At 36.8% G+C, this 121805-nt stretch overlaps 5 protein-coding genes and 1 long non-coding RNA gene across 7 annotated transcripts; 4 read left to right on the forward strand and 2 right to left on the reverse strand.

Moving 5' to 3' along the window:
• Positions 1-9875: 9875 nt before the first annotated feature.
• LOC106059852 (leucine-rich repeat protein SHOC-2-like) lies at positions 9876-33054 on the reverse strand. Its single transcript, XM_056016435.1, has 14 exons — positions 32910-33054; positions 31300-31935; positions 29706-29864; positions 27007-27213; positions 25653-25748; positions 23904-24056; positions 22968-23155; positions 22000-22107; positions 21388-21559; positions 19456-19647; positions 18886-19053; positions 17216-17433; positions 13041-13257; positions 9876-10080 (listed from the first exon to the last, which is right to left on the reverse strand). Exons 2-14 carry the CDS (start codon positions 31654-31656, stop codon positions 9898-9900), a joined length of 2418 nt encoding a protein of 805 aa, XP_055872410.1. The 5' UTR covers positions 31657-31935; positions 32910-33054; the 3' UTR covers positions 9876-9897.
• A 3706-nt stretch (positions 33055-36760) lies between these two features.
• Positions 36761-50536, forward strand: LOC106078982 (CD82 antigen-like). Its single transcript, XM_056016532.1, has 7 exons — positions 36761-36894; positions 41883-42317; positions 43191-43409; positions 44609-44683; positions 44921-45034; positions 45876-46064; positions 47332-50536. Exons 2-7 carry the CDS (start codon positions 42195-42197, stop codon positions 47482-47484), a joined length of 873 nt encoding a protein of 290 aa, XP_055872507.1. The 5' UTR covers positions 36761-36894; positions 41883-42194; the 3' UTR covers positions 47485-50536.
• A 3096-nt stretch (positions 50537-53632) lies between these two features.
• LOC129923735 (uncharacterized) lies at positions 53633-53956 on the forward strand. The gene has a single exon (XM_056016226.1). The coding sequence runs from the start codon at positions 53633-53635 to the stop codon at positions 53954-53956; it is 324 nt and encodes a 107-aa protein (XP_055872201.1).
• A 271-nt stretch (positions 53957-54227) lies between these two features.
• LOC129923691 (uncharacterized) lies at positions 54228-62275 on the reverse strand. Its single transcript, XR_008775691.1, has 2 exons — positions 60052-62275; positions 54228-54747 (listed from the first exon to the last, which is right to left on the reverse strand). It is a non-coding gene; the product is annotated as an uncharacterized LOC129923691 (long non-coding RNA).
• Positions 62276-83505: 21230 nt separating this feature from the next.
• On the forward strand, positions 83506-94194 carry LOC106055329 (uncharacterized). 2 transcript variants are annotated; one of them, XM_056016367.1, is made up of 7 exons: positions 83506-83636; positions 84660-84706; positions 84935-84961; positions 86595-86642; positions 88866-88980; positions 92922-93013; positions 93965-94194. In XM_056016367.1, exons 2-7 carry the CDS (start codon positions 84688-84690, stop codon positions 94033-94035), a joined length of 372 nt encoding a protein of 123 aa, XP_055872342.1. In that variant the 5' UTR covers positions 83506-83636; positions 84660-84687; the 3' UTR covers positions 94036-94194. The 2 variants fall into 2 exon arrangements, with proteins under 2 accessions (XP_055872342.1, XP_055872343.1); XM_056016368.1 differs by lacking the exon at positions 83506-83636 and adding an exon at positions 84370-84501.
• Positions 94195-99271: 5077 nt separating this feature from the next.
• Positions 99272-112675, forward strand: LOC106055330 (uncharacterized). The gene is made up of 9 exons (XM_056016058.1): positions 99272-99420; positions 99923-99956; positions 101980-102006; positions 103503-103532; positions 104027-104141; positions 104646-104737; positions 110398-110515; positions 111056-111147; positions 112358-112675. The coding sequence occupies exons 2-9, from the start codon at positions 99938-99940 to the stop codon at positions 112426-112428; spliced, it is 564 nt and encodes a 187-aa protein (XP_055872033.1). The 5' UTR covers positions 99272-99420; positions 99923-99937; the 3' UTR covers positions 112429-112675.
• The last annotated feature ends 9130 nt before the right edge of the window (positions 112676-121805 follow it).

A 121805-nucleotide genomic window follows, 5' to 3' on the forward strand; every position in this document is an offset into this window, starting at 1 on the left:
GTAATGCTCTGTTTGGCCACTATCTCACATTTCCTGCAATGCTCTGTTTGACCACTATCTCACATTTCCTGCAATGCTCTGTTTGACCACTATCTCACATTTCCTGCAATGCTCTGTTTGACCACTATCTGACATTTCCTGCAATGCTCTGTTTGGCCACTACCTCACATTTCTGCAATGCTCTGTTTGACCACTATCTCACATCTTTCCGTTTGACTACAACTGAGCTCAATTATTTATCTCATTTTCTGTGTCAGGACGTGACTTGACCATTTCCTAGGCCAGAGACCAATGAGCGTAAGATGCAAGCTTGGGTCATTACGTTTTCTTTAGGAATGCACATGGCTGTAGTTCAATCACATCAATTACCAGCACGTTCAACTGAAATCTGGATTTTAATAGCGTTTTTTCGCTTTTAAGTTATGGCTGTCACAGATAGACAACGCAAACACAATAACTGCTTTCAATGAAGAATCGCTACCATGTTAAAATGTACGAGCAATTGAAACGCTTTGAGATAACTCCCTGTTGTCTTCTTCCAATAACGCCCCTGATCTTGTGATGGCATTGGGGATTTTCTTCCCATCACTGAGATCTGATTCCCCAATATAAGCCTGACTCTGATAGCAACAATTCCCCATCTCCCTTTGCTTTAGACAGTCTTACTTTACTAACTCAATGTCCTAAAGGTTCTGAGCATTGACTTACTAGTAAAGTTCCCTATTAGCTGCGATTCAGTTAAAAAACCCACACAAACATACTAACTATCACATAGGCCCACCAACTTATAACCAATCCCACTACTGACTACGCTATAGTCTAAGAGGCTTATTTTCTTTTCTGTTTAAGTACAAAGCCTGCTGGTTCATTAATATCAAATTTCCAACAAAGAAACATAACTCCTGGATGGGAAAATTGCTTAGCGTCTTTTCATTAGATCGAGTAGTAGCCCTTAGTTTAATCAAAATAATCATTTGCAAATATACACACACAGACACACAAAAAACGCAGTTTAGCATTAACATAAATCCTAAGGGCGGATCCAGAATTGTTTAAAGAAAGAGGGGGAGACACAATAAAAATAGTTTAAATATGTCAGTAAACAAAACCTATTACTTAGATGTCAGAGCACGAAATGGAGACGGTAGTATGATTCAATGTAATAGGCCTGCAGTCACAAAAGACAGAAATCTCTAGACTCAGATGTGTGTATTGTAGGGGGGCAAAAGGAAATCCCACGAATCTATTGTACTCATAGACTGGCCATCGAGTGGTCAAAGACTTCGAGGTGAACACAAGACGGGAACTGATCAATCCTTAGCAGTGCTTGGTCACTGTTAATGTGAAACTAACCAACCATACTTTCACCATCCAGCACTTGTACTCTTTCTTGAGATATCAAATAGTAGACGCTGATCTGTGCAATTACTTCCCTCCTCCTCCCCCCCCCCCCCCCACTATCTCCCAGTGGCGAATCTGACCTTTTATATGGTGAAGGAGGTTTCAATGGCAAAGGAAGTACATATTCATATATGCAAAACCTTTTTTATTTCTCTTTTCTTAAGGTATTAGTAGTTGAATTTCTTTGAAATAAAAGCGCCGCATAAACTAGAACTTTTCACATCTAGAAAATATCTTCTACCTTTCATCTGGCTACACCCCTTGCCCCTACACCAGACAGCGGTAAACTAGCACAGTTGTGAAGAACAGCTTATTAGACACAACAATGGGGTAATGAAGTTAACTCTCGCAGCCCTTGATGGGTTTCAAAGAACCAACGTGAGAATCTAAATGCGGACTTCTGTAAGCGCCTCGTAGCGAGGTCCCACGCAGTGAGAGAGTTAACGGACTTCATCTCTTAGATTTTAACGCTCAGTCTTCAAGAGGCTTCTGATTAGTTTAAGGATGCTTGTTGATACGAACTAGAATCAAACAAAAACAAAAAAATATTACAAACTGATGTGAAGTGCGAGCTAGAGGGTGGCCTGGGATTATAAAGCCTGGTCAAAGCGCCCCTCTTTGTTTTTAAGTAAGAAATTCGGTATTTGATTCAGAGCACTCATATGACATTGTTAAAAAATAAAGTTTGAAAGAAGTGGGGAAAAAAAAAAGGAACTAATTTCTGTTTCTTAATTTAAACCCAGAAATCCCAAGTAAAGAAAATGTTAATCTCAGACCAAAAAAGTGAATAGTCTTAGATTACTTCTTGTCTATTGTCTACACACATTTGTTTTTCGATGTAACCAGAGGACTTTGACTTTCTCTTGACTGCCAACAAAGGCGAGTATAATACTGTCCATTATAAGGGAAGTGAAGAAGTTTGGCTTCTAGACTTTCTTGATTAGTGCCTAAAAAAGGTATATAGAAAACATGGAGGTAGAAAAATCTGTAGGAAGGTAGAAAGGTAGATAACAGTCTACCAAAGTCAAAGAAATCTTGAGAGAAATTGAAATACAGAGAGAGAGAAAGAAGAAAAAGAAAAAAAAGGCATTGAGGTGATGATTGAAAGTGAGAGAAAGATTTAAAAAAAAGGAGAGGAATGAGGAATGAATAGAAAGATAAAAAGACAGAGAGAGAGAGAGAGAGAGAGAGAGAGAGAGAGAGACACGCAGAGAGAACAAAGATTAACAATTTTGCTTTAAAGTATTATTTTCGTAATTCTGCTTTTCAAGACAGCCAACTCTTTAGTTATCTCATTTTTATTTAAGACAGCTCAACTTGCTTTAAGACTTTGTACCGTTCAATAACCGACACTCTGTATGACAGTGTTGAACAACTGAAAAGAACAGCATTATTTTTCCTTGGCACAATCTGCAAAAAGCTGGCTTAAAGAAGAAGAAGAAGAACCTTTCAAATGCTTCTTCAAAAAAAAGAAGTCATTTTTAGGTTAGCTCACATTTCTTAAAGACATGTCACTTTTTACTCATAACAAGTCACACTTCTTAAAGACGGGAAACTATCATTTAAGACAGTCTCACGCTAAACGAACTTTTCCAAGGCAGTGTAAGAGCGACGAAAAAAAAAATGACCACATAATTAAAGTACAAAGAAAAATATTTTGCACACACCACGAGTTTCCTAACTATCATTAATTGCCCAGCCTTCAATAAATGTCAACTAATTGCCCAGCCTTCAATAAATGTCAACTAATTGCCCAGCATTCAATAAATGTCAACTAATTGCCCAGCCTTCAATAAATGTCAACTAATTGCCCAGCCTTCAATAAATGTCAACTAATTGTCCAGCCTTCAATAAATGTCAACTAATTGCCCAGCCTTCAATAAATGTCAACTAATTGTCCAGCCTTCAATAAATGTCAACTAATTGTCCAGCCTTCAATAAATGTCAACTAATTGTCCAGTTCTCTTCCGCACCGGTCTCTTCTTGGCCTGGTCACATAACTAATCGCTTATCTAAACACATTGCCATGTCCTTACAGAAACAAAACCACAGCACACAACTTTCTCCTCTAAGGAAGCCATTTTGAAACAGACCCTTGAGAAATCCAGAAATAGTCGAGGAATAACAGATTTTAAACTATATGAAAAAACATTTCCTGTCACAAAGTATTCATTGGAGACCTCAAGTGGCTAAAACAACAAAACACCCCTATTAATATAATCCTATTAAAGGTCTCTAACCAAATAGATTTGTTTGTATAATCTGTTCAGTCATTGAGGATGATTTCCAGGATAGTCGTCAACGCTTCATTCAAATTCAAATACAGAAATAATCATACGTAATGTTCTTTTAGTTCTAAAAATGCCCGAAAATTATGAGGTGAAAATATTTGTTTTTAATTGTGTAGTAATCTAGTAGTAAAAAAAAAAAAAGATTATTAAGATTAAATCTAAAATAGTGACAAGACTTAAGTTGACATTTTTTTCCCTTATTAATATATATGGAGAGGATGTTTTTTTTGTTTTTTTTTATAATTTCTGTTGAAACTAGTAAACTAAAATAAAACGATTAAAAAACAGCTATTCCTCCAATATGAAACTAGTAACTTTGTGTAAGAACGATTTCCTAAAGTGCAGAGCTGTTTTACTCTGAGTTCATACAAAATGGAATAACAATTTTGATCTTTAGAGGCTAAACTACCACACGCTTTTTAAGGGTTAAGGGATTTTTAAAAAGGAGCATTTTTATCCAACTCTTATTTATCCCGAGGGTGCGGTCGTTAAGTGGTTAAGCGCTTGGCTTCCAACCTGGGGTCATGGGTTCGAATCTCGGTGAAGACTGGGATTTTGAATTTCGGAAATTTTAGGGCGTCCCTGAGTTCACCCAACTCTAATGGGTCCTGACTTAAGTTGGAAAAAAGTAAAGGCGGTTGGTCATTGTGCTGGCCACATGACACCTTGGTTGGACATTGTGCTGGCCGCATGACACCTTGGTTGGTCATTGTACTGGCCACATGACACCTTGGTTGGTCATTGTGCTGGCCACATGACACCTTGGTTGGTCATTGTGCTGGCCACATGACACCTTGGTTGGACATTGTGCTGGCCACATGAGACCTTGGTTGGACATTGTGCTGGCCACATGACACCTTGGTTGGTCATTGTGCTGGCCACATGACACCTTGGTTGGTCATTGTGCTGACCACGTGACACTTTGGTTAGTCATTGTACTGGCCACATGACACCTTGGTTGGTCATTGTGCTGGCCACATGACAGCTTGGTTGGTCATTGTGCTGGCCACATGACACCTTGGTTGGTCATTGTGCTGACCACGTGACACTTTGGTTGGTCATTGTACTGGCCACATGACACCTTGGTTGGTCATTGTGCTGGCCACATGACACCTTGGTTGGTCATTGTGCTGGCCACATGACACCTTGGTTGGTCATTGTGCTGGCCACATGACACCTTGGTTGGTCATTGTGCTGGCCACATGACACCTTGGTTGGTCATTGTGCTGGCCACATGACACCTTGGTTGGTCATTGTGCTGGCCACATGACAACTCTGTTTTATCATTGTGCTAGCCACATGACACCTTGGTTGGACATTGTGCTGGCCACATGACACCTTGGTTGGTCATTGTGCTGGCCACGTGACACCTTGGTTGGTCATTGTGCTGGCCACATGACAACTTGGTTGGACATTGTGCTGGCCACATTACACCTTGGTTGGTCATTGTGCTGGCCACGTGACACTTTGGTTGGTCATTGTACTGGCCACATGACACCTTGGTTGGTCATTGTGCTGGCCACATGACAGCTTGGTTGGTCATTGTGCTGGCCACATGACACCTTGGTTGGTCATTGTGCTGGCCACATGACACCTTGGTTGGTCATTGTGCTGACCACGTGACACTTTGGTTGGTCATTGTACTGGCCACATGACACCTTGGTTGGTCATTGTGCTGGCCACATGACAGCTTGGTTGGTCATTGTGCTGGCCACATGACACCTTGGTTGGTCATTGTGCTGACCACGTGACACTTTGGTTGGTCATTGTACTGGCCACATGACACCTTGGTTGGTCATTGTGCTGGCCACATGACACCTTGGTTGGTCATTGTGCTGGCCACATGACACCTTGGTTGGTCATTGTGCTGGCCACATGACACCTTGGTTGGTCATTGTGCTGGCCACATGACAACTCTGTTTTATCATTGTGCTAGCCACATGACACCTTGGTTGGACATTGTGCTGGCCACATGACACCTTGGTTGGTCATTGTGCTGGCCACGTGACACCTTGGTTGGTCATTGTGCTGGCCACATGACACCTTGGTTGGTCATTGTGCTGGCCAAATGACACCTTGGTAGGTCATTGTGCTGGCCACGTGACACCTTGGTTGGACATTGTGCTGGCCACATGACACCTTGGTTGGTCATTGTGCTGGCCACATGACAGCTTGGTTGGTCATTGTGCTGGCCACATGACACCTTGGTTGGTCATTGTGCTGACCACGTGACACTTTGGTTGGTCATTGTACTGGCCACATGACACCTTGGTTGGTCATTGTGCTGGCCACATGACAACTCTGTTTTATCATTGTGCTGGCCACATGACACCTTGGTTGGACATTGTGCTGGCCACATGACACCTTGGTTGGTCATTGTGCTGGCCACATGACACCTTGGTTGGTCATTGTGCTGGCCACATGACAACTTGGTTGGACATTGTGCTGGCCACATTACACCTTGGTTGGTCATTGTGCTGGCCACGTGACACTTTGGTTGGTCATTGTACTGGCCACATGACACCTTGGTTGGACATTGTGCTGGCCACATGACACCTTGTTAGGTCATTGTGCTGGCCACGTGACACCTTGGTTGGACATTGTGCTGGCCACATGACACCTTGGTTGGTCATTGTGCTGGCCACATGACACCTTGGTTGGTCATTGTGCTGGCCACATGACACCTTGGTTGGTCATTGTGCTGGCCACATGACAACTCTGTTTTATCATTGTGCTGGCCACATGACACCTTGGTTGGACATTGTGCTGGCCACATGACACCTTGGTTGGTCATTGTGCTGGCCACATGACACCTTGGTTGCTCATTTTGCTGGCCACATGACAACTTGGTTGGACATTGTGCTGGCCACATTACACCTTGGTTGGTCATTGTGCTGGCCACGTGACACTTTGGTTGGTCATTGTACTGGCCACATGACACCTTGGTTGGACATTGTGCTGGCCACATGACACCTTGGTTTTTCATTGTGCTGGCCACGTGACACTTTGGTTGGTCATTGTACTGGCCACATGACACCTTGGTTGGTCATTGTGCTGGCCACATGACAGCTTGGTTGGTCATTGTGCTGGCCACATGACACCTTGGTTGGTCATTGTGCTGGCCACATTATAGCTTGGTTGGTCATTGTGCTGGCCACATGACAGCTCTGTTGGTCATTGTGCTGGCCACATGACACCTTGGTTGGTCATTGTGCTGGCCACATGACACCTTGGTTGGACATTGTGCTGGCCACGTGACACCTTGGTTGGACATTGTGCTGGCCACGTGACACCTTGCTCGTTAACCATACGTTCACCAACCAGCACTTGTACTTTTTCTTGACCTATCAAACAGTAAACGCTGATCTGTGCAATTATTAAAAAATAAATCTCCTGGTTACTTCCAATAGTTATTAGCTTAGCCATATCATAAGGTCCTCGGGGTTCGTAAAGGCCCATTCTCAAGGAACAGTACCAGGAAAAAGAAGAAGAGGCAGACAGAGAAAGCGTTGGGAAGACAATGTCAAAGAAGGGACGGGCCTGTTTTTGAAAGAGATTCAATGCAAAGAACAAGACCGAGAGGAATGGAGAAAGACGGTCGACAGACTACGTAAGGGGCCCCAACAGTTGAACAAATTATGGGACAGGTAAAGGTGAATTATTCGCAAGTAATAAATATATAAGGGGATACAATAAAATCTTTACAGAACAAGCACAGCCTTCATTTGAAGGTAATCATTTATTTCCGTTGTAAACTTTTAGATTCAGACTTGTTATTAAAGGCAGGGCGAGGGACTTACTGACATCCAGGGTGGTTTAGTCTGAGGTCACACCTGCTTATTAGATACCGGCCAACAGGGCATTTGTTTGTCAAATTAAAAAGAGTATTATTTACGATATTTTAATCCATGTTGCATGCATGTGGAACAGTAAACTACGTTTTTTGATTGATTGATTGATTTTTGAAGAGTTTAATAATGTTTAACAAAATTCTGCGAATCGACTTTTAAGTCTAGTTCTTAATGACTATCATTGGAATAGTGCAGCCTAGTAGACTAGGACACATGTACATGCGCTTAACCATTATCTTTACTGATGGTTGAAACTGCAGCATAGACACTACTGAGGGAGGTTATCAAATGAAAAACTATCGCTCTGTGTGATATATAAGTTGCCGTTCTTGTTGTTACAATGTTTACATCGATATGTAATAAAGCTAAATGTAAACAATGTACATTTTAAATAATTAAGTTTACCTCTAGTTCTAAATTATTACTATCATTTCAATTAGTGTAGTAACAAAATAATTAAATTAAAAAATAAACAATATTACAATTACGCAGGGGAGGTAACGCGGATATAAAAAACTTGCTGGCGAGTTAAAAGTTTAGTTACTCCCCTTTGAACAATGATTATGAAACATTCGACCAGGGCCTTTTACTTGACGTCATAGGAAGATCGGTGGTCAGGGTGCGAGCTCGGGACCATCGCAGTGATAGTCCGGAGCACAAATCACAGCCACGAGCAGTATACAGAAGTAGAGTGAGGTAAAGAGCAGTTATGGAATTAACGGTTTGCAATATTCCAAGTGCAATAATTCTCAGTCTGAGTATTGGCCGAGTCCAAAAGCTTGTTACAGAAGACGATAAGACTATGTATGGGGAACTAAAAGAGAAAGCCCTTGAGGGTGCCTAAAACAGAGTCCATTGCACAGGTGATGGAAGAGAGCCATAACCATATCATTATCCACACATCGTTCCTCAAAGGGCACTTCCATGGCGGCTTCTATTTCTATGTAATGTTCTTGAAAAAATGGGGGGGGGGGGAGGTGCCAATAAAGTACCTTACCGCAGGCGCACGTTTTGCTCAGTACGCCATGGACCTAGAGTTCCAGACTCTTCCACTCCACTCTTAAGATAGTCCAAGTTCAGAGGAAGGGAGTTAACCCTAAGTGTTATTACGTACATGATAGAAGAGTACTGTCTAAAAGCAACCGATATTAATTTTGAAAACAATGATAATCCTCTGTTGGAAAGCATTTAGTTTGTTTAAATACATTTGTATGCTTTTTTTTTTGCTTCGGAAAAAAGGGGGAAGGGGGTCAATGAATGAAAGTTAAAGTTTTATGATTGTTCTCTCCCCATGTTAAACATTACATGTAGGATCTACTAGCCTGAGTACAGTATAATCCAAAGCTCTGCTGCCTTGCGGCTATACCCGAATATGGAAAAAAAAGCTTAGGGAGTCAGCCCTGAGGAAAAGTGAGGAGCCTGCGAGTTTTAGGTACAGGTAGCTTGCACCAGACAGTGTTACACCCTGGTAAAGCCTACCTGTGAGATGATTCGACTGAAGGAGATCATGGAACTATTCGGTAGAAAAAAAATTAAGGAAATATAAAAGTAAAGTAAAGTTTCACCTTTCAGATGATGTTAAGGTCATCTGTATCTCTGGCCAATGGTTAACAGACAGGGTGTAATGTGGCCAGCACAACGACCAACCGCCTTTACTATGTGCACATGTCAAGAGAGAGGTGGAAACACTTGTACCTGACTATGTGCACATGTCAAGAGAGAGGTCGAAACACTTATACCTGACTATGTGCACATGTCAAGAGAGAGGTGGAAACACTTATACCTGACTATGTGCACATGTCAAGAGACTAGTCGAAACACTTATACCTGACTATGTGCACATGTCAAGAGACTAGTCGAAACACTTATACCTGACTATGTGCACATGTCAAGAGACTAGTCGAAACACTTATACCTGACTATGTGCACATGTCAAGAGACTAGTCGAAACACTTATACCTGACTATGTGCACATGTCAAGAGACTAGTCGAAACACTTATACCTGACTATGTGCACATGTCAAGAGACTAGTCGAAACACTTATACCTGACTATGTGCACATGTCAAGAGACTAGTCGAAACACTTATACCTGACTATGTGCACATGTCAAGAGACTAGTCGAAACACTTATACCTGACTATGTGCACATGTCAAGAGACTAGTCGAAACACTTATACCTGACTATGTGCACATGTCAAGAATGTAGTCGAAACATCTGTACCTGGCTTGATGCGCATGTCAAGAGAGTTATTGACAACTTGAAGTTTACACAAAACTTTTACAGATTAAAATAGAAAAAAAAAACAGCAGACAATACCTATACACGCAGATAACAATTATTTGGCTTTTTATTTATTTTTTCTTGGTTTTAGATTTAGATTTGGACTTCTCGAGGGTGGTAGAATCAACACTTTCGTTGTCGTATTTCTCCGTGTCATTATCCTCTTTATCATCATCCAGCTCGTCGTAGTCCATGTAGTTCTCCACCAGAGACGACGTCCTGGCCTTGTAGGGATTCTGATCCTCTTTGTTGATCTACAACAGACAACACACAGTTCAGTGCTTGACCAACAACAAACAACAACACACAGTTCAGTGCTTGACCAACAACAAACAACAACACACAGTTCAGTGCTTGACCAACAACAAACAACAACACACAGTTCAGTGCTTGACCAACAACACACATGTCAGTGCTTGACCAACAACAAACAACACCACACAGGTCACTGCTTGACCAACAACACACATGTCAGTGCTTGACCAACAAAAACAACAACACACAGTTCAGTGCTTGACCAACAACAAACAACAACACACAGTTCAGTGCTTGACCAACAACACACATGTCAGTGCTAGACCAACAACAAACAACAACACACAGTTCAGTGCTTGACCAACAACAAACAACAACACACAGTTCAGTGCTTGACCAACAACACACATGTCAGTGCTTGACCAACAACAAACAACACCACACAGTTCAGTGCTTGACCAACAACAAACAACAACACACAGTTCAGTGCTTGACCAACAACAAACAACAACACACAGTTCAGTGCTTGACCAACAACACACATGTCAGTGCTTGACCAACAACAAACAACAACACACAGTTCAGTGCTTGACCAACAACAAACAACAACACACAGTTCAGTGCTTGACCAACAACAAACAACAACACACAGTTCAGTGCTTGACCAACAACAAACAACAACACACAGTTCAGTGCTTGACCAACAACAAACAACAACACACAGTTCAGTGCTTGACCAACAACAAACAACAACACACAGTTCAGTGCTTGACCAACAACAAACAACAACACACAGTTCAGTGCTTGACCAACAACAAAAAACAACACACAGTTCAGTGCTTGACCAACAACAAACAACAACACACAGTTCAGTGCTTGACCAACAACAAACAACAACACACAGTTCAGTGCTTGACCAACAACAAACAACAACACACAGTTCAGTGCTTGACCAACAACAAACAACAACACACAGGTCAGTGCTAGACCAACAACACACATGTCAGTGCTTGACCAACAACAAACAACAACACACAGTTCAGTGCTAGACCAACAACAAACAACAACACACAGTTCAGTGCTTGACCAACAACAAACAACAACACACAGTTCAGTGCTTGACCAACAACAAACAACAACACACAGTTCAGTGCTTGACCAACAACACACATGTCAGTGCTTGACCAACAACAAACAACACCACACAGGTCACTGCTTGACCAACAACACACATGTCAGTGCTTGACCAACAACAAACAACACCACACAGGTCACTGCTTGACCAACATAACGAAACAAGGAAGAGACTAGGAAATAAATGAGCAAAGAGATCATGATCAAAACGTATATAAAACTATCTAAGGGAAGGAACTCCTCACTTACAACTATTTCTATTAATAACGTAGAGTTTATTTCTCTTATTCGAAATCAAACTAAATGATTAATTTGATTTAATTTAAAAAAAAACCCAAAAAACTTGCAATTTAAAATTGTTCAAATTTGTAATTGATCAATGTTTAGCTAGGTACAATCAATAACCTGATCCGAGATTGGGTGTGGGAGAAAAAAAAAACGATTACAAATTTTTTATCAGACAGTCGGACAGAATGAGTTGTTATAAGCTTTGTAAATATATATAGATGGAAGGAGGGAAAGAAGAGAGACAGACAACCAAAGTGAAGTAAATTTACTGAAGTTAATCACTAAATTCATTGACGCAAACTGTTTTTAATGTTTAAGCGTTTCAGACGTATCCTAACTCCTGGACCGGGGCAGCGGGGGGGGGGGGAGGATGGGGAATAGCAGTGGGCAGGGGTTTGAACTCGTGGCTATGGAGATAAACAGTCCCAGGTGCATACGGCATGATCACTTGCCCTGTTACCAGGAGTGGTTGATGATGTTGAATTTTCAATACTGTCACGTCCCTGGTGACACCTCATTGTTCACAAAATGAGGACAGTTTTACCTAGCTCAAATTAGGTAACGCGCACCCACGCTTAAATGCCAGAAAGACGCCGATTAAAACTTAGTTCAAGGCTGCAGAAGGGAAACATAATTAACGTAGGTTAAATTACAAACAATTAAAATGTAAGCGGGTCAAGGATGGGTATTGAGAGTGTCACGGTTCTTTATTCTAAGGAAGGATATAAAAGGAGTAGTAGAAGCTTGAGAGAGAGAGAAAGAGAGAGAGAGAAAGTTTGACTTAAAAGTCGCTAGTTTTCAAAGTAAATAGTTACTCATTTTATCGATCATTTTACTGAATCCTGTGTCTGCTTTATATATCTACTGTACATACATTTATTGTTTCAAGTTCGAGTTTAAATTAATTAAAACTCTAGAAAAGCATAGCGGCAATTTGCTGCTTCTTTGATTATTAAAGTGTTTGAATTTTAATTAAGGCACCTCCAAATCCGCATATGTTACAGGTTTATATCATCAAATCAGACAAACATAATAAACACGTGACAAATGCCTTTTACTGTTTTAGCTTGTATGTTTTACAATCTGTTCTCCGGGATGGTTGTAGCTTCAGTAAATTTACTTCACTAAATAATAATAATGATAGATAATGATTATGGTTTTCGTTATTCGAATATATTGAGTACCCTTCTCTTTAGTAGTATTTATATGAGGTCAAGACCGCTTGTTATGTGATATACACATTAAAGTGGCACTCTAGGATACTGAAGTGTTTCAATTCAGAAATCAACCAAAACGTGACATGCGTTAACTTTTGATATAAAACTTGTTGAGATAAATCATGGTTTGTAAAATTAGTATAAAATTCATTTAAAAAATATTATTTAATTCTTAGGTTACAGACAATTTGTAACTAATGTAGAAGAGAAAGCTAGAACACATCAGACACTCTGCGTTCAAATAAGCGTTAACTAATCTTACTAAGAAGCACCGAACATTTCATGAAACAGACCCAGGCATCAGCAAAAGAAACACCCACCTCACAGTGAGAGGAAAGGAGGTCCATCTTCAGAGGGAAGAACTGAATTTTGTTGTCTGAGACGTCCAGCTTGCTCAGCACCTTCATCTTCAGGAGGCTCTCTGGAAGGGACTCAATGAGGTTGTCATGGAGGTCCAGCGTTTCCAAATTTTTCAACCGGACGATCTGTTCAGGTATGACCACGAGGTCGTTCTGAGAGAAGTTCAAGTGTTGCAGCCTTACAGACAAAGAAATAAGAGTTACATTCTGCTGTTATCATTATTATCATCGTTTTTACGTAGCATTATTGACATTGTAATAAACCTTCCTATCGCAGGCTAGTCCAATTCCCGATAAAAAAGGTGTTTGTCTGCAGCCTCTCCATGCCCAATAGTTAACGAGACAGAATAACGGCCAACCTTCATTTCAAATTGCAGCCTCTCCATGCCCAATAATTAACGAGACAGAATAACGGCCAACCTTCATTTCAAATTGCAGCCTCTCCATGCCCAATAGTTAACGAAACAGAATAACGGCCAACCTTCATTTCAAATTGCAGCCTCTCCATGCCCAATAGTTAACGAGACGGAATAACGGCCAACCTTCATTTCAAATTGCAGCCTCTCCATGCCCAATAGTTAACGAAACAGAATAACGGCCAACCTTCATTTCAAATTGCAGCCTCTCCATGCCCAGTAGTTAACGAGACAGAATAACGGCCAACCTTCATTTCAAATTGCAGCCTCTCCATGCCCAGTAGTTAACGAGACAGAATAACGGCCAACCTTCATTTCAAATACATATTAACAAATGAACTAAGATGGTGGATTATACAAAAAGAATGTCGAAGGGGATGCGCTCTGGGACACTTTTGTCTCAATAGTCCCTGTTTGAACCCTGCACGCCGCCATTACCTGGCGTCTAGCGTGAGATTTGGGCTAGGACAGGGGTCAGCAATCTTTTGAGTCGGAAGAGCCAAAAATTACTATTTACAAAATTTCAACGTTTCTAAAGAGCCACAAGATTTTTGTTCTTCCAAACATTTATTTAAGAATTCTTTAAACTGACGATGGTAGAGTGCTTTTAACAAGTTGCTGTTAAAATCTTGATTAACAAATTCATGACCTCAACTATTTCGTCCGGAAATGTTTGGTGACAAAGCGCTTTTTGATATATTATGCAGTGAAACGTAAAAATTTCATGGTTTAAATTTTGCGCCAAAGAATCGTAGTTGCCACTTTATTTTTTCCAGTCATACGTCTGGCTCCATCAGTTGCTATTGAAACGATTTATTTATATCGATTTTATTGTCTTCAATGTATTTTCGCACTCCATTAGCTGTATCTTTTCCTCTAGTTTGTCACGAGAGTGGTAGCAATCCTAGAAATTCTTTTTTTTGGACCTTGGGAAGACACATATCTGACAAAAAGGCCAACTTGTGCCGTGTTTATTATGTGGTTAGACTGATCTATATCAAGTGATAAGGCAGAAGAAAATTGAATATCTTCCACTCGCTGAAAAGCGAGTACAAGTGGCTGAGAGATAGAATCGAATCTGAACAATTTTTAAAATTTTATTTTCTTCAATAAAATAAGTAATATTTACGCATGGAACTAAAGAGCCGCAGCTTAACATCCAAAGAGTTGCATGTGGCTCGCGAGCCGCAGGATGCCGACCCCTTCCAGGACTGTGTTCCGCGGAAGACTAGTGTTCCATGAACTACTGGAATAATTAACTAGTAGGCCACCGCGTGTATTTTTATTTCTGGAAAATAAGAAATGTGTTCCGCTTAATACGCAGAATGTGCGAAGTGTTCCGTGAAGAAGAAAGTTTGGGAACCACTTCTCTAGGCTATAATAATCTTGAACTCTTAGGGGACAATGGATAAAAATAAAAATAAATCCAGTGCTTCCCCTTAAAGCAGAGATACTAGTGTAACAATTACTGTTATAGTGGCAATTTGTGACGATTTTATGATTAGAGATTGCATTGACAGTACCGTGCTTTTTTTTTCCTTGGTGTATATTCAATGGCTCAAACATTCTATTATAATCAGGGCCGAACTGAAGGACGGGCAGGCGAGGTTGCAGGACAGGGGACTCCACACAAAAAGGGCAGCAGGGTTTCTGTCCAGGGCTTTTGCAAGAGAGGATTTAAGCCTCACAAGCCCTCACTCAAAGGGAGTTTGATGATGATGATGATGATGCAACTGCTACTATCTTCTTTTCTAAAAGCGAAAAATCTAATTTTTAAATCACTTATGCAAGCAGTTTTTTCATAAAAAATACACCACTTTTACAACTATTCACTATTAATAGTAACAAATACGGGAGGCTCTTTAGTAGTTGAGACCACATCAATAACACATTCATGCAATTGGTTTTAGATTTTTTTCAAATAATTATTCTTATCTTATATAATACAGACGTTACTTCAAAAAAGAAGATGATTACGTCCTACGCGTCATGCATTTAGTCATGCATATTAACCAATGACTTAAATTCTGCCAAGTCACTGGTTTTCCTGGCTAGCTCAGGCAACCCATTCCATGCTCTAATAGCACTAGGGAAGAAGGAGTATTTGTACAAATTTGTCCTAGCATATGGGACGAGGAATGTGCCTTTATCTTTGTGTCTTTCAGAGTATTTTATTAAATTTTGTTTTTGTATTTGAAGATTATGGTTCAGTGTTTTATGTATGATTGCTACTTTACTTTTGAGCCTTCTGTCCTGAAGGCTTTCTAGATTTAGTGATTTTACTAAAGGTGTTACTCTAGTCAAATGTGAATATTCGTTTGTTATGAATCTCACTGCTCTATTTTGTGTCTGTTCCAGTTTCTTAATGTTTTCTTGAGTTGAGGGGTCCCAAACGGAGGATGCATATTCTATTATTGGCCTAACCAAGGTTAAGTAACATTTTAGTTTTATGTTCTTATTTGATTTATAGAAATTTCTTTTAATAAATCCTAATGCTTTGTTTGATTTTTTTGTAGTTTCATCAATATGTGGATTCCATGATAGTTTTTCATTTATTATAACACTTAGGTATTCTTTACATTTGTATTGCTAAGCTAACTAAGTTCTGTCATACTAACAACTACATTAATAAAAAAAATGTTTATTTTTTTAAAGACAAAAAATCTATTTAGTATGCATACAAGTTGGACATAATTTAAAACAACAATTAATTAGTAGTTTTTCATATTATTACGTAAACTGCAGCTCTGCGATAACGCAATAGAACACACAACTAACGGAAAAAAAATTTTTTTTATACGCAAATGTTTTTTTTTTCTTGAGGATTTGAATAAGAGATTGACCCTTTACAAAACAATTAGATCAATTAGATATTCATTATAAGACATCAGTTAGGCCAGGTTCACATCTAACTTCACATTCCATTTCACCTATCCATTGGTCTGCTGCACCGCTGGGGCACCACACAAGATCTGTCAACCTTCGTTTTCCATTATTCTCTGTCATTTGCCTTTGATAGAATTTCATTGAATATTGAAACCTGCCTTTTTACCTTCCTGGGTGGACCACTTCGGGGGCCGATTTTATGTTTGTGTTTCCACACAAACTATGTTTGTAATCTTGTTATGTTTTCTCAATTAGAGAGATTAATTCACGGGGTGGCCTACTAGTTTAATTATTCCAGTAATTTGTGCCACACCATTTCAGGCCTCATGGAAAAACTTAGATTTCGCGGAACCCAGTTTGGGAATCACTGCTTTACGCTACGTTAAATAGACCTACTGCTTATAAATTGTTGCCCACTATTATAAAAGTCTCTTTAAATGTCGACAGCAGGTCCGCCTTGATCTATAAAATGACCTAACCCAGGATGGGAAACTCTTCCATAAAACGATATTACGAAATGCGACAATATTGCTGTATAGAGATTGCTTTATGTAAATCCGATGACGTTTTGAGGGTGGTGCAGATGCCCCGGTCGCCGGGCGTATGGGGCACCATAATGGGTATCAAAAGACTACATAAAATGTCATATATTTCTGACGTAACGTTTGTTATTTGTTAAAGTAAAGTTGTTTTTTAATTGCTAACTTTCTTTTTCAAATATCAATTAGAACACTAGTGAGGGTAGAGGTCACGTGCCAACAGGCCTTGCTGCCCCAGGTGCATGGCACCATCGCTACGCCCTTATCTGCATCTACAGATCTAACCATCACCAACCTGTACAAGAAACACAGTGCAATGGGGAAATCCATCAGGTGATTGCTGGACAGGTTTAGTTTGAGCACTGAAGCCAGGGCGTCTATTCTTTGCTCTGGTAAGACCGTGAGCTCGTTGTGGCTGAGGTCGAGGTAGGTCAGGTGGTCCAGGCGGTTGAAAGACTCGGGTAGCTCCATGATCACGTTGTACGAGAGGTCCAGGTGGATGATTTTATTCAACTGTCGTAGACACACACACACATGGACATGTTACTTAGTTGTTACTAGTCTTAACATAAACCTTGATCCTGTTCAGTTTGTACTGACACACATGTATAAAATAATCAGCTATTTTAGCAATTCAGATGAACATTTGTTTCAGATGTAATATAATTACATTTATTTCAAACAATCCATTCAACTTTATGTCCCTATTTGTTTGCTAAATTTACGCCAGTTCACTAGCAATAGGTTGAAATCCTAGAAATGTAATTTACTTATAGCCTCTGACTCGCGTTTCTTAAAAAAAAAAAGATCATAAAGAGTCTATGTTTTCACACAAACTCAGAGTCGGCCCCCGATTGATCCACCCATGTGTCATTGGTAAGCAATGTAGTCACAAAGGCAGGTTTTAATATTTTCAGCACGAATATTTAAACTAGAAACTATTAGACATCCACAAACATCCTTACAGCCATGCAAAATGGATTTGTGTGAGGCAAAAGTGCAACCAACTTTATTGTATTGTTGCAATTCTAGGTTAGGCACTCAACGAAAAGGCAGGCAACTCAACACAGTTTAACAGGAACTAAATACAGGTGTTTATTCACTAGGGTAAACACATAACATCCTTCAGCTTCCTCAGAGTCTTGCAACTAAGTATGCCAGTCCTTTGCTATTTAACCCGAATGTGGACCAACGACAGCCTTCCCCTCTTCGCTCCAGGTCCCTACTACAACCTTCAGGCAGCACAAAAGTTGGCCTCTTAGTTTCCCAAACATTTGGACTCTTCACAATCCCTGATGCACTGTTTCTCTCTTCAAGTGTCTTCCTGTTTACGTTCACTAGTGCGCTAGTGCGCACCTCAAGCACTAGTGCAAGGAAGGGTTACAACAGTATTGTTTGGCCAACTGACTGATAAAAATATTACTTCTTACTATTTATAAGAATTTCATACATTGATTTTTATGAATCAGATTTTATCCTCATTGTAAATAAAAATAGCTCATTCTAGCACGATTCATAAACAAATGCTTTGAAGTAATCTCTAGCATATTGAAACAAGCGAATTCAATTTACAAAAACAAATACTCTTTTTTTTCATGTTAAATATTTCGAATTTTACCATTATCACGTCAGATGAAATGGTTTAAAAAAAATTATAAAGGGAAATTTTCAAGGAAAATCATGAAAGGAAGTGATAAAGGAAAATGATTAAGGGAAATGATTAAGGGAAATGATTAAGAAAATTATCAAGGGAAATTTATATCCCCATAAAAATAATAATTATCTTCGATTCGGAAGACTAAGGATGAGTACAGTATTTCACATGACCAGTTGCGACCTGCGTATTTTGCCACATCGAATGCAGAAACAAAAAAAAAAAAAAAGATTGCCCTCCAGGGTTCCATATAAGTTATCTTTTGATGGACACGTTCGAGACAGATGTTAAGTCATAAAAGGTAATCTTACTTTAGCCAGGTTAAATGGCACCAGGAAAACCTTATTACGAGACAGGTCGAAGTAATCCAGTTGATGCAGCAGGTCAATCTGCATCGGGATTTCCCGAATCTGATTGTCATGGGCGTGAAAAACCTCCAGCATTTTCAGGTTCCCGATTTCCGCGGGGATCTCTTTGATCTGACAAAAAAACGGAAGAACATCAAAGCACACATTTAAAGACCCCTGCATTTTGACATTCAACATCCTGACATGAGATAATGGCGTACAATTTAATATTTAATGTAAAACAAATTTCGGACAATGATTTGGGACCTTCCTGGAGTGGGGGCCCGGGGGGGACCCCCCTCCCAATCTACGTCACTGGTGGGCAGCAATCTTTCGCCGACGTTTTTGACTCAATTTTAAGAGCGTTGAGTCGAATCCTTCTTTTATGTTCCGTCGTGGCCTGCGTTCAAAATGTGTAAATCTTATCTTATACATTAAAGATGCTCCTTATCTTATACATTAAAGATGCTCCTTATTGTTTTGTGAGTTAAGGTTAAAAATAGGGTAAATTATTTTTAAAAAATCTACATGTACCTGATTATTGGCCACTTTGAGTGTGACCAGCAACCTCAAGGAGCAGATGCCAATGGGAAACAGGTCCAAAGAGGTGTTGCATAGGTCCAAGTGGGTCATGGTTCTGGCCAGATCTTTCTCCCCGATTCTGGAGATGGAACTTTTTGGCGTCTCGCTCAGCGGCGGGAAAGGGTTGTTGGCTACATTGATAATCTGTGTGACGATGTACATAACAGCTCATATTGACTAAAGCATGGGCTAGGGTGGCTCAGTGGTACAGTGCTTGGCTAAGGAGTCTCGAGCTCAAATCACGGTGAAAACTTGGACTTTGAATTTACTGATTTCAAGGACGCCCATCCAACTCTAATGGGTAGCTGACATCAGTTGGGGAAAGTAAAGGCGGCTGGTCGTCGTGTATGTCCTATAGATCTTGGAAGTCTGAATTTACTGTCACGTCATACAGTTTGCGTGCGTCAAAACGGGAATATCCAAAAGCTAAAAATAGCATTCTAGAAAATGCGAAAGTTTTCTGAGCCATTTCGGAAAGCGTTGGTTCACTTTCTGTCTGTATAAGGCGAGGGGGGAGGTGGGAACGGTCATGCGCATCTCAGCTATAATTAATACTTATATTTTTTATTACATGTATCATTGTCCCTGGTTATGTTATATAATATGCTTCCCATTCATGTGGTAAATGAATCAGTCAATCATCGGTGACAATTTTATCTCTATTGAACTTGAGAGACAGAATCGAGGTGGCTGAGTGATGAATAATTGGCTTCCATACTGAGGGATCCTGGGTTCAAATCTCGATGAAGACCTGGATTTTGAGCTTTGGGATTTTTTGGATGCCCCTGAGTCCACCAAACTCTAATAGTTTGGGAAAGTAAAGGTGATTGGTCGTTGTGCTGGCCACATGGCACCCTGGTTAACAATCGACCATAGAAACAAATGGCCTTTGGATTATATTTCCTATATATAGCAAGGTCTGAGAGGGGTTCTTTTAAAATACCTTTTTAACGTGAAAGACACATGTTTGACGTCAACAGCGAGAACTGTTTATACAAAGAGCCTACACAAAGCTGGCTAGTGGCTAGAATAGCGGTTCTCAACCTTTTATGCTCGGCGACCCCTTTTTACAATCCCCCACTCTGCCTCGACCCCCCCCCCACCCCCACTCACATACAGCAATAGAAGAGTAGACAATAACAATCAATATTTTCGATGGTCTTAGGCGACCCCTGGCAAATCGTCAATCGACCCCCAAAGGGGTCGCGATCCACAGGTTGAGAACCCCTGGGCTAGAAGACGTATAATTAAAGTACCGATTAAACTATAACAACAATATATTTCTGATTATGCTACTGGAGTAGAAGAAATGTTTTCCTAGTGGACAGCCCTGCTGTACAGAGAAAAAAAAAACAGGTCAAGTGTGTATTGTGTTGTTCAGTTGTCGGCCCTGTCTGTTCGCTAAACAGAAAAGGGTGGGTAGATGAGATGAATGTCTTCGTCTATCATTTCATGTGGCCAAGCTTTTAACCGTGATCAATACTGATGGTCTGCGATGGACTGAACGAAGAGGTGACGGAATGGGGAAAAGGAGTGATCCAACCATGGAGATTTATCGTTCGCATTTCGGGAAACCGTAACAATGACTGCTGACGAAGTAATTGGCCTGCAAGGATGAAAAAAAATGCGAGCGATTAAAGATAATCCCTTTCAAAATCGCACATCCATTTAAGGCAAAGTCAGCAAGGTACCAGATAGTACTGAATATGAGATGTGACAATGTATGTGATAGGCAGTGACATTCTGTTTAAATGTATTTACTTTAGATACTATTTATAGTTTTTAACTTTCTGAATACAATTACTGCTGAAAAAAACAAACCATGGCCTAACAACGTGAAGAATGAAATCGATGACTCCGATTTGTTAGCTGTTTGCTACTTACTTCCAAAGATTTGTTAAAAGGTACTTCCGTCAGGTGGTTGTCGCAGACGTCGATCTCCCTCAGGTATTCCATAATGTCCATGTTCTCTGGCAGGGTGCTTAGTTTGTTTTTACCCAAGCGTAGAAATTCAATGGTTCGCAACCGTCTGATGTCTTCGGGCAATGCTTTAATGCTGAATCATGAGTGATTCGATTGAGATGGTTAGTTTTCTTGTGGTAAGTGATTTGATTGAGATGATTAGTTTTGTTTTGGTAAGTGATTTGATTGAGATGGTTAGTTTTCTTGTGGTAAGTGATTCTATTGAGATAGTTAGTATGTTTTGGTAAGTGATTCTATTGAAATGATTAATTATGTTTTGATTAGTAATTTATTCAAGATGGTAAGTTATGTTTTGATTAGTAATTTGTTCAAGATGGTAAGTTATGTTTTGATTAGTGCTAAGATCGAGATGATTAGTTTTGATTGAATATTCGATTCGAGTGGCTTGGAGTCAACAGTTTGAAGTGAATACCATACCACCAGAAAGCTATCTAAATATTTCAGCCCTTTGGCCCATAGTGTACACACACACACAGTCACACAGACACAAACACACCCAGTAAGTCCACTCACTTATTTTCTCTTAGGTCCAGAGTTCTCAGAAGCTGATGTTTCCCGATTGATTCTGGCACCACCGAGATGTCGTTGTGCGCACCCAGAACGTCCTTCAGAGAAATGATTCTGTTGTAATATGTAAAGGGGCGAATCAACCGAACATCAACTAACTCAATTTTAAATCATTTCTTATTTAAAAAGTTCTTTTATTTTTCTGTTACGTTTGAGGCCTCTATGTTCACTTCACCTAGAGCCTCCAATTACCTATGGCCGGCAATGGCGTAGCTAGGGTGTGGGGAGGAGGGGGAGAATTTGACCCCACCCCCGGGCCTCCACCCCCAAAGAAGTGTTTTTTACATTAAATATTAAATATCACGCAAAATGCAGTGCTCCCAAAGAGGTCAAGCCCCCCCCCCCGAGCCCCCGAGTGATGGAAAATTCCTAGCTACGCCCCTGATGGCCTGCCCTGACTGTATAACGGCTGGTTAGCTGTATATGGTCGTGCACTAGCATGCACCTTAACCCGAATGTTCACCCAACGAATCTCAGTGGACGCCTACGAGTTTCTGTGTTACACCAACTCACTTCGTAACATATTAATTTCAATACTTTATATTCATTATCTAGATCTAAAGTAACAGAATTAGTTGAGGACTATTACCATCTCTTGTATACAACAACGACATTATACAGCGACAAAAAAAAAAGAGAAAGACAAAAGACTGCAAAAAAAAAAAGTGCTACAAAAGACGGCAACAAAAAAAAAAAGAAAGCGACAAAAGACAGTGACAAAAAAATAAAGAAAGCGACAAAAGACAGTGACAAAAAAGAGAGACACAAAAAAGAGAAAGACAAAAACAGTGACAAAGAAGACAGCGATAAAAAAAAAAGGGAGACACAAAAGATAGAGACAAAAGAGCGACAAAAGAGAGCGACAAAAGCGAGCTACAAAAGCGAGCGTCAAAAAAGTGAGAGAGACAGCCTACGTGTTAAGCGTCTCCGGTAATGTCTGTATGTGATTGTATGAGAAGTCAAAGTGGATGAGTTTCGCCATGCAATGAATATTCTCGGGGAGTCTGGTCAACGCGTTGTGGTCCACTTTTAACTCTTCCAGGGCGGCCACTCGGACCAGACAGTCTATATTTTGCAGCTTGTTATCAGACAGGATCAGGACCTGGCAGAAAGAAAAAATGGGAAATCGGTCTTAAACAGAACGAGAGATGACAATGCTTCCGTGGGTTACTATGTTACATGACACAATGTTTACCTGACTCAATGGTAGACATTACAATGGAACAAGGCAGCTGAGGTACCATTATTAGAAATAAAAAAAAGACCGAATACCTTGCAATGAAGAAATAATATCCTGGTCAGATAGACTGTTAGGAAATGTTTTTTTTTCGAAGTAGTTCCTTCGAATTTTTTTTTTCTAGAAGTTGCCTGTTAGGAATCAGAATTTATTATTCGAAATTGTCTATTCATAATTTTCTGTTCAGAGTTGTCTTTTCAGAATCGTCTGTTCAGAGTTGTCTTTTCAGAATCGTCTGTTCAGAGTTGTCTTTTCAGAATCGTCTGTTCAGAGTTGTCTTTTCAGAATCGTCTGTTCAGAGTTGTCTTTTCAGAATCGTCTGTTCAGATTTGTCTTTTCAGAATCGTCTGTTCAGAGTTGTCTTTTCGGAATCGTCTGTTCAGAGTTGTCTTTTCGGAATCGTCTGTTCAGAGTTGTCTTTTCGGAATCGTCTGTTCAGAGTTGTCTTTTCGGAATCGTCTGTTCAGAGTTGTCTTTTCGGAATTGTCTGTTCAGAGTTGTCTTTTCGGAATTGTCTGTTATATATATATATATATATAAATTGTTTGCAGACATGTGTCTGAGGTTCTAACCTACTAGTTCTTCATTAACTAGAAGCAAAGAGTCTACGTACTTGTAAATCTCTCAAGTCGGTAATGGTCTCGGCAAAGTGTTCCAGTTGGTTGTGTGACAGGTCAATGACTTCAATGACTTTAAAGCTCCCAAAGTCTTCGGGCAGCTCGCTGAGTTGGTTGTTCGACACTCGCAGTATGGCCAAACTATACAGCTTTATGTTTTATGATAAAGAGTCGTTGTATACTAAACAATATATGGATTCATTTAGAGCGATAAAGAGACAGTGCAGATTAGACAAGATACAGCTTTATGTTACATAATATTAGGTCATTGCTAAGTAGATTAGTACATTAGAAGAAGGTACCAAAGGAACAATTATCAGCTCCCCCTCCCAATTAACTCTTATTGTTGGCCTATTAGCATATTCTAGAATAGTGATATATGATATTTGATTTTTTGTTTTGGCACATCGGCACAATTTAGACCATGTCGTGCCCATGATCCCCAAGGGTTACCTCCCCTTTATAGCTCAAGTGCTAAATGTTACATAACTAGGTTATTCAAAGTAAGGTCCATTAAAAACTCAAATAGTAGAAGTATATATAATTTAATAAAAATCTGTTGTAAATATGTATATATTTACAAGTACTTTGGCCGATCTCAACTCAAATATTAATAGTCAAGTGATATAGCAAAGTTAACTATATCTATGACCAAATCTCTGCAAGGCCGTTGGTATGCACATAGGCATACGGCTTGGCTTTAACCCCCCCTGAATGAGGCTTGGACTGGGTAGGTATATCTTTTACATGAATCAGATATTAGTTTCACATTATACTTCTAAACTTATTTGTAAAAATATAGATGAGGTCACATCACTATCGGTTTCAAAATGACACGTTGTCGACTAGGACTTCAATCAGAAAGTAAATTGTGATGGTGAATGTGAACAACCAATCAAAAGAGGGGAAACAAAATCGAAGAGAAGACACTAAAGGGATGGGAACATTACCTCGTGCTTCATGAGGTCCACGCGCTAACCAAACTAAAACGTACTTGAGACTATCTCGTGTATTCTTCGAAGTACTTGCTTGCAAAGGCACCTCCCTGCTCATTCTGCCTGAGGCACCAGAGGACCATTTCTCCAAGTGCCGCTTAGACACAAAACTACTTTAATTAGACCAGTGGAGCCCAGACTCTAAGTGCCGCTTAGACACAATACTACTTTAAAGTAGACCAGTGGAGCCCAGACTCTAAGTGCCGCTTAGACACAAAACTACTTTAAAGTAGACCAGTGGAGCCCAGACTCCAAGTGCCTCTTAGACACAAAACTACTTTAAAGTAGGCCAGTGGAGCCCAGAGTATCTCCTTCGTACTGAAACCAGCCTGCGACGAAGAGCTATTTGGTACAAACAAACTTCAGCTCACACTGAATAATAAAAGCCGTAAAGGCTCATTTCCGCTGGCTTGATGAAATTTTCCGATAATGTTTTCAATTAGGTTTAGAATTGTAATATATATCTGGAATTCATAAATAGTAGTGATTTTTTTTAAACTTCAACAAGATGTATTTTTATAAAACAATAATCCATTCTGGAACTGCGGGTGGTGTATTTACAAACTTGAAGCTGCTAAATCGTCGGGTCAGTTGATTATAAGATAAGTTGTGATGTACTTACAAACTTGTTGATGCTGCTAATGAGTTAGGTCAGTTGTTATAAGATAAGTTGTTGGGATACTTACAAACTTGTTGATACTGCTAAAGAGTGAAGTCAGTTGATTATAAGATAAGTTGTGATGTACTTACAAACTTGTTGATACTGCTAAAGAGTCGGGTCAGTTGATTATAAGATAAGTTCAATTCTCTCAAAAACCTCATGGAGGAAAATTCCTCTGGAAGAGACTAGACATAAACAAATAAATAAATAAAACCCTTCGTTTGTGAAAGTAAAGGAGTAACATTATGAAGGGGAGGTGATTATACACAACCAAAGAAACACACTATTTTCCTGAGTTCTCTTTCTTCATATTAAACTGTCTCAGAAATAGCATAAGATGCTGATTCTAGATCCAGTTAGACCGACAACGTCGCTTACTGAATGGGACTATTCTATTGTCTCTGTAAGTTAATAAAATTACATCGATACAAATAGACAATACGTAAACTTGCAGGGCCGGCCCTAACAATTTCGGGTGAACATTAAGATTTTGTATTACAAAATACATTTGTCTATGGCTCTATGCAATACATTTCTATTAAATGAAAGATGACAATGCCGTTTTTTTTTCTTTGAACTAAGCGTAGGATTGGCACTCAAAATGCAAATTTTGTTTATTTTTCACGAAACTTTTATGAGTTTTCAGGAGATTTTAATAATTTCAGATTTCCAGGAATTTATCGTATATTTTTCAATTTCAGGAGATTTTCAGGAGGTCCTGGAAACGCAGGAGGCCGCGGAAACCCTGTTATTATATATAAGTTATTATGTTTTAATTTAATACTTTACACCTAGAATTAGCGTGAGGCCTATGAAAGTGCGGGGCCCACTGCGGCCGCATAGGTTGCAGTGGCCTAAGGCCGTTTCTGGAAACGGGTAAACTTTCTAATGGTGATTATAATAATACTGTAAGCTTAATGTAACAATCTCCACAACATCTTATTGTGAGCAAGTTATTTATAGTCTCAATACGAGCATCATTTATTTTGATAGTATTAAAGCGCTTATTTTTCTAACCCAGGGGTCGTGGGCTCGATTCCAGATGATAACTGGGATTTTTAATTTCAGGACAACCAAGAATCCAACCAACTCAAATGGGTACCCAAAATTAGTTGGGGAAAATAAAGGCAGTAGGTCGTTGTGCTGGCCTTATAAAACCCCATTGAGACATATCGCCTTTACATCATTTGCCCCAAAGGTCTTGAAGGTCTGGAAGCTGGAAGGTCTGGAAGCTGGAAGGTCTGGAAGGTCTGGAAGCTGGAAGGTCTGGAAGGTCTGGAAGCTGGAAGGTCTGGAAGCTGGAAGGCCTGGAAGGTCTGGAAGCTGGAAGGTCTGGAAGGTCTGGAAGGTCTGGAAGCTTAAAGGTCTGGAAGGTCTGGAAGCTGGAAGGTCTGGAAGGTCTGGAAGCGATACTTTTACTTTGTGTTTTCCTACTTAACTTACACTCAGATTGTTATAGGAAAGGTCTATGTAGGTCAGCGTGTGGACCTTTTCCAGGTTGTTTGGGATGACGGAGATCTCGTTGTGCGACACGTCCAGCCACTGAAGTCCTGACTTCTTCACTTTGGCGCTGACCAGAGCTCTGAGTTTGTTCCAGGAAAGGTCAATTTTGGCACCTATTTCATACAGAGTCTTCGGAATTCTTTTAATCTGTAGTAATAGTTCATTTATGTTAATTAATGTTTCAATTTGTCACATAGGCACATAATAGAGTTAATGAATGTTTGTGTAATCAAGAGATTTAAAGGGATTTTTGTATACTTTTTTTATATTCGAAAAAAAATCTATTTATCTGTTTCTATGTTCATTCTCCCTTAAATGTAATGAAGAAAAAACAAGTGACATCAAAATATGTTTGTTTTTTTTAAGATTTAGATTTGGATTTAGATTTTGGAGCACATCGACACAATGTAAGCCATGTCGTGCCCTCAGTCTGTGAAGGACTCCCTCCTCCATTAAACAAGCACATCAGGAACGTTAAAATCTCTACAGGTTACAGTTTAAGTGTTCAAATAATTTTTTAATTCATGGATTAAGTTTAAGTCTGCACATGTTCACACATCCAAGCCGTGCCAGACCCTGATATGTGGGTTCACGCCTGACACCTACCACGATTTGCTTTAGTTTTTTGTTGTTTTTTTTTTGTGGGCCTCAGCTTCACATCGACCCTGTCACTCTTGGTAGGTGTCAGAGGTGATGCCCTGTCTCAAGGTCCGAGCAAGGAATTTGGGTTCCTGATGTGATGATTTCTGTTTCTTTATTAACTGATATTTCTTCTTACATTAATAATGGTTCAAAAAGAACCTTCTTGTCGGAGATGTATATAAACAACTTGACATCAAACTGATGAAACATCTGCGTTCTTTTCTTTCTTCTTGATTAAACTTATTTAAACTTAACATTTAAGTAGACTTTCCATTTAATACCAACTTGACTTGAATCTCTTGATAATATTAAAATGTGTACTTCTACAACTTCCATTGATATAACTTATCATTTTAAAAACTTTATGATACAACTTTATAATACAACTCTATGATACAACTTAATGATACAACGTTATGATACAACATCGACTAATGGACGTGCCTCGTTAAACTACTCACTACAACACAAGACAGTTACTATACAAGGACCCGACAAACTTGCTTTTCCCTAATTTATACTTTTCTAAACCGTAGTTTTCCAGAATCCTAGAAACGTCTATTCTAAATATTTGATTGACTATCACCTTCTAGAAACTAAACTGACCTATGCTATTTTTTCCTCCACCTCTTTCCCTAATTGGATGATTATAATTAACATGTGTTTGTTCTGCGTCTTCTATGACCTGACCCCGGCTTCTAGAAACAGGTTAAATTAGGTCATACTCTCGACTCGTGACACCTGACTGCACTTCACGGAAGGCTCTCTTTGCTCCTCTGTCTGCCATTTCCCTCTATGCTCTCATGATAGGGGACCAGATGAAGGTGACATCCCTTTGGTCAGATGCTATTAGCTCTAAAAGCTTTTTTTTTTCCTTTATGAAGCTAATATTGCATTGATTAATAAATATTGAAAGATGTATAAACAATTTGAATATTATTCCTTAACCCTAATCCTGGTCAAGCGCACGTATAAATCTACTGAGAGTGTACACAATTCTAGTTTGGTGATACAGATGGCAACATTAGAAGACAGTAGTCTGGACTAAATATCTGGATCTAGATATATGGTGTAGAGTATAGAAGATTCTAGTTTGGGATTAGGCCTATTGATATAGACTTAGAAGACGGTGTGCTACATGTCTTATAGTCTATAGACCAAATTTAAGTATAGAAGATAATAATTAGAAAAATTATAACGGTCAAAAAAGAGTTTTCTTAGTAGGGCCAATTAGCTTGCAATTCTTTTCCCACCAAATTTGTCGAATTTCTAAGGAAATCGTTGGAGCCGTTTTCGAGAACTCGTGTCCAGTGTCCACCCAACCATGAAGAATTTGCAAGCTAAAAAGAGGAATTGTAAAAAAAAAATGTTAGGGAAAAGCAAAGTAAATTGAGGAAAAGTATAGAATTGGAGATTTAGAGAAATATAAAGAGAGAGAGAGAGAGAGAGAGGGAGAGAAAGAGAGATAGTGAAAGAGGGTAACATATTCGTTTATTATGTTGCCTCTGTAAACAGCAGAAGCTAGATTTCATTCGGTTTACCCAATATCAATATCCATTGTTTACATCGGTTATAAAAACATCATAAAGCTGCTTGCGAAATACACAGTCTTGCCACTGGAATCAAAGGTCGCTTCTACACTAGCCAGTTTTTTTTGTCGTACTGCCACAAGAATTGAACTAATCCCAAAGCAGTAATTTATTTACGATTTATCCTACAAAACACAACGAATCATTTATAAAATAAAAAAAAAAGTAGAATATCTAGGTAAGACACGGCGAAATTCCGTCCAACGTGAACGCTACAACAGCACGGCAAGTCCTCGTCCGTTTTCATTTTAAAGTAAGGTTTAAACCGTGTAGTGTGCAAGCAGCCTTAGGACAGACAGCAGGCATATCCCCTGTAGAAAGAATTTTTAAGTAAAAAAGTAACATCAATAATAAAAAAAAAACACAATGGAAATCTAAGAATGGCAAGTATGTAGATGTAGCGTGTACCTGGTTAAATTTACAATTGAGATAGCGCAGATCCTCGCACGCGCTGATGGTCTTCGGTATGGCTTTAATCTTGTTGTTTTCACAGATGAACGTTTGGAGGTAGACGCAGTTCTTTATGTTGGGTGGGATGGACCTGATGATGTTACCTGTACAGTCTACCTGCAGTGGATTCAACAAATGTTATGAAATCGTGACACTGTGTGATAAACAACATCTAAACCATCACAAAATGTGGAGTAAGCCACAAAATAAGTTTGTTCGTTTTCTGTATCTCGCTCTCACAAGGGTCACGTGAGCGTGGCAGAGTCATAGTGACTCAATAACAAAGACTCAGAAGTTGACAAACTAATACCTATTTGAATATTTTTCCTAAAGAGGCTGGCGACCAACCTTTTCGTCCTGAGACAGTTCAAATTCGGTGTCACGGACCGACTACATTGCATAAAGGTCGTCGATTCCAACGGAAATAACCCTCTAGGCGTCTAGGGTTTCTTTTAAGCAGAATTGTTGAGGTTCCGATAGCACCGCGGCACGAGCCTGATACGTCCCACGGGCCGTAGTTTTGACAACATTCTTAAAGAGATCGAGGTATAGGAGAAATAGAGAAGAAAAGGACAAAAAAAAAATTGCTTGCCTCAAATGTTGTAATTCAGTGCGACAGAAGATTACATAGGTTCAACCACCCATCCTATGTTATCATCTGAGGCAGTTAGTTTTGGTGTAGAGATTATTTGCGTTAAGTTGTAACTTTCTATGACGTCATATGGCACTTGGAGTTAATTGAGTTGTTGTTTTTTTTCGTGTCGCTACGTCATGATTTCTGGTGACGTCTGTTGACGTCGACGCCTCTTAGATTAGGTTGCCATTTTTAACATATTAACATCAGCCACCCCAAAAACAATTCGTCAACCTTTACTATCTGCCAATCCAATTAGCCCGAGACCATTCGGTATAGACGGCCTCAACACTGAACTGCAACGTCACAACCTGTGGGCAACGGAGACCAGTAAACAGGTCGCGACGTTGCAGGTAAATGCTCAGGCCTTCATAACGAACGAATATTCACACTTGACTAGAGTAACACCTTTTTGTTAAATCACTAAATTTAGAAAGCCTTCAGGACAGAAGACTCAAAAGTAAGGTAGCAATTATAAATAACACACTGAACCATAATCTTCAAATACAAAAACAAAATTTAATAAAATACTTAGACACAAAGATAAAGGCACATTCCTCGTTTCATATGCTAGGACAAATTTGTACAAATACTCCTTCTTCCCTAGTGCTATTAGAGCATGGAATGGGTTGCCTGAGCTAGCCAGGAAAACCAGTGACTTGGCAGAATTTAGGTCATTGGTTAATATGCATGACTGAATGCATGACTCGTAGGACGTAATCATCTTCTTTTTTGAAGTAACGTCTATATTATATAAGATAAGAAGAAGAATGGTCTCGATTAGCCAACACATGCTATCTGCCAACTCACCCAAACTCTTGTTAAACTCTACGAAAACATTCTCATGTCTATTTATTTTTCCCATACACATTGTACGCCCATCAAAGTTCACTATTAGCACTGCCACAATGTACTCACATATTCCAGAAACAGACACTGGAAAAGCGTAGGAGGGATGCTCTTGACGCGGTTGTGCCGAATGTCTATGTGCTGGAGGTTGACCAGCACGTTCACCTCCTTGGGCAGATACTTGATCTTGTTGAACTGGACTAGAAACTTGGTGGTCAGCTGCATGAGCTCCTCGTTCTTGAAGATCTCCAGCGGCAGGAGTTTGAACCCTACCGACTGAAAGGCGACCGTCACGACTGGCCCTTTCTTAGTCGAGTTGATCAGAATCAGCTTCCGAAGCACGTCGTTGATGCCGGCGATCTTGGAGCCGGGGCCAACGGCTGGAATGGGCCCAGCTTTCTTACCGGCGGTCTTTGGACGACTCATTTTTCACCTTAGATTATACCCATTTACCATAATGTCCAGATATGATTAAGGAGTTTACCGAATTATTTTCTAATATGGGATAAAAGAAATACACTCCAAAGCTTTATATTTTGACACTTTAAAATATTATATTATATTTTTTAATATAGGAAATTAATCTGTTCACATGTAACTATGGATGTATGGCGATGAAATCATTCGGAAAGCTGATCTTGAAGCGTCTTGAAATATTTAGATGTTTACAAAAGTTGTTGGAAACTATTTCCTAGATTTCAGAACCTGTCAAGAAAAAGGAAAAATGTAGTAACGAGAAAAATATTATTTCAATAAATAAACAACAAAGAGGTTTTGAGGTCGCCGGTTCGAGTCCTGGTTATGATATTAGGATTTGTATTTGTAATTTAAAGTGTAGATTGAAGACCCTGAGTGAAGCCAACATTTAATTGAGTCTCTTTTGGGGGAAAAAATGAGGTCAATGTCTTGGAGTAAGCTGAGCTAAGGAACATTTCGGATGGCCACATAACATTATTCTTAACTTTTGACCAAGAAAAATGTTCATTATCACTATCATTATCTGTCCCTTAACTTGCGTCATAGGAGTGCTGTGATATTTGGGTGATGAGACGGTCCGCGTATCCTCCCTACCTCACCCACCTTCCCACTCAGTAGCTGTCATTAGCAGAATATCAAGAGGTAGCCTGTCCTTTGCATAATATCAAGAGGTAGCCTGTCCTTAGCAGAATATCAAGAGGTAGCCTGTCCTTAGCAGAATATCAAGAGGTAGCCTGTCCATTCTTTCAGGTTGTCCAGACAGCTTTTCTTTGGAAGACCCTTTCTTCGTATTCCCTCCACAGTAACTTGACTTAAGTCATGTCTTGCAATACGACCGAGTTCAATTCAACGTTTCACAGTACTGATTGGTATAATGTACAAACCAATTTGTTTTCATTTACATCAGATGTCTGAGAAGTGGCAAAATAAATAGTCTCTAGGTAGGTCGATAGTGGGCCTTAGTTAGTGGTTACGTAAAAACTTCAAAATATTCAGACTTAAAGATAATGTTGTTTTTTTTAAGCAGTACTATATTTAGCCTTATAGTTATCTAGCTTAAACTATAGCTAACATATAGCTACCACAAATCTAGCTTCTTCTTCTTATCTTATATAATACAGACGTTACTTCAAAAAAGAAGATTTGAAGATGATTACGTCCTACGCGTCATATTAATTAGCATAAATATATAGCTACCGTACTTCGATCTGGATTGGTTTTTACTAAGTTTGTTCAGCTCTCGGCTACAAGCGACATTTACTACTATGACTGTATAACTAAAGCCTATCCCGAGAGCCTTCATGTTGGATTTGTTTACAGCACTAAGTGTCATCCATTGCTCCCACAATGATGTTTAAAAACTATAACCAAAAAAGGAACGAATTATATTTGACTTCTTCTTACAGAGTTTATATTAAATATCAATAAAATATCTTTTATTCTATGTTAGTAATACATATACGAAGTTAAAAAAAATATATAGAACCTATTTCGGAGTATTATTATTAGAACACAACAATGGGGAAAAAAATACAACAACTCGGGTTTAGATTTATTTACTGTAATAATATGTTAGAGAATGTTTTTTTCAAACACGTAAAATATAGATTTAATCTCTGCTCCTAGAGCCGACTTACGAATACAGTAAAACCTAAATAATATTGATTTGTTCACGTCTTTTACTGACTTTTACACATTGTAAGAATTGAGACATTTCAGGATCTATTCATTCTAGTGCAAAGGGTGAGAAAAAAAAATCTTCCTTGGTCAGCATCTTCATAAGTGTTTTCTACTACATTCTGTTCAGGGGCGGACTGGCTATATGGGCATTTTAGCAAATGCCCGGTGGGCCGGTACCCAAATGGGTGGGTAGGGCCACCGAAATGGCCTGATCGAAGTCACTATGGCACATATCAAGTTGTTAAAGGTTTTATAATATTCTTATCATATTATTATTATTATTTTCTAAAAGGCCCTCTGAGCGTCGTGTTAAAAAAATCTTTCACAGACATTCCAGTGTAATACTCTTAAATTTTAATCGAACACATTTTCCGAAAATAAAATGTAGAATGTAGACAGTGCTACTAGTAGGCTTCATCTTTTTAGGGCCTACATAATTGCTGATTTTAAAAGACGCTATATTGCTTATTAAGATATAGAGTTCACTGTATGCATGCATATCGATACACTATCAAACTTAACAATGATTTTTAAGGACCGATACACCTAGAAATGGATGCCCATCACATGATTGAGAATTTGTTGGCCGAATTTTATAGAAATGCCTGGGCCAAATTTGACACCCAGTCCGCCCCTGATTCTGTTAATATTAACAATTTGTTTACCTTTTTTTTTAAACACACTGGATCTAATGAACTGAGGGATCTCCATTCATTCCTTGATTGTGTTTTTGTTATCATTTCACACCTTTTTGGTTAGTGGTACTAGGCCTGCTAACCATCGTGCTTTTTTTTTGGGTCCGGTGGAAGGGATATCATAATTAGGCTTGTCCGAAGATTAAAGACGAATGCAGTATTTCCGTTTGCTAGGCAGCTAAAGCTGTGACCTACATATTTTGCCCCATCTAGCACTGATATAACCATTGTCCGCCGGTGGTCGATTAAAATTTACTTTTCGCCTTCTACGCCTGTGCTCGGAAGCGGATTTTCTTTAGGTCTCAAATGTGTATCCCGCGTCCTCTGTAAGTAAGTGACCTCCAGTTGTCTCGTTCTGAAGCTGCATGCAACCAGGTGCTTTCTTCTATGTCAGTTAATGCAAATTGTCACCTAAGATGGTCTTTAAGGCGTTTCCGTGGGGCACATCTGTTACGTGTTATTATTATAGCTTTTTTTTTGCGCTACTTTCATTTTTATAGCATGCTCAGAGCGCTATGTTCCTATCTTATTTGTTAACCAGTGGGGGGAGATGGTATCTGTGAGAAGGATTTTCGTGCTGCCTTTAGGCGCTCAGGTGCTGCCTTTAGGCGCTCAGGTGCTGCCTTTAGGCGCTCAGTAAACAACTTTGCTCGAGTCGGGTGTCGAACCTCGAGCCCCCTTCATAGGTACCCAAGTCAAGCCAAGTTCAAGCTTACTAAACCTCTCGATCACGCTTCCCACTATTATTGACAGGAAAATGGCAAAGGCGAGTAACTGGAACCTAAACTTCGGGTATGAGGGGAATTAAAATCTTTCCTGGCTACCCACCTAGGAGAAGGAAAACTCTAAATCCGAACCTCTGCTGCCTTGCAGCTATACCCAAACATGGGAAAGACTTCCGGAGTCAACCCTGAGAAAAATCAGGAGCCGGCGACTTTTAAGCAGCTTGCAGAACACAATTCTAAGCTCCTGGTAAAACCCGCGACGCCGCTGATCACAAACTGTATCGGCACGTGTCTTTCCTTTGGACATATCAGCCACTGTGTGGGTGACATCGTTCTGACCATAGCAAAGGTCAAGGTTTTTCGTCTCATGTCAATGTCATGTCAGTGAGGTGAACCAAAGTCTTTCCATGACTGACTGAGACCAGACTGGTATCTTTATAAAAGTCTCTGCAGTGGCAACTTACAACAAATTCATTTTCAACATTTAATTTAGTTTATATCTCAGCATTTTTTGCAATATCTATGGAAATATAGCGTCCATATTAATAGTTTTTTTTATACGCTAACACAATGTTTCCCTTGTTTTAAAATAAATTTAAAAATGTGTTAATAGAAAATAGAATTTGAATTCTGTTGGCAGGCTGTACTACTATACAAATCTAGAGAAGACATATTTAATAAAAATCCCCAGATTTCTATTTTAGGATTCTAACGTGATTTCAGCGAAACCGGGAACCATAGCTTTATTTCGGAGCTATTCTAGTTGTCTCTTTGTCTTGACTTCAGCTTACTGATTACAATACAATGCTCAACGTGCTTCTGGTAGTCCTTGGCACTGATCTATATATAAAAAAATCTTCAGTGCGACTTGAACATTTTATTATAAGTTTTATTTTGAGTTCCATTAGTTCCAAGGACACTTCATCGAAGTGCACGGAAGAAATAGAATTAGTCTCAGCATAAGGCACACACTAGAATGGAACAAGCTTTGTTATGCCCCATGTGTTTTCAAAGAGATTATCTAATCTTTTTTTTTTTTTTTTGGGGGGAGGGGGGGTCATCAGATCTAAATTGGGCATCGAGACAATAATGGTCGTCAAATTTATATTGGTCATCGAGGCTATGTTGGTCATTAAATCTGTATTGGGCATCGAGACAATGTAGATCATCAAATCTATATTGGGCATCGAGACAATGTTGGTCATCAGATCTATATTGGGCATCGAAACAATGTTGGTCATCAGATCTATATTGGGCATCGAAACAATGTTGGTCATCAAATCTATATTTAGCATTGAAACAATGTAGGTCATCAAATCTATATTGGGCATCAAATCTATATTGGGCATCTAGACAATGTTGGTCATCAAATCTATATTGGGCATCTAGACAATGTTGGTCATCAAATCTATATTGGGCATCTAGACAATGTTGGTCATCAAATCTATATTGGGCATCTAGACAATGTTGGTCATCAAATCTACATTGGTTATTGAGGCTACGTTGGTCATAAAATCTATATTGGGCATCTAGACAATGTTGGTCATCAAATCTATATTGGACATCGAGGCTATGTTGGTCATCAAATCTGTATTGGTCATTAAATCTATATTTGTCAACGAGGCTATGTTGGTCATGAAATCTATGTTGGTCATCGAGGCTATTCTAGACATCGAATCTGCGTTGGTCATCGAATCAATCATTCTGTTAGATTTGTCTAATTTAATTTATTATATTTGTTTGATATTTAAAAATAGTTTATTTGAAATTTATGTCCAACCAAAGTACTAGACAAAACTACCGTCTTTACTTTGTCCGACTCTCCTGTGAATGAAAACAGGAAGTTCCTATAACATGACGTAATAAACTCGCAAACCAAAGCATCTCTGTGCGCTCCGAATGATGCCATGCACACAGATGTCAACACCCCTGGCAACTGACAGTATTGATGACACTGCCTCGTGACTCTGTTGGCATTGATTTTGCCAGAGAGTGTGTGTACCTCTTCGTGTCAGTGTCAAGGCGTAGAATGTCTATCTGTTAGTGTCAGCGAGCAGTTTAGAACAGTACACTAGATCTATCTACTGGTAAGTTGTTTTTATAACATACGTACACAGATGTAATGATCCATGGTTTTTGTGTTTGTGAATATAAAATATAACTGTTAGAGCACACATAATCATGGCTATTTCTAAAATGAGCGCATATCTAAGAATGCATAAATGTATGTGCGTATTTTTATATGAGTAGATGCATGTGTATGGCTTTTTAAATATATATATATGTGTGTGTGTGTGTGTGTGTGTGTGTCTGTAAAAGTATGTGGATGTGTGATTGTGTAAGTGTAAGTGTTTAATTATGTGTGTGTGTATGAGTATATGAAAGTGTATGTGTGTGTGTACGCTTCAGTGTGGTAGCGACCTAAGGCTACACAATGGTAATGACTCAAGGCTATCCGTGGTTGCGTCTTAGGTCTACACTCTCTTAGCGACTCAAAGGTGCTTTGTGGTTGAGACACAAGATTACACCTCAAGATGTTTTTTTTTAAAATGTAGAAATAGAAACAAACTGCTCATTTTAGAGAATACGCTCCAACATTCAAGTACTTTGTACATATACAGAGACAAATGCGCTCGAGTTCGATTTATTAAAAAAAATTAGATTATAGATTTAAAAATGTTTTGACTACACGAAGAACGTAAGGTTAAGTAACTGCGACTGAAGAATTCAGAGATGAGATTAAAAAGATAGAACAGTTTGTGTTTCTACCTGGCCAGGCTGCTTTTAACACAAAGCAGCGCTGCGCCCACACTAAGGAAATCAATGACCAATTTGACTTGTCCTTTAGCTGAGAGGCGATTACTCACAGTGCCCCCATACCTTCCACGTCTTATGTTCGCTTGAAGTGTTGAAGCTAAGTGAGTGTGGTCTTAAGACACTCCAGGAATCAATGGGCGGAGGCACGCATGCATGTTTTATTTAGTTTTACGAGAAGTTTGTGCTACTGGTACTGGAAGGCGGCTCCTGCGGCTAGCATGTTGTAATGTTGACTTGTTGTAAATTTCTGATACGATTTTCATTCTAGTTTTATTGTAGAATCTAGAGACACACTTGCCCTTTGTAGACAATAGTTGCCAGTTTTTTTTTATTCAGATTCTTTGTTTTAGTCTTCTATGTACTTTTGAAATGATTTTATTGTATACAAATCTTATATTAACTCACTCAGTCTGATAACAGTTTAAACACCTTGGTTAGGCCGATAATAGAATATGCATCCTCTGTTTGGGATCCCTCAACTAAAGAAAACATTAAGAAACTGGAACAGACACAAAATAGAGCAGTGAGATTCATAACAAACGAATATTCACATTTAACTAGAGTAACACCTTTGGTAAAATCACTAAATTTAGAAAGCCTTCAGGACAGAAGACTCAAAAGTAAAGAAGGAATTATACATAAAACACTGAACCATAATTTTCAAATACAAAAACAAAATTTAATAAAATACTCTGAAAGACACAAAGATACAAATGTATCTCTAATCCCATATGCTAGGACAAATTTGTACAAATACTCCTTCCATAGCGCTATTAGAGCATGGAATGAGTTGCCTGAGCCAGCCAGGAAAACCAGTGACTTGGCAGAATTTAAGTCATTGGTTAATATGCATGACTGAATGCATGACGCGCAGGACGTAATCATCTTCTTTTTCGAAGTAACGTCTGTATTTTATAAGATAAGATAAGATAACACTTCATGTCTCCCACACTAATTTTGGATCAAGTTGAAACTTTGCACACACTTTTTCTTGTACCTGAAAAAACAAGAATCAATTTAAAAATATCGATTATATCTAGTTATTTCATTATTGGTAGTTAATTAGTTTGTTTGTTATGTTTGTTATTGAACAAGGGAATACATTGTACTTCATTGATCTGGCGGTGAAAATTGAATTAGTGCCCTTTATACTTTGCCTATGAAACCTGTGAGACAAAGAACAGATAGCTATAAACCTTCTATTTTCAAAAACACTTCGCTGGTACTGTGGTTAGCGTGTTGGCTTCCGGAAGCTTGAGCCCTTGAGTACGAATTCAAATAGTACATATAGTACACCTTTTTTAAATAAAATACATTTTAAAAGCTAAAATATTTATATATATAAACAAAATGTACTGATGAGTTTGAGTGTAGTTATGAAATGATACCTATACGAAGAATTGAATTACAGTTATATGTGTTGAAGTCATCATTTCGAAACCAAAGGGTCGCGTGATACATACACGAAACACCAGCAATAATGACATTTATTTAGAAATAACTCAAGATAGATGTAGATTTCAACTGCTTATAGAAGACACACTACTTTTAAGGGGAGATAACGATTAACATCCTCAGAAGATGTAAAGATCAAACTAAACTTAGAAATATACTTGTATCTTGTTTCAGAAATCGTGATTCATTTGTTTTGAACTTAATACAACTAACAAGACTATGATGAAACAACGTCACATGATACATTAAGCTAGCAGCGTTAGAATGTACATGTCTGTCTTGTTTTTAGCTGTGCAAGTTTTAATTTAATGCAAACTCTTTGATATATTCATCTCTTTTTTTTGTAAGAGAGATATGGATGTACTTACATACGTAATAACAATGTACGAGAACAAATTTATATAGCATAAAGAGAACCTAAACCGACCATCGGCGGCCAACGGCTATGTCTGCACTGGATGTGGCAAAATCTGTAGGTCGCAGTTGGGACTGAATAGCCACCTGATATACTGCACTCCGCATTTATATTCGGACTAAAAGAAAAGTCTTAATATTACAGATGTTTATTTTTAAACGCTATCACTTTGACAGAAGATGCTCTCCCTAGGCATCACAGAGTTTAACTAAAGGACACAAACACATTTGCCAGATCAATGCATGTGCACTTCCACTCTTTGCCTATGTGGAACAGTGACAACAAGAAAAAGGTGCCACAGTCGTTATTTTATCAAGTTTCAAGTTCCTGATTAAAAGTAGGTCACTCTTTAGGGTGAAGAAGCTTGGGGAATAGATATCCGGTGGGAATGGGCCAGCATCGAATAGGTGAAGTGAGTGCATGAATTGCCGCTGACCAATGGACCTCATTCACCAATCGTAAATAAACACATTTAGCCAAGTCATGATATTAATAAAACAATGAAAAATACGTATCACGTGACAACCACTAAGGATTACATAATTTGTATAGAAGATATATAGAATCACGTGGCTAAATGTTGTTTGTTTACGATTGGTGAATGAGGTCCATTCTAACAGTTTAAGGTTATATTTATAGTCTATTCCTTGAAGCTGTCCTGGCTTGGATTTGGTGTGTTGTCTGTTAGCTACTAGCTCACTAATCTGAACGCGAGTCCGAACACATCCAAGGGACACAACAATGGAATATACTTAATAAAACTTGTGTAGACTTCAACTGTGTCGTGCGCATCTTGTTTGGTATTTTCGTTTGAGCACCATAAGGTCTTATTAGTTCTGTTCCTAAGGATGCGCTATATTAGTGTCATTGTTCTCTTGTTGTGCCTTGAGATGAGTCTCTTGGTGTGTCTCTTGATGTGCCTTGAGATGGAGTTATCTGTGTGGTGTTCCTCCCCAGTAGTGGGGACGCAGGCTTGGGACTCTGCTGGAGTCAAGTCTGAGTTGTAGGCTTGGTAGATGACTATTGCCCGTGGCGTTGGGTTGGCGTTGTGAGGCCTGAAGCCTGATTGACTATGGCACTGAGATTAAGGTGTGCTATAGCCCTTTGAATGTAATTTGTAATTGCTATTGATATTGATTCATAATGTATGCCTCATAATATCATATATATCATTAACTCATTAAACCTTTGTTGTTATATGCAATATTGTTATTCACTAGTGTACGTTAATATTTGGTTTATTCGTTCCTGGATATTTATTGCATAAATTGATTGCTAGACTGTTAGGGGTGCCCAGGCAGACGAGCCAAGGCTAAATTATAACCCCGGCATAAAGTTAATAAACACTGTTCAGGTGGGGAGCCCGGCGGAGTACATCATACCCTAGAGGAGCGCGAGGACAAACTGATGTTTATTTACAGATAAAGATGATCGTCTTGTCTCTTTATCCGTCGTTTCAATTAGCAGTCCATTCTGTATACATCTTTTTACAAGCCCTAGCCATTTCCTTTTCCTGTGTTGAACCCGTATTCCGCAACGTCATTCGTCCTGTCTGACTACGTCACTACTTTTACCGTTGCTAAAAACAATGCACAATAAACTTATTTACAAAAAAAAAACTCACGTAAAACTAAACTAGGTCACTACAAAGCTATGACTCGATGTTGGTTGAGAAGGAAGGCCTGTCTGCCGTTGTCGAAAAACTACTAATTTATATAGTGCTGATTGAATAATGAGAATTAAGAATTCGACTCAACCAGGATTTCGCCACTTTTTATTGAAAAGGTGTAATCACCATTTACAGCAGAATGTCAGAAAAAAAATGTTTAGTTCCATGTTTACTTTCTAAATGTGTATTCTCTTAAACTTTTTTAAATGTGTATTTTCTTAAACTTTTTTCTAAATGTGTACTTTCTTAAACTTTACTCTATAAATGTGTCTTTTCTAAAACTTCACTTTCTAAATGTGTCTTTTCTAAAGCTTCACTTTCTAAACGTGTATTTTCTAAAACTTCACTTTCTAAATGTGTATTTTCTAAAACGTTACTTTCTAAATGTGTATTTTCTAAAACTTTACTTTCTAAAATTGCTCTGTCGTGAAATGTTAAGAGACATGAGATACTTTGTTCGTGCACACTTTGACACATTTTAAGATCCATCATGCTCAAGTGATGGCACAAGGGTTTGTTTAGAAACGTGTACACATCTGCCAGTGTTTCACATCTCTCCCTCCCGCCTCCCCTATCTCAGTCACGTGACGCTAGCTGCATCAACTTGCTTTCGTTATAAAAGCACTTCAAAAATAGTTGTAATTAGTTCAGAGACGTTGTGAATTGATTATGAAAATTGTTGTAAAAATTCATTTAATTTATTGCCTTTTTCTCCCCAGTTGTTTCCGGAATAGCAAATTCGATAATTGCCACCAACAGTGGCTTGGGTATTACCCAACCATGACATCTCGATTAAGTGGCAACTTGTTTCTGGCATAGCAGAATCCATCGATCGATGACAGACAATTCTAAACACTGCCTCGTCTTAAAATATATTCTACAGCATTTCAAAAGTATATCATTTTTTTCCTTTACAAGGCAACATGTGTTCTTTGTCAACAATTCAATAACGGTAACTCGTATAAAAACTGCTGTGCAACACTTATTCTCCCCCTTTCTTTACTGCTTCTGCTAGCAGACGACTCAGCCTCATGCCTTTTTCCATTCAAAAACTGGATATCGTTGACGTCAAGGCCAGCGACATAATGGGCTGCTCTGAATCGACCCGCGCGTGCCTCAAGTTCACAATCGTCTTCTTCAACATACCAATCATAGTAAGTAGTTGCCAGGCATGCTGCGAGCAGACGTAGCCAATCAATCATGTGTTGCTCTTAGCAATCCATATTTTAAAAAAATACATTTAAAAAAAAACACGAAAAAAAGTTTTTCTAATACTTACACTTTGGTTTTTCATGCGATTGTCATTGATGTTATTTCTTAAAAAACAAACAAACAACAAAATCGAAAAATAGTCATTACTAGACTGAACCACAATACTTAGACAATTTAATCTATTAATTTAAATAATTTTTTTTTTTCTGGTAAAGTATAATTATACAGATGTAAAATATTGAAGATTTTGAATACACGCAAACCAATCCTTAAATAGCTTTGGTATATCCGGTGTAAAAAATAAAGGAAGTTTATTATTATTTTTAAAAATTTATTTTGGCAACATTGAAGTTCGACTTAGCGTCCTTGACCTACTTAAGTTTATCTTTAAAATCTCCAATAGATATAAACTTGTAGATATTTACTTTTCCACAAGTAATATCAGGTGCCCATTAGAGCTGGGTAGACTCAGAGGCGCCCAAGGATCCCTAAATTAAAATTTTTAAATCTTAACCAGGATTCGAACTCGGAACCCCCGGTACGGAAGCCAAGCGCTTTACCGCTCAGCCACAGCGCCTGCTCTAACAGATATGAGGCTTAAAAAAAATTGTCATACAATCTTATTGATGAATGATTTTTGAATAAACTACCAAATTCTTTCGTTGGTATAACGCGTTTGCACCATCATTGTAGAATAGGGAAAATATATTATATTTTCGTTCTATGTTTTAGAGCAACTGTAAGGCAATATGTATAGGCCCTAAGTTAATTATCGTAATTTACTCACATGTGTACTAAGTATTCATTGCTTTCAGGTTATTGGTGCAGTGTCTCTGGGCATTGGAGTCTGGGTCACAGTGGATGACAACTCCTTCTTTGACCTGACCGCCAGCATCCTTGACCTTCAGGTGCTGGGGCAGGACATCTTGCGACAAGGTGCCCTGGTGATGATTGTCGCGGGCGCCGCCATGATCATCCTGGCGGGAATAGGGGTGATAGGCGCCCTGGCCATGAGCTCATGCATATTGACATTCGTAAGATTTTGTTTGTAGAAAATGCTTCCGTGTTTATCTTTACTTTATTCTATTTACTGATATGTGTTTGTGTGTGTGTGTGTGTGTGTGTGTGTGTGTGTGTGCCTTTTGTCCGATGTTTTATTCATTTTCTCAACAATCTTCTATACGCCTATATTATTAGGTCAGTATTTATTTAATTTAATGGTGTTTTAGAGGGCCTGGGTTTAATTACTATATCATTATATGTTAGAATGAAATCGTATGGCAAATATATTGCTGCGCTATTAGAAGTTTAATATGATGTCACAATACCCAATGTTTGCCGGGTATTTTTAAGTGAAAAAAGAACAGAATTCCTAATTATGAAATGAAATAAATGATAAATATTAATAACAATAAAATAATAAAAAGGTTAAGATTAAGCATACAGTATTAACAAACAATATAACTTCATTTCATCAATATATTCACAAAAGTAGACTTCACATAATGTATGAATCTTATTAACTGATTCCGCTTGTCTTTCCATGTAGCCTATTATACCTTCTCTTCAATTAGCTTCTCCAATAGACATTGGATGGAACCATATTTCAGAAGCGGCCACGAATATTTGTTTGATTTGTATGATGGGCTGACGCTGACAAAAGTACAGATACGGGGCCTGCGGCGTTTACCTGCCCCTCTCGCCATCCCCTATAGCCGCCTCTGCAAAATCTTCTATTGAATAAATTCCTGCTTATTTTCACTCCCTCGGCTATATTTAGTTCTATTTAAAAATCACTATTGTTTCTCGAAAAGTAAACTTGTTGGTAATTGTTTATACAATTGACACTTATTATTTGTCTGTTTTGTCTATAGGGTCTGTTTTAATTTTTAATTTGTAGTACTGTAACATAATAAGGTCTGTGTTCATTTATAGCGCTATTGGAATGTAATTTTCATACCGTCAATTACGTATTTTTTCCTATTCTCAGTACGCTGTTGTGTTTAGGTATATTTTTTTTCTATTCTCAGTACGCTGTGGTGTTTAGGTATATTTTTGTCTATTCTCAGTACGCTGTTGTGTTTAGGTATATATTTTTGTCTATTCTCAGTACGCTGTTGTGTTTATGTATATATTTTTGTCTATTCTCAGTACGCTGTTGTGTTTATGTATATATTTTTGTCTATTCTTAGTACGCTGTTGTGTTTATGTATATATTTTTGTCTATTCTCAGTATGCTGTGGTGTTGATTTTATTACTGGTTCTGGAGGTAGCAGTCATTATCCTCGGAATTGTCTTTAAGTCAGAGGTAAGTCCAGAGATGTTATGAATATAAGTCAACTAAATACAGATATGAATGAATACATCTTGCATCACGTGATTGGCAGACGTCTGCTTTCAAGTCTGCTTAACGCCATGTTGTTTAAATCGTTATCTCTACTAGAGCCGTACAGGAGCAAATTGTTTACTTTTCCTGCTCTTTGTTACATTCACTGCTTTTGATATTAAAATCTATTAATGATAAACAAATTTCTATCTCTTTCAGTGGGAAGCTAAATCTAGTATGCTAGTGTTAGGTAAACTGAAAACCCAATACGGCTACAATGACTCTGATTCAAGAGCTCCTTTCACTCGCACCTATGATGCCCTGCAAAAAAAGGTAAAATCTCAAGGACCAAAGTTAGTTTAATCGAACTGAAACTCATTAGTCAAACTAGTCCCTTAACTCAGAGACACAGAGACACAATGCTACAACTAATAGCAATAGTAATGCGTCAATGGTAATTATAATTTATGTAGACTGAGAGAGAGAAAGAAAGAAAGAAAGAGAGAAAGAAAGAGATAGAGAGAAGGAGAAAGAAAGAGATAGATAGAGAAAGAGATAGAGAGAAGGAGAAAGAAAGAGATAGATAGAGAAAGAGCTAGAGAGAAGAAGAAAGAAAGAGGTAGAGAGAAGGAGAAAGAAAGAGATAGAGAGAAGGAGAAAGAAAGAGATATAGAAAGAAAGAGATAGAGAGGGAGAGAAAGAAAGTGATAGAGAAAAAAGGAAAGAGAGAGAAAGAGAGAAAGAAAGAGAGAAAAAGAGAGAAAGGGAGAAAAGTGAGAAAGAGAGAGAGAATGAGAGAGATAAATAGAGAGAGAGAAAAAAAGAGAGAAAGAGAAACAGGCACATTGAAATAGAATCGAGAAATAAAGAATTTGTGTGCGAGAGAATAAAAGGGGAAAAAGAGATAGTTTAAAAGGAGAAAGAGACGGGAAAAGAGAGAGCAAGAAAGAAAGATTAAGAGATATGGTAAGAGGAAGAGAGAGAGTGAGAGAGAGAGAGAGAGAAACAGAATGAAAGAACGTGAGAGAGAGAGAGAAAGAGATTAGGTATCTAAAAGAACACCTCTATCTAAGTATAAGTGTGTGTTTGAGTCAGTTGATAGGGATATAACTGTACGAGCTACATTGATATGTTTCAATGAATTAATAGTTTCTAATTTGCCCATTTTCCACAGCTACACTGCTGCGGCTGGGAGGGTGGGCCCGACTTCGCCAACGCTACCATCACCAACTGGAACAACGCAACCTTACGGAATGGTCTGAAGAGAACAGTTCCTGACTCGTGCTGCATTGCGGCACCCAATGTGACTCAGCTGACGGAGTGTACCACCAGCCCTTACAATAACACATTCTACTACTCCCAAGTAAGTCACGGTTAACAGCGCCCCAAGTAGGTCACAGCTAACAGCGCCCCAAATAGGTCACAACTAACAGCGCCCCAAGTAAGTCACGGCTAACAGCGCCCCAAGTAGGTCACGGCTAACAGCGCCCCAAGTAGGTCACAGCTAACAGCGCCCCAAGTAGGTCACAGCCAACAGCGCCCCAAGTAGGTCACAGCTAACAGCGCCCCAAGTAGGTCACAGCTAACAGCGCCCCAAGTAGGTCACAGCCAACAGCACCCCAAGTAGGTCACAGCTAACAGCGCCCCAAATAGGTCACAGCTAACAGCGCCCCAACTTTCTCTAATCAATTAATAAGGATGATCATATAATTCGTCCGCCACTAAAATAATCGGGATAATATGTCTCTAGTAAATTAATAGGCTCATGCCTTCCCTATGAAAAAAAAAAAAGCATGGAAGTAGTTGTAGTTCCCTATAAGTGATTTCAATCTATGAGAAAAACTATTTTGAAACAGCCAGGTTTTGTGTGTATCTGGTGAACACAATAAAAAAGATGCCTTCTCTTCTTAGCTTTTGGAAATCAAATTTATTTTCTAATCTCTTCCGTTTTTAGTTCAATTTTTTTTTTAATTCCCCTGGCAACATTGGAGTTTAATTCCAGTTTATCGTAAACAATTCTACACAAAATGAATACCATGCATGTTATTCCCAACCAAATTTAATAGCATTCACATAACTCCGCATAAAAATGACTAGCATGAAGGTAACTCCGCATTACATCTATAGTTTGCATTAAATTTCAAACAATAAATCAGTAGGATGTATGTTCTCCCCCCCGAGTAACTGAATAGGTTCCTGAGAAGTTCAACGAGAAACCTCTATCTAGTTAGTTCTGCGTATTTCGTAATTATTCACATTCTTTTATTTATTCATAAATCATTTCCTCTTTTTATCACAAACACTTTTTTTTAAGTAGTGCGTACTATATGTATGTAGGGCAGGCCCGCAGGCTGCCGCAAACGCATTTATTAATGCCGGCACATGCGATTAAAAATAATCTCATTAGTATAAAAGCAAATGCAGCTATTAATGCCAGCACATACAATTAAAAATCTCAAAGCGATGATTTTTTAACAAGTAACAATTAGCTTTTAAAAGTTCATTGCGTCGTTGAACATCGTTATAGCCCGCTAGCATTAGTCTTATTCTGGAATTTAGCTTGACGTAGCCGTCCTACCTTTCCTCAAATTCCTTATACAAATGAAACATTTGATTGACTTTGTTGACAGGGCTGTCGGAAAGTGATTGAAAGCAAGCTACGCACCTATCAATGGGTGGTCATCGGAGTGACCATCGCTGTGCTGACCTTTCAGTTTCTTATCATCGTGTTGACCCTCAGCCTGGTGGTCCACAACGTCAACAACAAGTATGACATGAGCTGAGCCTCTCCTGGACACGCTGGACACCATTAACAACATCAAAATGACCATCCTTTCTACGAGTATTCTCGATGGGGTATAAATTGGTTTCTTCATTGAATTCCATCGATTCTAAATGTCAAAACATAAGGGCCGGATGTTACAAGAAATCAAAACATTAACTCCCTTTTTCTTTAAAGACAAAGTGAAAACAAGATTGAAAGTCGTCAAAGAAATAGTTACATTTATGTAGCGACTTTAAAATTTCTATTGCATTTGGGTTTAAAAAGTTATTAATTGACTTATTTGTGTGTGTAAATCAACCAGAAATTCAACATTAGAAGTACATTTGATATTTTCGAGTCAGAACGGAAGTGGGTTATGTTGAGACACGATTTCAAAAGACTTACACATTTTGCATGTCGTAAATAGGACGCACGTGAATACAAGCACCATGAACTCCAGACTATATGAGACGTCAGTTCGTAACAAACACAACTAATAGCAACAAACTTTCTTCGGGGGTATTTGTCTTTCATCTCACTTGTTCTTGTCCTCGGGTTTTAATTCTTCTACGAGTTTTGAAATGTACCCTCACAGTGACTGTCACGGATGTACTCAAGCTAGAGTTCGCCCCATATACTCACATAGTTTGTATTTATTATTGCCTATTTGGACATTGTATGTTTGTTTAAGATATAGACTAGATCTGTTTGATTAGATGCACACGGTTTTATGATAAACTCTTTGTGACATAATAGATAAGATGTATGTATAGAGATCTGTGTAGATCAAAACGGACTGAAATGACTGCATGTTGTTAAATATATTACTATTATCCAGACTTATCTGTATCTTCATTGTAAAGACTGAAGTACCTAATTGAAATTTAACATTGAAGATGTAACTCACTGTAAACTCTTAATATAAGTTGATAACACCTTCGCTTCTTAGTAAACATTTTATAAAATATCACGCAATGATCATCCGTTATTAATTACAGTTAATGTGTTCACCTTTATAATGGCGTCTAACTGAATGATGTGATTGCTTTATCATGACTACCAATTTCGTTTGCTAAAAAAGTTAATAAGAGTAGTGTACCCTTGATGTTTATTTTTTTAAAAGGTCACTCACAATTTAGACGTTTAAATAAGGAAAAATAAAATAACTTAGAAAAAAAACAACGCTTCTATTAAGTACAATTGGCACAATTAGTTTAGATCAGTTATGTAATTATGTGTGTAATTGTCCTAGATTTATTAATTTGTGCGATAGAAATATTTTTACTTATTGTTTTTGTTTAGTTCTTAGCTTTCTCGATGCGCCATTATCCTATCACGTGCCTGGACCAGTTGTGAAAGGGGGAGAGAATAACTGGGTATCTTGGTGAATGTTTACAGGATTATTTTTTTAATGCGTAAAAAAAAAAACGTTCACTAAGGGCTCAAAGGGACTAAATCAACTAACATCACCTCGTCTGTCAAGTACTATTTCTTTCTTTCCCTTGTTCAAGATACCAAAACAAAATAATTAATGACCAAAAGTTAATTAACTTAATTTTTAAATTATAATGCCTCTAGCCATGCGAACCGTCTTCGATGCTGTAATTACCTGCAAAGTACACAATTGAACACCGTAGTAACATCTGTAACTTACAGGAAGTACAGCCACGCTCAACATTTTCTTGCCACTTGTATATTTTAAACATTGTTTTTTTATGTAAAATAAATAAATAAATTATAACCTTTATATATAGAGCTACTTTGCATGCTCAGAGCGCTAAGGTGTGTGTATGTATGTGGGGGGGGGGGTGTTTATCTGGGAGAAGGTTTTCCGTGCTGCCTATAGGCGCTCAGTAAACACAACTCTGCTCAAGTCGGGTGTCGAACCTCGAGCCCCCTTCAAGCCAAACCAAACACAAGCGTCCTTAGCCTCTCGACCACGCAGCAGGGTTTTAAAGCGAAGGACGTAGACTTGTGAACGTGAAATCAAAATGTACATCAAACTACAAACCAGACTTTGTTCTGATCTTTGGTTATATCTCTCCATATTTTGTCCCTTGACTTTCTGACACTTCACGTCACCACATCGTTCCATTTTTCCCGGTCAGCAGCTGTTCTCAGCAGGATGTCAAGAAAGAGGCCGGTGCATTCTTCTTCGTTGTCCATCCAGCTTTTCTGTGCACGACCTTTCTACGTGCGCCCTCTATGGTATCTTTGTTAGTGAGTCATGTCTTACAATAAGACTAAACCAGCTCAGCTTTCGTCTCTTTACAGTATGAAAAGAAATTCCACCTTTTTGCCAGCTAGAGTGTTGACTTGTAACAGTACAACATTTGTCTTCTTTTCCTGGTATCTGGTGTTAAGGCTTCCATGCGGTGTTGGTTCTTTGAAATATAACTAGTGTAGATCTACGTCTGACTGGAAGTAACACTGAACTCGAACTACTTCAGTAACACCGGCGAAAGGCCGAAACAATCAAAATATGTAGTCGACGCTGATGTTGTTTTACAAATATATTTAATAATCAAGAAGGGAATCGTCCGATGTCAGCTATGTCCGTAAATCCGTATATCTATTGTACTGCTGTACACGAAGCGTCTTCTTTTTTGCGTCACTTAGAGCGTTCTTGTTTTTTAACCAACCTTACGTCACTTGTCGCTAAGTAAAACTTTACCCTATTCCCGAAACAAATAACTAAATCCTAATCATGTCATAACACTGGTACCCAGCATAATTATGTAATATTTAGTCTCAAAGTTTAGCCTCAGTGTTCAGTGCCCAAATTGTCATAGACATATATGAATCTTTAAATTTATGGCCATGAAAATACTGTTGTTTTTACGTTCTATGTGAAATATTTCATGCTAAAATATGTTTCTGTCAATAACAATTAACCAAGAGTGAAAGTATTTTTTTTTTGAGGTTTTTTTTTTGTTGATTTTTTTTTTAAATTGACATTTGTTTGGTAGGAGGCTGGAGCGTGTTGAAACTTTTATAATGTTTTGATATTTTATTGTGGTCGTTTAATATGTGGAACAATGTCCCCCAATTCTTCAACGTTGTAATAAACTTAAAAATTTTTTTTTTTTTTTTTTTTTTCTTTTTATATTGTATATTCTGGATGATGACGTGCTATAGACAGATAATGTTGTATCTTTGTCCTACTAAGTGTTGTACAACAGAAGGACCCATCTTCGGTTTATAAAATGTTTTGCCGAAAAGAAAGAAATGTGATTTTTTTTTCTCAAATTCAAAATTTTTCTAATGACACTGTGACAAAATATCTCAAACCAATGGTTTAGTTACACGTTTATAAATTTAGTGGTAAAGGGAAAACACTTAAGTATTCGTCAAGAAATACGTTAGTTATTTCCCTTGTCATGTTTGCCGTAAGCAACACATCATGATTCAACAACTATTCTATCGGGAGCCTCTGAGCCTGGCATAGTTCTTGAAACAGTGTCAAACCATCAAAGTGTATTGGGGTGAAAAGGGGGGGGGGGTCAGACGCTGATCACAGCCGTTCTTCTATATGGGACAGTATTGTGACCTATTTTAGCGGTCCCCGAAATGGGAATAGCCGCCATTAGTTTTGTGTGGTCTGTTTGTTCGTTCGGCCGTCTGTCTGTCTATCCCGTTTAGATCGCAAAAACTAGAAAATATATTGAAAACCCGATTTCATGAACATTTAGATTTATCAATGTTCTGGTGCAAAGGCTACTTTTTTTTTTTTTTTTCGAAAGAGTGCCGTTTAAATTATGAAATTAAATATGCAAGCAGTTTTTTTCGATTAATATACATACACCATTTCTACAACAAGTCACTATTTAAGTAATAGTAAGATCGAAAGGGGGGGGGGGGGAGAGACATACAATAGCATAAACTATGCATCCATTACAAAATCATCAAGTAGACAGCCAAAAAAAAAAAAATCAATTTGAGACATAATCCTTACCTATAATAAGTTTTACTTTTTCGCCACGAAAATAAAAGTAGTTTTGCGAAAATCTGTTAAGCCTATACAATCATATCAAATATAACATACCATGGAAAGGGTTATTTACCCGATTTGTTAAAAGTTAAATAAATTTAGCTATATAACATAAGAGAAGCGCGCGATGAATGTGATATAAAGTACATCAGGATGTCTAAATTCGCAGATATAAAGAAACGAATTTATGTAGAAATGCTTTTGAAACACAAATTTGAAGGTTAAATAATGTAATGAGTGGACTATATTATATGTATAAGAGTGTCAAAATAAAACACTCTCTTTGCTAAGGGTTGTTCTTAAAATTAGATCTAGATCTAGATCATTTCGGTCTCGTCTCATGTAAACATGGCATTATGACCTCGATCCATGAAATAGTAATACTTTCATAGAGTTGGGCAATTATTTTTTTTTGAGGGTCCTAAGCTTGTTATAGGGTCACTGTTTTGATTTCTATGCGGGACATACATACATACGCTTTACTTTCTGCCTTGTAATATATATATAGGCCTATAAAATAATACCAATGTTTCTGATATCTAAATAAATAATTTTATTTGTTAACATTCTTATTTAAAAAATACTATATTTGGGCTTAACTGATAAGAGCCTCTGAAACTTAAAGACCATTTAATTCTGGTTTATTAAACTAAAACCAGCACATGAGAGGTAATGGACTAGAGTACGCAGAGATTAATAAAGCCCACTGACAGCTGTAGAAGTTAGATTGATCATTTCAGCCTCTTATATGTTTTCAATATGGTCCCTTATAGTAGGAAGAGGGCTTTTGTCCCAGGGTGGAGATTCATTATAGTGTATCGAGGATTCCAGAGTAATATTTTCAAGGAAATAGTGAACTGTTTTCTACAAACCAATTATCCTAGCAATCAGTGGATCAGAGTTTACACGTATGGCTCATCCCATAAAGCCACCACAAATGGAGGAGCTGGAATACTCATCGAATGGCCAGATGGAGGAAAACTTGAAAAATCCATATCAACAGGAGAGCTCTCTGACAGTCACAGAGCAGAAAGGCAAGCACTAGCACTAGCTGCTACCATGCTAGCAAATCATCCAAGTTCCCCACACAGTCAAATTGTCTTTCTAACCGATGCGAAAACAACCCTCCAAAGCTTGCAAAACTCTGATTCCTCTTATATTAAAAACCTTTCAAAGCTCAACAACAACAGCAAAAAAACTGTTATTCAATGGATACCAGCTCATATACAACTACAAGGAAATGAGAAGGCTGACACACTCGCCAAGAGTGGGAGAACTAACTCACAAATAAACTCTGCTCTCTATCCAGAAGAATTGAAGAAATTAATTGTAAATAAAATAAATGAGAAATGGACGAGCTCTCATTCAAATCACAAGAAAGATGACGCTTACTATAAGCTATCCCGACAAGACCAACGTCTAAATTTCAGGACCGGACACAACAGAATGCGACAACATATGTACCGGAAGCTCAAAATTGGAACCAGTGAATCTGCCTATGTGGAGTATCACCAGAAAATGCTGACCACGTCCTCTAAAACTGCATTCTTTACAAAGAGGCCCATACAAGACACTGGCCCCAAAACACCCCAATAGAAAGAAAACTATATGGAGAGCTCCCTGATTTGGAAACCACTGCGCAGTTCATCTCATGTATTGGTCTAGTCATCTGAACACTCCAACATAACAATGAGAACGAAGAAGAAGAAGAAGAGGAGCCTCTTATATTATCTTATATACCTCCCCTTCAGACACACACACATACACACACAGACAAACCAATACAAGTAACAATCCAAAGATCAAAGCTCACGAATTACTGAAAAAATGACTTAATTATTTAAAGAGTTGCTTAATTATTTTAAAAAATTACTTTTAAAAGGTTCTCCTTCAAGGCATGGTGGAAGGAGCATGAAGTCGTCCTAAGAAGAGTTGACTTGACAGCACAGATCATTAGACTGGCCTCTTTCTCTTGATATTTTGTTAATGACAGTTTAGAAGTGGAGGGATTGGGTTACGCGAACCGTCACAGAACACCTCAGTCACATAGCCCCTCAGTCACAGTACACCTCAGTCACATAGCCCCTCAGTCACAGAACACCTCAGTCACATAGCCCCTCAGTCACAGAACACCTCAGTCACATAGCCCCTCAGTCACAGAGCCACTCAGTCACAGATGACCTCAGTCACAGAGCACCTCAGTCACAGAACACCTCAGTCACAGAACACCTCAGTCACATCTCCCCTCATTCATAGCTCCCCTCAGTCACAGAGCCCCTCAGTCACAGAGCCCCTTTGTCACAGAACACCTCAGTCACAGAGCCCCTCAGTCACATCTCCCCCAATTCATAGCTCCCCTCAGTCACAGAGCCCCTCAGTCACAGAGCCCCTTTGTCACAGAACACCTCAGTCACAGAACACCTCAGTCACAGAGCCCCTCAGTCACAGAAGACCTCAGTCACATAGCCCCTCAGTCACAGAGCCACTCAGTCACAGATGACCTCAGTCACAGAGCACCTCAGTCACAGAACACCTCAGTCACAGAACACCTCAGTCACAGAACACCTCAGTCACAGAACACCTCAGTCACATCTCCCCTCATTCATAGCTCCTGTGATGTTGCTAGTTCAGGCTGTCTTGAAGTCAACCAATTACTCTGCAATCGTTTGGGTGTAATTGTTCGGGTGTATTACGTGCAGTTGAACGACAATCCAAACAAGGACTATACAACATCTATTTTAACAAGTGAAGAGATGTAGTCAACTCTGATGAACAATTGTACATGGATTTATTCTGATAAAAGGCCACAGTAGAAGTCTCTGTCACTAAACACGTCGTTACCCTGGAATGTTCTATCGCTAACTGATTTTCCGGTCTCTAACCCAACATATCCCAAACGTCACTAGTCCCGTTCAATATGCGTCTTCTATGGTGCGTCGCTAAATAACTAACCTATATAAATAAGGTGTCTAACAGATTCCTCCCCCCCTTGAAAAAAAAATATGTCAATATTTTTCCACTACTGTCAAGTCTTACAAGGGCATTTTCAATTTAAGGGGAAGACAAACAAACATAAAATCTTGACATCTTCATCTTGACATCTTCATCCTAACTTGACAGTTCCTCATATTCAATGTCAATGTTCATAACATTCCAGAATCATCTTCATTAGTACACAGTTCATCATAACATTCCAGAATCATCTTCATTAGTACACAGTTCATTATGGAGGAAAATGTGGCATCTTATGGGCACGTCATACACTCACAAATGTTCTTCACTGGTAGTAATCTGATAAAATACAACATTTCAAAAAACAATTATAGACTTTATTTACACATTCAATAAATTTTTTCTTACCACCCTTTTATACGCTTTTGTCCATTTTTCTTTTATACTCACCCTTTTCCATAGAACTAACTTTCGTCAATGATATATGAAATGATTCACACAAAAAAAAATATCTATACTTACTTTTAAATGCTTAACATCAAATTTACTTATCTCCCTTTTTCATAACATATAAATGGTGTCAATATATTAATATATATTACATACTCAATATAATCATAGTTTATTTACAAAATTATTTCACTTCAATGTCATTCTAGACAATAGATCAGCTACAATATTCACAGATCCACTAATAGCTTTCACTTCAAATTTATATTCTTGTAGTGCTAAGAACCATCTATAAACACGACTGTTTTTCATGCTCTTTTGCTGTATATACTGAATAGGTTTATGATCAGTTAATAATATGAATTTCCTTCCTATTAGATAGCTCTCTAGCTTAGTAATTACCCATATTACAGCTAAGGCTTCTCTTTCAATGACACTATATTTTTTCTCTGCCTCTGACAATTTTCTACTTACATATAATATAGGATGTAAGTTATCATAGTTCTGCATTAAACAACCACCAATAGCATTACCAGATGCATCAGTTGTGACATAAAATATTTTGTCTTTATCAGGTAGCCTTAATATTAGTTCATGACTAAAAACATCTTTAATTCTGTCAATAGCTTTCACACATTCCTCATTACAAACTACTTTTTGAGGTTTTCCTTTTTTAAGTAAGTCATTTAGTGGATTCACTATTTCTGCTAAGTTCTTTATAAACTTTCTGTAATAATTTACTATTCCCAATATGCTTTTAATTTGTCTTTTTGTTGTAGGTATTTCAATATTAAGTACTTTCTTTATGTTATCTTCAATAGGGCTAATCATGTTGTTATTTACTTTATGTCCTAAGAAAATTATTTCTTCCAATCCTATTTCTACTTTTTCTGCTTGAATTGTAAGTCCACTTTCTTGTATTATTTTGAACACTTCTTTTACATCTACCAAATGTTCCTCCCAACTATTATTAAAAATACATATGTCATCCAAATAGCAAATAACATTTTCTTTGTTTCCAATTATCATGTTCATCATTCTATTAAATGTGGCTGGTGCATTTACTAATCCAAAACTCATATAATTCCATTGAAAAATACCATATGGTGTTACAAATGCTGTGTAAGGTTTTGCATTTTCTGTTAAAGGTATTTGCCAATAACCTTTAGTTAAATCCAATTTAGTAAAAAATTTTGCTCCATTTAATTTATGTAAAATATCCTCTATATTTGGCATTGGATATGGGTCAAATTCTGTGATGTTGTTAAGTTTCCTATAATCAATACATAACCTTATATCTCCATTCTTCTTTTTGGCTATCACAATTGGTGAAGCATAAGGAGATGTTGATGGCTCAATTATACCTGATTCTAGTAAATTGTCTATTTCTTTCTTTACTTTGTCTTGTAAATGTAGTGGTATTCTATATGGCTTAAGCTTGATATGTTTTGGATCTGTTACTTTAATGTCATGTTTAATAATATTAGTTTTTCCTGGTATGCTGGAAAAAATTTCTTTGTATTCCTGTATTATTTTAGTTATATCTTTTGACTTTTCCTTAGTTAAATTATTAAGATTAATCTTTTGCCAAGTTTGATTCTCTTTTGTTTCTATTACAGGTATTTCCTTAATATCATTTTCATTGTGATTTTCATTTGTTATTATCATTAAGCATTCTTCTCTTTCTGAAAATGTATTTTCTATTTCCTCCTGAATGTTTTGTATTAACTCATCTTCTCTATCATAATACAGTTTCAAATTATTTATGTGATATGTTTTAATTTTCCCATTTATTTCAATTTGATAATTCACATCATTAATTTGTTTTATCACCTTAAATGGACCTTTCCATTGTTTACCAATTTTATTTTTCAGGTCATTTATTAATATTAATACATTGTTTCCTACTTCTAGTGTTTTCAATTGTCTTTTCTTATTTATATTCTCATGAGCACTTTGTTTGTACTTCTTATTGTTGTTATATGCTTGAGTCCATATTTCTTTCAGTTCTGTTGTGATTGTTGTTTTACTGTCATTATTTAATTTATTCTCATTGTCTATTAGATTTTCTTTAAAAACATCTAATTCATCTCTAGGTTTTCTTCCATGTATTATTTCATATGGTGAAAATTGTGTTGCTTCATGGATGTTGTTTCTATGAGCAAATAGTACATAGTTAATGTAATGATCCCACTTGTTCTGATTATTCTGAATTATTTTTGTTAGTGATCTTTTTAATGAACCACCATATCGTTCACATAAACCATTACTCTCTGGGTGGTAAACCGAAGAGTATATATGTTGTATATTGTATTGTTTAGTCCATTTCTTAAATTGTTCTGACTTAAACTGAGATCCCTGATCACTCAATATAATTTTAGGTATACCATGTCTTGTAATTACTTTTTGAGTTATGGCATTAATGATATTCTCTGCACTTGTATTTGATAATGGGATTGCCTCTGGATATCTACTAAACATGTCTATTACTGTAAGAATGTATTTGTTATTATTTTCAGTTTGAATTAAAGGACCTATTAAATCAATAGATACTTTCTGAAATGGTTCTGTAGGTTCATCCATTTCTTGAATGGGTGCTTTATTCACTAAGCTTTTGTTAGATCTCTTTTGACATATGTCACATGAGTTTATGTATTTGTTGATTGTTGCTTTCATTTTGGGCCAAAATACTTGTTTTGACAAATTCCTATAACATTTCTTTACTCCCCTATGTGCTGCTAAATTATTATCATGTGTCATGATTAAAACATCTTTCCAATATTTCTGTGGTAAGACAAGTTGTTTTATTTTCTTGTTATCATTACTTGTTTGTCTAAATAATATTTTATTCTCTATACAAAATTTCTCCATTGGGTTATTATTGTTTTTATCTGATATTCTTGAATAAATTTTCCCAATAATATTGTCATTCATTTGTTCTAATGCAAATGTGGGTGTTGTTTCTTTTTCACTTTGAAATATTTGTGTTTCAAGACTATTTTGTGTTTCATTTTCTATCTCTCTTTCCTTAACATCTGTATTTTCTATTTGTATTACTTTACTGGTTTCTTTTTCTTCATCCTTACTTATTACATTTATTGTATTTTCCTGTTTCTCATCTTGTTTATCCATTGATCTTGTTATTACCATACTTGTTATATTTTGTGTTTCTATGTTTTCATGATTTTGTCTTATGTTTTTGTATTTGTTTTGCCAGTCTTCTAATTCTTTTCTAGAACATTCTTTAACTCCTTTTATGTTTCCTACCAACATATCATATCTCATTTCTGGTATTGCAATGCCATCACAATAACCAGTGAAAAATGGAGTTTCAATGTACACCCTTATAGCTTTAAATTCCCTTACAGTGCCATCTGCTAGTTCTACATTCTTAGTAAACCCTTTATACCAATGAGGTTTGACAAATTTAGTTTTTACTGCCAAAGTGTTACAACCTGAATCCCTGATTAATTCCACAGGAATTCTATCTACAAACCCTGGGTACACTGCAAAATTGTTCCTATTTCCTTCCATGAAATATATCCTATCTGTACCTTTATTTTTGTATTCCCTACTGTAACTCCTATATCTATAATTTCCCCTGTCATTCCTATCTCTACTCCTATATCTACTGTTATTTTGTTCATTGTATCTATTTCTACTTCCAGACCTGCTATTCCCTCTTCTACAGTTAGCTGCTATATGACCTTTTCCTTGACATTTAAAACAGGTTATTTCACTATATTTTCTATTTCCACTATTTGATCTGTTTCTATTTCTACTTCTATCAACATTTTCTTTGGTGTATCCTATTAAATCTACTTTGCTCTTATCTCTATCAGAAAATGGTTTATTTGGATATGCATTTTTGTAAACTCTCATTATTTCTGTTATTTCATCTATAGTTTTTGGATTTCTTTCTCTAATAAAAGATTGTAATTGAGGATCACATTTATTTACAAAGTTGTCCACTAGAATAAAATTTTTTAATCCCTCATAAGAGTTATTCACTTTTTCTAATTTTACCCACTTATTGAAAAAATCCTTTTCCATATTAATAGTAGTTTGGGGTTCTATTCCTAATGATGGTATATTGTCAAAGTATTTCTTTCTGAAAGTTGTAGCATTATGACCATATGCGTTCAATAACTCTCTTTTTAAGACCTGATAGCTATCATCAATATGATGGTCATGATTTTGGCATATTGTTAGAGCTTGACCATGAACAAAGTCTATCAGTATTTCAGACCATTCTTCTTCAGGCATATTAAATGTAGACATTTTTGCCTCATATCTTTTCAGGAAATCACCAATGTCATCCTTCTGTTCATCAAAACTTTGTATTTTTCTTTTTAGCCATGTTTGCGAATTAGGGTTGTCTCTTTGAGTGGTATAATTATTTGAGTTATTTGTGTTATTTCCTTGTTCAGTTTGGGCTCTGGTTTGTGCTGCGTCCAATCTCATCTTCTCCATTTTAGCTTCATGTTCTCTCTGCCTTTCTTGGTCCTCTTTTTGCTTCTCATATTCTTCCTTTCTGATCCTATCTTGTCTCTCTATCTCTTGTCTTTTTTCTTCTTTCTGTCTCTCTATCTCTTGTCTTTGACGTTCCGTTTCTTCCTTCACAACTTGCTGTACATAAGCTGCTAAATCCTTTCCTTTTAACTCCATGGCCTTTCCATCCTGTATAGCTGTTTCCTTAACCTCCTTAAGGTCCACATATGATGATGTAGCCATTGTATTTTATATTTTATATATATTTTTACTTAGCCTATATTGGTTATGGCTATACTTTGTACTTATTTTATATTTAAGTTTTTACAAACTTTTATATAAGTTTAAGTCTCTATCTATAGATTTAGTAAATGAGTAAATCTAGTCTGAGTTATATTCAAATCTGCATATTAGATCTAGTATCACACAAATTTAAATTTAGTATATTATAGTATGTATAATAATACCATTTAGATCTAGTTATCAAGAGCACTATAACTTTTGGATCTAGTATGAATAACTATGATCACTTTTAAAACCTGGTATGACTGAAGTTACAGTGAAGTGTTTAGAGTAAATTCAAAGACTGTCTAGAGTCTAGATCTAGAGTAGATTATGGTTCTATTTAACCATACGAAACAAATATGTGTATACAATGTCAAATATATCTTCAACAAGATATATATATCTAGAATGTACTACCTTCATTCATTTTTCAATTCATAATATTTCAAATTAGAGTCTAGATAATCAAATGTACCAAAGAGATGTACAATTTGTAGATCTAAATTTAGCCAGACGACAGTGTTTGACTACATAGCCAGTTTCGGCATTATTCTCATGGCAAAATCATATTTGATTTTAACCGCTCAAACTAAAATTATTTTAGTCTGATTCACAGTAAAAGAATCCTACCCGCACTTTCTATCATTAAGTGAAAAAAAAATACAGATCTAATTAAATTAATAAAAATAAATAATTTAAAATAATATAAACAAATGAAATAATTAAATGAGACTATCGCTATGGGTTGGGATGTGACAATATGGCACACAATGATAACGTCACGAAGTAACCAGGCAACAACGGATATGACGTTTACACAAACAAAACAAATTACAACCCTAAACGTATAATATAGTTTTTCATCTAAATTATGTCTTTACCCCGAACGGGTTTAAGGCTTCAGCACCACCTGATTTTACTCAGGCTAACATACCAAATTTAGACAAAATCTATTTCTAAGGGCAATCTAAACATATACTAATAAGAAAAATGGCACTTAGCTTTTGATAAGAAAGATCCCTTTGTTCGGACTCCCGAATATGCTAGATCACAACAAATTCCACTGCCTCTCTTCCAGTTCTGACTCTGTTCTCCGGTGCTACCCGTATCCCACGTAATGCCACAGATGTCCTGATATGCCACAGCAAAATGTCCCAGTTTCTTCGATGACTGTTGATGACCGTATGTGTAGTTCCGACGACTTTGTGTACACAGTTACTGACGAATAGGTTAACGGTTCTTCTGGCGATGACTTGACTTGTGTAGACGACTACTGACAAATAACAGTCTCTTGACGGCAACTTGATCTGGACGACTGACGAATAACGAATTTCTTGACGATGACTTGATCTGGGCTGACGAATAACGGCTTTCTTGACGATGACTTGATCTGGGCTGACGAATAACGGTTCTCTAAAATAGTTCACTGCTTCTGCTGCTACTCTGGTAGTACGACGAAGTTTGCTGTTGTACGTTGCTTCACTAGACCAAACTGTCCAATGTAGACTGGGTGAAACCAAGGTCACCTCCGACGACGTTCCGTTACACGATTAACGGTTTTCAACGAAATTAAGTGGATGTAGCTGTTTCCACAACTTCACTGCTAACAAGTCTAGGTATGGTCTAGACCGACGAATACTAAATATATCAATGTTCAGTACTGATAAAGATTACTTCACTAACCTTCCAAAGGTTAAACACAGTGACCGTTATAAACGTGGTAAGCAACCGGTTCAATGAGCAAACTGCTCCACAAGAATCTCTCCAAGGGTAAGACGACAGAGCGATTTCGATTTAGTTAGCTACCAAACTTGTAGTACTCACAATACTTCTGACAGCGGGCAAACTGTCCTTCTCGAAACTGACGAGGTAAAACTTGATACTCGATGTGGCTCCTACGACGAAGAAAAAATATGTCCAACAGGTTCACTAGCGATCTCTCACCCGTTATGAATGAACGGTTTCTCTGGTTGTAGGTCGATTCAGCATATGAAGATCAGGCGTTGATAATATACTGGTTAAGTAGACCAGACGTTGCGATGATTACGGTCCTGACGAAGGTCACCCTGAGTTAACGGCTCGTTGAACGTGCGATCAAACAGGCGACGACTGCATGTAGATCTAGAACAAAGTCACTCTGCGATGATGCTGTGTTCAGCCGTACTCCGATGAAATCTTATATCTTCGAGTGCACGACCCTCACCTGAGTAAACGTTCTGCTTCGAGGTCCGGTTCGATGTTCGGCTTCATCAGGGGTCCGGCTTCGAGGTTCGGGGTCGCCACTGTGATGTTGCTAGTTCAGGCTGTCTTGAAGTCAACCAATTACTCTGCAATCGTTTGGGTGTAATTGTTCGGGTGTATTACGTGCAGTTGAACGACAATCCAAACAAGGACTATACAACATCTATTTTAACAAGTGAAGAGATGTAGTCAACTCTGATGAACAATTGTACATGGATTTATTCTGATAAAAGGCCACAGTAGAAGTCTCTGTCACTAAACACGTCGTTACCCTGGAATGTTCTATCGCTAACTGATTTTCCAGTCTCTAACCCAACATATCCCAAACGTCACTAGTCCCGTTCAATATGCGTCTCCTATGGTGCGTCGCTAAATAACTAACCTATATAAATAAGGTGTCTAACACTCCCCTCAGTCACAGAGCCCCTCAGTCACAGAGCCCCTTTGTCACAGAACACCTCAGTCACAGAACACCTCAGTCACAGAGCCCCTCAGTCACAGAAGACCTCAGTCACATAGCCCCTCAGTCACAGAGCCACTCAGTCACAGATGACCTCAGTCACAGAGCACCTCAGTCACAGAACACCTCAGTCACAGAACACCTCAGTCACAGAACACCTCAGTCACAGAACACCTCAGTCACATCTCCCCTCATTCATAGCTCCCTTTAGTCACAGAGCCCCTCAGTCACAAAGCCCCTTTGTCACAGAACACCTCAGTCACAGAACACCTCAGTCACAGAGCCCCTCAGTCACATCTCCCCTCATTCATAGCTCCCCTCAGTCACAGAGCCCCTCAGTCACAGAGCCCCTTTGTCACAGAACACCTCAGTCACAGAACACCTCAGTCACAGAGCCCCTCAGTCACAGAAGACCTCAGTCACAGAGCTTCTCAGTCACAGAGCCCCTCAGTCACAGAACACCTCAGTCACAGCTCCCCTCAGTCATAGCTCCCCTCAGTCACAGAGCCCCTCAGTCACACAGCCCCTTTGTCACAGAACACCTCAGTCACATCTCCCCTCATTCATAGCTCCACTCAGTCACAGAGCCCCTCAGTCACAGAGCCCCTTTGTCACAGAACACCTCAGTCACAGAACACCTCAGTCACAGAGCCCCTCAGTCACAGAACACCTCAGTCACAGAACACCTCAGTCACAGCTCCCCTCAGTCACATCTCCCCTCAGTCATAGCTCCCCTCAGTCACAGAACACCTCAGTCACAGAGCCCCTCAGTCACAGAACACCTCAGTCACAGAACACCTTAGTCACAGCTCCCCTCAGTCACAGCTCCCCTCAGTCATAGCTCCCCTCAGTCACAGAGCCCCTCAGTCACAGAGCCCCTCAGTCACAGAACACCTCAGTCACAGAACACCTCAGTCACAGAGCCCCTCAGTCACAGAACACCTCAGTCACAGAGCTTCTCAGTCACAGAGCCCCTCAGTCACAGAACACCTCAGTCACAGCTCCCCTCAGTCATAGCTCCCCTCAGTCACAGAGCCCCTCAGTCACACAGCCCCTTTGTCACAGAACACCTCAGTCACATCTCCCCTCATTCATAGCTCCACTCAGTCACAGAGCCCCTCAGTCACAGAGCCCCTTTGTCACAGAACACCTCAGTCACAGAACACCTCAGTCACAGAGCCCCTCAGTCACAGAACACCTCAGTCACAGAACACCTCAGTCACAGCTCCCCTCAGTCACATCTCCCCTCAGTCATAGCTCCCCTCAGTCACAGAACACCTCAGTCACAGAGCCCCTCAGTCACAGAACACCTCAGTCACAGAACACCTTAGTCACAGCTCCCCTCAGTCACAGCTCCCCTCAGTCATAGCTCCCCTCAGTCACAGAGCCCCTCAGTCACAGAGCCCCTCAGTCACAGAACACCTCAGTCACAGAACACCTCAGTCACAGAGCCCCTCAGTCACAGAACACCTCAGTCACAGCTCCCCTCAGTCACATCTCCCCTCAGTCATAGCTCCCCTCAGTCACAGAACACCTCAGTCACAGAGCCCCTCAGTCACAGAACACCTCAGTCACAGAACACCTTAGTCACAGCTCCCCTCAGTCACAGCTCCCCTCAGTCATAGCTCCCCTCAGTCACAGAGCCCCTCAGTCACAGAGCCCCTCAGTCACAGAACACCTCAGTCACAGAACACCTCAGTCACAGAGCCCCTCAGTCACAGAACACCTCAGTCACAGAACACCTCAGTCACAGCTCCCCTCAGTCATAGCTCCCCTCAGTTACAGGGCCCCTCTGTCACAGGGCCCCTCTGTCACAAAACTCTTACGTCACAGCACCCCTTTCGTCACAACACCCTTACGTCACAGCACCACCGACGTCACAGAACCCTTGTCAAGGGACAGCTGATGACGATGAGATGAACGTGATGACATCCCTTACAAATGTCACTTGTTATATAGTGTAATGACCTAGAATGTAATCACTGCTGTTTGACATCCTACTCATCGATATGGATCATGCTAAACATAGTCAGAACAATGAACGGCAGCCGCTAAAAAATATTTGATTAACGTGATAATTTCTTTAAATAAGTTTAATTTTCTATAAAATTGAGGTCATTTTAATTTTTACATTCTTTCTTTAAAAAAAAATCAATATAAGTTAAAAATATTTTAAGCGAGTAAAATTAAAAAATAAAATCTTAGTTATTGCCATAACAACAAAGATATTATACTTGGGCTTGTTGTTTTTCTTTCTTTGACAAATCCCATTTCATGATAATAATAATAATAATAATAATTTTTATTATCCGTAAGGAAATTTGTCTTACAATTTGTGCATTACACCAAACAAAAAACATTGTTTCAAAAGTATGGATTTTATTTTACGAAGGTTTCTATTCTCCATTTAATGTATAAAACAAAATTATAAATAACCACTTGTTAATTAAATAATTGGTTAATTATTTGATTGAATCATGTGTTGTCATAGACAATGAATAATTGTGCAGAGTTTTAACTTGATTCAAGAATGTCAAATGGGAGAAATGACGTGTGCAAGATTTGTTGCGTGGATATAAGCTTTGTTGCGTTGATATCAGCTTTGTTGCTTTGAAATAAGCTTTAATGCGTTGATATCAGCTTTGTTGCGTTGATATAAGCTTTGTCGCGTTGGTATAAGCTTTGTTGCGTTGATATAAGCTTTGTTGCGTTGATATCAGCTTTGTTGCTTTGATATAAGCTTTAATGCGTTGATATCAGCTCTGTTGCGTTGATATAAGCTTTGTTGCGTTGATATCAGCTTTGTTGCGTTGATATAAGCTTTGTTGCGTTGATATCAGCTTTGTTGCGTTGATATCAGCTTTAATGCGTTGATATCAGCTTTGTTGCTTTGATATAAGCTTTAATGCGTTGATATAAGATTTGTTGCGTTGATATAAGCTTTGTTGAGTTGATATAAGCTTTGTTGCGTTGATATCAGCTTGGTAATTAATTTGTGCTATAAGAGAAAACGTATCTGATTTTGCCTCGCAAAATAAAGTACAACATAGACCTTTGAAAAGACATAGCTTATCATTCTGTACAGCAAATAGCTATTTTATATTGATCACCACCTTCACCTATCCCTTAGTCTGTTGAAACGTTGCGGCACCGCACAAGATCTGTCAACCGTCTTTTTCCATTCTCTGTCCTTTGCCTTAGAACTTCAATAAAGGCAGGCCCATTCATTCTTTCACGATGTCTTCCCATCACTTTCTCTATCTTCCTCTTCTTCTTCCGTCTGACTCTGTTCCCTAAAAGAAGGTCTTCGCGAACTCCAAGGACCTTGTGATGAAAATCTCTAATAAATGCATCAGATACTTTTAATATTCTAAAAATTATTTTTTTTTGTTCCTTTTAAATGAACTATCTAAACTGATTTTATATACACCTTATCAGTTTCCCCAAAAATATTTAAAATTATGTAGCATAATTATGTAGCGTTGGAGATTTTCTTCTTGTGTTATTACAAAAGTAGTCAATAAATTGTGTGGACATTTTAATACTTTCAAATAAAATAACACGATGGATGGCTGCCTGGTCGTGCGGTTTGCGCGCTGGACTGTCGTTTAGATTTATCGATGGTCCCGGATTCAAACCCTGCCCGCTCCCACCCCCCGTCGTCCTGCGGGAGGTTTGGACTAAGAAGTAATTATCTTCAACTCTGAAGGAACATCCAAAACATGTAAAACATTTTACAAAACAAACAAAACACTTCGCTATTTCTACACGTTGAAGGTTTTTTACAAAGTTTTTCAAATTTCAATTTTGAATGTGATTCTTTTTTCTTTTCACTCTTTAAAATTTTTTAATATTGAGTTCTTTTTTTTCCCTTCTTACACCAGGAAGTACAAACTAAGCTGATAATTTTTCTTTTTCAATGTCTAGAATGTCAACATGCGTATCAGTCTGTGAAATTTGGTTTCCCTCGTGTGGGTTTTTTGAAAAATTACGCTTTATAACATCAGTCAAAGAAAACAATAAATGTTAACCCGGTTTCCAGATATTTAAATCGTATGGCTTTCCCACACAAGCAGTTCTAACTTGGCAATAAAATCTTATATTGCACTTTACCTTCTAAGTTAGCACTTTGTTTTGTTTGGTCTGAAATGTTTGACATGTTTCGGATGTTCCTTCTGAGTTGAAGATAGTTTACTTCCTAGTCCAAACCTCCCGCAGGACGACGGGGGATGGGGGCGGGCAGGGTTTGAACCCGAGACCATCGATATATCCAAACGACAGTCCAGCGCGCAAACCGCACGACCAGGCAGCCATCTCTTTGTGTCATGAGGAGTCCTTCCTGCCTCTTCTAACTGGTCTGTCGTTCATATTAAGGATTTTCTACGAATGTCTGTCGTTCATATTAAGGATTTTCTACGAATGTCTGTCGTTTCTTCTTTTTTTTTCTGAAAAGAAATAAAAGGAGGGGGAGGGGCTTGGAATCGAGAAGCTTTAGAGGACATCTAGGTATCACCTACAAAACCGCATCGCAGCTAGGAGATTCAAAACAATATAACTTTATGTATATTTAAAAATCAAGAATAATCTCCATGTGTATTCCATTATATTTATATATTTTTTTTACTTTTTTCGCGGAGCAATTCTGATGGGAAAGTGGTATAGAGAAAATTGAATATAGTATTTAGTATTTATTAGTACACGCGCAATTTTAATCTGTTGAGTTCTTGCTTTTAATTTTGGGAAAAAAAAGGGGGGGGGTTAGTATCATATTTGCTATAGAAAAAAATTACGTAAGTTTAAAATTAATAATAAACAGGGTGGCTGAGTTAGCCGTTAACTCTTTCCTTAGCAACGAGGTAAACATTCACAATGTAATCTTTCAAAACCGGTCTAATTGAAACAAACAATTTAAATGGGGCGTAGTCCCTTTCAACGACTGGAGGGACAGTTTAACAGTGGAAGCCAAACTTCTTTTAGGCTATAGTACAATGACCTTTTGTAACCCATATTTGGCCACATATCAAGAATCCTGTTGACTTTTTTACCCACCCAGATATGTTTGGTAGAGATAACAGTTTATACTTAGATCCAGATAAATCGCAATAAAACACTTGCAAGGATTCTGATTTCATGTCAAATTTAGTCTACTAAAACGAAAATACCAATTAATTACAAAACTTATACCAACTCACTCTGTTTGTCTGTCTCTCTGTCTGGTACAATGTGTGTCCACGCTATTTCTCCCACACCCTCAAACGAATCAAGTTGAAACTTCGCATAATAATTTTTGTCATAGACAAGACTTAGATCAATAAAAAAAAGTAACCAATTAGACAATCAATGACTTGTAATTAATTATTTTATTTAACAGCAACAAGGAAAACTAATCCTTCACTATTCACAGATATGGCTAAATTTGTTGGGTTTAATCCCCTTAAATAATTGTTAACACTATTTCTCCCAGACGCATTCTCCGATCACGTTGATGCTTTAATAATAATAATTTTATTTATAAAGCGCTGTTAACAAACAAAATGTAGGCTCAAGGCGCTGTAACAACATTACAAACATAAACACAACTGCCGAAATAACAGTTAATCTAAAAAAGTTTTAAACAAGTAGGTCTTAATGTTCTTCTTAAAAGTGGTATAGCATGTTGTCTGTCTGAGATCAATGGGGAGTGAGTTCCAAACCTTTGGTCCGTGAACTGAAAAAGCACGCAGACCGTAGCTTTTGAGGGAGAAACGTGGCACTACTAAAAGCGTTGAGTCCATTGAGCGCAGGGTTCTCTGGGGGACATATGGAGTAATCAGTTCGCTAAGGTACAAGGGCATCTCATTGTTATATATACACTGATGACAAAGTGTGGCGACCTTGTAATCGATTCTCGCTTTCACGGGAAGCCAATGGAGCGTGCGCAAGAGCGTAGTAGCAGAATCTTGTCTAGTTTTTTTAAGGACTATTCGAGCGGTGTTGTTCTGTATACGTTGCAGCTTGGCTATTTTGTCATCAGGTATACCTGCTAGCACGGCGTTGCAGTAGTCAAGGCGGGAGAGTATGAATGCCACAGCTAGCGTTTTTGTTGACTCCGTTGTTAAATATGGTCGGATCTGGCCTAATCTGCGCAGCTGCAGATAAAGACCTTTGCAGAGCTGATTTATGTGTGGGTCGAAAGATAGTGTTGAGTCAAAGAAAACTCCAAGATTCCGCACTACATGGACAAAAGGAACATGGCAGTTCGTGATAAAGAGAGAATCTGTGCTTTCAACTTTTGAGACATTGTTCCTAGTGCCAATCTTAATTATTTCTGTCTTGTCTTCGTTCATCTTGAGTTTATTTTCAACCATCCAATCGCTCACCCTTGCAACGGTACCACTGATATTCTCTGCCAGATGGGACACCTCTGAGGGTACTGATGAATCGTATAACTGTGAGTCATCGGCAAAGAAATGGTATAAGATGCCGGTTGGCCGTATGACACCGCTGAGTGGATATGTGTACATAGTGAACAGTACTGGGCCTAGAACTGATCCTTGGGGTACTCCGTACTTCAAAAGTAAGCTTGTTGATTCCGTCCCGCTAACAACGACACTTTGGGTGCGTTCCGTCAGGTAGGATCCAAGCCACTTTAGGACGACTCCTGCTAAACCAAAAGTTGCAGAGAATCTGGCCATCATAATTTCATGGTCTAGCGTATCAAAGGCTGCGGACAAGTCCAGCATAGAAAGAATTGATATGTGGCCTTTGTCGGAATTGTGAAGTAAGTCGTTTAGTACCCTGACCACTGCTGTCTCTGTGCTACGGCACTTCCTATATGCAGATTGAAATTCTTCCAAGAGACAGTACTGTTCAAGATGAGAAAGAATTTGCACTAACACGATGCGCTCCAGAAGCTTTGACAGGAAGGGAAGATTTGAAACCGGGCGATAGTTTTTTAGACATTCCGGGTCAAGACTGGATTTCTTTAATAAGGGCCTGACAAGTGCATGCTTAAATTGCTGTGGTACAATGCCTGAAGTCAGTGAAGAGTTCACAATGTTGGTAATTGTAGGTACAAGCTCATCTAAACATTCAAGGAGCAAGGAGGTTGGAATGGGATCAAGGTCACATGACTTATTTGGCATCTTCAAAATAGTACTTTTGACATAATCTTCAGATACACGCTGAAACTCGCAAAAAGGAGTATTTTGAAAAATTGGAGAGTGGTCAAGCTGTGATGAGAGGGATGGCATGTCATTTCTAATCTGCTCAATCTTCCCAATGAAGAATCTATTGAAGGAATCAGGAAGTTCAGATAATGGGATAGATGACGGCAAACGTTCGTTATTTGCTCCCCCTAACATTTCAGCGGTGATCCTGAATAGCTCCTTTGAAGAATCAGAATTTTCGATTTTTTGTCGAATATGACTAGCTTTTGCGTCTCTAATCATACGGTTAACCTTGTTTTTTTCTCGTATGTATATTTGTCGATGTATCGTCAGACCTGTCTTTTGAAATGTACGTTCGGCACGTCGGCGAATAAGTTTGGCAGTCTTTATGTCTTCCGTCAACCAGGGTGCAGATGGCCTAACTGAGACTGTACGAGTGACAAGAGGTGCATGGCTGTCCAGCAACTTTTTCAAGCAAGAATTGTAATTGCTGAGAACGTCTGTGTTGCTCTGTTGCAACAGCAAAGAGGTCACGTCCATTTTGAAGGAGGCAATATCTATGGCTTTAAGTTTACGGGAAGTCACGTTTTTCTTTGGCCTTTTTGCTTTTGATAGGCGCATTTTAAAGTTTACGAGAAAATGATCTGACAAGCCGCGGTCTGAGACATTGAGTTTGGCTACAAGCTCACTTGCATTTGTAACAATCCAGTCAAGAGTATGGCCTTTGACGTGTGTCGGAACATTTATCAGTTGGTCTAAGTTGCGATCCTTTAGCGCATTTTTCAGCGACATCGCGTATGTCTCATTTTCACTGTCAAAATGCAAGTTCACATCGCCTATGACAAATAGATCTTTTGTTGATATGTGACTGTCAAGGAGGTCTTGAAATTCTTCGATGAAAACTTTTGTTGTCAGTTTATTTCTCTTGCTTGGTGGTGGGCGGTACAGGAAAATAAAAGTCAGTGTTCTACTGTGGTGGGAAAGGCGAAACTCGCACATCTCAAAGGTCGTGTACGTTGAGCTTTCAGGTCTTATTGTTACATACTTGGCTAGACTATCTCTGTACAGTATTGCTAAGCCCCCTCCGCTGCCTGTTTTTCGAGGTAGACTCTTTAAAATAAAGCCTGGGGGCGTTAGCTCAATGGTTCTTGGCTCATCACCAACTTCTTTAAACCATGTCTCACTAAGGAAAACGATGTCGTAGCTATCATCAGTGATGGTGTCTGCAAGCTCAAGGGTTTTGTTACTGCATGACTGGGCGTTGAGGTGCATTATTTTAAGCAGACTGGAGGATATAGATTATTTATTGTACTTAACAAAACATAAAATACTAAAAGGAAACAGCAACAATAAGTCAATTAATTTTTTTGTTTGACATTGAATAAGAGAACTAACGTGAACATTATTGAAAGATATGGTTTTAAAGGCGGAGTTCTTCCCCTTTCGAAAGCTTTTTATTAGAGATATTTTTTTTATATACTATGCTTGTTTTTATAATCATACACACACACTTGAACATGCACTGTGGGATGTACTCCGTACATAGAATTACAAAGAGGAAAGAGTCACAGATGGTGATCCATAAAATCCATAATGTGCTAACAAAGAGTTACATAAAGAAAAATTGTAAAAAAATCTGGGACACGAACGACAGCGCATACCGTCATCGAATGAAGTCATTCTTGAATTTATCAGCACTCGTCGCTAGGCAAGGGGCAGGAAGAGAAAGGTAACAGCTTAGGGACGTTGGGAATTGTGTATTGAAAGAGTTTTGTCGTGTGCAATTAAGCAGCTCACTATATTGTTATAACTCTCCAATGCGCACCGTCATCCAGGCTAGTGCTAGAAGGTGCGCACTGTGATAGACTAGACCTAAAAGGATATCACATTAGGAAGAAAACGATTTCCGCCCAAGTAGAGATGGAGAGATTGTGCCTAAGATCGATGTTGTTTTGTGTACCTGTGATGTCCTGTAAATAAACATCTATGTCTCGTTGAGTTGCCTCACTTAAGTTATTACAATATTAATTATTTTATTAAAATCGAAGAGTAAAGAGTTAAATCAAACCAATCTATTCTGACAGAATTATTTTTAAAAAACTTTCAAACAACGAGAAGCTTTTGTGAATAATTCATGCTTTTAATGACATTTATTTTGTAAGTTGACGCAAGCACAGAGATTTTTTATTTTTTTTCCATTTGGCATCCCAGAACGGACTCAACGGAGTGTCCAAATTGACAAAATGCAAAGATAGACAATACGCAATATGGCACATTGATCACGTGACGCATAACATTATTCGACCTCTGGGGATTTCCTGGATACATGCAAAGTTTCGTTCCATTTGTTTTCCTTTTTTTTTTTTTTTTTGCTTTGTGGGCATACATTCAGTGGGCCGGATGGAATCGCGTAACACGTGGCCCACAACAAAGGAGAAAAAAAACAACGGATCACTCTGGTCAACAGTTTTCATCGAAATTATTATTATGTCTATACCTATAGTTAGATGCACTCATTTTATCTTTATAAAAAAGACAAGGCAGATTAAAGCGCATTATATGGAGATATATATATATATAAGTTCCCCCTTTCAGACCACGCGGTGTATAGGGCAGATGATGTTAAGGCCATCTGTTTCCTTGGCCAACAGTTAACGACCAGGGTGTATTGTGGCCAGCACAGCTACTAACTTTGCTTTCACCAACTAAAGTTAGGTACCTATTAGAGCTGGGGGGACTCAGGGGTGTCCTAAACACCCCGAAATTCAAAATCCCAGTCTTCACCGAGATTTAAATCCTGGACCTCAGGTTTGGAACCCACGCACTTAAGCACTCAGCGTCAATATATATATGTAGAGAGGAAAAACAAAACAAATAAGATATTGCACTAACTCCACCCCAACCCCAAACGCAACCTCTACATAACTGAAATCCAGAAGTGGAAATGAATGTAGACCAGTTAGCATTAGCGGCATTACCTACAGGTAAGAAAGTAGAACCCAGAAGCAGAAAGAAGGGTGAAAATGTAACGGCGATAGGTGATTACATATACCATACCTGCGACCGCTGCTGTGTATCAAGGATTGGCCTCTTTAGTCACGCAAGAAGTTTCAAAGGGTAAATGTTACCTCTCGAGACGTAAAATGCCACAGAATAGATAAGGTTGGGGGTCAATTTTAGAAAACTACCTACAGCCTTATAAGGCTTGCTTGAGCAATGAGGATATGAAATAAAACAGAGTTGAAAAGAGGGAGGGATGGTGGTTGCTAGTAAAACTTGTGCGTAAAGGAAGGGTGACATATTGAGTTAATACTTTTTTTTTTTGGCTTGCTGATATCACAAGATATCGAGTCTCTCAGTACTACTTTGACCTTATATTGAAGTTATGTGACGCACAACAACCCCCCCCTCCCCCCATACCGTGGTCCCCTTACTACCCCACAGACCCTTAATTTCAAATCTTATAGAGGAGGGGTGGGGGTATGTGCAGGTGATATGCTGGATAATTATTTTCAAAAAACTTTCCAGTAACGGAACTTATTTCCTTGATTACATTGTAAAACCATATTCAAATGTTATGTTAAATTAAGCTAATTTATGAATTCATTGACTACTTCTTTCTTAGCTAAAAAAAAATTATAAACATTTAAAATTTAGTCTTTTAAGATCAGTTATAGCACATAGTTATATTTGAAACATTATGTGGATTTAAAATTTCAATTTTATGTTTACAAAAACCTTGGCTGACTGACTCACTCACCCATAATCCACATAAACGAAAAAATATGAAAGTTTAACATAGTATTACATACTCTGTGCCTAGAACAACTAAGTACTTTTCAGGATAGAAATGGCAGCGGTTAATTTTCACGAAAACGATTTCATTTTGTTCCAATACTTTTTTTTAAAGTCGACATACTAATATTTAATATCGAAAAATTAAAATTTAATTTTTTTAATAATAATTAACAGCATTTCTTTTTGCTCGAGCTTTTTATTTTTCAGTCTATAAATCTCCTTTCAATTTTTTTGTTTGACTTGAAACAAATAATTTTTTTTTTTAAAGATCGTGATCTATATGAGGTTCTTTAGCTTTTAAAAAGTATTCTATTACGACTTTATCTTCTGTTAAGACGGAACGATGTAATAGCTGGCTCTTCCCTCTATGTAACTCCCCCACGGCTTCCTTCCGGATGGATCTTATATGTATATTACTTTTGTTTGAATATTACTTAACATTATAAGAAGTACAGGGGCTTTTGTCAACATAAAAATAATCAAAAGTGATTTATGCAACATTTTATTCCTTCTTTGAAAAGGAAATCTACAAGCTGCTTATAAAGGTCGAATGTACTTTGTGTGTGTAAGTAATACTCCCTCTGCACTACCAAAAAAAAAAAATCTCAGTCAGAAATTAAAACAAAAATTTTGCCGAAGATATTTAGTCTGGAAAAGGGAAATAATTTTAGAACTGAAGACCTCACAAAACAGGTTTTAAACCCCCACGTACAAAAAAAAAATAATTTATCTTTTGCTGCTGTCAGGCCACACCCAAACTGATAGAGTTTTCAAAACAAGAAAAGCATAAAAATACTTTTAAAAAATGTTTATACAAATATGTAATTGTATCAATTGGTTTTGACCATTAAGTTTGTGATAGATCTAGACCAACAATAATAACTCTATGCAATTAGAAACACTCATATACCAATATATCATGCTTTTAACTTTTAGCTTTCTCAATGCGCTGCGATCCTATCACTTATCCGGACCAGTCGGAAAAGGGGAAAGAAGGAATGGGATATCTGGGTGAATTTGAATGTATTCGCTATTTAAAAGCATTTATAAAAAAAAATAGAAAAAGGGAACGACCTGAATTCGAACTCAACATTCTGCCCACTCTGCCATTGAGGTACACATGTGTCAGAAACAAAGATAAGTGTCAACATTCTGCCCACTCTGCTATTGAGGTACACATGTGTCAGAAACAAAGATAAGTGTCAACATTCTGCCCACTCTGCTATTGAGGTACACATGTGTCAGAAACAAAGATTAGTGTCAACATTCTGCTCACTCTGCTATTGAGGTACACATGTGTCAGAAACAAAGATTAGTGTCAACATTCTGCTCACTCTGCTATTGAGGTACACATGTGTCAGAAACAAAGATAAGTGTCAACATTCTGCTCACTCTGCTATTGAGGTACACATGTGTCAGAAACAAAGATTAGTGTCAACATTCTGCTCACTCTGCTATTGAGGTACACATGTGTCAGAAACAAAGACAAGTGTCAACATTCTGCCCACTCTGCTATTGAGGTACACATGTGTCAGAAACAAAGATTAGTGTCAACATTCTGCCCACTCTGCTATTGAGGTACACATGTGTCAGAAACAAAGATTAGTGTCAACATTCTGCCCACTCTGCTATTGAGGTACACATGTGTCAGAAACAAAGATTAGTGTCAACATTCTGCACACTCTGCTATTGAGGTACACATGTGTCAGAAACAAAGATTAGTGTCAACATTCTGCACACTCTGCTATTGAGGTACACATGTGTCAGAAACAAAGATTAGTGTCAATATTCTGCTCACTCTGCTATTGAGGTACACATGTGTCAGAAACAAAGATAAGTGTCAACATTCTGCTCACTCTGCTATTGAGGTACACATGTGTCAGAAACAAAGATTAGTGTCAACATTCTGCACACTCTGCTATTGAGGTACACATGTGTCAGAAACAAAGATTAGTGTCAACATTCTGCACACTCTGCTATTGAGGTACACATGTGTCAGAAACAAAGATTAGTGTCAACATTCTGCTCACTCTGCTATTGAGGTACACATGTGTCAGAAACAAAGATTAGTGTCAACATTCTGCACACTCTGCTATTGAGGTACACATGTGTCAGAAACAAAGATTAGTGTCAACATTCTGCACACTCTGCTATTGAGGTACACATGTGTCAGAAACAAAGATTAGTGTCAACATTCTGCTCACTCTGCTATTGAGGTACACATGTGTCAGAAACAAAGATAAGTGTCAACATTCTGCTCACTCTGCTATTGAGGTACACATGTGTCAGAAACAAAGATTAGTGTCAACATTCTGCACACTCTGCTATTGAGGTACACATGTGTCAGAAACAAAGATTAGTGTCAACATTCTGCACACTCTGCTATTGAGGTACACATGTGTCAGAAACAAAGATTAGTGTCAACATTCTGCTCACTCTGCTATTGAGGTACACATGTGTCAGAAACAAAGATTAGTGTCAACATTCTGCTCACTCTGCTATTGAGGTACACATGTGTCAGAAACAAAGATTAGTGTCAACATTCTGCTCACTCTGCTATTGAGGTACACATGTGTCAGAAACAAAGATTAGTGTCAACATTCTGCTCACTCTGCTATTGAGGTACACATGTGTCAGAAACAAAGATTAGTGTCAACATTCTGCTCACTCTGCTATTGAGGTACACATGTGTCAGAAACAAAGATTAGTGTCAACATTCTGCACACTCTGCTATTGAGGTACACATGTGTCAGAAACAAAGATTAGTGTCAACATTCTGCTCACTCTGCTATTGAGGTACACATGTGTCAGAAACAAAGATTAGTGTCAACATTCTGCTCACTCTGCTATTGAGGTACACATGTGTCAGAAACAAAGATTAGTGTCAACATTCTGCTCACTCTGCTATTGAGGTACACATGTGTCAGAAACAAAGATTAGTGTCAACATTCTGCACACTCTGCTATTGAGGTACACATGTGTCAGAAACAAAGATTAGTGTCAACATTATGCTCACTCTGCTATTGAGGTACACATGTGTCAGAAACAAAGATTAGTGTCAACATTCTGCTCACTCTGCTATTGAGGTACACATGTGTCAGAAACAAAGATTAGTGTCAACATTCTGCTCACTCTGCTATTGAGGTACACATGTGTCAGAAACAAAGATTAGTGTCAACATTCTGCTCACTCTGCTATTGAGGTACACATGTGTCAGAAACAAAGATTAGTGTCAACATTCTGCTCACTCTGCTATTGAGGTACACATGTGTCAGAAACAAAGATTAGTGTCAACATTCTGCTCACTCTGCTATTGAGGTACACATGTGTCAGAAACAAAGATTAGTGTCAACATTCTGCCCACTCTGCAATTGAGGTACACATGTGTCAGAAACAAAGATTAGTGTCATCATTCTCCTTGGTTTCGTTTTTCTGATACCTGTTTTTTTTTTTTTTTAAATTGTATTTAAATTTTGATTCGCACATTTTCGTTTAATGATCAAACTGTCAGAACGACAATAATTGTTTTACAAGTCCGTGACGTATCAATTAACATAGGACAACTTAATTCATTCTATTCATTTACATTTTTATAGTTCTATCATTATGTCTTTATGATATTCTCCTATATACTCCCAATATTGTCAGGCTTAATTATTGCACTATTACATCAGTTTTATGAATTACGACTTGGGTTTAGTTTCACTTAGTTGTCGCTTGACTCATTCTCCTTGATTGACGAGTGAGATGATTGTAGTGTATATGTTACCTGGCAAAGTGCGAAATGTCTACTTCTAAATCTAAATCTATCTCGAACTCAAAAAATAAAAAGAAGGGATCTTTTGTTAGTTGATAGTAGCCTAAATCTAAAAGGCAGAATGTTTATTGGCGTTTTGTATAGAAAATCTACTATCTACTGTAGATGGCTCGTAAAGTTAATTTAACAGTGATTAAGTACTTAGTAAAGTATAAATAAAATGCTAAGACGAATTTATTTTTTAATACAAAATCTTAATTTTCACTTATTATCCTTATCACAACCCCGCCCAATCCGTTTTGCATAGGGCCCCGCAATTAGTAGGACCGGCCCTGCTCCTACAACTAATATGTGGATGCAATAAAACGGAATTGTGACAGCAGTTAGCAATGATGTCGCGCTATATCGTGAGATATGGTGATGAAATAGTATGAACAGTGAATATAAGTCTTTTTGTGTCAGCACTATAAGAAAAGCGAGCCAATCAAAAAATGGCTGGTTCCTCTATAACAGCGGTTCTCAACCTTTTAAGCCCGGCGACCCCTTTTTACAATCCCCCACTCTGCCGCGACCCCCTCCACACACACACATACAGCAATAGAAGAATAGGCAAAAACAATCCATATTTTCGATGATCTTAGGCGACCCCTGACAAATCGTCATTCGACCCCCAAGGGGGTCGCGATCCACAGGTTGAGAACCCCTGCTCTATAACAAAAGAAAACGCGACTTTCTATGTGGACGAGAATGTCGCTCCAGAATTGGGTTCTTTAGTACCACGAAAATTGCTTTTGGAGATGAATCATAGTTTTTTCTACGGCTGAAAATGGCTAAAATATAAATGTAAACAAGAAAAACAGTAAATAATAAATTTTTAAAAAGGCACTCCATTATTCTACTTAAAATATAATAACATAATTTTTTTTTTATTAAAAACAAATATTTTGTTCAAACCCGGTATCGAGCCCGTGATTTCGACACCGTTACATGGGTAAGCGTATTTTGATGCATACTTGCCAATTCAGATGTTTATTAGTTGATTATTGATTATTTATTGATATTATTTTTAAATGGACATCTAGATCTAATACTAGACCTAGCCTTCTGATTTAAAACTCTCTCACGAATTACTGGAGTCATTAACTAGTAGGTCACCACGTAAATTAATCTCTCTTAGAAAAAAAAAAGATAAGTGTTCCGCTTTATACTCAGAATGTGCAATGTGTTACGTTAAGGAAAAGTTTATGAAACACTGATGTCATTTTTTTTTATTTTATGTGCGTAAATTTACACTAACATTAATACATTTGTGCGATTGAAATATTTTTATTGCTTGTTATTGTTTAGCACAGGCATGTCAACCTTAGCGTTCGTGGGCCGCATGCGTCCAACGACCACTTTGCATGCGGCCCGCTTGGCCACCTCAAGAATTATCAAAAAAAAAATCAACGAAACAATCAACTTAGTTGAACTTATTAACTACTAGACATATATTACCCGCGGCCCGCGGGTCTTAATTTGCGCATCACTGTCGATATAGTCACTGAGAGTGTTTTGGAAACAATTAAACGAAATAATAATGTTATAAGAAAGCTAATGCGTGAATTAAAAAATAGTATTAATGGAGCTATCAAAATAGCTAATCGACCTAAATCCATTGTTTAAAATAAAAACATTTGCTTGTAGGTCTACATATATTTAGATCTAGAGTCTATATATTATTATAAAAGATGTAGACCTACTATAGTAAGTGTGAATTCAATGGCTCAAGAAACTTATTAATGATTGTATATTAGTATATGTAATATCCCCCATATAGAGCCTCATGGGGCCACAGCAGTCTAGTCAATAAATAAAAACTTTGAGCCTATTATAGTAAAAGACTATACACTTTGTTGTCACTTTGAGGATGTGTTGCCCTAGATACTGTTGGCTGTTGAAGAGATTTTTTGCAGTTCGTGAAGAAACTGTATTGTTTTTTATATAAAGGTGAACCTGTTGAACATTTCCAAACTAACGAATGGGTTCAGGATTTGGTATTTGCAGTCACCTGCAAGACTTGAATTTGAAACATCAAGGTAAAGACAAAATTGTCACAACTGCGTGTGATGATGTCAAGTGCTTTTAAGCAAAGTTACGACTGTGGATAAATCAAATATGAAGAGGAAACCTTGTTCACTTCTCAACGTGATAGGAACTAAAAAGAATAAATACGTTGCAATATTTTGGCAATCATTATTAGATGCTTTCAATGACCGTTTTCGTGACTTCGTTTCATACGAGCAAGAAGTTTCGTTGTTTGTTTCTCCATTTTCATTTGCACATGGAAATGCTGCTGACAATGTGCAACTAGAACTGATAGAATAGCAGTCAGATTCTTTGTTGAAAGCGAAGTATATTAAAGGGGCTGTGCCGAAATTTTACAGTTATTTATCTGGAGACAGAATTCTTGCTATGTTTGCTACTTTCTCTATGAGCAGTTCTTTTCCATAATGAAAGCTACAAAAACACTTTACCGTTCGAGATTATCTGATCAAAATTTATTATCAGTGAGGAAAGTGTCAATGGCAAACAAACTTCAACCTGACAAACTTGTATCCCAGAAAAGATGTCAAGCATCAGGACAATGAAAAAATGCGCAATCATAGTAACTTCTAATACACAAAATAATAATAATAATAACTAAAGGACAGGTAGCGATGTGAACTAAACTAACTTATAAAAGTTAAACTAAAACTAGTTTTCAACTAAAATAAAGTAGTTAAACTAATAGTTTATCATAAATTTCAAAGTGTAGTTAAACTAAACTAAAGAAAATTATTTAAACTATAACAAACGTTTTCATAACTTTTTTTTTTGTTGTGGGGGGGGGGGGCGGGGTTTAACTAGATTTATATAAACATAAACATTCCATTGTATGTCTACAGTTCGATCTTTTTCTTTTAACATTGTAGAAGTATTTATACATAATAAAACCAGTAATAAGGGATACGTTTCTTACAATAACGTTAATGCACAATAAAATAAAAAAAGATGTCTAAATAAATATGTGTGCTGGTATTTTTGCCTTGAGTTTAAACCTTTAGAAAAGAATGGCACTCTTTTTTTAAAAAATTATATTAACTTATTATATAACGGAAAATCTTACTTATACTGGTAAAGTTTAAAATCTCATTAAAAATAACATAGATTTAGAATTTCAAATTTAGATCTAGTAACCAAAGAAATAGATACGAAATCGTTGGAGTTTTAAGAAAAATTTGACCTGTATATTCATTTTATAGTGTAAAATACATGCTTGACTAACCATGTGCTCTTTTCTTGCCTGACCATTAAAAATACAACTAACACTATTGCATAACCGTTAAACGCGCAAGAAAAAAAACGGTGATCTTGTCATTAGGGACTGCACACTCAGTACACTTCTTATCTTATTTAATACAGACGTTACTTCAAAAAAGAAGATGATTACGTCCTAGGCGTCATGCATTTAGTCATGCATATTTACCAATGACTTAAATTCTGCCAAGTCACTGGTTTTCCTGGCTAGCTCAGGCAACCCATTCCATGCTCTAATAGCACTAGGGAAGAAGGAGTACTTGTACAAATTTGTCCTAGCATATGGGACGAGGAATGTGCCTTTATCTTTGTGTCTATATAGGCCTACACGTGTACGTCTATCTGGCCAGGTTGTTAAAATCAGTCTATTTACTTTCTGGAGAGGGAGGGTGTTTAACTATTTCTACGAACATGCTTGACTAACCATGCCCCTTGTGATATTTTCTTGTCTGAACACTCCACATTAAACAAACACTATTGCATAACGCACAATGAAAAAAATGCAGGGTAGTCTTGTAGTATCATCGACTACACACCTACAGTACACTAGGCCCACATGTGTATGTCTAGCTGACCAGGTTGTAAAAAACAGTTGGTCACAATCTTTTTACTTTATAGAGAGGGCATGGATTAAGATTTTTATTTTCTAGAGTTGGTTATCCTAATGCTTTTAGATCTATATAGGCCTAGCTGTCGATTTAGACTTAGATCTCAATAACATGTCTTAAGACTATAAAAAGGGTGTACTTGATGTTTCTGCAGTTAAAAAATGATTGCTTAAAACCACTAAATATTGACCTAGCTCACTAATCAGATTCCCACTATAAAGAGAAATTAAACACCACCACGTGTCTCACAAAAAAATTCGGAGCAACCTCATTCATAATATTGCATAGGAGCTTTTGGCAAAAAAAAAAGTTTTTTATAATACTGCTATTTTCAGTTGCCAATATTTACTCCCATAACTTCTAATGCAGACTGACTAAATAGTTTTTAACTGCATCATTTTTTTGATAATCATAGTTATTTATATCACATGACCAGAAAACAGAAATGTGCGTTTCAATCCTGACCTCATGTTGAAAAGTTGTACAAATTTTAATGAAACTTTTTAGTTAGTAACTAAAAAGAAATAATTAAACTACGATTTTAACTACACTTTTTTTTTCTAGTTAAACAATTGCCTTAACTAATTGTTTTTAGTTAAACTAAAGTTTCTTTTTAGTTAACCTTTGCCCATCACTTGGGACATGTATACCATTTATTATTATATTCTATTGTAATGTTTCTAATTAACATAAAACTAGTAGGCTATGTTTTCCAACTGAGTTTTAGCTGCGGCCCTACAGGGCATAGTAAGTTTTCATGCGGCCCTTACTCCTAAATGGGTTTGACATGCCTGGGGCAACTTTCATAACATTTTTTGTAAAGGTTGCTCGAGTCTCGACTTGTTAGCCATTGTTATATCCAAGTACTTATAAAAATAGGAGGTTTATAGTCTACCGTTAAATTAAATTCTCTACACATGGTCTAATTCCACTTAGCTGAGTAAACCCTACTGTCTCCATCAAACAATATTATGTAATTACGACTAATTAAATAACAAATTCTAATGTCAAGGCTGTCCTACTGTATGGTTCTGAAACATGGAGAACAACTGAAGCCACAACAAAAAAAATACAGACCTTCATCAACAGATGCCTGAGAAATATCCTAAAAATACACTGGTATGACAAAGTAGAAAACACCAAACTGTGGGAGATGAGTGGACAGAAAAATACAGAAGTGCAGATCTTAGAGAGGAAGTGGAGATGGATTGGTCACACCCTTAGAAAAGATACCAGCAACAGAGCTAGGCAGGCCATAGAGTGGAACCCCCAGGGAACAAGACGCAGAGGAAGACCAAAAAGAACATGGCGACGCAGTGTACTTGAAGAAGCAGAGAAGACCGGGAAGAGCTGGGACACCATCAAAAAGCTAGCAAGAGACCGTGGAGAGTGGCGTGTTTATGTCGAGGCCCTATGTTCCACGAGGAACTCAAAGGAATGATGATGATGATGATGAAATAACAAAGTGTTATGTAGCTCCTCCTTCGTGATTGAAGATGAGCACATTTCTAATATCCTATGGACTCGAAGATGACTGTAGAGTCCAATAATCACTTTAAAAAGGCCGGCCGCATACATGGCATGGGTAGGTTTGGTCAGTTGCTTTTTCTCTCAGCTTTTTGTTGGTTGTCGCTCTATCTCGCTGGCCACTCTTCTTGCTTCATATCTCGTGACTCTGACACTCACAGCTTCACGCCATGAGGAGCGATTGAGAGCTAGTGCTTCCCAGCAGTGAATGTCAATATCACAGTCCTTGAAGGAGCTCTTAAGGGTGTCTTTATAGCGCTTGTATTGAACCCCTGGGAGCGTTTTCCTGCACACAGCTCCCCCTGCAGAAGTCGTTTGGGAAGGCGATTGTCTGAAATGCGGACTACATTTCCCGCCTAACAATTTAAATATCTATGAGCTAAGTTTTGATTGGTTTATGTGTTTTCATCGACATTAGAAAATTGTTCACAGTTTCAACTTGATCCGAGAAAGGGAGATAGGAGAAATAGCATGTAAAAGATTCTACCAAGACAGAGTGAGTAGTTATATAGGAGAAATAACATGTAAAAGAGTCTACCAAGACAGAGTGAGTTGTTATATAGGAGAAATAACATGTAAAAGAGTCTACCAAGACAGAGTGAGTTGTTATATAGGAGAAATAACATGTAAAAGAGTCTACCCAGACAGAGTGAGTTGTTATATAGGAGAAATAGCATGTAAAAGAGTCTATCCAGACAGAGTGAGTTCTTATAAGCTTTGTAATAAAAAAAAAATTATTGAAGGTATATAAAGTGTAATAAAACATATCATGGAAATGATGGAATACAATCAACTAACAAAGTCAAAAATAAAAAAAATAATTTTCAATACTCATCATTTAGTTCAAATATATCTGTAAGCTACAAGTATTAAAAAAAACACATGTAGATACATTTTTTTTACTGTTTTCTTTCCAATTATCCATAAAAATATAACATAAAAACAAGAAATTATCGCCTTAGATTATAATACCCAAACCGAAACCTTTCCATTGTATGTGAGATTAAGTCTTGCCAACTGCAAGCGGGAGTTCTTCCTGTAAGGCAATGGATATAAAACACTGTAACTACAAGAGACCAGGTGGAAAGAAATAATAGTCATACCAACACTTTGTATTGTCAGGTGTAAGTAGACCATATTTTCTTTGTGTTTAGATATTACAAAGACAAGTTTATGATAAAATGTAAATAATGCTATTGGATTCTGTAAAGTACATTTCAGTATAAGAAATGCAAACAATGCAATTGAAGAGTGTTATATGTTTCAATTTATTGTTCATCGTAAAATGGATTTAAAAAAAAAATTTTGGACACATTAATCAATAATAGGGTCTTTAAGGGCTATAACTTTTAAATATTCAGTTAGATAAATAGGATTGTCATATGAGCGTTACTAGACAAATGTATATTATATTGCATAATTGTTTATTCTTATTAATTTTTTATTACTTTTTTTTTTTACAAACTATATCGTCATATTAGCTTGTGAAATTAAATCTTAATTGTGGGTGAACATTCACTGGACGGGTATCTTGAAAGCCTTTTGTTAACAATTTAACAGTTTATGTATATCTTAGAAAAAAATAAAATAAAATAAAAATAAAAGAAAGAAATGGCTACTTAAACTCTGGCTTCACATTTACAATTTTTAAATATTTTTATGTTACAATTGAATATGGCTTAAGTCTTTTTAGTTTGAACATTTCTTCAGCGGGATTTCCCGCACTCGACCTATTGTTTCCTATCTAAGTGTAAGCGTCAAGAATGTTTTAAAATTACACAAACGTACAAGACTAGACAAGATCTAGATTAATGATTGTTGGAAGCTCACTGGGAATGATTCTTTTTTTAATTAAAGGAAAATAGAATAAAAATCATAAATCACAATCAGCTCCATAAAGTATGAAGTGATTTAAAACAAAACAAAAGAAGAAGGCCGATAGATCATGTGTAGTGCCCAACAGTTCAACAAACTAAGGGATAGTTAATGGTGATTATTTGTTCATTTTTTAAGTGTAATAGTTCAGACAGTATTGTTTTGTTTTGAAATGCCAATGCATATACCAATATATACTTCTAAAAATGATAATTGAATCAGTTTGAATCAAATAAGAAAGAACTTTAAATTATAAGCACATTCTTAATTAGTTTTCAGGTTGAGGAAACAAATTAAACTATGTCTAAGCAAGTTCTTTGTAAGTATTGAAGAGATTTAGTGTTTATATACATAGACATCAACATAAGCTTCAGTTAGGACGCGGTAATATCCATATATTGATCTATCTATCTATCTATCTATCTATCTATCTATCTATCTATCTATCTATCTATCTATCTATCTATCTATCTATCTATCTATCTATCTATTGATTGATTGATTGATTGATTGATTTACCTGTCTAAACGATCTACTATTGTTTCAGTGGTCGCTTTGCTGGTGACAATTATAGGTAAGAATTTTAAATACACTTTATTTTTCTAATATAGATGCCATTATATTCTAATTAACTTTTCTTGTTTTGTATATTTTAGACTAGCAAAAGCTGTATTTCTTAGTATTAAAGATGAAATATTAAGGTTACGTTCAATGTTATCTTTTACTCATGGGCCACGATGGAATCTGTTGGTAGAATGTGTATATATGTTCGAAAGTTAACTCTGATGGCGCAATGTAAAATGTATGATGTGGAATTTTGTTTAGATTAAAAAAAGTAAAAAAAAAATACTCCTCTTGACTGTAAATTGCAACTCTGTTGGTTTATCTGGTGTAAAGAGTAAATGAAGTGTTGGTAAAGGGTATATTTTTTAAAAAGTACATGATTATTTGTTGTTATACAACTTAACACTGCGGATTAAAATATTTCAAGCTCTTCTTCTTGTAGCTTTTTTTTTTAGTAGGCAATCTTGAAGTTCATTTAAGCGTCCTGGCATTGCTTAGTTTATCTAGAACATCTGTAATACAATAGAATCAACCTTGACATTGCTTAGTTTATCTAGAACATCTGTAATACAATAGAATCAACCTTGACATTGCCTTAGTTTATCTAGAACATCTGGAATACAATAGAATCAACCTTGACATTGCCTTAGTTTATCTAGAACATCTGGAATACAATAGAATCAACCTTGACATTGCTTAGTTTATCGTGAACATCTGCAATACAATAGAATCAACCTTGACATTGCCTTAGTTTATCTAGAACATCTACAATACAATAGAATCAACCTTGACATTGCCTTAGTTTATCTAGAACATCTGGAATACAATAGAATCAACCTTGACATTGCTTAGTTTATCTAGAACATCTGCAATACAATAGAATCAACCTTGACATTGCTTAGTTTATCTAGAACATCTGGAATACAATAGAATCAACCTTGACATTGCTTAGTTTATCTAGAACATCTACAATACAATAGAATCAACCTTGACATTGCTTAGTTTATCTAGAACATCTACAATACAATAGAATCAACCTTGACATTGCTTAGTTTATCTAGAACATCTACAATACAATAGAATCAACCTTGACATTGCCTTAGTTTATCTAGAACATCTGGAATACAATAGAATCAACCTTGACATTGCTTAGTTTATCTAGAACATCTGCAATACAATAGAATCAACCTTGACATTGCTTAGTTTATCTAGAACATCTACAATACAATAGAATCAACCTTGACATTGCCTTAGTTTATCTAGAACATCTGCAATACAATAGAATCAACCTTGACATTGCTTAGTTTATCTAGAACATCTACAATACAATAGAATCAACCTTGACATTGCTTAGTTTATCGTGAACATCTGCAATTCAGTAAAATCAACCTTGACATTGACATTTATTAATTCGTGACACTATACTTATACATATTACTCTATCAGTCCATTACACACATGAGGTCGATTTCATGGAATGACAAAGATATTATTTCAGAAACTACATACAAGTTTCCACTATATAATCCTTATATAACTTGGTCATGTTTGCTTTAAGAGAAAAGACAGATAGACATGTAACAGAGATACATAATCATATTATATTTGAAATATTGACTTAACGTACTTTTTTGAAACCCTAGGGTTGACCTCCTGCCTGTCTTCATCTTCAGTTCGAACATCAACAGGACGTAAGTAAATTAAAAGACATATCCGTTATATAGAAGTACATATGTATGGTATGTGTGTATGGCCAAGTGACTTAAACCACTTATTAAGGCAGAGGTTCTCAAACTTTTTTTAAGTTCAGATAACCCTTTACAAGCGATACGACTTTACCGAACCCCCGTAGCATCCTGATTAGTCTGCGCATATGACTTATTTTTACGGTGGCATAATCAAACTCATGCCAATAACATATGAAGCCATATGAACTTTTTCATTCTCTGTTGTGATATTTTTAATAGTTTTCTGTTGATTTGCATACAATCTAGCTTAACGAAATCTACGGGTTTGTCTTTTCATTCAATATTTAGTTTAAGAACAAGATGACACCTCAGTTTAAAAGGTTAAAAACTTTTTGTTCGATAACGCATTGAAACACAAGACACTTCGCCCTATCACTGTTACCCTTGTACTGTAGAAATCCGAATTGCAAATATTCAGGAACATATTACGTAGTTTTGAGTACGTGGTGCGGCCCCTGATACGGCAATGTGTCTCAGTTCACGGCAATGTGTCTCAGTTCACGGCAATGTGTCTCAGTTCACGGCAATGTGTCTCAGTTCACGGCAATGTGTCTCAGTTCACGGCAATGTGTCTCAGTTCACGGCAATGTGTCTCAGTTCACGGCAATGTGTCTCAGTTCACGGCAATGTGTCTCAGTTCACGGCAATGTGTCTCAGTTCACGGCAATGTGTCTCAGTTCACGGCAATGTGTCTCAGTTCACGGCAATGTGTCTCAGTTCACGGCAATGTGTCTCAGTTCACGGCAATGTGTCTCAGTTCACGGCAATGTGTCTCAGTTCACGGCAATGTGTCTCAGTTCACGGCAATGTGTCTCAGTTCACGGCAATGTGTCTCAGTTCACGGCAATGTGTCTCAGTTCACGGCAATGTGTCTCAGTTCACGGCAATGTGTCTCAGTTCACGGCAATGTGTCTCAGTTCACGGCAATGTGTCTCAGTTCACGGCAATGTGTCTCAGTTCACGGCAATGTGTCTCAGTTCACGGCAATGTGTCTCAGTTCACGGCAATGTGTCTCAGTTCACGGCAATGTGTCTCAGTTCACGGCAATGTGTCTCAGTTCACGGCAATGTGTCTCAGTTCACGGCAATGTGTCTCAGTTCACGGCAATGTGTCTCAGTTCACGGCAATGTGTCTCAGTTCACGGCAATGTGTCTCAGTTCACGGCAATGTGTCTCAGTTCACGGCAATGTGTCTCAGTTCATCGTCACCATCTCCATTATATTCTTGCTCTTCTTCAGGTGTCTGAGTACATTTCCAATATTTTATTCATAATCCAGCGGTTAGATGGGCGTGCGAGAAACAATTGAACGAACATGAATTACAACTGTATAACTTGATAATCAATCATAAAATGTGGAAGATTTATAACCAGACTGATGTCGATGTGTCTTGGAGTCCCAGGGTCCTCGGTTGGAAACTTTAAAACGAAGTTTGACCTAATTCTTTGAAAGGCGTCATCAAGTTTAGAAGTTGAAAGAACAATGTTGATTAGTTTGTAAAATAAGTAAATTTGATATTCTTGCACAAAATAAATTTGTATCACAGGACTATTATTAATCATGCTTGTTTTGCCAAGCTTCGTCAGCTTTAGTCATAAAATAGTTCGTAATAGATAAATTAAACAGTAGTGAGGAGCCAGTTGCAGTTGATTATTATTCAAATTATCTGATTGAGTTGAACTGGCTTTTAGCGAAGAATTTATTATAATTGTATGCAATTTTCATCTGTCTGTGGACCCCCTACAATCGTCGCGGACCACAGTTTGAGAACCACTGTATTAAGGGACCTTGAGTTGAAATACCAACTCAAACTGAGCAGTGTTTTCAGTACGGAAACCTAATCCCCCCCCCTTTAGACCTCAATGAACATTGTCAAGAGAACTACAATAAATTTAATTTTCTCGCTAATAATTTTTACTTGATTGTCGCTCCTAGTGTTTACATATGTTATACTGTGTACTGACCTTATTTCGTGTCGTGATCTTTACATTGTGTGTAGTTGTTTTTCATTCAGTCTAATAAAGCTTTAGATGTTAACATGGTTTTTGTTATGTTAAGAGTACGACACCCTTTAACGAGTCTCGATCCTGACAGTGATATAGAATACAAATGAACCCTTTTCTATAATAATAATAATATATTCAAGTTTTACATCTTGTGTTTACAGAGACGTCTGAGGATAGAATTCATGAGCTTATTTTGCTTGGTAAGAACAAATGCTCGAACTGCCAAAGCGAAGCAAATAAGGTTTTGAATAGACCTGACAAGTCGGACATGTGCGAGTAAGTTACTAATAACAAAACTTGCACAACTTTTTTTTTTTTCAATAAAGATATTATTAATTACGATCCGTATCAGGGTAGCTATGCTTTTTTTTGTTCTTGCAAATATTAAGCTAGAATCGACAAATAATTAGTCGTATTTGCTAAACTTTGAAAACTAAATGGTCAAATCGATATTAAATAAGAGGTATCGATCCGCCCTGAAAAGTAAACTTCTATTCGAAACAAAGTCTAAGGGGTTTTCTCACCTAACTACCGGTCACTGTTTTAATTACATAGTCCAGTGATGCCCAACCTTACTCGTCATGCGGGCCATTTTCATTTCCAACCCTCGTGTCGCGGGCCACGAAAAGATACAAAAACGAAATGAAATTAGCCTGAAACTATTTGATTAGTAATAGAAACCCGTTGATCTGGTACCCGAAGTTTAACAATCTTTCATTCGCCGATCAAATAAAGAATGTCGCCATATTTGTTTCAGAATGCAGTTTATATGTTGTATTTTTAAACAGACACACTTTTCTAATGAAACAAATATATTGGCCTACTATCATCTTCCACAAATAAGTAAATATCCGTTCACTTTTCCTGGTAGATTATCCCAACTCATAAACACACAAATGTTCAAATTCATGGTACCTATCCATTAGAGAAAGAATGAGGACAATAACGTAGGTAAAGATACATTTTTTATTATTTTTTATTTCGACGGTGGTCTTCTAGACTTTGTGCTAACGTTTCGGCGGGCCGGATGTAACCACTTCGAGGGCCGGATCTGGCCCGCGGGCCGTATTTTGGGCATTACTCACATAGTCTATCGGTTGATTTGGAGCACAGAAAGCTAAGTTCAAATACTTTTTAAGCCTGATCCTAATCCAACTGTCGATCAGAAAATATGTATACACTCATAATAAATTGCCACCAACGAAACCAACGATATTAGCTGAATCTATTCTAATTATATCAGGAAAACTAAATCAACAAAATTAGCAATCAACAATTGGGTCTTGCTGAACCCTCCCCTCTGTATATGCCCCACCCTATTGAAGGCCGGACTGCCATGTCCCGCCGTATGGAGGACGAAAGAATTTCCAAAGTTATTCTCTATGGACAACTTGCGGTTGGCTGTAGGAAAATTGGTCCACACCTCCCCTCTTTTGCTTCCGTTACGTAGATGCAATCAAAAGGGACCTTAATAAAGAAGACTTGCGATGTTGACTTGTAGATATGTTAATAAATGTATAAAAAAGTAATGATCCCTTCTCTCCATTGACAACCAAGGTTCTGCGGTCATCGACCGAATGAGACCCGGGCACTTAGTCTGGAAAGCTACGGTATTGACACAAACACGTTTTATTCTTTTCTATGCAAATACCATACTTAAAGATAATGCAGGTCTTCTTTGAGTTGTAGCTTCAGACTGCTAGTCAAACTAAAATCTTTGTAGGGCGTATCACTTTACGTGATACAGATCTCTTGACAAGAGCTTCAACAATTTCTATAACAAACAAAAGAAACTTAATTTTTATTCAAAAACACATACACAGTGGCGTAGCTAAGGTGGGGGGAGGAGGCGGAAATTTGAAGATCCCCCATGGGCCCCCACTTGAGGGAGGCCCTCAAATGAGTGTCCAAATATTTTTTTAATATAAATTAAATATTACGTCACTGTCATGTAATCTTGCTTTTCACGTTGTTATATAAGTTAGTGACCCTTTTGTATGCATTCCACAAAGATTATTAACTCTATCCGTGCGGGGTTACTCTCAATTTCAAGGACTAGCGCTGACTAGTGCCGTGTAACTCTTAGGAAGTAACTTGGTATATAGGGTAGTTTATTTCATCATCCTTTAAGAAGAAACCTTATAAGAGCACTGAAAAAAAAAATGAGACAATGAACATATATCACTATTCAGATGATTGATACCAAAATACAGCAGTCGAAGAAGTGAAAATGTCTCTTGATGAGAGAAGTAGTGCTGAAGAGACTCCAGGGGAATCCCTTTTACCACAGTCAGAGAAAACATCTGAAATTAGTGATACAGATGGTCAAGTGATGGTCTTCGAAAATGGATTTCTACAGAAGTGAAAGAAGCTGTAATTAAGCACAAATACTTCGGATATATTCAGCCTGGAATTTTACCTGAGGAACTGCGAACAAACATTTTGTTAAAGGGGACCTTATTTTTCCAAAACAAAGATGAACGGTATTTGTTTCCAGTAGAAATTATCCAAAATAAATCACAGAGTTTGACATCATGGTTCACTAGAAAGCTTGTAACATGAGAAATTTGCAACTGATCTTGGCTTCTCTCTCTCTACTGTTTTCTGAGGCATCAGAAAAGACATCTAGTACATTGAGCAAACCAGGAGTTGGTTTCACCAAATGGAAGAAACCTGAGAGACTGAAAGACCACCACAGACACGCTTTTTTGAAGCGGAAGTTAGAAGAAGAAAAGCTTAAGGCAGAACCAGATGTACTGTTACTTATGGTTTTATTGCGCAAATTTTGAAATACCTAGCACTATCGGAAAGGTATTCTGAAGCGTGTAGCAGCAGCTATTAAGTACTTAGCAAAAAACAAACTCAAGGCGTACATGGTCACAACGAAAAATTGAATTCACCCAATCCTGGGAACTTCCTAGCACCTTTAAAATTTCTTGCAGAATTTGATGAAGTTATGAAACACTACTTACATAGAATTGAATCATGGAAGATACATTAATTGTCACCAGAAATTCAAAATGAGTTCATTAACATGATGGGGAATAAAAGTAGCGAAAGTCAAGCAAGTTTTTTTTATTTTTCTCTGATGCTCAGATTTTGGATTTTGAAAATTTCTTAGTTACTTTGAAATTTTGAAACCTGATGGACAACATTATGAAGACTTTGTTCTAAAAACTCTTAAAGACATTGGACTGGACTTTGATATGTGCAGAGGTCAAACCTATGATAACGCAGCCACAATGAGTGGCCGTCTGTCTGGCATGCAGAAACGTCTGTAAGACATAAATCCAAAGGCAACATTTCTGAACTGTGATAATCCCTTTAATTAATGTCAAAATGCAAGGGGTCAATCCCCTCGGGCCCCCAAAATCCCTAGCTACGCCCCTGTGTCACATACAGCTACTACCTGCAATTTGGATTCTAGTAGATAAGCAAAGGAAGATAAACAAGAGGGAGGAATAATACAAATGACACATTTCTATTTACTTTAAACTCACAATCAACACTTGCCGTTCTATCTATTATCTCCCAATGGACGTCATTCACCAAGACGAACGGTCACGTGATAATATTGATAAATCAACGGAGAAAAAAACTGTCACGTGATAACCATTGTTGATTAAAATTAGATCGTAATTCGTATAGAAGAGATAGAGAAGCACGTGACTCAATGTTGCTTGTTTACGATTGATGAATGAGATTCATTGAACTTCCCTTTTGATCAGCCAATCACTCACTTGTATATTTTCTTCCATCAATTCTTCTCAAAGGTTACATCAGAAATACAATCAAAGCACTTACGATGAAATTATGAAGTAAAAGATAGAACAGTACATTGTATAAGATAATTAAATATATATATATATAATTTGCCTCTGTATCAAACATTAAAAAGGAAGAAGTGCTTCGCATTTTTTATATTTATTTCCCGAGTTAGTAAATAAAACTAAACCGCTGCAGATGTAGTAGGCCTACCTTTACTAAAAATTAAAAGCGAAACTCTCAAAAATTTTTCTTCAATATCTAAACACAATTAATACGATACCTTTTAATATAAACAATTTTCGATTTTGGCAAACGAGCTATTCTTGATTAGGCCAATTCCTATAAAGAAAATGTGCTTTTATAATCACGTAAACGCGATTACATAAGAATGCTCAGAATATTGGCTGTTTGGCTGTGTGTCTTAGTGGCAAACACTTTTCTTGTTTCAGAGCAGTACGTGAATACTCAGGATGTGCATTAATTCTTTGCAATGGTGGTGAAAGTGTTAGAGTATATTACGTTCAGGCTCAAGATATCTGTGGTAAGTGACTTTCAACCTTTGAACTTTCAAAGGACCTTAGGCACAGTGATTAGTTTATTTGCCTTTTGGACGCTTGAGCCCTTGAGTTTGAATTCAACTTTTTTGAAAAAGTAAAATACATGTATTAGCTTACATCAGGGGTTCTCAACCTGTGGGTCGCGGTCGATTGACGATTTGTCAGGGGTCGCCTAAACCCCCGATAAATGGATTCTTTTTATCAATTCTTCTATTGCTGTGTAAGTGTGGGTGGGTGGGGGTCGCGGAAGAGTGGGGGGTTGTAAAAAGGGGTCGCCGAGCTGAAAAGGTTGAGAACCGCTGGCTTACATGATAGCTTATAACCAGACACCCATTTCTATATCCCCATCCTTTTCCTAACTGGTTCAGTCAAGTGATAAGGTCATAGCGCATTGAGAAAGCTATAAGCATGAAATTGTTCTTGAAAATTAATAATTTACTTTAAAAGACCTTTGGGATACAAAAACTTAAGCGACTTATTCCTTCAAAACATTGAATTGAGAGAAAGAGAGAGAGAAAGAGAGAGAGAGAGGGGAGATGGAGAGGTGTAGCATGAGAGAGCCATAAAGAGAATAGAATGCATATTGAGAGAGTGAGACTAGGAGAGGGGTGCAGGAAAATAGAAGAAACAGAGAGAGATAGTTGAAGAGAGTGAAAGATAAATAAGGGATAGGAAGAGAGAGAGAGAGACAGAGAGAACAAGGAGGCAATGAAAGATTGGGAGAGAACATTTCAAATATTTCCTCTTGTGCCATCCAACTATTTATCCTTTATTGCTGAGTAAAAAATGTATATAAGGCTACTTATTCAGAAAAGCTTTAAAATGTAACCATCGTGGAATTAAGTGATAAACCCACAACATCGTAATACTTGAAAGTCAGTCCATATTGTTGTTGCCAATATGATTAATGTCTTAATTTTTTTTTCTAATTTCAGACAACGCTAACATTGCTCAAGTGTCCTTATTGGTACTTCTCATAACTGCAGTGGCCAGATTTCTGGTTTAGACATCTTTCCTCTTGGAGCCAAATTAAAAAAAAAATAGAAATTATTAAATTATTTGAAATAAAAGAAAAGGTAAAAAATGTTTATCAAATAACTAACAAAGAAAGCCATAATACAATAAAGTAAAAAGGTTACATACTAATAAAGAAATATGAAAAGATGCAATTTGTGCGTATTAATTTTGTTTTATTAGTACTCTTTCTATGTTTGTTTTAACTAGTATTGCTTTTAACTCCCCTTTCCCATTAGTTCGTCACTTTTAGTTCTCAACTAAAATGCGATATCGCGGTTTAATGTCTTCATCATAGTTTAGTTTATAAAACAAATAAAACATTTTAGTCTTTTCTTTTTTTAAACTTTTTACTATTAATCATAATGAAAACATAAGTATAAATGCACTTTCAGATATGAAATAAACTAAAGGCATTTCAAATTTGAGAGAAAAAAAAAGAAATAGATTATATGTAAATTCAATCTCAATTCCCTTATTACAAAGCTTATATCAACTTACTCGGTCTGTCTGTCTGTTTGTCTGTCTGGTAAAAAGATTTTGCACGTTATTTCTCCCACACCCAATCTCGGATCAAGCTGAAATTTTGCACAATTATTTCATTTACCCGAAAAAACAATAATCAATAAAACAAAGTTACAAAGACAGTTTGTGTGGAAACACAAATTCAAAATCGGCCCCCCGAAGTGGTCCATCCAGGCAGATAAAAAGAGAGGTATCAGTATTTTCAGAAAGAACATCAGAATTAAATGACAGAGAAGAATAGAGAAAGAAGGTTGACAGATCTTGTGTGGTGTCCCAGCGGTCCAGCAAACCAAAGGATAGGTGAAAGTGAATGTGAAGTTAAATGTGAGCCTGGCCTAACTGATGTCTAATAATGAATATCTAAGTGATCTAAATGCTTTGTAAATGGTCTCTTATTCCTCAAAGAAAAAAAATCCTTTTGTTAAGTGTTCTATTAGGTTTCTGCTATATGGTAGTTCACGCGATAATATGACAAATTGCTTATTAATTGTTGTTTTAAATTATGTTCAACTTATATGCATACTAAATATATTTTTTCTCTATTTTTTCGTGTAACTGTAGTAGTTAGTATGACAGAACTTACGAAACTTAGCAATACAAAGATAAACAACAAAAATGTTTTGACAAAATTAAAAAAAATCGTTTGCAAATAGTCTTCTCCCCTACTAAAGAGCCTCCAGTGTTTGTTACTATTAATAGTGAATAGTTGTAAAAGTGGTGTATTTTTATGAAAAAAACTGCTTGCATAAGTGATAAGTGATTTGATTTTTCGCTTTTAGAAAAGAAAAAAGTAGCCGTTGCATCAGAACTTTGAATGGACTGAAATATTATGATGTCGGATTTTCACTATCTTTTCTAGTTTACTAGATCTAAACGGGACGGACGGACAGACATTTCACACAAAACTAATAGCGTCTTTTCCCTTTTCGAGGGGCCGCTAAAAATTAACCACTTAGTTAATTAGCTATTGGTATTTATTTTACTTAGTTTCGGTATCGAACAAGAGAAATAAATTGTACTTGACAGATATGGTGGTATTAGTTGAATTAGTCCCCTTGATGATGCTTGAGCCCTGAATTCGATTTCAAATAGTACAACTATTTCTTTATGCATTTAAAAAGCGATCACGGCAACAATTGACATTCTCCCCACTCACTTCACTAAGAGTTGGAACATTTTTAAATTTGGGTGCATACGATATAAAACGGAGAGTATAACATAATGCGATACAGCGTCGTCACACCCAGAACCATTCCCCGTCTTCCGAACCTGTTTCTTTTTTCTTTTCAACATTTATAACAAGAAATTAATTAACGACTTTAATTGATTGGTACTGAACAATAATCTTCAAATACGAAAACAAAATTTTAATAAAAATACTCAGAAAGACACAGAGATAAAGGCACATTCCTCGTACCATATGCTAGGTCAAATTTTTACAAATGCTCCTTCTTACTTAGTGCTATTAGAGCATGGAACGGGTTGCCTTAGCTAGCCAGGAAAACCAGTGAATTGGCAGAATTTAGGTCATTGGTTATGTCTCTGTGGCATTTTACGTCTCGAGAGATGATCTTTTCCCTTTGCAACTTCTTGTGTGACTAAAGAGGCCAATCCTTGATACATAGCTGCGATCGCAGGTTGGGCATATATAATCACCAGGCGTCGTTGCATTTTCACCCTTCTTTCTGCTTCTGTTGTGTATGACATCTGCAATCTGTGACCCTTCCTTTATGCTCTCTCTCCACGTGGATCTGTCCAGTGCCACCTCTTCCCAGTTGCCAGTGTCGATTTTGAAGAGCTTCATGTCGCGTTTGCATACATCCGTATAACGTAAAAGTGGGCGACCAGCGGTTAATATGCATGACTAAATGCATGAAGCGTAGGACGTAATCATCTTCTTTTGAAGTAACGTCTGTATCATATAAGATAAGATTGGTACAAAGTCTGTGACATGTCAGATATGCATTAGCTTTGTTTAATTAAAAAAAAACAACAACGTGGTAAAAAAAAATAATTAGGCATTTACTGCAAAACTAGGAAACAACAGTTTTTGAGTTAGAGCCTAACCGTTTTCTGTGGCCAACATTTAATAAGGGTGTCACGTGGCAAACACAAAAATCATCTTACTAAACTTTCAATTGCAAATATGAAGTATACTTTGATAAAGTTGGTCAGGCCCGGGGGGGGGGGGGGTTCTCTAAAACATCTCAATGTGAAGCTTAAAACCATTATTTATATATATATTTTCTACATGTGTAGCATCAAAGGATCCTTAGAATAATAAAATGTTTAATTGTAGTTTCGTTTATAAAAAAAAAAAATTAGTCCTTTAAAAGTAATATTTTACTACAGAATGTATCATACTCTGGGGCGCGCCCTTCTAATGGCGGGGAGGGGGGGCGAAATAATGTTTATTCATTAATTAAAAATGTCATCATTACCAATTCTGAAATTAAAATAATGTTATTAAAAGGCATCGTTTTCACTTCTAAGTAGAGCTGCTCAGGTGTACATAACGTGTTGGCGACCTGCGTCTGCAACATGACACACTCAAAGGTTTTAGTTTTCATGGAGGTTTCAACACTAGATTATATGAATTTTAATACATAAAACACGTTTCTGAATTTTTTAGTATGTCAGAAAAATCGATTTCATTTCTATGTCATTTTGTCCGCTTTTTTGCGTGCCCCCCTCCCCAAAAAAAAAAAAAACGTAACAAAGAAACAAAAAATAAAAATAAAATATAAAAATATAAAATACGTTTAAAAAAAGCTTATAAGAAGAAACAAGTTCCTTTAATTGTAAAGTGGCTTTAATTGTAAAGCATTTAATGGTAACATATGTACAAGGCTTACATTTATATAAGAGCAACTCCACCCGATGTTCTTTCCTTACCCTTCTTTACAACAATTGTATCCATTATTTTGGATCAGTCTTGTAACTCAATTTGTAATAGACCTAGACTAACAATAATAAATCTTTACTATGAAAAATAATTTACCCATTGTTTTTGTTTAGCGCTACTTCGTGCTTTTCTCTTTCTCAATGTGCTGTCACCTATTTTCTAAATCTGTAGGGAAAAGGTTCCGCAAGGTTGTTAACGCCGGAAGTGGTAATGGTCTTAAGCCCATCATTACCTACAAAGTGCTTCCAATGGCATGCGTCTCAAATAGCCTCTGACAACCAGTCCAACTCCTGCCCCTCACGTGTGGCTCAGTTACTGAGCCTGGCGGAACCGTTACCACAGACAGGAGAAGGGGCAAAGGCGAGCAACTGGCGCCTAAACCAGTAAGCTTCGGGCAGGAGGGGCTCGTTAGCCTTGGTTGGCTACCCATCTAGGAGAAGGAAAACTCTGAATCCAAACCTCCGCTGCCCTGCGGCTATACCCAAACACGGGAAAGGCTTCGGGAGACAACCCTGAGGAAAAATCAGGAGCTGGTGACCCTTAGGCAGACTGTGGCACACCGTTCTACAGTCTGGAAGATCCTGCGGCGCTACTGATCCCAAACTGTATTGGATACTCCGTTTCTTTGGTCACATCAGCTGAGCGGAGAGGGGGGAACTGCTGTGTGGGCGACATCGTTCCGACCATAAACAATGCCCAGGCTTTCATCTCACTTGCTCTGAGATGAACCATAGTCGTTCTACGACTGAAGGAGGCCAATGATTGATGGAAAAGGAATGACTGAGGGAGAAAGATGGGGGTATCTGTGTGAAGGTTACCCTTGTAGCTTTTAAAATGCATTTTATTAAAACAAAATTCTACGAGTTGAATTCGAACTCAAGGACTAAAGCTTCCTCAAGCTCCCGAAGCCAAGACACACTAACCACTGAGCTAATTGGTTAATATTTTTTTTTATTGATTCTTGTGTTGTCAGGTAACATAAAGCATTATGGAGGTCAGCGAAAAAAAAAAAGTAACGATGTGGTAACATTAGTTCACTAGATTGGAAAAACAGTGTTAGTTCAGGTAAAGTGATGGTAGCAAGCATTAGCTCACTTGATGGGAAAAACAGTGTTAGTTCTCTTAAAGTGATGGTAATATTAGTTCACTTGATGGGAAAACAGTGTTAGTTGTGTTAAAGTGATGGTAGCAAGCGTTAGTTCACTTGATGGGAAAACAGTGTTAGTTCTCTTAAAGTGATGGTAACATTAGTTCACTTGATGGGGAAAACAGTTTTAGTTTAGCTAAAGTGATGGTAGCAAGCATTAGTTCACTTGATGGGAAAACAGTGTTAGTTCAGTTAAAGTGATGGTAGCAAGCATTAGTTAACTTGATAGGAAAACAGTGTTAGTTCACTTAAAGTGATGGTAACATTAGTTCACTTGATGGGAAAACATTGTTAGTTATGTTAAAGTGATGGTAACATTAGCTTATTTGATGCGAAAATAGTATTAGCTCAGTTGATGTGAAATTTATGTATTTCAATTGATAGTCTAAGTGAGAAACGAAATCAAGAAAAATAATTCTTCTCGCCAAGATTTGTTTATGTAACAGCTATTAAATCTAGACACATTTCAACTGATAACTGATACCAACGTGCAAAATAAAACTAGCCTAGATTATTAGTTACAAAAAAACAACAACATACCTTAAGTTAACCAATCTTTTTTTTTTTAGCACGCTACTCGCAAGGCCTTAGTTTTCATGGTGTCCAAGTATTAAAAAAAAATTATTAAGTTTTGGAGTGACTGGGTGTGGGTGAAGACATGTGAATCAGCTAGCACGCCTTCAAACGGAACATCAGGTCATGCCTTTGCATGACGGGTATAAAAACTGAGGCCATTTCGGGCAACACCATACTAACACACACATTTCAAGAGCGCCAAGGTTTGCGTTGGATTGGCTCGAGTAAGGATCTAACATAAAAATATTTCCCGATGGCAATGTGGATTTTTCAAATCAATTTTTGTAAAAATTAGAAAAAAAGGAAAAATTACCAAAGAAAAAAAATAAAATAACTAGAATATATTTTTTTTAAACACATAAAATTATATTTCATTCTAATTTTCTTTAGCATTTATAGAAATGTCTTTTTTTAATTGAATTTTATCGAAACCCAAACTAATTTGCTATAAGAAGATGAATTTAAAAATATTTTTTAAAAAGTTCAGTACTTATAGTAAAATAATAAAGAATTATACTTAAGATTTGCATTATTCTTTTACATTTAGCTCAGTGAAACTAGTTATGTTATCACTTTATAGTGGCATTATTTTAAAAAAATTTATACATTTCACATTAAAGTAATTCAAAGTCATTACAATAAATGGCAGCCTAGGGCTTGAAATCTTTTTTGATGTTTTATATGAGCCACTTAGTTATAGCTTTTGTTTTTCCACATGTGATCCAGAGATCGCAGAGTAACATGGCAAACCAAATTCTATGTGAGTATTCTATTTGATGAAATACTAATTAATCTATATATATATATATATATATATATATATATATATATATATATATATATATATATATATATATATCTGTGGCATTTTACGTCTCGAGAGATGATCTTTTCTCTAAAGAGGCCAATCCTTGAAATACAGCTTCGGTCGCAGGTTGGGCATATGTGATCACCAGGCGCCGTTGCATTTCACCCTTCTTTCTGCTTCTGTTGTGTAGGGCATCTGCAATCCGAGACCCTTCCTTTATGCTCTCCATGTGGATCTATCAAGTGCCAATTTTTTTCCACCTGCAAGTGTCGATTTTGTAGAGCTTCAGTTCGCGTTTGCATACATCCGTATATCGTAAAAGTGGGCGACCAGCGGCTCTTCTGCCTTCTATTAGATCGCCATACAGAATGTCTTGTGAAAGTCGACCTGCTAGCATTCTACGAACGTGGCAAAGCCACCAAGCCGTCTGCTGCTGATAACAGAGCATATTTATATATATAAATATATATATGCAAGTGATGCGCCCAGATAAGTCAGTGGTTTTAATTTCTTTTTGAGACGGGGCAGAATCCGGTACTGTTGTATTCAGCGTTGTTTAAACCGCCTTGCAGCAGCAGCAGCAAAGTTTCCTCTCCGGGGTGCAGTTCTGGACTTTAGATAAAATGGACATGGGTGGACATTGTTTTAACTGACATAGAACAGAGCACCTGGCGGCAGGTTTCTTCGGAACGAGACAGCTGGAGGTCACTTACAAAGCCCGTGGGAGACATATTAGAGACCAATAGAAAATCCACTGCCATGGACAGACTTAAAGGGCGAAAACAAAATCTGAATCGACCAAGGGCGGACAATGGTTATGACTGCGCTGGGAGGGGCAAAATATGTATATCATTGCTGGGGGCTGCTTAGCCATGTGAAATAATGCACTCCTGTATTACTCCTTGGACTTCTAGACAAGTCTTAGTATTATGTATTTAATTTAAGGATAATGTTTGATACAAACAATATGTATTAGGGAAAAAAAAATTTTTTTAAAACAATTTTCAATGACATAAGCCAGTGTTCCCAAACTTTTGATCTATGCATACGAATGTTAAATTTTTCGTAACAATGAATACCACTCGTTCACAACCCACTCCCCCCTCAAAAAGTATTTATTTTAATAACAATCAAAATATATTATTTGCATATATACTAAATAACAATGAACGAATAATAGACCTATTCATAATAAAATATAAATAAAAGTTATAGTATAAATAACATATCTGGATCAATAAAAAGGTTGATAGTGTTTGTACTGAGATAACAGATCTTCAGAATTTGGTTCCCTGGTTGTTAATTTTAATTCGAGATGCTGAAGAAAGCAGCCTAATATACAAAGACAATCTAACAAAAAAATAAGATTTAAAACTTCTTAATACTTTATTCAGCATAATTAATGAGGTGCTAATCGTACCCCTGGGCTTACGCGTACCCCACTTTGGAAACACTGACATACGATTTGATATCCCAAGTAGATACAGAATTGACGTATCTCCAAAACATAAACATTAGAAATGTAGCAGCAGGCAAAGTTCACGAGTGAAACTACTTATCATTATACACTGGTTGGTAGCAGACGGTGTGGGTGATAGGAGTTGCAAGTCAGATATACAAAACTAATGTCTACGTGCTGCACATTCCCACTCTCACAAGAGTGATTCGTGATTGTGATTCGTACGTCTTATCGTCACTTTCTCCTGTCTTTTTGAGACTTTGCCGTTGTCTCTCTCTCTCTCTTTCTCTCTCTCTCTCTCTCTCCATCTCTATCTCCCTCCCTCTCTCTTTCTCTCTCCCTCTCTCCCTATCTCCTTTTCTCTCTTTCCTTCTCTCTCTCTCTCATTTTTTCTCTCCTTCTCTCTCTCTCTCTCTCTCTTTCTTTCTCGCATTATGTGCTTTTCTCCAAGTTCATTCACTTTAAATAACAAACAAACCCTCTTAAAATTACTGAATTTTTTTTTAACTCTTTCAGTTGCAGCTTTGCTGATTGTGGCCATTGGTAAGATTTTAACGACGCTATTAGTTTTGCGTGCATGTCTGTCTGTCTGTCTGTCCGTCCCATTTAGATCCCAGAAACTAGAAGAGAAAAAGAGAATCGGACATCTTAATATTTTAGATCATTCAAAGTTGTGATGCAACGGCTACGTTTTTCTTTTCTAAAAGCGAAAAATCTAATTTTTAAAATCAATTATGCAAGCATTTTTTTCATAAAAATACACCATTTTTAAAACTATTCACTATTAATAGTAACAAACACTGGGGGTTTTTTAGTAAGGGAAACAAGAAACTGCCATTCGTCCAACACATTTATGCAAATGGTTTTAGAGTTTTGGTCAAAAATAATTTTTTTTTACAATTGTATTGCTAAGTTAGGTAAATTCTGTTGTACTAAATACTACATTTACAAAAAAAAATGTTAACTTTTCTAAAAACAGAAAAAATCTATTAACTATGCAAATAAGTTAGACATAATTTAAAACAATAATTAATAAGTAGTTTTTCATATTATCTCGTGAACTGTAACGGGCACTCCATACATGGATGTAAAACACAAAACTAAAGTAATTTTTTTTTACGGAAATGTTTTTTTCTTGAGGCTTTCAATAACAGATTGACCATTTACAAAACAATTAGATTAATTAGATACTCATTATAAGACATCCGTTAGGCCAGGTTCACCTCTAACTTCACATTCACTTTCACCTATCCCTTGGTCTGCTGGACCTTTGGGGCACCACACAGGATCTGTCAACCTTCTTTCTCCATTCTTCTCTGTCGTTTGCCTTTGATATAATTTCATTATGATATTCTTTCTGAAAATATTGAAACCTGCCTTTTTACCTGCCTGGGTGGACCACTTCTGGGGCAGATTTTGAGTTAGTGTTTCCACACAAACTGTCTTTGTAACCTTATTTATAGACGGTGTGAATTTCTTTTAGCTAAAAATACACACTAATAATAACATGAACTAGATAACATGTATAGTTCATTAACACTGACATATTCTGTACACCGGATAGCGATACGCCAAAATGGTTTTAATTTATGGATTTGCCTCCATGTAGTGGGCGTAGTGGCCGAGCTGTAAAATGCTTGGTCTCTGGTTCGAATCTCTGTGAAAAAGTGGAATTTTCAATTTTGGGATTTTTAGGACGCCCCTGAATCCACCCAAATCTAATGGTTACCTGGCATTAATTGGGGAATGTAAAGGTGGTTGGCTGTTGTGCTGGCCACATGGCACCCTCATTAAACATTGTCCAAAGAAACTGATGACCCTAAATTCAACAGGCCTATAGATCGCAATGTCTGAATGGGGTACTACTAAACATTTTTAATTGAAGATGCACACGTTTTGACTGAACCTATCAATAGGCCAAGGTTTTGATTTCAGGTTTTTGATTTCAGGTTTTTCATTTAAGGTTTTCGATTATATCAAAATTGATTTCATATAAACTGTGTATATGTAATATATGTTCATTTTATGTCCATTTCCAGGTTTAGTTACCGGCCAAACATCTTCTCGTCGTAAGTATTATAAATAATGTAGCCAAATAAAAATAAACGCTCAAATAAAGATTCATAAGTACAATGTAGAGACAACTTATATAGTACTAAGCTCATATAAACTCAGGAGGCGCGGTGGCTGAGTGGTAAAGAGCTGCCTTCCACCCCCCTCTCTCTCTATTTCTTATCATCTTGTACAGAGAACGGACTGCATCATAACGCTTTACCCTAACATACTTTTGACCGAGATATGTATCCCTTACGGTCTTACCTACAGATTTAAAAAAAAGTCTTAAATACAAAATCTTGATAATCTTCGGCTTTACAATCAGATATGTAGAACTTGATATCCGTGTTGCGCTTTTGTATTATATCATTCAATGGATTAGTGAATGAACTAATATTAGAGTGATACTGCGGAGGGTTACTAACATTTCTGCTAAATTTTTAAATTTACTGAAATTAAAACAAACTATATTGCTACAGAAAAGAAAAATATATTTTGTATTCATCAGAGTCATCTGAGGATCACATCCACGACCTGATTCGACAAGCAAAAGCTAAATGTGGCGATTGTCAAGATGCAGCAGACAAAGTCCTGGCCAGACCCGATAAGTCTGATATGTGCGAGTAAGTACTATTCACAAAGAATTAATTACTACAAGGTATTCGTGTATATGGCGCGCATTAGGTTTTTAAAAGATGAAAAGCCGCTGATAGTTTTGTGTCGTCTGTCTGTCAGTCTTGTCAAAGATCTAAAAAAAAAAAAAACTTGTAAAGCTAATGAAAATTATAATTTCTTCTTTTGTCAAATAAATTAAACGTAAAGTAAGGTGGAAAACTCATTATCGATAATAGATTGTTTAGAGTTTTAAGTGAAAAACAGCGCTAAATGATTAGCTGTAATCGATCTTTGACTTATTACTTTTAATATTTTTTGAAAATGTTAAAGTCTTGTTATCACTAATAAGTTGTTCGGTTGTTTTTAAGTGAGTACAGCGCCAAATGATTCTTTTAAATTTTATTACTTTATGCATTCAAAGCAAAACCATTGGCGATCAAGTGGGAACTGCCTCTATTTTTGTGTGACAAGACGTCACTTTGTAATCTTATGTTGTTTTTTTATTTCTGTAGTGCTGTAGACTTATATCAGGCGTGTGCCTTTTTCGCCTGTAATGGGGGCTCCAGTGTCAAATCTTTGTACACCCAAGCCCAGGACATTTGTGGTATGTTTATGTGCAGTGTTTTTTTTTTATAGAAAGCCATTAGGTAACTTAGGAGATTACAGTAAAAAATATTATAAAGTTGTATATAAGGTTAAGGCTAAAATGTAGACACTACCCTCATCCTTTTCCGGTTTATTTTTTAAACTTTGTTTTCTAAGCAGCTACCTTAGGAAATAAAATTCTCCAGTGACAGGGCTATTCATTCTTTGATATTGTCATCACATCGCTTTTTATGTCTTCCTCTTCTTCTTCTTCCTGGTACTGTTCCCTGAAGGAAGGACTTTGCGAACCCTGAGGACATAGCGTTTGAGTATACGTTTTTAGACAGAGGTTAGCAGTTCATCGTGGGGCCCAATAGCTGTATTAATTGTGATGAGGTCTTTCTAAGTGACACATAAGATCTTTCTGAAGCATGTTAATTCCATTGCTAGGGTTGTCCAGATTATTTTCAGTTTTTCAAGTGCTGCTCTAGACTTTTAAATTCTACATTTGTTCAACCAAAAAGAACTTATTTCTGATTAGCAAGAGGAAAACAAAGACTGAACTAGCTTTCTCTGGGGTATATAGACAAAATGGATTACTTATTTAACTAAAATATAATAATAATAACCCACCAAATTTGGGTTTAAATATAACTATAATATTCTTTCAAAGTTTAAATCAGGTTAGATTGATATTAGATCTAGATTTATATAATTAATTATTGGTTAGTTACGATACGCAGACTGGGAAGATCGTCGTAGTGCGCAGAGTTCCGAGGTACAGTTCTCTCAGCAAGTTTTAAGATCTACAGTAAATTTTATGACATAACTGGACCAGTAATTAGTATACTTAATTTGTTAACTGAATATACATTTAATTTGCAATTTGTAATCTCCTACAGTAATCTGAACTAAAAAGACTTGAAAGGGGATTTTAAGTTTAGTTTTCTTTGCTAATTAATGTATGGATAAACTGTAAGATAAAGTTTAATGGAAAATGAATAAAAAAAAAACAACAAAACAAAAAACTATAACAATTATAAAGTTTGGATTTATGAAATGTAAGCAAAAATATAACAAATTTGATATAGATCTAGATGTGTGTGTGTGTATATATATATATATATATATATATATATATATATATATATATATATATATATACCTCTCCCTCTCTCTCCTTCTCTCTCTGTATATATATATATATGTAGTGCTTTTTGTGACGGTACGCACCGGTACGCGTACCGGCACCTTTTTCAATATAGGGAAAAATTATTTATTTTCTTGTTTTTTTAACGTTTATTGGTAATTTATTTGTAGTTAAAAGTTAAACATATTTTTTTTTTGCAAAAAAAGCACAGTAGGCATATATATGTATATCATGGGCGTAGCCAGGGGGGGAATTGAAAGGGGGGGATCGGAATTTAGTGAATGATTTTTTCTTTGATTTTGTTTATTTTAGGTGAGATTTTAATACTAAACCATCAATTGCCCCAGCACAACCAATGAGGTTTTGAGTTTAAAACCCCTTATCAGGGGGTTTTGAGTTTAAAACCCCCTACCAGGGGGCTTCGAGTTTAAAAACCCCTACCAGGGGTTTTGAGTTTAAAACCCCCTACTAGGGGTTTTGAGTTTTAAACCCCCTACTTGGGGTTTTTGCAGTTACCCCCCCCCCCTCTTCTATAAAACAAAACAAAACAAAAATGCAAACGAAAATCGCCTAATTCCAAGAGCACAGTTAAGGGAGATTTTGATTTTAAAACCCCCTCCAAAATTTACGATAAACCCCCTCTTCAATTTAAAAAAAAGTTAATTACTCACTCAAAATGTTATGAGCGTAGCTAAATGTGTTTTGACTTTTAGTTTTTTGTTTAAACCCCACGTCAGCGGGGTTTGAAGGTAAAAAATACCTCTTTAATAATAAAAACAAAGCAAATTATAGACTCAAAATGTTTTGAGTGTAGTCATAGGGGTTTTGAGTTTAAACTCCCCTCCAGTGGAGTTTGAAGCTAAAAAGTACCTCTTCAATATAAATAAAAGCAAATTACACTAAAATCTATGAACGCAGCCAAAGGGCTTTTGAGTTTAAACCCCCCGCCAGGGGGGGTTTGAGGCTAAAAAATATATCTTCAGTGTAAGAAAAAAAGCAAATTACGCACTCAAAATGCTATGAGCGTTGCCAAAAGGGGTTTTGAGTTTAAACCCCCATTCAGAGGGGTTTAATGCTAAAAATACATCTTCAATATAAAAAAAAAAAGCAAATTACACACTAAAATTATTTGAGCGTAGCCAATCCGATCGGGGGTTTTGAGTTTAAACCCCTCTTCTACAGATGGCGTTTGTTTAATGTTTGAAACCCCTCCAGATGGTTTTGAGTTTAAGATCCCCCTACAGAGCATTTTGAGGTGGAAAACCCCCAACAGATGATTTAGACGATAAAACTTCTCTTTTCGATATAAAATCTAAAGCAAACTACAGTCACTTAATTCCAAGAGCGTATTCACTAGTGGTTACACATTTTTACCAGTGGCAGGGCTCCCTTAATAAACTGCAGTGAATAGTCATCTGCCGAAAATGAAAAACACTAAATGTGGCTCAACAAAGATGGCTAAGACAGAATTTAGGAGTCAGTTATAGAGATCGGGTTTAAATCAAGGAAATCCTATGCCGAACTGGGAGTCGACCCCTTAGTAAGATTGTGAGAGAGCGACGCATGAGGTTTGCGGGACATGTTCTCCGACAAAATGAATTACGCATAAGAAAAGTTGTAATGATATCCTAGTACAACTTGACGCCACTCATTCATTGAGGTCCTCATGGCAGGTGGGAAGAGGCTTCAGACATTACCAGTGACAGATTTTTATGGAAACAGCTTGGCGTCAAATGTTCCGAACGGCGCGGTAGGGTCTAACTCAGTAAGAATAGCACATTAGGTTTTGAAATAAAGCTTTTTAATAGCAGGAAAATGCACTGTAGATACCTCAGAATATGCATTTTGTTGGCTTTCAAAACCAGAAATAGTGCTTGGCGGCGGGGCTTCGCCCCGCGCTGGGGGAGCTCCTAGTGCTCTCCCAGACCCCCTTGCTAGTATTGGCGGGGAATCTACAATTTTTCCACAAACTCATGGAAGAACCTATTCTAGGGCACAATAAATGTCATCCGAAAGAATGAAGGGTCAGAATGCAATAAAGATTATGTACACACACACACACACATAAATACATATTTTAAAAAATTTCGCGGGGGGGGGGGGTGGGAGAAAAAAATCCTCCCCCCTCCCCCACGAAAAAAAATCCTGGCTACGCCCATGATGTATATATATATATAGAGAGAGAGAATATGTATTTGGGTAGTGGACATAATGAAATCTTCGCTTCCTTTCAGATGGCGCCAATGTTGTCCAGGTTTCAGTTCTAACACTTCTCTTGGCAGTGTTGGCCAGATTTTTAATTTAGGACTTAACAGTTTCAAAACTACAAACAGTTGTTTGTGAAAACTTCTCAAAACTAATCTCTGCACTTTGTTAGCTGAAAGCTGTTAAAATAAAAACACCATAACGAAGTGTCCATTATTTTTGGTGTCCCCAACAGTATAGCAGGTTTTACACACTTGTTTTAAGTAATAACTTTTAAAGTTTTAACTGGCATTTAGATTTAAAAGTTTACTTTAAGTTAACACAAGGAAATAGAAAGTCCATACAATAAAAACCATATATTTTGCACTTTTCTCGACTGTTATCCATATTTTTGAACTTTATTTTGTATTATATTGATATACTTTTTGTTGTTTATTTTTAATGTATTTTTTTTATTCAATTTGGCAACGTATGGTCAAAATGAAATGATAGAATGATAACGCCTGTGTTAAGAAACAGGAAAACAATACATGATAAAAAAAAATCCAAGCGTTTGATTCATTTCTTTTGTTTTGTAGCCTTGTTGAATATTCATTCTCTTTTTTTTTTTTATTAAATTCAATTAAATATGAGTTTGAAATAAAATTCTGAATCAATATTCTCTCAGTCGTTTTATTTTTTGCATTCTGTTTATTCAATGCTATTCTGCTGTCAAAATAATTTGGTTGATGATTTAGATACAACATACATACATAATAAGTCATAGGATGTGAACGAAATATGTTTGTCTGTGCACGTATAAGCTTTGTTTTTGTTTTCTTGATATGTATGTGTAGTGTGTACACATAACCGTGTTTACATGCATGTCGGTGTTCTAATGTGTACGGGAACACTTTGCCATAAAATGGAAAGAATATAAGGACAACACAACAACCAACCGTCTTTGCTTTCCCCGATCAAAATCGTTATAGCCAATTTCAAGAACCGTGTCCACCCAAAATGTTTCCATCTATTTTTGACGATGAATGTGCTACCTGAATAGAGGAATTGTAAAAACGGCTTTCACATAACATCTAGTTCTAACTGTAATACTAGTTCACTACTGCTTAACCATATTTACTTATAGATAAGTCTGTTTAGACTAACAACAGCTAAGTCTCTAATACTATAATGCTAAGTCTAAGCCAACCTTTTCATTAATCCTAGACTTTAACGTTTCCTAATCTCAAGTACTGAAAGACAAATCACACAGAGCAGTTAAGCAAGCACGTCACTTCTAAACAGTATTCTGAACGTGGTAACAAATGTTCAATAGATACAAATCTCTTTTTTTGCCATTTATGACGCTGATAGGCCGAACTATCTAAACAATTGAAATATAGTTACTTTTACTTTAAAGTGTCGGAGTTACGAATAAGAACATATGTGTAATTTAAAAGTAAAAGTAAATTTTCCCTTTCAGACATTGCGATCTATGGTGCAGATGATGTTAAGACCATCTGTTTCTATGGCCAACGTTTAAAGAGCAGGGTGTCATGTGGCCGGCACAAAGAACAACCGTCTTTACTTTCACCAACTAAAGTTAGGTACCCTATAGAGTTTTTGTTTGTTTTACATAATTCGGATGTTCCTTCAGAGTTGAAGATAGTTTACTTCCTAGTCCAAACCTCCCCCAGGACGACGGGGGACGGGAGCGGGCAGGGTTTGAACCCTCGACCGTCGATAAATCCGAACAACAGTCCAGCGCGCAAACCGCACGACCAGGCAGCCAGTTGGGTCGACTCAGGGACCCCTAGAAATTCTGGAATTCAATGTCTCAGTTTTCGAACCCAGAACCACTCAGCCACTGCGCCCCTTGTGTGACCATATGTCTGAGTTAAAAGCTAATACTTATGTCTGAGCTAAGAGTGGGTACTTATGTCTGAGCTAAGAGAGGGGAATGGGTACCTGTCTCTGTCTATATAAAAGTAAAAATGATTCCAGCCGAATAAGTCATAAAGAATTTAACTTAAGGCAATCACTGCATATAGTTTTATTAGTTTATTGTTTAGGCCTACAAGTAGTTGGTACCTTTAATTGGTCTTACCTACAGCTTTAAAAAAAGTCTTAAATACAAAATCTTGCTAATCTTCGGCTTTACAATCAGATATGTAGAACTTGATACCCGTGTTGCGCTTTTGTATTATATTATTCTATGGATTAGTGAATGAACTAATATTAGAGTGATACTGCGGAGGGTTACTAACATTTCTGCTAAATTTTTAAAACTGACAGAAATTAAAACAAACTATATTGCTACAAAAATAAAACTATTTTGTATTCAGCAGAGTCATCTGAGGATCACATCCACGACCTGATTCGACAAGCACGAGCTAAATGTGGCGAATGTCATGATGCAGCAGACAAGGTCCTTGCCAGACCCGATAAGTCTGATATGTGCGAGTAAGTACTATTCACAAAGTACTAATTACTACAAGGTTTTCGTGTATATGGCGCGCATTAGGTTTTTAAAAATATTCCAAATAATTTATTTTGTGTGTGTGTGTGGCTTCAGTACGATGAAAAGCCTCTGTTAGTTTTGTGTCGTCTGTCTGTCAGTCTTGCCAAAGAACTAAAAAAAATTTGAAAAAGCTGTTGATAAGCTAATTTCTTGTCAAATAAATGAAACGTAAAGTAAGGTAGAAAACTCATTATCGATAATAGATTGTTTAGAGTTTTAAGAGAAAAACAATGCTAAATGTTTAGCTGTAATCGATCTTTGACTTTTTACTTTTAGTTTTCTTGGAAAAGGTTAAAGTCTTGTTATTACTAATAAGTATTTCGGTTTGTTTTTAAATGAGTACAGCGCAAAATGATTCTTTTAAATGCTTATATTTTATGCAATCAAAGAAAAACCATTGGCGATCACGTGGGAACTGCCTCTAATGTTGTGTGACAATACAAATTCATTTTGTAATCTTGTTGTTTTTTTTATTTCTGTAGTGCTGTAGACTTATATCAGGCGTGTGCCTTTTTCGCCTGTAATGGGGGCTCCAGTGTCAAATCTTTGTACACCCAAGCCCAGGACATTTGTGGTATGTTTATGTGCAGTGTTTTTTTTTTATAGAAAGCCATTAGGTAACTTAGGAGATTACAGTAAAAAATATTATAAAGTTGTATATAAGGTTAAGGCTAAAATGTAGACACTACCCTCATCCTTTTCCCGTTTATTTTTTAAACTTTGTTTTCTAAAGCAGTTACCTTAGGAAATAAAATTCTCCAGTGACAGGGCTATTCATTCTTTGATATTGTCATCACATCGCTTTCTCTGTCTTCCTCTTCTTCTTCTTCCAGGTATTGCTCCCTGAAGGAAGGTCTTTGCGAGCCATGAGGCCAAAGCTTTTAAGTATACGTTTTTAGACAGGGGTTAGCAGGTCATCGTGGGGCCCAATAGCTGTATTAATTGTGATGAGGTCTTTCTAAGTGACACATAAGATCTTTCCGTAGTCTGTTAATTCCAATGCTGGGGTCGTCCAGATTATTTTGAGTTTTTCAAGTGCTGCTCTAGTCTTTTAAATTCTACATTTGTTCAACCAAAAATAATTTTTTTGATTAGCAAGAGGAAAACAAAGACTGAACTAGCTTTCTCTGGGGTATATAGTCAAAAAAGATTACTTATTTAACTATAATATAATAATAATAACCCACCAAATTTGGGTTTAAATATAACTATAATATTCTTTCAAAGTTTGAATCAGGTTAGATTGATATTAGATCTAGATTTATATAATTAATTATTGGTTAGTTACGATACGCAGACTGGGAACATCGTCGTAATGCGCAGAGTTCGAAGGTACAGTTCTCTCAGCAAGTTTTAAGATCTACAGTAAATTCATGACGTAACTGGACCAGTAATTAGTCTACTTAATTTGTAAACTGAATATACATTTAATTTGCAATTTGTAATCTCCTACAGTAATCTGAACTAAAAAGACTTGGAAGTGGACTTTAAGTTTAGTTTTCTTTGCTAATTAATGTATGGATAAACTCACTCTCTCTCTGTATATATATATATATATATATATATATATATATATATATATATATATATATATATATTTATATATATATATATATATATATATATATATATACAGTGCTTTTTTTGACGGTACGCACCTGTACGGCGTACCGGCACCTTTTTCATGTTTTTTAACGTTTATATATATATATATATAAAGAGAGAGAAAGAGAGAGAGTATGTGTGTGGGTAGTGGACATAATGAAATCTTCGCTTCCTTTCAGATGGCGCCAGTGTTGTCCAGGTTTCAGTTCTAACACTTCTCTTGGCAGTGTTGGCCAGATTTTTAATGTAGGACTTAACAGTTTCAAAACTACAAACAGTTATTTGTGAAAGCTTCTCAAAACTAATCTCTGCACTTTGTTAGCTGAAAGCTGTTAAAATAAAAACACCATAACGAAGTGTCCATTATTTTTGGTGTCCCCAACAGTATAGCAGGTTTTACACACTTGTTTTAAGTAATAACTTTTCAAGTTTTAACTGGCATTTAGATTCAAAAGTTTACTTTAACACAAGGAAATAGAAAGTCCATACAATAAAAACCATATATTTTGCACTTTTCTCCACTGTTATTCATATTTTTGAACTTTATTTTGTATTATATTGATATACTTTTGTTGTTTATTTTTAATGTATTTTTTTTATTCAATTTGGCAACGTATGGTCAAAATGAAATGATAGAATGATAACGCCTGTGTTTAGAAACAGGAAAACAACACATGAAAAAAAAAATCCAAGCGTTTGATTCATTTCTTTTGTTTCGTAGCCTTGTTGAATATTCATTCTTTTTTTTTATTAAATTCAATTAAATATGAGTTTGAAATAAAATTCTAGATCTATATTCTCTCAGTCGAGTTATTTTTTCCATTCTGTTTATTCAATGCTACTCTGCTGTCAAAATAGTTTGGTTGATGATTTAGATACAACATACATACATAATAAGTCATAGGATGTGAACGAAATATGTTTGTCTGTGCACGTATAAGCTCTGTTTTTGTTTTCTTGATATGTATGTGTAGTGTGTACACATAACCGTGTTTACATGCATGTCGGTGTTCTAATGTGTACGGGAACACTTTGCCATAAAATGGAAAGAATATAAGTACAACACAACAACCAACCGTCTTTACTTTCCCCGACCAAAATCGTTATAGCCATTTTCAAGAACCGTGTCCACCCAAAAAGTTTCCATCTATTTTTGATGATGAATGTGCTACCTGAATAGAGGAATTGTAAAAACGGCTTTCACATAACATCTAGTTCTAACTCTACTACTAGTTCACTACAGCTTAACCATTTTTACTTATAGATAAGTCTGTTTAGACTAACAACAGCTAAGTCTCTAATACTATAATTCCAAGTCTAAGCCAACCTTTTCAGTAATCTTAGCCTTTAACGTTTCCTAATCTGAAGTACTAAACGATAAATCACACAGCACAGCCAAGCTGGCACGTCACTTTTAAAACAGTATTCTGAACGTGGTGACAAATGTTCAATAGATACAAACCTTTTTTTTTACCATTTATGAAGCTGATAGGTCGAACTATCTAAACAATTGAAATATAGTTACTTTTACTTTAAAGTGTCTGAGTTACGAATAAGAACACATGTGTAATTTAAAAGTTAAAAATTAATTTTCCCTTTTAGACATTGTGATCTATGGTCCAGATGATGTTAAGACCATCTGTTTCTATGGCCAACGGTTAAAGAGCAGGGTGTCATGTGGCCAGCACAAAGAACAACCGTCTTTACTTTCCCCAACTAAAGTTAGGTACTGTCACCACCTCAAAGTTGGTGCCATAGAGTAGAAACCCTAATTCTGTATTGTGTATGTTAATTCCATATTGTGAATCTTATTCACAACCCATGTTGCACTAAGGTGAACACTTTTGACCTTAGGTGAACCAGGGAGTTAAAGGCAGTCAGTCCACATAGAGATCTTGTAGCAAACACTTGTATTGAGTCACTTAAGATATAAGCAGTAGAGTTAGATGTTTAAAGTAGTTGGTTATAGAATAAGTACTAAGTTGTGATATTCGTATATTACTGTTGGATTAATACTGACCATTCCTGGGTCGAATTGTATGGTGTATTCACTATGTGGTGTTATATTAAACTTATTGTATCTGCTACACCCAGCGTCATTTCATTATTCAGTGATTTGTAACAAGAACCCAATGTCACCACCACGCCTACATTGATAACCACAGCCACATTCATAACATATAAAATAAACACGGTGACATTAATGGTGTCAGAAGTGTCCAAAGTGCAAGCCATTCAGTGCCAGCAAACATTTATAGTGTCAAAAGTGTCAGCAAACAGCATTTATGGTGTCAGAAGAGGCCGAAAACGACATTTATGACAGCATTGTTCAAAGTCACTTTAACATGATATGCTGAGACAACCTGCGTGGACGAAACTAGACAACCCTGATCTTACAACCTGTGTGGGTGAAACTAGACAACCGTGATACTACAACCGGTGTGGGTGAAAATCTAGTACTACAAGTCATTCAAGTCATCGTTTGAAGACAGCTGATATATGGTCAGTCGAAGTAGCTGACATATTCAAGAATCATCTACATCGAGTGCTCGTCATAATTCTAATGACACACTCATATTGTCGCTGTCTAACAGCACAGTTAATAAGAGAGCGCTCTCACTCTTAGACCTCTCTTGTCGTCACTACCTAAGGTCATTTTAGTTATGTATATTTGTTTCAGCAACTGTACGAAACAGTGGATTACATATCAAGCACATGAATTATTTATTGGATTACTTGTCAACTATATGAATTGTTTAATGGATTATCTGTCAAACATCTGAAGTATTTAGTGAATTACTTATGAACTGTACTATTGTACTGTGGATTTAACAAGTGGATTTAACAAGTGGATTACTTATGAACTGTACCATTGTGCTGTGGATTTAGCAAGTGAATTACTTATGAACTGTACCGTTGTGCTGCGGATTTAGCAAGTGGATTACTTATGAACTGTACTGTGGACATATTTTATGTGGAGCATCACCGGAACTTTATGTACAAGTCAAGCATCAAGTGAATATTTAAGGGAAGTAACTTTAATTACCCTTTAGTATTATCAATATTGATTAGTTCTCTTTGAACTACACCACAATTTTTTTTCATTGTTTACATTTGTATTTATATATACATTTGACTTTAGGGACTAAATTTAATTATCTATTGAGTCTGAGCATTTATATTTTTTTTCAAGTAAGCATCCAGGTATTGGTAGGGACTCTTTAGATAAAGTAAATACTTGATCGTATAGCTGTATTAAGTTTGTATTTCGTCAAGTATCTATCATATTGTTAAACTCTTGTATTGATATTGTCTTGTTTACATCTGTTGAATTTTCTTTTGCGTCATAGTTATTTCTCATTGTAATTCTTTTGTCTACTATTTCTACTATCTTGTAATGTCTCTTTAAAGCAGACTGTTTAGTATCTATAGTGTATTTATGTTTGTCTAATTACTTATTAATATATATATTTATTTTACTTATTTCAACCTATTTTTTATTGTTATCAACACTACACTACACACTTGATACACTATGGGATATATTTTGATTTGAGATTGTGACAAGATTGATTGTATATATATATACTTTGAGCACATTGAACTATTTTGATACTATTGATACATTGATCACTATTTATCAGACTAATAAGGCTCACATAATTGTGAATTATTTGTTGCAATAAATTTTTATATTGCAAGTGGAGATACTAGAAATACATAATCACATAATTGATCAGTAAAGTATTACATTACGAACTAGACAAAGTACCAAGAATAACTTAAGATACCTCATAACCTCAATTGTTTCGCACAAAATATATATCTACTATTACCTGTAATTACTATTTGAGCAATAATAAGTATTTATAGTACAATATTCATTTACAACTACCTAGTGTACACATATCTATTAATTAACTATATTACTAATTTGAATCTTTGAAAATGGCTGAGTATGAAAAACTAATAGAGATAGTGGATAAACTAAAGTTAAAAGAAGATGATAGAGCTGCATTCATTAAAATTGAAATAGATAGAATTAGAGTAGAAAAAGACAAGCAACGGGAAGAAAGGCTACATGAAAGAAGACTGAGAGAGAAAGAACAAGAAAACTTAGAGAAAGAAAAAGAACGCCAGCATGAAATAAAATTAAAAGAACATGAAGAAAAAATGGCCAAGCTAGCAAAAGAAAATAAAGACAATTCAGCAAGTCAAACTTCATCTCATCATCAGTATCATAGCAAATTTAGGAACTTTGACCCAAAAGAAGACACATTGGAAAATTTCATAATTCAATTTGAATACATCTGTCAAACAGCAAATATGAATAGTGCACAAATGGCTCAACAACTTCTAGCTAACCTAAGAGGTGAACCACTAAACATCATCGACACACTAACTATGGAGCAAAGAAAAGACTACAACACAGTAAAACAAAGACTAATTGAACATTTTGGCAAAACGGAGGAGCACTATCGAAAACTTTTTAGGGAAATAAAACTAGCCAAGAATGCAGATTTAAAAAGAACAATACATGACATGCGCCAGAACATGACAAAGTGGCTACAACTCGCAAACTGTAACTTAGATGACCCCAAACAGATCTTAGATTTTTTTCTCATTGAGAATGTGCTAATTAATGTTACAGATGCAGCATTCTCATTCCTGAAGGAGAGAAAAATAAAAAATGAAGCTGAATTGATATCAAACTTAACAACATACAAAGACTAACATCCAAACATCACCATTGACAAAAGGGAATTGTACAATGTAGCTGCAACAGTGACAGAAAACCATCCAAGAACTACAAATAAATTTAAATATGCCAAGAGCATACAATGTTTTTTCTGTGGCATATTGGGTCACACCAAAGCAGAGTGCAGAAAGGGAATGTCATCAGAAAAACAGCAATATTTAAATAGAAACCATACATATAGAAGAAATAACAAAAATTACCAGAGCTTCAGTCCTAACTATAATAGATCCTATCAACAACAATATAACAGAAGAACATGGCAAAGCTACAGTCCAACTAACAGTAGATCACATCAAACAAACAGAAGATGGCAAAACAACAGAATGTCTAGAAGAGACCAATTTCAAGATAGACAACATACTTACCACAATAACAATCATACCAGACAAAACATGGCAGCTGTAGCAAATGAAAGACCAATAGAATATGAAACAGTAGCATATATACAGACAAAGGTAGCCAAATTAAAAGTGTATCCTGCCTATGTGGATGGCATTAAGGTATATGCATTACGTGACAGCGGCTGCACCTCAATCATTGTAAAGAAATCACTAGTAAAACCTGAACAGATCCTAAAAGACAAGGTCACACTGACTTATGCGAATAAAGACTTATGGGAAGTATGTGAAACAGCATTAGTTTTCATTGAATCACCATGGTTCACTGGTCAATACAAAGCCATAGTAATGAACAACCCAGCTGAAGAACTAATTATAGGGAACATAGAGAATATAGTTGAACTGTCAGAAGAAGCCTTAGTAAAATGGGCTAATAGTGTGAATCAAGAAAACATTGAGTTAGCATCAACTACTAATTCACATGATTTCAACAATGTCAGTATACATGAAGCAACTAAACATAATCAGTCAATTGCAGATACAAATAAAGTAGATGTAGAATGTCAAACAATGTCAGTATACATGAAGCAACTAAACATAATCAGTCAATTGCAGATACAAATAAAGTAGATGTAGAATGTCAAACAGATTCTAGCACAACACTAAAAGTAACTAGTGAGATACAAACAGAGGAAGTATGCTCCTATACAAATGCTCATAGAGATGAATTCAGACCTCAATACAGAACTACTAATGAGAAAATGGCCTTAACATTTAAAAATAGTAAACAACTAGAACTCTATAGTGCATCAGTTAATGAACGTGATGTTAAGTGCATAATAGATGAAGAATCTACCACAACCTTTGTAGATAAATATTTAGTGAAGCAAGAGAATTATCTAAATGACATAGCTATTGTTACTATGCCCAATAGTAAAATCATACACTGTAAAACTGCTATGGTAGATATTACATCACCATGGATAAATGGGAAATTTAAGGTGGTTGTTCTAGAAAACACTATCTGTTCAATAATTATTGGAGCATATCCAAATTTGGTCAAACCTTGGGAAAAGCCACAAATTAGAACTAATCTATGTCTATACAAATTGCCTGGCAATTGTTCATTGGATGATATCTTATCTAGTGTTGAAAATGTATCTAGTAATTGTACCTATAGCAGTATTGAAGAGCATCCAAAATATGGCTATTTTATGTGGTTAGATAATAAAGATTTTGAGGAATACAAGAAGATTTTGCATGAGATGTATGAAAACACTATTCAAGGTCAAAGAATTAAAGTCACCATTGTAAATTTCAAAGATTTAAGATTCACACCTTAAAGTAAACACAATTATTTTTACAACCAACCATGATGTCATGTTGTGAACATTGAGCATTATTTTGTAAACATTGAGTACTATTTGTAAACATTGAACTAGAACTAAGACTTCATTTTTTTAAAAAACTCTATTTGTAAACAAACTTTGGAATTTGATTACTTCATTGTAACCTACATTTTTTTCACATTCTTTTGTCAACAAGAATAACATTTTTGTACTCAACAATGTAAACAAACATTGAATTTTTTCCCCAACTTATTCAGTACCTAGCTTAATTTTTTTTCCATACAATGTAAACATTATTTTTCCCATTGTATTGAGAACAACTGTGACAAATTTTTTTCCACAGCTATTGTAAACAAGATTGGAATTTTTGTACTATGTCATTTATCACAATTATATAACTTAGTCACATTTTTCAATACTATTGAAAAAAGGAGATTGATTCATAATGTAACTTATTTATTTAATGTCAATTAGTGTAATCAAATATTGACATACACTTGTATTTTTTTGAAAACATTTTTGTCAAACTATTCTTATGGACTATATTTTTGTAACAATCATTGATGTAAACAAGAAGATTGTTGTACAAACTTTTTGATATTTCAAGTACTGAAAGAGACACTTGATATTATTCTTTTAAATTGGACTTACACATTTTTTCACAACAGATTAAAAATGAATACAACTAAACCATTAGGATGTTATGCTTGTATATATATGCTTGAACAAATTAATGTAAACTCAAAGATTGTATCACAACTGACACATTTTCTCAGTTGAATCTTTTTTGACAAAAGAGTTTTTTGAACTTTGTACTCAATAATTATTTGATAAACATAATGTAATATTAAACTTTTGCCATTACTAGCTACAAATTATTTGAACTGGCATATAGAGAAATACTTAATTGAAACATAAGGTGCATGTAACAAGCACTATGAAAGATATTTATTTTGATTTGATGTTCATACTTTTGAGCAAATATTTTGATACTTGAATTATACATATTTACTTGTGTAATATTAATGCACAACAATTTTTTATGGAGATATCAAACCTCATATTGAAGTAAACAGATACATTGAATTTGTAACAATGATCATTAATCAATTTGATCTTGAATTTTGACACATATTTTGAATTTTTCTATACTTATCACTTACATATTGAGACTTACTTGTAACATTTTCTACATGATTTGTACATATTGTACTATTGGTGTTAAAAAAAAAAAAAAACCAGACTTCTAACATTTCTATAGTGTCAAAGATTTTTTTATAAATAGATATTGTGAATAAAAACTTGTATTAATTTTTCACATTGTGACATAGGAGATTGTCATTGAAATTTTCGTCACACTTTGCACATATTATTATGAAAAAGACTTGTAAATATTGAACAAATTTGAATATTGATGTATATATTAGAACTACATGTAAAGAATTATTTGGGATGTTAAGTATTTGACTCAGAGAATTATTTGAATTGCCTTACAAGAATATGATGAATTAGAGAATTTTGCCCTTGTATGAATTTTTTTGATTCAGCAAATATTTTGTGTAACACTGTCATATTATATATTTTATTTCAAGTTTGTAGTTCTATTTGAACTCAACAATTGAACATTTCAGAGACCCCAAGAATTCCAATCGATCCTACTTATGATAATTATGTCGTGACCAGTATCACTTACCAGCATCACATGTAAAATCCTAGAACACATAATATGTAGCAACATCATAAACCACTTAGACAAACATAATGTCCTCACACCATACCAACATGGCTTTAGGAAATATAGATCATGTGAAACACAACTAATAGGACTAATTGATGATTTTTCAAAAGGTTTAGATAATAGTGAACAAATAGATGCTATCTTACTAGATTTTTCTAAGGCTTTTGACAAAGTTCACCACCATAGTTTGCTTAAAAAATTAAAATATTTCGGCATTAATGGTCCACTGCATCAGTGGATTAAAGACTTTCTGATAGGGAGAGAACAAACTGTAATAATAAATGGCTCTAAATCAACACCGATAACAGTAAACTCAGGTGTACCTCAAGGTACAGTCTTGGGTCCACTACTATTTTTAATTTACATAAATGATTTACCAAATTGCATTAGTTCAGGAACAAAAGTCAGATTATTTGCAGACGATTGCATAATATATAGAACAATAAAAACAACACAAGACACAGATATTTTACAAAGAGAATTAGATGAATTACAGAAATGGGAATCAAATTGGAGCATGTCTTTCCACCCAGAAAAATGTCAGTTGTTAAGAGTAACAAAAAAACTAAAACAAATTAATTCCACTTATCTTATTCATGGCAAACCAGTATCACAGACTAAAAACGCAAAATACCTAGGTGTTATAATAAATGAAAAACTATCATGGAATCCACATATTGATGAAACTACAAAAAAATCAAACAAAGCATTAGGATTTATTAAAAGAAATTTCTATAAATCAAATAAGAACATAAAACTAAAATGTTACTTAACCTTGGTTAGGCCAATAATAGAATATGCATCCTCCGTTTGGGACCCCTCAACTCAAGAAAACATTAAGAAACTGGAACAGACACAAAATAGAGCAGTGAGATTCATAACAAACGAATATTCACATTTGACTAGAGTAACACCTTTAGTAAAATCACTAAATTTAGAAAGCCTTCAGGACAGAAGGCTCAAAAGTAAAGTAGCAATCATACATAAAACACTGAACCATAATCTTCAAATACAAAAACAAAATTTAATAAAATACTCTGAAAGACACAAAGATAAAGGCACATTCCTCGTCCCATATGCTAGGACAAATTTGTACAAATACTCCTTCTTCCCTAGTGCTATTAGAGCATGGAATGGGTTGCCTGAGCTAGCCAGGAAAACCAGTGACTTGGCAGAATTTAAGTCATTGGTTAATATGCATGACTAAATGCATGACGCGTAGGACGTAATCATCTTCTTTTTTGAAGTAACGTCTGTATTATATAAGATAAGATAAGATAAGTCAAGCTGAAAAAAATTTCTTCAAAATTTTTTTCAAAAGGGGGGTGATAGGTAATGTCACCACCTCAAAGTTGGTGCCATAGAGTAGAAACCCTAATTCTGTATTGTGTATGTTAATTCCATATTGTGAATCTTATTCACAACCCATGTTGCACTAAGGTG

Source organism: Biomphalaria glabrata, chromosome 17, assembly GCF_947242115.1.
Source record: "Biomphalaria glabrata chromosome 17, xgBioGlab47.1, whole genome shotgun sequence".
In the NCBI taxonomy this organism is placed as follows: domain Eukaryota; kingdom Metazoa; phylum Mollusca; class Gastropoda; family Planorbidae; genus Biomphalaria; species Biomphalaria glabrata.

Excerpts from the sequence above, each read along its gene's own strand:
- LOC106055330 (XM_056016058.1), top strand. Across the intron at positions 103,533-104,026 it reads CGGCCAAACATCTTCTCGTC|AGTCATCTGAGGATCACATC; the intron begins GTAAGTATTATA and ends TGTATTCATCAG. Across the intron at positions 104,738-110,397 it reads CCAAGCCCAGGACATTTGTG|CAGAGTCATCTGAGGATCAC; the intron begins GTATGTTTATGT and ends TTTTGTATTCAG.
- LOC106059852 (XM_056016435.1), bottom strand. The coding sequence starts at position 31,656 with ATGAGTCGTCCAAAGACCGCCGGTAAGAAAGCTGGGCCCATTCCAGCC. Across the intron at positions 21,560-21,999 it reads CTGGACCTAAGAGAAAATAA|CATTAAAGCATTGCCCGAAG; the intron begins GTGAGTGGACTT and ends CTCATGATTCAG. Across the intron at positions 10,081-13,040 it reads TCCTTTCCTCTCACTGTGAG|ATCAACAAAGAGGATCAGAA; the intron begins GTGGGTGTTTCT and ends TGTCTGTTGTAG.
- LOC106078982 (XM_056016532.1), top strand. The coding sequence starts at position 42,195 with ATGCCTTTTTCCATTCAAAAACTGGATATCGTTGACGTCAAGGCCAGC. Across the intron at positions 43,410-44,608 it reads GCTCATGCATATTGACATTC|TATGCTGTGGTGTTGATTTT; the intron begins GTAAGATTTTGT and ends GTCTATTCTCAG. Across the intron at positions 44,684-44,920 it reads GAATTGTCTTTAAGTCAGAG|TGGGAAGCTAAATCTAGTAT; the intron begins GTAAGTCCAGAG and ends TATCTCTTTCAG.
- LOC129923735 (XM_056016226.1), top strand. The coding sequence starts at position 53,633 with ATGACCTCAGTCACAGAGCACCTCAGTCACAGAACACCTCAGTCACAG.
- LOC106055329 (XM_056016367.1), top strand. Across the intron at positions 86,643-88,865 it reads AGTTCGAACATCAACAGGAC|AGACGTCTGAGGATAGAATT; the intron begins GTAAGTAAATTA and ends TTGTGTTTACAG. Across the intron at positions 93,014-93,964 it reads TCAGGCTCAAGATATCTGTG|ACAACGCTAACATTGCTCAA; the intron begins GTAAGTGACTTT and ends TTCTAATTTCAG.